The sequence below is a fragment of the Pinus tabuliformis genome, chromosome 3_2, assembly GCF_031772625.1.
Source record: "Pinus tabuliformis cultivar Carrire ecotype Pingquan chromosome 3_2, CPIR1, whole genome shotgun sequence".
Lineage (NCBI taxonomy): Eukaryota > Viridiplantae > Streptophyta > Pinopsida > Pinales > Pinaceae > Pinus > Pinus tabuliformis.
In genome coordinates, this window is record NC_142302.1 from 402,152,910 (window position 1) to 402,297,088 (window position 144,179).

A 144,179-nucleotide genomic window follows, 5' to 3' on the forward strand; every position below is an offset into this window, starting at 1 on the left:
TCTTGACATATTTAAACGTCATTAAGGAAAAAATATCCAGAACTAAGCTCAGACATTGTAATAATTGAAATTGTTCAGCCATTTATATTTCCAACTCTGCTAAATAAGAGGCATACAAACCTAACCTTAGACATGGTACTCATGGGACCGATCGACCATTTATATAAAAAGAAAGGGCATATGTTAACGAGGAAGAAATATATATGTTGAAGCATAAAATGATACTTTTTGGGGCCAAAAATATATGAGCATAGCTCCCAATCCCTCGACATTGTTCAACACACCAAGAGATTTCCAATGGTGTGAAAATAACAACAAGTGGAGCTCATGTGGAAGTTGTGCTTCTCCCAAATTGACCACCATGGTATTTAGTGCATGCCATGTTAACACCCATTACTCAAACATGTGGGGCTAGTCACTGTGGACATTCAAAAAGATTCTAGGAAGTCCAAAACATAACACTAATTGAGGGTAGAGTATGCAAAAACCTTAATGTTAAATATTTATTAGGCTATGTTAAATACCAAGCCACCAGGAGAAGAGAGGGTCACATTCTTTTAGCATTGTACTTGTTCCATAATTGAGCAAAGCATCTAAGAGTGGAATTTGAGAGCACAACAATGGTGGAAGAAGACTTTATAGAAACCGTTCAAGACATGGTGTCAAATTCAAATCCATAGTGAGTGCCCATTCTTTGTATTTTCATTTTCTTAAGTGAAGAGAAAATAGCAAAATATAGGCCTCACCTTCTTGCTAGGTTTTCTCCTCTAGTGGGTTTCCATGGGTACATCTTATGTTCATATGTGTGGATGTTGTATTTATTTGCTCGTTCTTTCTTTTTCATATCTCAATTAATTTTGTAAATTTAGACAATATGCTAGCTATGATAAATATGAAATCTAAAGAAATAAATCCACATAATAAAATATTACACAATAATACAAGATTTATTGTAATGTTTTGTTGCAATAAAATATCCACAACATTTTACAAATTGATAGAAAAAATTCTTTGTATTTACACTATTGAATTATATGATATGAGCTTATAACAAACCTGACTCAAAAGGTGTCCTCAAATAGGTGAGATCTCAAAATTTCTCATCAATTCAATCTCTAAAATTAATGCTCATACATAACTTCCTCAGTTGACATCTTGATATTAAATTGTTAAATTATGAGATGCACCCAATAGGTCCTCTTTTGTTTGATAACCTTGAAGCATAAGCTTCATCGACCTACCTTCTCTTGCAAAGAAATTACTGACCTACAATTCCTCATGGGTTTAACGAGACACATTTACCATTTTCTAGTTCCCAATGGTGTGATTTTACCCTAGTTGCTTTCATGACACACATATAATGGTATGTATCACTCCGATAAGTCAATTTTTCTGCAATAAGGGTTTGTCTGTAGGTTTGAAAATCATTTCCTCCATGATACGACGTCATGTATTGTCTCCTTTTTAGTGAAACAACAATTATGTATCACGGATGCATCTTTCCCAGTGATACAGATGAATCAAAATACTTGATGGTCACCCAAAAATGTGATTCTTCTAGTGATACAGGTTCATACTTGGTGCTTGAGAAAGTGAGTCACTCGGGACATGAGCCCACTTGTGAAATTGGATGGAGGTTCACTCAGCGTCAAAGACAAAGTATTTCACTTAAATTTTCCCATGAGATGCGTCAAAGACAAATTATTTCACTTAAATTTTCCCATGAGATCAAGCTTATAACCTGATGTAAGGGGCCCTTGAATTGGCCGATCTCAACACTCGAATACCTTCATCAGGTGTGCCCTAGCCCATGTCGTGGTTGGTACACATTTCTTTTCAGCAAGGAAGATGGTTAGTACACCTTCATGTACGATGCATTAGTTTCCTGAATGGGAAGTGGCATCTATTCATAGAGCTAATGCTAGCATTTCATATTGCAATCTCATTACTAAATCTGTTAGATTAGCATATCATTATGATACCTATGTGCAAAGCTTATTTTCATGGCTCATTAAAATTCATCTAAGAAGGATGTCTCCTATTGATATAAAAATATAAAAGACTCACATACGCATAAATAAATATAATGATGTAATGTACCTAAAATTTGTAGTTGGTAGACATTCCTTCTCAATAAGGAAGATCGTTAGTACACCTTCATTCTCAACTAGGAAGATCACAATTTTTATACCTCCAAAATTAGATAATGTTGTCTGTAGGGGTATCACTCCACACCTATACACTATTCTTATAGACATTAGATTTTACCCTTTCTATACTCTATTCTGGTAACCTATGGTCAACCTCTACATTGTAAATTTACAAGGATTTTTTCAATGACCATGTAGTCTTAATCCCCATAGGAAGCTCGTTTACATCCTCTCTTAATGCACACAATTATGAAGCATATGTATATTTAAACTTGACTTGTAACAAGACTAATAACTCATTCTTCCCTGGTAGTTTCTTATAAGCACATTTAGGGGAGTCTTTACATACTCTATGAGTTAGATATCAGAACTTTTAATGACTTGGCTCAAATAATTTTATAACCAATATCCATTACAACTATGTCCCCTATGAGGAAAAAAAGGTCATAACTAGGGCTTTAAAGAGTTATCCTTGATTTACTACTCAAGTAATATGGTTTTAAATATCATTGGAGGTCTCAACAATATGCTCCCACAATGAAAGGTCAATATCTTTTCAAGGTTTGGTGAGGGTTAATTTCTAACGAAAGAAATCTTCCATACTTTTCCCATCTGATCTCCAATGGTTGTTCTCATTATAGAGGGAAGAGGTGAAGTTATAACAATGAGTCTAGCAACATTATCAATGGCATTAAGAAAAGGAGACTGTGACAAAGAAATGAAATATATGTAATTGGGATCGTGCTCTCTATAAAGAAAAGCAAGTCAAACTAAGAAGATTAGTGGGAGATTTTAGTCTAATTACTTGTCACACCTGTTGGTTTGAGTGTCATTTCATGAAGTTGTTACCACCCAAATTTCTTTCAAATTTCAAGATCAATAGAAGGTATCCAAAATCCTTCTAGTCTACCTTCCTTGGATTGTTTTGGGTCAAGAGAGGAAATTTATGCTTCATAGGTGAGAAGGTCCCTTTTAATCCTACTTGTTTCAAATATGAATATTCATGTTATATAATGGCAGCCTGTAGCAAGGGAAAAAAGGGGGTACTTCATGATCATTGTGCTCATATGGAAATAGTCAAATTGAATATATAGTTTTTTTTCTAGTAATTAAAGGAATCAATGACTAGGTCGGTCTCATACTTATTACTCACATTATACAGGGTTTATTTCAACTACTACCACTATAACCTCTAGGTGAACCATGCTGCTGCCATAGCTAAATCAGGGGGATTTGAACCTGGAATCTCATGGTACATAACACTTCATTATCACTATGATCGCCAATTGAGCTTCCCCTGAGGGCTTATTGCATGGATATAGTTATTCTAATACAAAGGCTCCAATAATTTAACCTATTGGGAAACCAATAAGTTATGACCATCACAAATGTTCTTGGACTCTAGAGTCTTCACCAATATTACAACTACAATAGGATGCTACAAGGTCACTCTACCTTCATCCACCAACTACACAAGCTTTCACTCAATATTTTCATATATAAATAACATCCATGCTACGATACCACAGTGTAGAGAGTCTTAGCTCACTTTTAGGATAAGAGATTCCACATTGAGGAAGGTTCATCAGTGGATATGATATTGATGGGTAAAGAGATCAACTCTACAGGTGGTTCATCAGTGAGGCAAGCACTAGAGCTTCAACTCCAAGGTCACTCCTAGTGGTTCATCAACCCTCACAAGAACCTAAATGTCTCTTCCCAATCTAGTAGGTTTATTATTCCATAAGCTTCCAGTGGGTTCTTCAGCCCTACAGGCAAGCTACTTCTCTCTCCATAATGATTTTACCCAACAAGCCTTGGCAAAGGTTCGTCATCTGGTTTCTATCTCTCTATAGATTTCTTGCTACCAAATCTGATCGTTTCTCTTTCTATTTTCTCACCACATTCCTTAGATGCATTCTTCTTATAACATTCTCACTATGTCCTCCCTTCTGTTTCCTGTGCATATGCATGAGAGAGTAATCATAATGCATTCTCTCTCCCACTGTCTTTATGTGCTTGATGAAGAATGAGAATGAGAGTGTTTGTTCTCTGTTGCATATGCACATTGTGTGTGGAGTTTATTTCTAAATAGACTAGTTATTTGTTTTGTTCCCAGCTCCATGCTAGTGAACCACTCATGACAATGAAACCCATGTTGCCTTCAATATTTTGTCTTCTTCTTGCTTGTTGTTGTTGCTCAAAGGAAATATGGACCTTTCCTCTTCTTTTCAATTAAATTTATTACTCAAGCATCCCAATTAAAACACTCGGCCAATTGAGATTTACATTTAAAACAACCAGTTCCTCAAGCAATATGGAATATGTGTCCCTTCTTTTGGCCTTTAATTTAATTAAAATTTATGTACAATGAAAAAATATTAACCATGGGATGTCACACTTCCAAACATAATAATTGAAAAAGGGAAAGGATTCCCTCAAGTGATGCATTATAACCATACTTATTAATATGGCTCAAGAGGGGTTTTCAAACAATGTGGTAGCAAGCATCAATTTACCCATATTTAAAAGAGGAAACAAAAACATTACAAACAACTAAAATACTATCATGATCACCCCAATGTTTTCCAAACTCATAGGAGGAAGGAACTACAATACTATCGTGATCACCCCAATGTTTTCCAAACTCATAAGAGGGACTACAAATTTTTAAAAAGGAGCTAATAAAAAGAGAAAAGGGACTAAAGAGCCAAAGGAAAAGTGTCCTTACTAAATTTCTCCATTGCCTCACACTTGGGCACACACACACACACACATATAGAAAGAATACTTAGGACACAAAAGACAAATAACTATGGGGATTTTTTGTCAAGCTCAAAACAACCTTCAATGCCATCCTAAGGGATAAACTACAATACACATTGATTAAAATTGTGTTCCCAAATGGTTGGAATGTAGTTACAATACATTGGCTATATGAGCAAGAAAATCCTAAAATCAGAACCACTTAGGTCTTTTAGAGAGCTTCAAAAATGACAACAAGGTGAAACAAGGTTGCCCCTTCTCCCCCACATGAGTGGGTCTTTCATAGATACACTAGAGAAATGGATAAACATGTAAGGTAGGGGAGGGGTGAATACATAGAGGATTATCGTAAAGTTATTGTTGTATGCAAATGTTGTGACAATAACAACTAAGACAATACAAACCTACACAATAATTTAGAGGCCTTGGCATCCTATTACAAATATGTTGGAGTGAATGTGATCATGATAACAACAAAGATAATAGTCTCTTGACTAAAACAAAAAACAAACCAATCGCAAAAAAACTTCGATATGAGCCAATACATTAACCTAAAATTATAAATATTGGGAACTATATTTCAATGGAAAACTAAGTTTGGATGAACCCATAAAACAAGCACTACAAGGAGAATTGAAAACATTCCTTTTGTTACAAATTTGATGCAAGACAAAAGAGGTTTTTCACTGGCCAATGTTTTTCTCCCTCTTCCAAATTCTCATAGCCCCAATACTCCCTTATGGATATGAAGAATGGGATCCATGCATATATAGAAATATAAGAGATCGAGTTGAATACTTACAAAAAACCCTACTAAAACAAGAGTGCACTCGATAAAAGTAAAGGCAGTTATAAAATTGATTTAGCATAGACAAAAAATGGTAGCCAAAGAAAATGATATGATTCTAATTAAAATCAATCAATATGTGCTAAAAAATGAGAAATAAACTGAGAATCGATGGTGCATAAAATAATTTGAAGAGTGGGCTACATAAGAGAAAAGTGTTAAACAAATAAAAGGTGATGAAAAGTCATCTATAAGTGTTATACGAAATTTATATCTATAGATAAGTACATCTTCCCTAAGTGGGTAGTTACACTTAGAACAACAGAAGTAAAGATGTTTAACCTTTTCCTACAATAGATAGATAAGATAAAGGAACCTACTTGTGATCCTTCACTTCCTTTTATCTCCTTTGAGTTGCTCCCATCGTTCCCGCTCAAACTGAATTCTCTCAATTAGTACCTGCCAACATAAACAAAAGACGACAACAATCAAAGCATATGATCTATCTATTGTAAACAAATGGAATCGACAACATTTGAACATACATTCATCATAGATACAGACAAAAGTATTGGAAAAGGAACAAACAACTTTATTGATTGATAGAAGGAGAAGCTACACCAATGTGGTTCGATCCCGTGTCACTCATCCAACTTAGTCCAAACCCTCATCACACTAATAGAAACACCAATCCAACAACATAACATTACTTGACAATGATTTCAAATCTCAAACCAATAATATAACTTTATAATAACCAAGTTCCAGCCCCCTTATCACTATGATTAGTGGTAGATTTATAGGGAAATGCAAGTGGTTTCATCATAAATTGGGTATTCAATGGTTTTCCATAATTGGATAGTTAGTTTCCATGAAGACAGGGATGAGAGGATAGAGGGTTGAATGATCCATAGCCTATCCAAAATCGAGCTCATAGGATGAGATAAGAGTTGGGCATCCTTCTAGAATGCTCTAAAGTCAAGGAATAGTCCTAGAATCCTATGCAAATTTCGCTCATCCTTGCCCGGCACAGGCTTAAGTGGGCCTAAGTTCTATGCAACGCAGTCTTGAATGGGCCTACCTGATACGCAGAGCAATTTCCCCTGACCAAGGTTGCGTTGGTGTCACAAGGAGGCATTTCAACAAGGATTCAAACTAGGAAACTTCCATGGATGAAAACACTCAATATGATGACTTGTCTAGGGCATGTAGCAACTGAATTAGGGTTTAATAGACCCTGTTTACACTGATCTGATCGTCGAGAGTGATGTGCCAAAATAGACCTGCAACAGCTGCCCCCTAAAGCATGAATTCATAAATGATAATGTTTAGTGATATGCTTTATGATGTGATGAGGAGGATCTGAAGCAGACTGTGACTTGCATCAACTACAATACATAATATCATGATATATTTGAATTTTTCATGAATTGTTGAGGGAAGGCATACCCATGCTTAGCATATAAAATTTTCATTACATGTACATAAATTATATAGTTGTCTACAAATATAGATCCATGACTATTTGTGTAAAGCCATCATACAGATGATTTAGTACTCTCCTGAAATCGTAGCCCGAATGGATGAAACTAGATCCAGGGTCTTTTATCTCGTCCAATCGTTTTCTCAAGTACGAGTCTAACCATGTGAAAATGTGATCTGAAGTTGAACATGGGAAGACACCATCTGATTACCAACCAATGATGTAAGTTGTTAACAAGCGCGAGAGAAATCACCAATAATGATAATGATTCTCAAGGTACTACAGTACAATCTACATGGTGTGAATAGATGTTTAGATGTCGAACACCATACAAAGTCTTTCGATTGAAGGCCTGTGATGCCAACCTGTCGCTGGAAGCGAGAAGCTTGCCATTGATGTATGAAAGCCTCAAGGTACTGGAAGGGTGTTTCTAAGTCAACTTCTTGGATAATGTACTGATCTCAACAAGAAGCGACTCGTCGCGGGAGGGCCTTGATGTATCCCCCATCAATGACACGAAACAAGTGTAATGATTTTGAAGACAAAATGTGACTGACGACACAATGTTGAGGAATGGCGGTCATGAAAATGAAGGTTTATGAGTATTGCAAAGGATGAAGTTTACTGAGTGACTTCTCTTGAACATGTCAGCGACACTGAATGAATTGGCAGCATTGACCCAAAACCAAAGTGATGGATGGTGTGATAGACCATAGGTATGATAACCATCAAGTAGATAACCCAACCCAAATAGTCACATAGATGAAGTGAAAGTGTCATGTTCAAGAGTGACTTGCTACTATAAAGTGATTTATCCCTTTTACCATTTTCCCCAGTCATTACTGACCAGTACCTCTTTATTTTTTAACAGGCTTTAGGAGGATAACATATTCTTGTTGTGTAATTCCACCCTTCGGGTGAATCCATCGCTATGTCATGTTTTAATGAGTCTAGCGAAGGTGAAACTCGGTCTTGTCATGATGGACAAGTTTGTCGCTATTTGATGCTTTAACGAGTTTAATGACAATGAGAACTTGGTCCTTTTCATGTTTAGAGAGTTTGAAAAGGGACAAAAAGAAAACTCCACAAGTTCTTTTTCGTAAATTTTTCTCTCAAGTCCGAAAAAGCGTAAAATAATACAAGAGAGAACCTATTGACCATGTTCGATCAACATATTCCTTTTTCATAAGTAATCTATCTCAATCCATAAAAGGGTTAAATGTATACTGAGTAGATGTCATTTCCAATCCGTTTACGAGCTGAAAAGGACAAGCGCCCAATAATCTTTTCGTGTTTAAAGAGTCGGAAAAGAGCTTGAAAGCAGACCTCCTGTTTTTATTTTCTTTTAATGAGTCAAAAAGGAAAATACTCGGTGATCTTTTCATTTTTTACGAGTCAAAAAAGAGCTTAAAGATGACTCGTTCTGTAGGAACGAGTGGTATAAAGGGTAGCAACTGGTTCTAACAATGGTGGAACTACTCAAAACATGTTGATTTATGTGAAGAGGTTGGTTAATAAGACCACTCATTGCAACTGTTCCTCAAAAAGGGTAAAACAACCAAGTGAAAGCGTATGATCGACCAAGCAGATAGTGACGATGAAAGGAGAAAAACCAAGTCTCATATGATGGAAGAGGATGATAGAATGGCAATCACGAGGGTTAAAATGGAGATGGGTTCATTTTTACACAAGATTGAACCATAAGGAACTATTCTTGGATTCAGTTTCATGTTTACACAAGCTTGAAATGAAAAAATATGCTTGGATTCAATTTCATTTTTACACAAGGGTTCATTTTTACACAAGCTTGAACCATGAAAAAACTGTGATTGAGATTGGTTTACATGCCCCTAGCATGATGACTCGATTCTAGGTGCATGACCCCCAAGCTTCATTACATTCACCTAAGTAGACTACTCATGGCTATCAGGTGGATGGAATGAAGGTTCATTTATGAGATCAAGTGAAAGACTTGACTGGGATTTTACGAGATCTAATCAAAGACTTCGAACTGGAACTTTGCTCCAGGGGACCTTGTTTCATTTTTTAATGAGATTGACACAAGACAGAAAACTCTACTTAGATTCCTTGCTTCATTTTTTAACGAGCTTGACACAATACAAGCAACTATGCTCTGGGACCTGTTTCATTTTTTAATGAGGTTGACACAGTAAAAGAACAATCCTCATATTCCTTGTTTCTTTTTTTAACAAGATTGACACAAGACAAGGAACTATGCTCATGATTCCTTAATCGCGACCCATAAGAGTTCATGAATTCCAAGAGGTTCTCATCAGATGGGAGAACAATGCTCTAGAAGGGATACATAGCAAGGAATCCATTAGAGAAATCTGGTTCCAATGCCCACAGTACATAATGCACAACATAACAGAATTGATCATCAGTTGATGTAGGCATGGAATGGGTTGCCACATAATTGACCCGTGGCGAGGAAGATACCATAGGGACAAAATGACCATTTAGGAAATATTGTTGACTAGAAGCCATATTTGGGTCAGGGAATGAAAGCCGGTCAACAATGACAATTCTGCCTTCATGCGGGAAACACATCACTTGAAAGAGTGTTGAAACAATAGCTGCCATGTCATAAACATAGTCACACCCAAGAAGTAAATTGTAATTTAAAGGGCCTGGGACTACCATCACATTGATATAAACAATTTTTCCTCCCAAAGTAATAGCCAACTAAGGAAGGATCCCTAATGGTTGATTGGTTCCTCTGTTAAAATCCAACAGATTTTGGGTAATAGGCACAAGTTTCGGCGAACCTAGCGCCTGCCAAGCAGTGGAGGAAAGGATATTCACAAACGCACCTTCATCTATAATAGTTCCAAATACAATCATATTATAAACATGTACTATGATCTGGAAAGGCACATAAGAAGGAAGACGACATCCTGCCAGTTGATTCCAATCAAAGGAAGTGACCAGACTACTTGGAGGGGGTACCGTAAGAATGGGATAATTACCCCCTTGAGTTACGAGAATGGGAGGATTTTCCTCCTGTCTTGATGGAATAGGAGGGTTGCCTCCAAGCTCATTGGAATATGAAGAAACGAAAAGAACCTGAGTGGTATCATACTCACTCTCTACAGGAAAGGTACGATTAACTGAAGGTGAAATTGGGTCAACTGTTTCCTCAACCTGTGATTGGTCAGGTATAGACTCATGGGATTCACATTCAGAGAGAGTGGGTTTGACCAACAGTTGATTTGGGTCAGTCACTTCATCAACTAGTGAAGGATTAAGGGAGAGTCTCTTGTAACCAGATGGAAGTTGCTGCGAAGAAGTAGGACAGTTATCCAACACTTTTTGGGCTTCACCAGATAGGGACAAAGGTGAATGGGGTGATTTCCTTCGCATAACCTACAGGGAACTTAACTTTACCCTTCTTTCCATGAACTTTACTACCACTAGTTGATGGTGTGTCACCAGCATGATCTCTAGAAGTTGATGACACAAGATGATGTGAACGAGAAGACCATTATTCTAAGATCTGAGGAACACCAGAGCAATTTCGAAGAAGATGGTCTCTCGTACAATGTTTGTAAGGATATTGAAGTTTGTGAGGCTTATCAGATAGTTTCTCATCAGAAGTTTCATTCGAATCAATGGTTGCTTGGTTGCCCCCCTGCTGAATTTTCTTCTTCTTATTCTTCTTCCCTTTCTTCTTCTTCTTATCCACCTGGTTACTAGTGTCAATACTTTCACCAGGCAAAGAGGAAGAAGGGGAGGAAGAAACAACCGACGAAGAAGGTAAAGTGTCAACTTTAGGATCAACTAGAGGTTGATTTTGTCCAGTTGTAGGAATATTCAGTTGCAGGGCCAAGGAGGTTGAGAACAACCATACTGGAAAGCCAATGGTAAGTCCTGGAAGGGACAATGTAGCCATATAAGGAGCACTAATATTTCTAAAAGGAGGAAAAGGACTAGGATTCCCATCAAAAGGAATTCCTTGATCGGTGGACTCCGAAGTTGTTTCCATATGTCTCAACCTAAGATCAACTAAGGAGTGACGTGGAGGATTTTATCCACAGTTAATTAATTTTATTTTAATCAAAATAACATAACAAAACAAAATAGGGATAATCTAGGCAAAAGGATTACCAAGTAACTGTGAACTACAATATACTGCCTCAGTAAACCAAGGACTTAACATACGTGCAGGTAATCTCCCCGAATGTTGTTTTCAGTGTATCACAGTATACAAGGTGGCCGACTCGGTTACCTATGGATGGATAGAAACCTAATGTAGTCCTCCCAAATATACCCGAAAGTACGTGGAGGCCCAATCCGTGTTAGCGCTGTTTAATGCGAAACCACACAGTGAGAGCATTCCTTTATACTTTTGGTACTATAACACTGCCGGCTATACCTGAAAGTACGTGGATGAGCTACGATATACTTATGTACGTGGAAGGAGGTATCATACTCGGAATGTATCACAGACCATAAGCGAAATATGCTATGTTTAACGACGCCAGAACACGTCTCTAGCCTAGACCTCTAAATGTTATGTGTTAAGTTACAATGCTCCATTAGGTTAATTGAGATAAATTTTAGTTGATATTGTTTAAAAGTTTTCCTTTCAGGTTCACCGCGTGATGTTTCTGAAACTCCTAGAATGCAACTAAGATGAGAAACATTCTTTTCATTTGATTTAAACAATGAAAACCGTAACTAAAAGGGATAGAGCAATCAGAATCTTTAAACAAAGAGCATAGAGCACATCTAATGCAACTTTCCCTATACCATTCCTACAAGCACACACAAACTTCTAAATGCATTATGCATGTTTTCTTTTCATTCCTTTAATGTTTAGATGAACACAAAGAAACTAAATGCACAAATGATCAATCAATGCTTTTCACAAGAAACAAAGACTTTACAACAGTTTCTTTTTCAAAGAAATGAAGACTTTACGACAATTATTTTTCAGAAAAGTAAAGACTAATCAATGTAAGCTAACTTTGACAATGAATTGATAATGATAAAGAAATCTCTTAAGAAACACTAAACAATCAAGGTCAAAGTAGGGCTAGGAAAGGAAATGCAAATTGATTTCAGAGCCATAGAAAACATTGATCTTTCAGCAAACAACTTTGGAAAAATCAAGAAGATGGGCTTTTTGGCTTGACAAGGATCAGCGCAACCCTAAGTGGGAGACAATGCATTGCAGAGCATTGTCTCTAAGATAAGGCTGCTTTACAGTGCACTGTGTCAAGAACAACACTACGTTGATGCCAGAGAGCACAATCAATAGACATTTAAGCACACTTTTTTTACCAAAAAAACTTCAAAATGACTAAAAAGAGATCAATGAAGTCAAGTAAAGTCTACTAGGATGTAATATGATAAGGGTAAACTACCAGGAACGATGGTCATTCCCCAGTGGAGTCGCCAATTTTTTATACACAATTTATACCTACGAATAAGTACATCTTCCCTAAGTGGGTAGTTACACTTAGAACAACAGAGGTAAAGATGTTTAACCTTTTCCTACAATAGATAGATAAGATAGAGGAACCTACTTGTGACCCTTCACTTCCTTTGATCTCCTTTGAGTTGCTCCCGCTCAAACTGAATTTGATCAATTGGTACCTACCAACATAAACAGAAGACGACAACAATCAAAGGATATGATCTATCTACTGTAAACAAATGGAATCGACAACATTTGAACATACATTCATCATAGATATAGACAAAAGTATTGGAAAAGGAACAAACAACTTTATTGATTGATAGAAGGAGAAGTTACACCCAATGTGGTTCGATCCCATGTCACTCATCTAGCTTAGTCCAAACCCTCATCACACAATAGCAACATCAATCTAGCAACATAACATTACTTGACAATGATTTCAAGTCTCAAACCAATAATATTTCTCTATAATATCCAAGTTCCAGCCCCCTGATCACTATAATGAGTGGTCAGTTTATAGGGAAATGCAAGTGGTTTTGTCATAAGTTGGGTATTGAATGGTTTTCCATAATTGGATAGTTAGTTTCCATGGAGAAAGGGGTGAGAGGATAGAGGGTTGAATGATCCATAGCCTATCCAAAGTCAAGCTCATAGGATGAGATAAGAGTTGGGCATCCTTCTAGAATGCTCTAGAATCAAGGAATATTCCCAGAATCCTATGCCAATTTCGCTCATCCTCGCTTAGCGCAGGCTTAAGTGGGCCTAAGTGCTCTACAACGCAGTCTTGAATGGGCCTACCTGCTATGCAGAGCATTTTCCCCTGACCAAGGCTGTGTTGGTGTCCGAAGGAGGCATTTCAGCAAGGTTTCAAACTAGGAAACTTTCATGCATGAAAACACTCAATATGATGACTTGTCTAGGGCATGTAGCAACTGAATTAGGGTTTGATAGACCCTGTTTACACTAATCTGATCGTCGGGAGTGATGTGCCCAAATAGACTTGTAACAATAAGTTTATGTTATAGGAAGGGAAAATAGAGAAAACATGGTGAAATAGAAGAACAAATATTATATTGACAACTTCAATAGAGAGGAAGAGATTAAAGTGTGACACTACTTGAAGCTTCACATCCCATTACATGCAAAGTATGTAATAGCACAACTAACAACCAATGAACATCGGATAAAATGTAAAAAGAGAATATGGGAATAACCCTTTGAGTCATACATTGAAAGGTTATGCTAAGCATATGAAAATCAGAATGTAGACACTAAGCAACACTTTTACATTATGAAACATACTCACAGGGTTAAGAGATGTTAAATTTTTATATCACAGATTGAGAATAAAAAATTTAAGAATATCTAATGGACAAATGATAACTTCATTAAATTTGAACTAATTAAAAAGGATCTAACTATGAATTTCATTTTTGAAAGTAAGAATATCAATGCTTTTAATTTATAGAGTTGGATTCTTAAAGTGTTGTAACATCCTCAGCTTTTTTTTTTGTAAGTCAGTAAAAGTATATTATTTCACAAAGTTACATAAAATACAAAGGTCTGTATAACCAAACAGAACATTCTGCATTTCACTTGGTCAATCAAAAGTCTGTACTGAAAACTATAGGAGCACCAGCCTGGAAACTGAGAAGACAGGCCTAACCAAGACACAGACAAAACAACACTAACTAAACTTTCCATATAGTACGAAAATCTTGAAGGGGCTAACCACGCAAGGCTGCCTGAACCAAAAGACAAAACTAAATAGTGACTAGGAAGACATGAGACTCAGGACATGATCAAAATTCAAACATTAAGTCCTGATAGGCTGGCAGGCACAGAGCAGAGTGCGCAGACATCTCTACAGCTCGAGTTCCACATAATCTTTGAAGGTGGCACTAGGGCCAGCTGTTGCATTAACATGTTCCGGTTTTGGAGCTTTCTGGGTATTCTGGCGTTTCACCACAGGAACATTGGTATCTTCCGCTGGAACATCAACAACAATGTTCATACCTTATTGGATAGAGAGTTTAAAGAGCCTGGTGAAGGCCCCCAGATCTTCCAACAGCATTTTGATTTCCTCTGTAAGCAACTTCAGGCAAATTTCCAGAGCGTCTAGTCTTGCAGAGTTTTTAGCCGATGCAAGCATTGTGGCATAGTATGCCTCTTTCATGGCTTCCCCTTGCTTGACGAGAGCTTTGGCCAGCATGGTTTTCATTCGCCAAGCCTCACTCTGTGTCCGAAAAAACTGTGTGGCTCTAGTGGTCGGGGTCCCTGGATCTGAAATCCACTCTATTTCTTCCTCAATTGATTGCATGTCTAGCCTCTCCTATTCCTCATTTACTTCGGCTTCAATCTCATCAATTTTCTTCTTCCCTTTTGTAGAGACTAAAGTTTCATATGCCTCCCTAGCTTTCTTCAACTCTCTGTTTGCTGACTCATTGCGACTACCCCCAGCTGACATAGTGCTGTTGTAGGTGACAGCGGGTGATGGAAACACTTCGGAGAACCAGAAAAAGAACAACACAGAGCGCTCAGGACAAAGAGTTGGGCGAGGAGCATAAGATGAGAGAGATCTTTGGTAATTCATTATAGTTATAGTGGAGGGATGAGCGTATAGGTTGAGCAAGGTTTGCGTGGATCTCCGGATTCTGACATCATTACTCCTCTTTCTTTTCGGAGTGCCTTCCCCTGCCTGCGATCCGAAGCAACGGATTCGTCATGCTTGAAGTTTCTTGTCATGGGCCACGTGTCATCCGCTGGGCCTAGAGTTCTCTGACAATCATTCTTTTGCAGGATTTCCTTCATCTTCCGTTGCGGGTGATGGTACCTGTCCTCCCAAATCCAATTCGGGGTATAATGATCCAGGAGGTGAGCCTTAATGGCTATCTTCATTCGTTATTAAGGCGTGTTCCCATTGTACTATTGCACCCCTCCTCCCTGTAACGAATGTCTTTTCTCGATAGATGTAAACACTTGTCCTGAAGTTCTGTGCATGTGACATCATGCCAACAAGTGTCCGGGTAAGTAATATGGTGATTAATCCCGTAGTTGGCTAAACAATTAGCCATCGCATTTGTCGTTCTTCTTACTGCTTGCAGAATGATTCTGTCGAGGCTTGAGAGGTGCTCTGCTACGAACTCTGTAACCTTGGCCAACCTCTAGTGCTTTGTTACCTTACCCAGTTTCGAACCCATCTGTAGTTTCCTTGCGGCATTGATTGCCAAAAGATAATCCCCTTCTACCACTGTAGCTCTTGTTCCTAGGTGAATTAGTATTCGGAGCCCTTGCTCTAAAGCTGCAGATTCCATCTCATTGTTGGTGGCCTCTCCCATAGATTGACTGAAAATATGTTGAATGTCACCTTTGTAATTACGTAGGACACCTCCTATACTTGCCGATCCAGGATGGCCTTGAGAGGCCCCGTCAAAGTTCAGTTTGTGAAAGCCTATTGGTGGTGGTAGCCAAGCATTCGTGGAGGGGTCTTGTTGTTGTCGCGGTTCAAACAAAATGGAGTCGATACCTGCCTCAATTCCAAACGTCTGCAGAATTTGTAAGTCAATCACCGATAGATCCTTGTTTTGTTCTTCTTTCCATCTGGTAAGTGTCATTTCCCTCATGTTTTGCAGTATGGTGGCTCTGATAAACTCTATGGTTTTAGCTTCATTTTGAAACACTCTTCTGTTTTGTTCTTTCCATACTAACCAAACTATGAAACCAAGGGTTAATTTCCATAAAGTATTAACTGTTTGAGATTTGGAAAAATTACTTTGCCAATTTGCTATGCTTTCTTGTATTGAGTTTCTATTCATGTCCATGCTCTTGAAGATGGTTTCCATCCAGTTCCATAGGCTTTCTGTCTAGTTACATTTATTGAGGAGGTGATTCATTGATTCCTCCTCATTTTCACACAGGGGGCAGCGTGAGGGGCCTATGAACCCTCTTTTCCGTAGGTTTTCCTAGGTAAGGGTTCTACGATGCATCAAGAGCCATAGAAAGGTTTTAATCTTCGACCATAGTTCAGCATCCCATACCCTGTTATACCAATTGACTTTTTCCCCTTGGTCTCTTTCTTCTATACAGGCTCTTGCTTCTTTGAGGGTAAAGGTACCCCCCTCGAGCTTGCCCCAACGCAGTTGATCTGCATCTTGAGCGTTTCTAATTTTCCTTTTAGCAAGCTCTGTTTGCAAAGCCATCATATTGTTGTCCCTCTCTTCTGGTTGCAATGTGTCGTTGAAGATCCATTGTTTCCACGGTTGATTAGTTGTGTCAGGCTTCCAGTAATGATTCATAGTTATCTTTCCTTGTTCCTAGTATCTTCTCTGAATGGTGAGGAAATCTGGGCTTTCAAGTTTAGGTAATTGCTGCCAAGCATCCTCCTAGAACAAAGCAGTCTGTCCATTACAGACTTCCCAAAAACTTTGTTCCTGAATTATGCCTCGATTAGCTTTTGCTAGGTTCCAGATTGGAGACCCTTCTAGAGGTTCTTGCATCCTGATCAGATTCTGAGGGCTATAATGATCCACATACTTGGCTTTCCAATGTTTGGCCCAGGGAATGTTGGGTTCTTTAACCCATCTCCACCATAACTTGGCTCCACAAGCTCGATTGATGGTGTAAGGGTCCTGAAGGCTTAACCCACCCAGGTGCTTGGGTTTGCATATTTTCTCCCATGCCATTAAGGGCCACTTCTGTTTAACTGAGTTTCCCAACCACAGGAAAGCTTTCTGGATGAGTCGGATTCTCTGAAGCACACCTTTTGGTGCCAGGAGAATAGAAAGCATGAATTGAGGAATGGCTTGGAGGACGGATTTGGTGAGGACTAGGCAGCCTGCAAAGTTAAGGGTTCTATGGGTCCAATGTTGACAACGCTTCTCTAGATTGGCGAGCATTTTCTCCCAATGAATTTTTTGCCAAGGTTTGTCTATCAGCAGAATACCTAGGTATCTGGAAGGGAGGTTACACCTCTTGAACCCGAGGATATTAGATATATTTTTCTGGACTGCTAGGTGTGTGTTAAAAAATAATATGGAAGATTTAGAGAGATTGAGTTCCATACCTGAAGCAAGGCTGAAACGATTGAGAATGCTTTTGAAACCAAGAGCTTCTTTGATTGAAGGCGTGCCATGCAGCATAGTATCATCGACAAACTGTTGATGAGTGGTTATAGGGCATGAGGGCAAGGGTTGGAGTCCCTGAATTAAGCTATCCTCTTTAGCCTTTCTGATAAGCCGGCTTAGACCTTCCATTAGTATTACAAACAGAAAAGGGGAAAGGGAATCCCCTTGCCGTATACCTCTAATAGGTGTAAACTGGGCTGTAGGAGCTCCGTCGATCAGGATGGAGAATCTGGTAGACTTAATCAAGGCTAGGATCCATTTTATCCATCTCTTCGCAAAGCCAAAGGCATCTAGAATAGCCTCCAAGTAGTTCCAGCTGACTTTATCATAAGCCTTCGAAAGGTCCAGCTGCATTAGCATGCCAGCTTTTTTCTGAGTTTGGAGAGTATGAATCATCTCTTGAGCTAGCAATATGTTATCCATAATCTGTCTACTTCTACATAGCCTGATTGTTCTTCCGAAATGATCCCCATAAGAATTGGCTTTAATCTGTTAGTTATGACTTTAGATATGATCTTGTACAAAACATTGGATAATGCAATTGGGCGAAACTTCGACGGTGTGTTTTCTTCCTCCTTATTTGGTATAAGGGTTATGAAGGTAGAGTTGAGGGATTTAGGATGGATGAGGAGCGCCGGGAGTCTTCCACAACCTCCCAAACCTCTATTTTGATTATTTCCCAACGGGCTTTGTAAAAGTTGAAGGTGAAACCATCCGGTCTTGGCACCTTACCATTGGGCATATCCCTCACTACTTCTTCCACTTCTTCCATCGTGATCGCTCGATTCAGAGACTTGTTTTGATCCTCTGTGATAAGTTTGGGAATAGAAGTCATTAAATCCCTGATAGCATCCTCTCTATTAATGCTAGGTTCTAAAGCAATTTGGCTAAAATGGTTTATGAGGAGGGCTAATATTTCATGATGGGTTTGAAAAGAGGTCCCCTGTTCATTCTTTGTTCTTAATATTTTATTTGCACTCCTATGATCAATGGCCGAACGATGAAAGAATTTTGTATTCTTTTCACCTTCTTTAAGCCACTAAATTCTAGATTTTTGCTTCCACATAGTTTCCTCCTGTTGGCATCTGGCCTGCCAATTCTGCATAAGTATCTGTTATGTGTTCATTGTTTCTTGATTGATATTCCCCTAGATCCATTCCTTGTGAATCTGTTCTAGTTTCTCCTCCAGCACCTTCTTTTCTTTAAATATGTTGCCGAAGACCTCTTGATTCCAGGATTTTAACCTGGTTTTGATATGTTTAAGTTTAGCTTGGAGATTGTACATTTTGGTTCCCCTTATACCAATCAGTTCGCTCCACCACTATTTTATTTTTGATGTGAACTCTAGATGACTAAGCCAAAACTTTTCAAATCTGAAGGGTTTGTTCCTTGGGGTGCCAAGGATGGTCACATTCATTATTATGGGCCAGTGGTCCGATCCTCCACTTGGTAGAATGTCTGAATCCACAGTAATCCCTTCCAAAAGGATGGTTTCTGTAACTAAAAACCTGTCCAATCTAGAGGCAATTTTCCTATCACCTCCCCTTTTATTGTTCCATGTGAATGCACCGCTCTTGGGGAAGATGTCTACAAGCTTTGCTGATTTGATAAAGTCTTTGAAAGCTTCAACATCCTGATTGAGCGTTCTAATGCCTCCTTTTTTTTCCGTGAGCGAAGTGATCATATTAAAATCTCCTCCGAAAATTGTTTTTGCTAGGGGATATCTATGCTGCAAGTTGGATAGACTTCTAAGCATTAGCAATTTTGCCTCTAGTTTCTGAGGGCCATAGAAATTTGTGCAGAGATAGGTGTCTGGATTCCCTACCATTTGGAATTCTATTGAGATGTGAGATCTAGCAGCTTCAGAAGATATAAGCTAGAGTACCTGAGGATTCCAAAGAGTGGCTAAGCCCCCTTCCATTCCACTGCTTTCTATCTCTAGGCAATCCATTCTTTTTCCCATTTTTTGACTGATGATTTTCATTATCTTACTGGAACATTTAGTTTCTTGCCAAAAAACCATATCTGGTTGTTCCTTTTTGACTTTTTTCTTTAATAACCGCTGTTTTTAAGGCTATTTATCCCTCTAGCATTCCGTGAAAGTACTTTCATAATTAACAAATTTTTAGGAAGTAAGTGTGAAGGTCTCAAGGGCTTTCATCTTACCTGAGTTAAGGAGCATTTGACTAAGCTCTTGTAATGCTTCATTGTTTGTTCTTCTTCCTCATTTTTTCCGGTGCTTTGGGTTGGTTGTGGTTTGATGCAGTCCTTGAGCTCTCACCCCTAGACCCTTTGTTGTTCCCAAGCTTCTTTTCTGCATGTCCATTTCTACTTGTTGTCTTGCTATGAATAACGTGTTGATTCTGTTCACCTCCTCTTCAGATATGTGTTCTATGCCTTTCTTTTTCCATTGTTCTACCATGTTTGGTAGATCCATACCTTCCTGTTCTAGAATGTTGCTTAGCTCCATATCCTCTAGCCCCATTTCGCTAGTTATCATTTCTGAATCTTCTTCCAGTCCCTCTGTTGGTCCAAGAGCAAGTGGGATGTTGCTTGATGGATTGGAATTGAGGTCTCGTGTCCTTGGTATCATTGTGGTCTGGCTGTCTCGTAGTGGATCTTGCTCTTGGTTGGTTTCCTCTAGTTTCGTCTCTGATTCCAACAACTCAAATGCATTGTCTGTGCTTCTGATGGATGTGCTTGCTTTATTTTGTTGTCTTTTGTTTGCTCACTATCTAGCATGAGGTTAAATAAAAGCCTCCTTAGTTTTACCCCCTATATTTTCCTTGGGTTTCTCCGTCGTTCTGTTCATTAGGCATTCTCTGATCAGATGTCCATGTTCATGACATTTCTTGCAGTGAAATGGGATCTACTGATAGTCTATAGCTTGAAAATATACTTCATCTCTGTATTCCAACCACAGACCCTCATGCAGAGCCCCTGAAACATCCATCTCGACACAAATTCTAGCATAGGAGGTGTATCTCTTCTGTAATGTTGCCTCTGAAGCTTTGATGAAGGTGCCTAGTTTATTGCCTATCTATTCTAGCATTGCATGTCTCTAGTAGTAAATCGGTAGAGAAAACAAGCGAATCCAGACAAGTACCTGTTTGAAGGTTTCTTGTTCTAGTGCGAAGTTGGGCTTCCAAGGTCTCATGTATAGACCTGCTAAGGCGAAGAAATATGGGCCTCCATCGAAGATGCGATCCTTGTCATCCAGATTGGTGAAAACCACCATGAAGAATCCTTTGGCCCCTAGGTGGAGTCTTACATCCCCTCTGGGTTTCCATTGTTACTTGATCCACAAGCACAGGGCTCGTTCTGTTGGCCAGAAACCCATAAACTTGCAGATCACTGCATGTTCTACCATGTGTTCTCGATAAGCCTATAGTTCTGGGTTAGAGATTATTACCCGTAGGTTTTCAGTGGCTTTAGGCTTGCAGTGTCCTTGGTTCTCTTTCTTTTTGGCACCTGTAGCTGTTCCTTCCTGTTCTGCTTTACCTTGGTTCAGATCTTCCTCTTTCCCTATTCGCTCATCCTCAAGCTCCTTCTCTTGTGATATCTGCTCTGGAAAAGGGTTTTTCCTGTCTCTACTTGCTGTATTGTTGTTGCCATTAATTTCTTCTCGTTTCTAGGTGTCTTTGGCCTCGACGTTTAGCTTTCTTTTATTGGTCTGATCCTCCTTTCCTGTCTTCTCAGATCCTGAGATTTGCACCCCGTCGAGTGTCGTTTTATCCTTGTGCATCATTGCCTGTTTATAAGATGGGGTCTTGTTGGACCCTGCATTTTTCATTTATTGGGCTAGAAACTGCCCTCTTCTGCGAAGCTCTGCAGCTCTGGCACTATCCTCCTCAAGATTTGGTACTGCGATTACAACTTGATCAGGTATTCTTCAAACCCTAGCATGAAAACCTTGGCCGCTTAATCCATATGGTTATTATCGCCCCAACGGTTCCTAACATCCTCATCTTAACCCACAGTTAATTTCTAATTAATTGTGTGTATATGTCATTAAATGCTTATGATGGAACAAATGTGTCACTGTTGAGATGAGATGAATTGGTTAGATGAGGAACAATAAGAAAATATTTCTTTGTTACCTAAAAATATCACCAAACAAGAAACTAAAGCGTGAGCACCTTTACTAGCCACGATATCACAAGTCGAAACTGATGATGGGGTTGGTGGGTTATCTTTCTTGCTATGAAAATAATCTTCACCAAAGAGCTATATTCCCAAATTCCCAAATTTAAATTTGAAAATTCTCTCTCTTTTCATTCCATAAAAAAAATCAATTATTGAGAGAGTTAGATAGCCAACCACCCATAATTATCAGGGGATGGGGAATGGTTGGGTTAGAGAAAAATTCCAGCAAGCGCTATAGAAAGTTACCAACCCAATTTCCCCGATTGACCAACAAATTCTTCTACCACAAGAGAGAAATTAACCAACCTTATTGTTTAATGGCCAAAATTCACATATTTAAGCTAACTTATTTCAAATGTTAATAACTAAACAAAACCTTTTCCATAATATTCAAGTACAATAATATACACTAACATTTCCTTCCATCCTTTTATATATATATATATATATATATATATATATATATAACACTTAAAGAGTGTGAATGAGACAAAACCGAAAATGCCAAATCATGGAAAATTACAATTCTTTAAGTGGTTGGGATTGGATAATCTCTTAAAGAGTTAATATACTTATGGTTTAAATAAACACTTTAACTTTTGTCCATAGCTCAAGGTATGTGACCTCATTTCCCCTTCATTTGTCATGCACAACATTAGGATAGAAGCTAAGCAATTAATATTAGTAGGGATGCACAACAATAGGGAAAAAGCAAGTAATTAGTATTATATGGTAGTAGGGAAGAACAATGGTTGTGTATGATTTCAACAATCACCAAGTTTGTTAAACAAAGTTAAAAAGCTAGTTAGATAATTGTAATAACTATTTCATGGTATTAATTAACTTAAAAGTCAAAGTAAAATCATTTATGTTTAATATAGAGTCGTTAGATGAGAATGATATCTTATATGAAATAACATAATTATAACTACAAATTCATCGTTAGAACTATTAATTTAACTAATTTAATTATAGGAAACATATTAAATAGAAATGAAAGCATTGAATAACTTGGACATAATTTAACACAACATATAGAGAAATGCATCTCATGAAACATAGTATTTAATTTGAAACTCTAAGTGGGAAAACAAATATTTAGATTATTGCTTATATTTCATTTAAACAACTTTTGGTTACAATGTTGTTGAAAAATGCAGCAAGAAATTCTCAATTTCACTTTTCCTTGATTAAATTGAGAAATTCGAAATTCCTCATCAACAGACATCTTGGAGGAGTTAACTGAGGTGACATGACTCTTGTCACTCAGTTAGCTTAGTTAATTCGAGGTAGGGACATGAAGTTCATTTGTATGTAGTGATTCCTAAATTTTAGGAGCCTAGGTTGATTTAATTTTAGTTGTAATCAGTTAAACTAGTTTTAATTGTTAATAGAACTAATTGGTGGTCAGTCAAGTAGTGGGAAATCAGTCTAAATCAAAGATTATCTAGTTAACTAATTAATCAACTAATAATTATCTCATGCATGCAAAGAATACAAGTTTCCTAGTTGTGGTGGAGTTTCCAAGGTAGTTAACCAACAATTGTAAACTAGTTGAGTGTACAGGTGTTGCATGAGGTCAGGTGATCAACCTTGAGGAATTGCACAAGAATTTTGGAGGAAATTCTTAATTAATAGGGGCCTATTTTCTTAGGAATTGTGCAAGGAAATAGGGGCTTAAGCAGAGGAAAAAATTGACTAAGTCTAGGTCAAAGATTCTTAGTGACCAGAGAGATAGGTTATGCACTTACAGGTTGTGCTCAATTGAGCAAAGAAATTGTAATACATCTTATTCATTAGATTAATGCAAGTAGGTATTGCGGTTTTTCGCAGTTTTCTAAGCTTTTTTTCTAAATTTTGAATTAATGTCCGCAGAGTAGTGGAGTAGGTTTGCGTCTTGTTATTTGATTAAAACATCATGATCAGTTTCAAATATACACCATAATTTCCACATGGTATCAAAGTAGGATTCACCTTAGAGCAAGAATTTCGAAGTTGTTTCTTAGGAGGTTTGAATTTGGAGTTCATTGCAGTAGGATTTCTTCAAAGATGAGAAGATGACCATCAATGGAGTAATGCTATAGTATGCCTTGGAAGGAACCTCTAATTTTGTTGCATGGAAGGATCACATGGAGGTAGTATTGAATGAAAATGGATTTCTAGAATACATCAAGACAGATGTTACAAAACCATCAAAATTTGATGCCCATAACCTTGCTTAGTGGAAGAAAGATGTAGCTAAGGAAAGGAGATTAATATTGGAGGGAGCACAAGGTCACATTGTTTCAAATCTCCACTAAAAAGAAACTTCATTCGCAATGTGGAAATCAATGAAAATATTGTTCGAGAATAATAGTGACTATGGGTAGTTGGCACTCAAAGATAAACTTTGAAGTATCAAGATGTAGAAGAATGACACTATTCCACAGTATCTAAGCAAGTTCACACAATGTCATGATGAATTGGTCGGGGTCAGTGTTAATGTTCCTGAAGAAGACTTGGTAAGCCTAACCCTTATAGGCCTTCCCAAGAGCTGGCATAGCTACCATGATTCAGTGAACGAGAGGGAGAAACTATCAAATTTGGAATGCTTATGGTCTGATTTGGTACAGGAGGAAATAAGGGGGAATACTAGAGATGGAACCTCATTCAAAGAAGTGGAAGAGAAATTTTCCCTATTTAGCAAAGGAATGAAGGCTAAGGGAAAGAAGTCCCAATGTGAGGTTGAATCCAACCAAGAGTGAAAGAATAAAGACTTATCCAAAATTAAATTCTTCAATTTCCATGAATTTGAGCACTATGTTACTAAGTGTCCACACAAAAATTCTTGCAAGAAAGAGTATGCAGTAGCAGCAACAAGTGAAGCTTTGGCTTCATAGTTTGAGCTAGATTTCACCCCTATAGCTTGCATGGCCAAAACTATGATGAGGAGTGTGTGGTACTTGGATTCAGGTGCCTCGTTCCTCATGACCGGGTGTAGAGATTTTTTCAGTGCCCAGGAGGAGAAAGATCTCCATATTAATATTTATTTTGGAGACATCGAAAGGTACAATTTGGCCGATGTTGACACAGTCACCTTTCAGAGGGAGTCTAGATCCCCTCTCAAACTCAAGGATTTCATTTTTGTTCCAGGCCTAAAGAAAAATCTCATCCTTGGTGTAGTTTTGGAAGACCTTGGTTATGATGTGATCTTCAACAAAGGAAAGGCATTCCTAAGACACATATCGACGGGACAGGTGAAGAAATCGAGGTTTGAGTTAAGAACCTGTATGCACTTAAGGTAGAAGATGCATGCACAACCTTGAGGAGAAAGGCATAGATTAGAGATATGGTGTCTAAGAGGGAGTAGGATAGACATCTCAAAATGGAGTCTCGGAAGGAGCCTCAGGAAGTTGTGGAGAAGCCACAAATGGAGAGGTAGAGTGGAGACATCCACCCAAGCAGAGACCTCCAGTTGGGGGAGAGTTCGAGCCAAGTGGGCAGAGGGAGCACATGCAGCGATACCTCCAGGAGTGAGGCGGAGTGATATAGATCGTTAGTCCAAGAGTTGCAGAAATTTGAGCAAGTTCCATTGAGGCATTCTCCTCATGGATCATTACCTTGCTACTGGAGCCCACAATATTCAATACCAGGAGGATCAATGTCACTTAGATACCAAGGAGTGCAGAGGATTTTTAATAGTAGAGTAGGAGGCTTAGCAGCAGAGTCAACATCAACATAGTTTTCTCAATAGACAATTGTAGACACATTTGATTTAGTTTTTTTTTTTTATGCTTCTCAGTTACAGATGTTGCAGTAGCAGCAACAACATTGAGAGGTGTTGCATGCAACACATTTCACAGATGCAAGATAAGGTTAGTTGATATTCCCTTTCTTGTTGAGAGGGAGTGTTGAAAAATGCAGCAAGAAATTCTCAATTTTTCCTTTATTAAATTGAGATAATTCAAAAATTCCTCATCAACAGACAACTTGGAGGAGTTAACTGAGGTGACATGGCTCTTTTCACTTAGTTAACTCAGTTAATTTGAGTTAGGGGCATGAATTTCAATTGTATGTAGTGATTTCTAAATTTTAGGAGCCTAGGTTGAGTTAATTTCAGTTGTAATCAATTAAACTAGTTCTAACTGTTAATAGAACTAGTTGGTGGTTAGTTAAGTAGTGGTACATCAGTCTAACTCAAAGATCATCTACTTAACTAATCAATCAGCTAATAATTAGGTCATGTGTGCAAGGAATATGAGTTTCCCAGTTGTGTTCGAGTTTCCAAGGCAGTTAATCCATAGTTGTAAACTAGTTGAGTGTACATGTGTTGCATGAGGTCAGGTGATCAACCCTGAGGAATTGCACAAGCATTTTGGAGGAAATTCCTAATTAATAGGGGCCTATTTCCTCAGGAATTGTGCAAGGAAATAGGGGCTCAAGAAGAGGCAAAAATTGACTAAGTCTGGGTCAGAGCTTCTTAGTGAGCAGAGAGATAGGTTATGCACTTGCAGGTTGTGCTCAGTTGAGCAAATCAATTGTAATACATCTTTATTCATCAGATTAATGCAAGTAGGCATTGGGGTTTTTAGCAATTTTATTTCCCCGGGAAAAATACTATTTGCATGTGTGTGATTTCTTATTGCATGTATGATATTTTTGTTCTAAATTGTGAATTAATGTCTGCAGAGAAGTATAGTAGGTTTGTGTCTTGTGATTTTGATTAAAACTTCATGAGCAGTTGCAAAAGTAAAATCAATTGTGTTTAATATAGAGTCATTAGATGAGAACGAAATTGTACATGAAATAACATAATTATTTAATATAAATGAAAGCACAAAATAACTCAGACATAATCTAACACAACATATAGAGAAATGCATGTCATGAAACATAGTATTTACTTTGAAACTCTAAATGGGAAAACCAACATTTGGATTGTTGCTTATATTTCATTTAAACAACCTTTTGCTACAATGCAATGTATGGTTCTAAGGTCATTCACAATTTACAATATTCCTCTTGTGCCTCCTTGCCTCTTGGTCAATAAATGTCCCTTTGTGGGTATAATGACAATAAGATATAGATAAAGATGTAGATAATGGAAAAGCCAAAAGACTCAACCTTTCATTTTCATTCTCTTTTATCTCCTAATTTATTTTCTCATTTATTTAATATTTATTTCTTTTATTAATATTAATATCTTCTTATTTTTTAATTATCAAATTTACTTAGGTATATTAAAACTTATCACCATTGCACATTTCACTCAAACATCTATCCAAATTAAGATCAAAAGACTAGCAAAGGGCTCTTCATTATTTGAAAAAGAAGTATTCCACTTAACTTGATTTCAATAAGTCAAACTTAACAAAGGAAGATAGAATGGTAAATATTACACCCAATAATTTTCTCCCTTCGATGACTCGCACCATACAGTTTGTGAGTATTCTTCGGAAAATCATTACTATTCCCCTGAGGGTTGATTTTACTTATAGAAAATGTGAAATCGAATTTGTTTGTTACCATCTTTACCGTTAACATGAATTTTATTTCAAATGAATATGTTGCATATTCTTGTTGTCAAAATGTGTGGAGTAGTTGTCGCATTATTCATAATTTTATGAAATAAATGTTAAGGTAAAAAAAAGTAGTTGTTGTTTTTTTCTTCTTATTTTCTAATCTGATTTATTGGTATAGATGAATGGTGGTAATAGAATTTTATTAAAATAGTTTTAAATGCCGTTTACAATTTCTTTTAATCACGTAGAAACAATATTTTTTTATGACTCGAATTTATGTCTTTTTCGTTATTAGGAAAGAAAAATCAACAATTTTCTATTAAATAAAAATAACTTTAAATATAGTATATGTGTCAGAAAAATTTCTATATGACTAATATCAAGATACACGGTGTACAAGCTCCTCAAAGAAACCCCAAAGGGATCACAAGATATAGCCCAATAATGGGTAGTCACTCATCATTTGAGCAACGCCGAAAGATACTAGAATGACAGTTAAAAAGCTAGAAGATACCTTGACCAACAAGAAAAATAACGCTAGAAGATACTCTGCCGAGCAAGAAAATCCTTGAGATGCATCAACGGGCTTGTAAAAATAACAGGCAGGGAGGCCTGCAGTAAAAAACCATTACAATGCAATTTAAAAACACTAATTGAGAAACATAAAATAAACAGGCACGAAGGCCCATCATCGAAACCTTAAAGGGAAAAAAAACAGGGCAAAACCCTAGATAGAGCAGGGGAGAGTCATCAATGATTGCACAACCCACAAAGATGGTAGCATCCACCGTGACCACATAGTAGGATAAAAACAACAACAACCCTGTCATAACAAAACACCACATGAAACCCTCGCACCAGCACATACAGAGACAGACACCCATGAAACCCTCACACCAGCACATCCAGAGACAGACACCCAACACATTTGAAGGCCTCAGAAATAGACAGCATGAAAATAGAGGGGTGGCAGAAAAGTATCCAACCAATCGCCAACCAAATTGTCACACAAAAGGTTGCTTCGAAACAGACAAGCGCTAAAAGAATAGCTACAGTAACAAAGGACCCAAGCTGGAATTTTTTTTTTAACAAGAACCACTCTAGCAAAGTGTATATACTACAACAACAAAATCCCTTAACTCGCTAGATTCGACACCTTACAACATCGACCAGAAGTAAGGTTCATCCTCTGCTAGGGTTCCCCACTGCCTCCCCACAATCAATAATTGCCTACTGAACTTAGATTATAGATTTGAACATTCAATGAAAATAGAGCAAAATTAACTATTGACTTTACTTTATCCATTAAAAACATGGAAACTAAAATCAACATAAAAATGCTCCTGTGTTTTTTTTTAAATATATTTATACAAATCAAAAATTCAAAAAACATACTAAAAAACAAGAATAAAATCCACGAATCTCATAAATTAAATGATATATGGGTTTTGTATTTGAATGTCATTATATAGTGCTGGCCTTTCCTAATGCAAACTCCATGTGATATCCTTAAATGAACATTTGTCTTTTGTCCCCAAGTGATATTAAAAAAACAAATTAATTGCAATTTTGAAAAGTTTTACATTTACAAAAGCTCAAATTGATAATGTGTTCTATTTAATGTTTGGAAATTCAAATATAATATCTTATAATGGTTTAAATGGATAATGTGTTATATTTGTTTAAATTGATATTGTACTATATCTAATGTTTGGAAATGTTAGATACTTAATCAGCTAAGGGCTAAGGGATGGTTATAGTGTGGAAGTTGAAAAGTTTAGAGAACACTCGAAATGTGAAAATCAAAGATTATAAGAAATTGTATTTATATGTAAATTTTGTTAATATAATAAATTTCATGTTTTATTTTTCATATCCCTAATTTATCATATATGTGTTCAACATAGCATCAGATCTTCAAGTTTACAGATCCCCAGGTTAGCTTACAGATCCCCAGTTTAGCTTGAACTTCTCCTTAAATCATGTTGGTCTGAGCTCCCTACGCTATAGCTTTCTCAGGGGGTGCTGACAATCCTTGCCACAATGTCCTTGCACCTACTCCTTGTAAATGACCATTCCGTTCAGGTCTGACCGTACTCGCATAGCTTGGACGTGAAGTATAGAATTGTTTGTCTTTGGCATCAACAGAAAACCATCGCACTATACTCCTCACAGAATTGTTGCTCCTAACTATTCTTAGTCACCTTATGTTGCTATTGAATTACTGGCTCATCATAATTCTTTGTTCCCTTGGTAGGAATCATCTGTGTGGATGTCTATCCACTATATCTCATTTGTCTATTCCTTGCCTTTCCAGAAAACACCTCTCGTCATTAATGACTTTTGGCGATATTCTGTTATCTGCGTTGTGCGAGGAGTCACTCATGTTGATGGTTTTGTGCTCTCATTTTGATTACTTTGAGTTGAACTAAAATCCTATTCTAATATCTGCTAAAAATAATGTGAAGGTATCGATGAAACTGTAGGCACACACTATGATTCTATCTCTCAAATTGCAATGAAATGCGATAATAAGAAGATTATTTTTATTTAATGTTGCGTGCATTAGTTGTGAAAGTATTGAACGCCATGAGTAATGTGCTTTGAACTTCTTTCTGCATTGAAATCTCCTACCACTATTCCTACGTACCGTTTGAAGGGAATACAAAACATTTTCCTTGTGAGTGCCTTCAATCCCTGCTATATGTACTTTGAGTGACATTTGCGGTGAAGTCGTTACGTTGGTTCGATCACTGTGAATGAAGCATCTATGTTATGTGTTGATTGGAGTCCCGAGTTGGATCTCTACATTGAATGAAGTAAGCAGTGAGATGGGTATGTTGAATTGGTGTTGTGGTAAGGTGAGCGCGGAATGATGTATGCTTTGAGCAAAACTATGTCATATGCCTGTGAACCTGAAGTTGTCGTTCCATAGGAGAGCAGTGCCATTTTTTTCACGTGGACAAGGCATTTTCATTTGCCATAAGAGATTCATTGGTTAATGTAGGTCTATTGAAAGACTTCACATGTGGATCACATTCGAATTCATACCTTAACGCAACAAGTGTTGCAAAATAAAGCAACTACGAACTGGTAGGTTGTTCTGGACATGAAAAGAATAGTTCGTTATGTGTGCTTCAACAATCTATCTGTTCATAACTAATTACAGAGATTGAATTGGAGGGTTCCAAAGGAATATGGATGATATATCACAAGGTTTCACGTAGCCATGCCTCTGAATCTGCAAAACTAGTGCCTGATGAGGATGAATATCATGCTTTAATTCAAAACTGCAGGTCATTTGTGTAGGTGTTGCGTGCTTACCTAGACACATTTATCTGTGTAGATTAGTCCCAAAGAGCGTTGTTTTTCATGGGAGCTATTTGCAATCTTGACATTTGAATTCCCAATTCCAATCCTTTAAATTGCAACAAAACAAATTCTTTCTATATAAATATATTTTTCTATCTCAGGCAGTCATCTCTAGTGAAGTATGACTCTTCTTTTTCATTGTGTGAGGGGATTTGAATATTTTGAAGTTGTGATAGGTAAAAAAAAATTAAAGGTTCTTGTGCTTCCCTATTGTTGCCTCGATCTCTATAGTGAACAATTTTGGACTATTTCACATTCAAGTTAAAAAGGTTGGCAAATTAACTTTCTAAGACCATCAATTTTTCTACATCTTACATTTTTGGTCATTTGTTGTTTGAATCAAGGAGAAAATTCATAGATTATTAGAGTCATTAAGCATTCTAATCATATCTATTGTTGAAGACATAGTTAAAGTTAGCAAGAACACTCTATCTTAATATTAAGGCGTCTACAAAATGTACAAAAAAACATTGAATTTTTGTAGTTGGTGTCTCAACTTCAAGAAGATGAGGTACAATAGAAAAGACATAATTTTGAACTTGTTCTTGCTCAGCAAAATTCCCTTTTTGACTCTGAAGTTGGATCCCATCGGCTGTTAGCAAGTGATAAAATCATTGACATTAAGTTTGACTCCCATCATGTGCCCATTTCATGAGTAGATTTGCATGCAAATGCAGAAATTCAACCTGCACTTCATAAGCCGATCATCATACCTTACGAAGAGCTTGTCAGCAACAAGCAAAAAATAGGTATTGGATATGATAAGCAAGTGTCCTTTCATACTCTAGATTATTCAAAACCAATCCGGTTTTATAGTGTTGGATTTCTTCAAGACAACTCATCTTCACCTGTTCTAGATATTGCTCCTCATCCACATTCGCAATAGACTGTCAAATGCCAACATTGTGACAGAGTTGGCCATGTGAAAGATCATTGTTTTGATCTTCACCCTTGTAAGCATTATGGTCATACCACTCATCATTCAAACAGATGCTTTACAAACAAGCCTTCTGCAATAACAAAGATTCGCCTTGGATGGACTACTTATTGGCAATGGGCCACGCCAGATTCAGAGTTGTAGCCAGAGACAGAGAAGCCCCTAAGCATGTCTTTGGTTGGTGGCTTTCCTTAAACCACCACAGGTTGAGACTTCCCTTTTTAGGTTAAGTTTCTTCCTTTTTTCAATAGGTTGAAGACCTCCCTGTTCCAGGTTAATGGTCTCCCTCTTCAAAGTATTAGAGACACTTCCTCTCATAGAGTATTTCAATTTCTTGGCAGATTTGGAAGAGTTCTAGGAACTTCACTAAGTGTTCCGTGTTGATACCCCAATGGCCCCCCTTTAAAAAAAAATAAAAAAATTGGAAGCACTTCCTCTAGCATAAGACTTCAACTTCTTGCTTTGGAAGAGTTTCGAGAAATGCACTAAGTGTTCCAGTGTTGGTGGTCATCCTTAAACCATCATTGGTTAAGACCTCGAGTTCTCCCACCTTATACCATTATTTCAAAGAGCACATTCAACCTATTTCTATTATGTGTTATTGTATATTTGTATTATAGTTATCGTCTTGGACTCGTATATACCTATTCGGATTAAGGGGGGGATGTTGGACAAGTAATCCACTAATGGTTATGGTGTGGAAGTTGAACAATCACTAGAGTTCAAGAGACTACTTGGAATGTGAAAACCAAGGGTCATAAGAAATTGTATTTATATGTAAATCTTGTTAAGAGCTTGAATCTCATGCTTTATCTTTCATATCTTTGGTTTACCATATGTGTGTTTAAAAGGAAATTCAAAGATAATATATTATACTTCCATGATATATTTGATTTATAAATATTGTTAAAATAATATCAATTTTTTCAATATATGAGTGTGTATGTTATTTGAAATTTTTGGAAATAAAATGCTTGGAGTTTTTTACATGTGGAATATTTCAAATTGACATTTCACTTATTAAAAAAACAAACTAAACAAATATCGGTGATAAATTTAAAAAATAATAATATAAATTAATTAATTAATACAAAGTCATTATAAATTAAAATTAAAGTGTTTAAAAAAACAATTATTAATAGGAAAAAAGTGGCAAGCATAGGACTTATGATATAACCCAATCAAAACCTCACAATAAAAATAAAAATAAAAATAAAAAAAAATAAAAAAATAAATAAAAAAAAAAAAAGAAAGAAAAATATAAAATATAAAATGAGGAAAAAATAAAAGAAGAGAAAATAGTTCCAAAAAATGAGAGATTAGTTTTAAAGGGAAAAAAATAGTTAAAGAGTTTACTCTAAGTTAAAAGAAAAAGAAAAAAAATATTAAGATGAAATTAAAAAATTAAAAGTAATCGTTATCATGTATTTAATTAATTAATATTATTATTTTATATTAAATATACAAGTATTAGAATATTGCATATAAAATAGTTAAACTATATTTATTTTTATAATAATATATATTTTCATATAATATAATATAAAATTTGTATTGAAAATTTTGATAATAAATAATAAATTAAATAAAAATTATAAACTTAATTTAATATTTTTTTAAATAATAAATAATAATTAATAATAATATTTCATTCAATTAATTAAACATAATTTTTTTTTTTCAATTTTACACTCAATAACTAAAAATACACTAAGTTATTTTTTAATTACTCAAACCTAACCCAATAAAACTTTCTTACCAATACCTAATACATAAAATGAATAATTTAACACTAAAAACAGTAATGTATTTGTCCTCTTCATCAGCGTACTATTAAATAAACCCTTTTTTGTGATGCATCCTTGTATTGCATAAGAAACAAAAACACACATCTTCCAATGTTAGAAACAAATTATATGGAAGCAACCAGAACAATGTGAATGTGTTGGCCTCTTCATGGAGGGTTTCATTTTTTAATCGAACATGATTATTTGATCATTTAGTCCATTTTTAATCCAATAAAGTTTACGCATGTTTTGAGTGTATGAAAGAAAAAAAGAGTAGTCTATGGAGGTAGAGTAACTGTGCCTAAGATCAAAAGTAATTGAAACCTGGGTAAAAGATTTTTAAAAAATTTTGTAGATGTATTATTTGAATTATTAATAATGTAAATAGATTCAACACCATTAAAAATTTCTAGAACTAAGTTTAACGGTTTTAGTATTGATTTACAAAAATCTCTGCTAAATTTTTTCAAAATATGATCAGAATTTCCATAATTTTCAAGACAAAAAAACATAATTGTTAAACTACAACAAAAAAATACTCTGTTATATAGAATTTAATGCTTTGCCTACAATAATGGTAACTCCACATTGTACACCCTTACATGCAGAGCGCCATTCAAATACTCTGTAACAAAATTTAATAGCAGAGATGAACAATGTGATTCCACATTGTACACCCTTGCATGCAGAGCAGCATTAAAATGCTGTGTAACTGATGCAGAAGAGAAAAAGGAGAACTGGTTTGCTGACATGTCTAAATAGAACATGTGAGTGAAATGCATCGTCCAATAATCAATGAAGAGACTGCTTATGGTGATACAGCTTTTGGTGGGCGTTGCATTATCGGTTGGTAGTGGGTCGAATTCCTGAATCTTGAAAAGGCAAAAGAATCTGTGTGCCATGACATCAAAAGCAGTCTTCTTGACGTGATTGAGCCTTAGGGTTTAACAGGGCGGCTTGTCTTTTCTTTGACTTTAATTAATTAAGCAATGTGATTTTGCACACATGAAAGAGGACGGCCCCATTACTTTATCCAGCCTACATATCATTGGAGAGCATAATATCAATTTTTAAAATGTGAGGAGTAACGTAGCTTCCTTCTTTTTTAAGTGCTATTCCATTTCCTTTGAAATGCGCGTCCCTAAAGCCATACAATGGTATTCCATTTCTTTTAATTGACAGAAGACACGTTTCCCTAAAGCCACACATTGGTATTGTTTCTCTTAGTGGAGAAAGGTTAACATCACCATTGCATCATATTAGCATACTTCAAAGTATGGAACGGGATCATTGAATTGGATATATGTAATTATGTTGTTTAAAGATAAAGTAGGTGTTGTTTTCTCTTCTTTTCTTTTTTAATGATATATGAATTATTTATATAGGATTTATTAAATAAGGTTTATGATTAATTATATTGAAAGTGTTTTCTCTATTGAGTTGGTTAGGCAAACACTATTCATCCTACTGAGAGTGCTATTTTAATCCTCTTCTTTCTCGTTAAAATTTAACATGTGGAAAAGTCATTATAGGGTTCACCTATTATGAAGAGTTTTTTGTGTTTGTACAGGTAAGCAAGGCCAAATTTCCTGTTCTTGTTGTTGCTTCTTCGATTGGGTGTTCATCTACCTCTAGCTATGGAACTGTTGGAAGGGACCCCGTTGGGTTGCCACTGCCTCTTGGACAAATCTGCCAAGGTCAAGGGTTCAAACCCTCTACTCAAATTGTCCACCATGGAATTCCAATGGTGATGGCTGATAAAAGCGCTCGTCCTCTGCTCACACTCTCCACCATGGAATTCCAACGGTAGTGGCTGATGAAAGTGCTTGCGAAAGGATGACAGAGGATGAACAACCTCTTGTTGTTGGTCTTTAGACAAGTACGTAAGACCCAAATGAAGGATTTCTTGCTACCTTGCAACTCAAATGTGAGTTCTCGAATTTGGGCAGCGAACAAAAAGTTCCTTCTCCCGAAGGAAATACAAGGTACTCTAGAACAAAAACTCAATAAGATATTTTCAACCTACAGGAATTTCTTTCAGAGACAACAAAATACCTTTACTAAACACAACTTTCAACACAAAAAATTTTAAAGGAGCCTACCTCCGTGAGCTTTATGCGATCATCCACTACAATTCCATTATGAGATTCAAGGAATTCTTGGGCTGACTTGTGAACAATATATTCGTATCCTCGCTTGTTGGCCACAAAATATTCATCATCCCATAGTATTTGAATGTTGTAATAGGTTCCACATTCTTTAAGCTCATCAATCTTGGAGGTTCTGCACACCCAAATGCAATCTATTGTTTTTAAGATTGGTCATTTATTTGATTTGAGCACGTATCATTTTTAGATCAATATTTCAAATGTCAAAGCCAAATAATTGGTGAGACCAAATAAGAACCTGCAATTTCGAAAATGTAAAAGTAGCAATTGGTGGCCATCTCCAAAGGCGTTACTACCACGTTGCAAAATTTTATTAATTGACATTATCGATCCCATATTGTGCAAGTTAATATTAGGTTATAACTCATCATTTTGTGATTATGTGAAAAAGTAAAATATACATAGGGACTTGCTAATCATCTTATTGTCCAAAGGCCTGTTGAGATGTCAACATCAAAATATCTTCTTCGCCACTCTTGTGAAACAATTTAGAGAGACTTGAACTAAAGCCAGATGGCGTTGCTGCCAAACCATATGGTAGTGTTACCTCTAACTATGGCAAAATACCTCCTCTATAAAACAAAAATACTTTACAAAAACGAAGTAAATGACAAATCTTGGCATAAGAAGATGTTGATTATTGTTAGAGGTTGGTTAATCTTGATGATAGATATTGTAACTAAGTATGCTCCAATCATAACAAAAAGTCAGAAGTTTGTATTTCTGAGCTAAAGACCATATGGGGTTCATGTGTTTCCTTTCAATGCCCTCTAAGAAGTTGGCTCCTACCTCTACTGCATACTCTCCTAGGGTTTCCTTGTGCAATAATTAAAAACAGTAAGCTTCAAAGAAATGTCAATTTGTAAGTTATTAGGGTGTCGGGGTATCGTTCACAGTTGAGAAATTATATGTAGCTTTTTCCCATGTGAATTAAAAATAGTCGGGATTCCATGCCACCTGTAATAGTTGGAGGAGGACAAGGTTGCCTTGTTACATAAGTGTCAAGAGTAACAAACTCGTCATTGGTTTTGGAAATGAATAATGCTCAAATATGGAAACCTTTGGTGGTTCGAGAATGTCGAGTCATGTGGAACTGTTCACTTTTTTTTTTTTACAGATCTTATTTCATAAAACTATTTGTATTATAAAATATCACTTTACAATCTGAGAGACTTTTCCTTAAAATGTAGACAATGTCTAGAATCATTCAACTATAAGCATAACAAAAGAACAAGGAAATTACATCAATCACTAGATACATAAAATATCATGATTTTGAGCCTTATTAGAAACACATATCTCATACCTAGATAAAAAAAAAATCAAATTGATGGTTTGAACTTTTAAGCCTAGAAATCGACCATTTCAGTAGAACTCTAACCAAGCAGACATTAAACATTGGCAATCTGAAAACAAGCCAAGATACGTTGTAAATTTAGAAATATAATATGTATTTACATAGGTGTCTAGAGTGCCTAACAACTACAAATGAATTGTATGGCTTCACCGAACACAAAAACCTACATGGCACTACTGAAGTTGAAGACCTGCGTTGCACCTCAAAAATGAACAATCCTAAAATTTCTTTCCAAATGTCCAACTTTCCCAATGACTAAAATCCTTTGTAAACATATCAAATAAAAACCAGTTCATCTAGGGTGATGCCATGTAATCCATCACCTTCGCCTCTCCATCTACTTCATATTTTCAATAGAATATCTTGGGGAATGAACACCATTCACCATTCCCCTTGGTGGTTTTTTGAACTTGTGGTGATGACCTATGAGTATGTGGAGACCCAGTATGTTGATTCCAATTATAAGCTAGAAAATAGTTTGTTCTCCTTACAGGACCAAACTCTTGGACATGTGGACTTTAATCTTGAGAATTAACAACACATAGATTGGCTTTGGCTAACACAATGGAAACCATGTAATTCAAAAGAGATGGGCTTCCTTGTGAGTCATTTTTTGAATGATCAACTTTCCTAGAGCTAGATGAAATTTGTCTTATAGAAATGATTGAATTTTCAAGAATTCTTTTCATAGGTGACTCAAGCCTCTTATGCTTGGTACGAATGGAGTCACCACAAGAAATGATGCCTTGTTATGTTGACACATTTTTCGGCTTATTTCTTTCAGGTGAACTTCTTGTTGACTGATGAATTAGAGATGTTAAAAAAGGACTGGAATCAAATGTTGTATTTGATAGCTTATCCAAAATACAATCGCCATTCTCAGTTTCAGCTCGAGGCTAAATTTGAACTGAATGGGATCCCAAGTTTGAGCTCGATACAACTACTAGTTGAACTTGAACAAAATCCATAACTGAGCTCAATGTACCTTTATTACTGTCAACTTCAACTTTAGGTTGATTTTAGACATAATCCATATCCAAAGTCAAAGTCCTTCTAAAGCTATCAGTGGATTTCTTAGCTTCAACCTAAAGTGATGTAGAATCAAATGCCACATTTGAACCTTTCTTTGGCTTACAATTATCCTCCTCCAACCTATAATTACCATTCTCAACTACAATTTGAGGTTGAAGTTGATCTAAAAAAGAATCCAATTTTGTATTTGATGAATATCCATGCTAGACTTAAACAAAATCTACAACTAAGTTCAATTTACACTTAGAATTCTTAGCTTCAACTTTAGGGTGATTCAAGACCCAATCCATATCTGAAGTTAACTTATTTCAGAAGCTATGTGTGAATTCCTCAGCTTCAATAGAAACTAAAATAGAACCAGATACCACATTCAAAGACTTCTCTAACTACCAATTGGGACTTTCAACATTGACCTTAGCTGACAATTTGATCCAGGTGGATATTGGCGGCTACATGCCTATTCCACTTGGAACCCCACCGTTGTTTCTTTCAGTTTCCTTAATTGTAGCACAACTTACTTCTTTGGCATTTGTTCGGGTCCTATACTTCCGAAGTCGTTTTGAGGGCCTAAAAGATGTTTTTTTGGAAAAAAAAAAAAAAAAAACAAACAAACAAAGAGATCGAAAAAGTGCAAGACTAGTTTAGTAATCATTTTTTGGCCTCCTCTTCGAAATCTTCGAAATGAGGTATTATGATAGTCAAACAAAGATTGTATACCAAAGTTATGACCCCGGGAAGTTGATGTTCCAACTAACCCTAATGGGGCCCACAAGCTTTTGGTGCTTCATCTACTAGGGTTAGGTTTTTCGATGTTTAGGGCTTCCCACTGTTTCTTAATGATAAAAAGGCCTCCAAGCCTCATTGTAACATAGTTCAAAAGCATGTAGCTGCCACATATCTTCTCAGAGATAAGCTACCATCGTCTAAGCTAGTCTATTTCCATTCTGCATGTAACAATTTTCAGTACTTTGTTATTAATGAATTAAAGTTTTTTTTTCGTTGTATCTCTATGATTCTATTTTTGTTTGTATTTCATTTGTATCAGTGGTATTAGAATAGTCTACTCTTTCTCTATTTTTCTGTGCATGTACCCAACGAGGTCAGTGTTAGAAAATTATATATTACGGAGCAATGGAACACATAAAATATTGCAGAAATATAAACACAGAAAATGCACAAAACAAGAGAGACATAGATATACGTGGTTCACCCAGTTTGGGCTACGTCCACCCCGAATAGCTAGTCCTTCCTTTCTATTATCCAGCAAAATGAAGAGACACAACCTACAGCAAATCCGCTGTAATATCCTCTGTTTTCTCTCACAGTCTCACCTCTCTGTTTCTCGCTCACAGAATACACATCTATATATCTCAGCCTCCAATACAATGCCCTCATAAAAAGAGAGGGGTTGCCTTCTAGGGAAAAAAACCCTAAACTAAACATAATTTCTACCGTCAGATCATTTGCCTAATGAACGGCCCAGATTGACTAGAAATTACTATACTTTTACAAGGAAATTTCACATTTATTTTTGGCTTCGGGGGCGCTGCCCCCGAGCCCCCGCCGGGGGACCACTGGCCCCCGGACCCCCGCACCCCCCCCCCCCCGCGTGGAGGGGTGTACAAAACTTCCTGGGGTATACATCCGGCTGAAACAAAGACCTCTGAACAATCATGCTCCACACACAACAATCTCCCACTTGGAGAATGATTGTAGCAACTCCACCGCTGCTCCATTTGCTGGACAATGACTCCTCTTTGGACCTGGCTGTTTCTCATCTTCATCGTCATCCTTGAAGACCAACTGAAACTGAGCATATTCTCAGTTTCTCCCTGGTTACAACTTTTGTTAACATATCTGCAGGATTCTGGCTAGTGTGTATCTTTTCCAGCTTCAACTCTCCATCTTCCAACACTGATCGTATGAAATGGTACTTGAGTTGTATGTGTTTAGTCCTGGAATGAAATGCTGAGTTCTTTGCAAGACGAATGGCACTTTGGCTATCACTGTATAACGTGCCCATATCATGCTCCTTACCCAATTCACCCATAAACCTTTGTAACCAAATCATTTATTTACTAGCCTCTGTAGCAGCAACATACTCTACTTCTGTTGTTGAAAGTGCAACAACACTTTGGATTTTTGAAACCCAACTGACAGCTGTTCCTCCAACAGTAAATACATATCCTGTAGTGCTCCTCCTGTTATCTCTGTCACCTGCCATATCTGCATCAACATATCCTTGTAGGGAGATGTTTGAACCACCAAAGCATAATGCTTGATTTGTGGTACCTTTCAAATATCTGAGAATCCATTTCACTGCCATCCAATGTTCCTTTCCTGGATTGTTCATGTACCTGCTTACAACTCCCACTGCATGTGCAATATCAGGCCTTGTGCAGACCATTGCATACATTAAGCTTCTAACTGCTGATGCATATGGAACTTTAGACATATAATCCATGTCTTCTTGGGTCTTTGGGCACATTTCCTTACTAAGTTTGAAATGGCTAGCAAAAGGTGTACTAACTGGTTTTGCATTGTGCATGTTAAATCTTTTCAACACCTTTTGTATGTACTCATTCTGAGACAATGTTAATTTGCGATTTTTCTTGTCTCTAGTTATTCTCATACCAAGGATTTGTTTTGCAGCTCCCAAATCCTTCATTACAAATGAATTTGCCAATTTTCTTTTGAGCACATTTATTTCCTGCATGTTAGATCCTGCAACAAGCATGTCATCTACATACAATAACAATATAATATAGCTGCCATCATTTTTCTTTTTCAAATAAACACAATGATCAGAGTGACATCTAGTATAACCTTGTTCAGACATAAACTTGTCAAATTTTAGATACCACTGCCTTGGAGCCTGTTTTAAGCCATACAAGCTCTTCTTCAACCTGCACACTAGTTTCTCCTTCCCTTTCACCTCATATCCTTGTGGCTGCTACATATATATCTCTTCCTCCAAATCCCCATGGAGAAAGGTTGTCTTTACATCTAACTGCTCAAGATGCAAATCTTCAGCTGCTACAAGACTTAAAATGGTTCTGATTGAAGTCATTTTAACAACAGGAGAAAATATTTCATCAAAATCAATACCTTTCTTCTGTGCAAACCCCTTCACCACAAGTCTAGCTTTGTACCTTTGTTTTCCTCCATCTTCTTCCTTCAGCCTGTAAACCCATTTATTCTTCAATGTAGTTTTTCCTGCAGGTAACCTGACTAAATCCCAAGTCTGGTTATGCATTAAGGAGTCCATCTCTTCTTTCATGGCTACCTCCCACTTCTTCCTACTTTCAACCTGCATTGCTTCTTCATAACATTCAGGTTCACCGGAATCAGTCAACAATAAATAATATAATGAAGGAGAATATCGTTCAGGGGGTCTACTTATCCTGGTAGATCTACTAACACCACTTTCAGGTGTTTGGGGTGCCTCTTGTTGCTGTGGTGGTTTCTATTGTTGTGGTCGTTGATTATTATTATTTTCAGGCACCTTTACTTTTTCAATGATTTCGTCAAAAACTGCGTATTCCTTGTTTTCTTTTTCTTGCTTCTTTTCCTGCAACTGATTCTTATACAAGACCTTTTCATTGAATATTACATCTCTGCTCCTAATGATTTTGTGATTTTCATAATCATATAAGCGATAACCAAAATCATTAACACCATATCCAATAAAGGTACATTTCTTTGACTTTGCCTCAAGCTTTGTTCTATTTTCTTTATCAATATGGACAAAGGCCTCACAACCAAAAGGCTTTAAAAAGGAGTAGTTTACCTTTTTACCTATCCATGCTTCCTCTGGAACACCACCATCCAAGGAACTTGAAGGCCCTCTGTTTATTAGATAAACAACAGTATCTACAGCATCTGCCCAAAACTGTAAAGGCAATCCTGCATGCAATCTCATGCACCTTGCACGCTCCATGATTGTTCTGTTCATCCTTTCTGACACACCATTTTCTTGTGGTGTTCTTGGAACTGTCTTCTCTCTGCGAATTCCATGCTCTGAATAGTACCTATCAAACTCTTTGCTGCAATATTCACCTCCATTGTCTTATCTAAGACACTTCAATTTCTTTCCTGTCTCAATCTCAACCAAAGCTTTCCATTTCTTGAAAGTATCAAATACATCAGATTTATTCTTAATACAATAAATCCAAGCTTTTCTAGTTGCATCATCGATAAAAGTAACATAATAACGAAAGCCACCGAGAGATGATACCTGAGCAGGTCCCCATACATCTGTATGCACAAGCTCTAATTTTTCATTCTTCTTTTCTTTCCCAACTCTGAGAAATCTGACTCTCTTCTGTTTTCCATAAATGCAATTCTCACAGAAGTCCAAATCAACATTCTTCAAACCCAGCAACAAATTCCTTGAGTGAAGAATCTTCATCCCCTTTTCACTCATGTGTCTGAGCCTATGATGCCATAATGCTGCATCTGCTCCTTTGGAAGTTAAAGCATTAACAGAGTTAGAAATACCATTGCATAAATACAATGTACCAACCTTTTCGCCTTTTGCTATTACCAGGGCTCCTTTGGTGACCTTCCAAGCTTTATCTGTGAAAGTTGCCACACAACCTTCACCGCCTAACTGCCCTGTTGAAATCAGATTTTTCTTTAGATCTGGAACATGGCTTACCTCCTTTAATAGCCATTGGTTTACATTCTGCTGTTTTACAAGAACCTTACCCATTCCAACAATTTTACAGGGTTTATCATCACCCAGACGAACTTGTCCAAAATCTCCTTGAACATAGTCATGAAAGTATTTCTTATCAGGTGTGGCATGGAATGAAGCCCCTGAATCTACCACCCAGGAATCAGTAATATTTTCGAAAGAAAGAATCAAATCATCTTGTAACACTTCACCTGTCACATTTGCTTCATGATTGTTTTCTTGTTGTGCATCTCCTTCTTTTCCCTTCCGAGATCTACAGTCTTTCTTTAGGTGTCCTTTCTTTCCACATTTCCAGCACACTATCCCTGATCTGGACTTGGATCTGCCTTTCCTTGATTTACTGCGATATCCTAAGCTCTTTCCTCTTTCCATTTTTCTTCCTCTAGACTCTGCACTCAAAGCATTTCCCGATGTCTCACCGGAGCTTTTCCGTCGCATTTCCTCGCTAAGGATAGCACCGACAACATCATCAAACTTTAAAGTACTAGATCCAGAAATGGAGTTACTAATGGCCATTACCAAACCATTCCAACTTTCTGGTAATGAGCACAAGAATAACAGAGCTCTAACTTCATCATCAAAGTTTACCCCTACAGAACTTAACTGACTTGTAACTGTATTAAAATCATTTAAATGGTTTGCAACAGATCCACCTTCCGACATATTCATATTAAATAACCGTTTCATAAGAAATACCTTGTTTGAGGCCGAGGTTTTTTCATATAGTTTCGACAACGTCTGCATCAAACCCTCTATCGTGGTTTCCTTCGAAATGTTGAAGGCGACTGACGCAGCAAGGCACAACCGTATTGTTCCGAGTGCCTTTCTATCGAGAAGGTTCCATTCTTCGTCTTCCATACCCGTCGGCATCTTTGTCTTTCCGCCCAATGGTAGGTATAGATCTTTCTGATACAGATAATCTTCCATCTGCATCTTCCACAGCGAGAAGTTTTGGCCGTTAAATTTCTCGACCCTAAACTTACCGTCTTCCGCCATTGCTCCCACTCGAACCAGGAACCCTTCTTTCCTGCGAGTTTATCAGCCAAATAGACCTTCGACTCTGATACCAGTTGTTAGAAAATTATATATTACGGAGCAATGGAACACATAAAATATTGCAGAAATATAAACACAGAAAACGCACAAAACAAGAGAGACACAGATATACGTGGTTCACCCAGTTTGGGCTACGTCCACCCCGAACAGCTAGTCCTTCCTTTCTATTATCCAGCAAAATGAAGAGACACAACCTAAAGCAAATCCGCTGTAATATCCTCTGTTTTCTCTCACAGTCTCACCTCTCTGTTTCTCGCTCACAGAATACACATCTATATATCTCAGCCTCCAATACAATGCCCTCATACAAAGAGAGGGGTTGCCTTCTAGGGAAAAAAACCCTAAACTAAACATAAGTTCTACCGTCAGATCATTCGCCTAATGAACGGCCCAGATTGACTAGAAATTACTATACTTTTACAAGGCAATTTTACATTTATTTTTGGCTTCGGGGGCGCTGCCCCTGAGCCCCCACCAGGGGACCTCTGGCCCCCGGACCCCCCAGCCGGGGGGGATCGGCCCCCCTGGACCCCCGTGGGGGGGACAAGTCCCCCCCGCAACCCCCCGCGTGGAGGGGTGTACAAAACTTCCTGGGGTATACATCCGGCTGAAACAAAGACCTCTGAACAATCATGCTCCACACACAACAGTCAGGGTATAAGGAGTTAGGACTTGAATTAATTGAACCCTTGCAAGACTATCCCCGCCAACACCCACGACTTTATTGAAGAAAGTGTAACTAGGTTCAGTGTTCATAAATGTACTTTTGATATTTGTATTTATTCAAGAAAATAAATATTAGTTTTGTTATATTTATCAATGAGTTTCTTGATCATTGAAATAGGTCTAGCATGTAGAATTTTCTCTACAAATCAGCTAGCTCACTGATATCATGTAGAAATTTCACCTACATATCCAACTGATATATGCAATGTACTAAAGCATATTACTAGATCTACATCTACCATAAACTTAGCAGAAGCTTAATTGAACATGAGCAACATCAAGCATGAACAGATAGAACTGAGAATGAGAAGTAATCAACCATAACACAAAAGATATAACCTAGGGAAAGCACCAACCTAAAACCCCATCTCTGTATTATCAATCAAGTGGAAATCCTCAACAACATACAAAAAGAATTAGCTCAAAAGCTATCCTGCTCTCTCTGTACTCTGATGATGTAGATCATAGACTACCTAGGCCTCAATATATAGGCCACAAGTCCTCCAATCCCCTATTTCCTTGTGCAATTTTGATTGGGGTCCAATTACATAACATGTGTGAATTGGCCCCAGTCATACCTGCTGTCAACCTCAGGTCCAACTACGCAATCCTTGAGGACTCAAGTTCCTCCTGCATGCAAGGAATATTCACAAGGAAGATCCTAGCATCTGATAGTACACTGTCCCTCATTTGATCTCAACTAGGTCTCTGTCTGAACTGCCATGCATCAGTTATCCATGAGAGAATACTCAATTATCTGAAAATAATAGTTGTCACATGCATGCAAGCATCAACAAACTATATCTCATTAATTTAACCACTTGTTAAATTAATCTAATTGAACTTGACTAAGTTAAACTAAGTCAATTGATCCTCTCAATATAGAACTCATCCTTAATTCCTCAATCAGTGGAGCAAATCAAGGACACATTCCCCAATCAGTGGAGAAATTTTTGCATGTTCTCACAAAGACTTCAAGTTTGATTTTCCTTAGCTAATTAACTCATGGAGAATTAATTAATTAATATTCAAACTGATGGTAGGACCAAATTTGAATTTTACTTCTTATTTTATACCAAGGACTGTCTAAATATGGGAATCCAACTTGAACTGCTAAAAATAGAACTTTTATTTTTAGCACTTCCATTTTTCATTCCCTGTTGCCCAATCCAGCACTGATGCCCAAACTTCTATTTTTAGCACTTCTATTTTTAGCAATTTCTTGTTTCCAATTTTCAACACTCCCTCTCAACAAGAAAGGCTTCCTCTCGAACCCGATCCTGTACCTCTGGAATGTTCTGCATGCAACACATCTATCAAGTGTGGTTACTACAACAACTCTCGGAACAAAAAAACTCCCAACTGACCTCTCTATTGGGCTAGAAACATACTCTGATGCTGAAGCTCTACCTGCTGCTGAAAAGTGCTCCCTCTCTGATCTCTGCGCTACTGCAACATCTCCATGCATCTCGCACCGTTGCACACCTCTCTATGCCATCCTACACTGGTGCAACACACTTGTGCCTCTCGCATTGTTGCAGCCTACTAGCTCTGCGCTGTCTTGGGATTCTTGCATTGTAGCTCTCTCTACCACTCCATCCGCATCTGTCTCTACCCAATCAGTTAGTCCTGCTACTCCTCATTGGGGCTCCTATAGCAAAGTTGAATCAAAGAGGTTGGGTACCTCAAGGATCTTGCCCCTCCTCCTTGGGACAATCACTCCACATCGCCCCACCTCCTACCTAGAGGTATGGCTGCATGTGATCCCTCTGCCCACCTGGCTCGAAGTTTCCCCCTAGTGGAGGTCTCTACATGAGTAGATGTCTCTACTTAATCTCCACTCAGCTTCCCCTGTTGTGGCTACTCCACAACCTCTTGAAGCTGCTTCACCAATTGTGGCTCCTCCACAATTGTCTGAGACTTCTTCTGGTGCTGCATGTTGAGAGGTAATTTACTCTCCCTCTCAACCAACAAGTATCTAACCTTTGCCTTGCTCCTCAAGGCTTTGCATGCATCTTGTACCTCAAGTGCATACAGGTTCTTGGCTAGCATACCAATCCATTTCCACTTTCCCGTCATCACGAAATTTTCTAGAAAAAGAGCTGATTTTAAATCAGCCATATCTCCCTCATTCGAACTCCGATTCAGCCGATTATTTTTTTGAATTTGGGTCTTTTTCCACAAGGAATCCAAATCTGCTATTTGTTTCTGAAAATTTTGTACAGAAATTTTCAGATCTGCTCTGCAAACTCTCAACCCAAAACTCAAAACTTTGAAATCTCCTCTAGTATATTGTTCTCCACTTTGATCACCTGTGCTCTGATACCGTGTAGAATTTTCTCTACAAATCAGCTAGCTCACTGATATCATGTGGAAATTTCACCTGTAGATCCAATTGGTATATGCAATGTACTAAAGCATAATACTAGATCTACATCTACCATAAACTTAGCAGAAGCTTAATTGAACATGAGCAACATCAAGCATGAATAAATATAACTGAGAATGAGAAGTAATCAACCATAACACAGAAGATATAACCTGGGGAAAGCACCAGCCTAAAACCCCATCTCTGTATTATCAATCAAGTGGAAATCCTCAACAACATACAAAAAGAATCAGCTCAAAAGCTATCCTACTCTCTCTGTACTCTGATGATGTAGATCATAGACTACCTAGGCCTCAATATATAGGCCACAAGTCCTCCAATCCCCTATTTCTTTGTGCAATTTTGATTGGGGTCCAATTACATAACATGTGTGAATTGGCCCCAGTCATACCTGCTATCAACCTCAGGTCCAACTACGTAATCCTTGAGGACTCAAGTTCCTCCTGCATGCAAGGAATATTCACAAGGAAGATCCTAGCATTTGATAGTACACTGTCCCTCATTTGATCTCAATAGGTTCTCTGTCTGAACTGCCATGTATCAGTTATCCATTTGAGAATACTCAGTTATCTGAAAATAATAGTTGTCACATGCATGCAAGCATCAACAAACTATATCTCATTAATTTAACCACTTGTTAAATTAATCTAACTGAACTTGACTAAGTTAAGCTAAGTCAACGGAGCCTCTCAATATAGAACTCATCCTTAATTCCTCAATCAGTGGAGCAAATCAAGGACACACTCCCAACTACAAAGGAGCTTGGGAAAGTTCCTTGTTAGAGGAAAATTGGGCATGTCTTCCTCAATTAAGAGGAAGAGATATACACAAAATTCTTGTCTTCACTTGGGAAGAAAGAATGGGAGGATTGGGTAATCATCTGACATCTAATACTCTTTGAGTATGTGTAGGGAATCCAAGACAAGAGTAGGCAAGAGGACCGATATTATTTGAGGGCTGGGAACCCAAGACAAGAATAGTCCTAGAAGGTCATACTCAATGAACACTTAGGTGGGTATGTACCTTGAGAGATAATGACTAAGGTGTCTATAAGTCATTGGTCTCGCCAGCATTGTGCTCTGATCTTATGAGAGATAGAGTTGTTAGTCAAGTCCTTGCTATGAAAAATGTTGGTTACTATGATGCTATAACAGATGGATTGTTAATCCAGTTTCTCTTATGTGAATTCTTCAAGATTGAAAAATAGTCAAACACCTTGTAATGATTTAGGAATACCTCCCTAGTTAAGAGGGAGTGTTGAAGAAAGCGTAACTAGGTTCGGTCTTCATAAATGTACTTTTTATATTTGTATTTATTCAAGAAAATAAATATTATTTTTATTATATTTATAAATGAGTTTCTTGCTTATTGAAATAGGTATATCACATGTCAAAGTGCTATAGGCGAGTCAAAGAGTCAAAAGAAAATGTTGAAGACCCTTAAGGGCATGTTACATCATGTATGTATTTGTATACAAGTCAAAGAATATCCCTCCAAGCAAAGACAAGTCCCCTCCATGTAACGACATCTTCAAAGGAGCAAAAAAAAAGAAGAAAAATGAAGTCAGCCTATTGTCCTCAAGTCGTCTTAAAGGAGGGACAATCCTCTATATGTAGAGGTTGTCCACTCCTCCAATGACAAGCTAACACACCTCTGAAATTAGCGAAGAAAGATAGCTAAGATAAGATGAATAAAAGTTGAGTTTAAAAAGCCTCTAGTGCAACGAAGAAAAAGAAGTCTAAACTGAAGTTGAAGGGATTGTTTTTAGGGTGAAAAATAGTCACACATGCGAGAAATAGAGGACAATCTACAGTTACATCAGCAACAAGATCATAATCATATATATCTTATCATTTGGGAGAGAAATTTAGGCCTATAAGGCCTCCTACTCAAGCAAAGGAGAGGCTTTCCCAAGCAAAGGTCAAAGGAACCTAATATTCAAGGAAAACACCCACACATGCAAGAAACTACGGTTGTTGTGCTGTCACATCAAGCCTACAACTCCACATCAAGAAGAAACATGGTTGGTCAAGAGAAGGAAGGTGTATTGTTAGGTTGCTATAATACTAGTGATTCCCCCATTACTATTGTCATTGTAGCGCTTATTGTTAATATTGTAGCCCTTATTGTTATTATTGTGCCCCTATTGTCCTCAGATTGTTATTAGTCTGCCCATAGAAGCCCACTATTGTTATTTTTGTGCCCTTATGTTATTATTGTGACCCCTTAGAATCCTACATATATAAAGGAGGTTTAGTCATTTGTATCATCCAAGAATCATTCATTTGTGTAATGTAAAGGAGGTTTCCCCCTCGAAGAGGCTAATTTTAAAGTCGTTGATCTTTCTTTTCTATATTTTTGTGAGTTGGTTCATAACATTTCGTATCAAAGGTTTGGATTCTACGGTTTCGTTGCTCCAAACAGGTCATCGTGGCATTTTCACTATAAAAAAAAAAATCTGCGACATTTCAGAAGCTAAAAAACCATGCATTTGAGCAAAAATCTCGATGATGCTTGAGTCTGAATTTCAGATCTTGTCGCGCTATATTTTCGAAGATATGATCTAAGGAAGTTAGGGTTTTTGCGGGTTCTCAAATTACATCCCAAACATGTGACCTTGGGAAAATTGCCATAACTTTCTCTCTAAGTATCAGATTGAAATTTCCTAAGAACTTACAGAAAGAGTATGGATTTTATTTTTCTATGCATCGTTTTTAGGTCCGAAGGTTGAAACAGTGATACATGGCACTTCGTACAAGTTCTCTCTACTGAAAAAGTGTATAACCAGATCATGTTGGGAGATTGGGCATAACACTTTCTTGGAGAATCCAATTTAGATCAGACTGGTGGCGTTAGAAAGAGGACTTAGAGGACTACCATAGTTCGCAATTTCAAACCTTGGAGATCCAAAATTTCAGAGATACATCAGATTCATTATTGAGCTCCTACAAAGTGAAAAAAATTGTGTAGTTTTTTTTTTAACTTTGCATAAGTTTGGTTTGAAAAAATAGTTTGAGGGAATTCAAAGGGAATATTAAAGCATAATTATCATTAATTGATGCCCCAAAGAAAGAAAATGGAAACACCTAGTAAGCAACCTGAAATCTCTAGCATGACTCATGAAGAAGAGGAAGAAATGCAACATGATATATCAAAATTATGAGACCAAGTGCAACAAAATTCACTCTCACAAAAAGTAACAAAAGCTAAGATGGATGGCGTGGAAGATAATATGGGTGGTTTAAAGAAAGGCATGGAAGCTAAGATGAATGATGTGGAAGCTAAGATGAAAGACGTGGAAGCTAAGATGGATGGTTTAAAGAAAGGCGTGGAAGCTAAGATGAATGACGTGGAAGCTAAGATGGAAGGCAAAATGGAAGATTTGAGGACAGATTTGATAAAGTTTCTACAATAAATGTTTACTAATGGTGAAAGGGTAGTAAAGGAAACCCATGATGAGAACAAAATAAATGTTAATCATGATTTCATAGACACTAACATTGGATTGAAGACCTATCATGTTCCAAATATAGATATGAGGAAGTTTGATCGCAAGGACCCCTTAACACGGATACTACATATGGAGCAATATTTTGATCTCCAAAATGTGCAAAACACATAAAAGGTATGCATTACAACTTTATATTTGGAACCAAATCAGTTTGTATGGTATTGATGACTTTTCTCTTGTAAACAAATTGTCACTTGGGTAGTTTTTACGAAAGAAATGATAGCACATTATGAGCATACAAAAGGCAATACCTTTTTTAGCAAATTGATAAATCTCAAACAAAAGGGTTCAATGATGGAGCACATTCAGGACTTCCAAAAATTGAATATAAGGGTAAAAGATATTTTAGAGGACCAGAGGATTGATGTGTTCATAGGGACTTTAAAGGATAACATCCAACATGAGGTTCGCCTTTGGGAACCTGATTCACTGGAGAAGGCATTCAGGTTGGCAAGAAAAATGGAAAGAAAAATTATGGCAACCAGGAATCCTACCACTCACAACTATAAATATGAAAGCATTGTTTCCCCTAGCCTTCCACAACCTACAAGGTTGACACCACAACAATTGGAAGAAAAAATAGCAAAAGGGATTTGCTACAGTTGTGATAACAAATACACTAAAGGTCATGAGTGTGCTGAGAAGAAATTATTTTACATAGATTGTGAAGAGGACGAAGAAAAGGAACAAGAAACGTCAAAAGAAGAAGGTATACACCAGAAAAAAAAACCCTAGAGAAAGAAGAAATGAATCCGACCATATCTCGTAATGCATTGGCTGGGATTACCACTCCTCAAACTATTAAGATAGAAGGACATAGCAAGAAGAAAAAGGTAATAGTGTTGATTGATTCGGGCAGTATCCATAATTTTATTCATTGTAAGATAGCTAAGGAATTTAATTGCTTCCTATATCCATCACTAGAGTGTCATGTGATGGTTGCAAGTGGAGGAACCATAAATTTCTCTGGAAAGTGCCATAATATCAAGCTATCCATGGGAGAATATGTATTGAATAGCCCAATTCTTTCCATTCCAATGGGTGGTGCTGATGTTGTACTAGGAGTCTAATGGCTACAATCCTTGGGTACAATAGCTTTTAATTTTCAAGAACTTTTCATGAAATTTTGTTCGGAAGGAAAGGAAGTTGAATTAAGGGGTATTGCAAGGAAACCGGGAAAGATAATCATCTCTAATGGAATGACAAAGCTTCTAAAGAAAGAACAATGAGGCATAATTGCACAATTATGTTCGCTAGAGGTTCCCACATCGAAATCATCTATTTCTACAGATCTCCAAAAATTCTTGGACAATCATTCCAAGGTATTTGATACTCCCAAAAGCCTCCCACCTATTCGTGATCATGATCATGCTATTCATTTGATTCTAGGCCTTACAGATATCCCTATGCCCAAAAGAGACTGACATTCATCTAATGCAATTATACTTTGATACCAATACAAAAAAAATCATCACATGTTATTAGATGAGAACGATAGACTATTTAGTGCACTACCATTCTTGAAGTGAAAAATCCCTTGATGATGATTATTTTGTGACATATTTTTCCAAGTAATGAACATGCAGAGACTATTGTTTATATTTTTTAACTCACTAACAATAGTCTTTTAATGAGTTTGTGTTATTATCTTCTTTCTTTTTTCATTGTGTCGGAAATTAATTTTCAATGCATATTTATCTTCCATTCATTTTCATTTTTCACTTTGTGCAATTTCAAATAATTGTTTACCAATTCAACATTATTACATTTGTCAATTGTAGAATAAAGTGCAACAACTACTACATTAGTTATGATATAAAAATTAGGTGAAAATCCTACATATGATGAGGAAGCGCCATATTTTAATGTTGTTGATTTATTTGAACTCGTGAATTGGAGAAGTATCTACCTTTTAGAAAAGCGATGTATGAGTAAACAAAATAATTTGATGTAAATATTCGTGATTTTGTTATAGCTATTCATACACCTTATTTTCATGTGAAACCTACAAAATATGAATTGCATTAAATATGATTGAGTTATCTAGATGCATCAAGACCAAGTTTGAGAAAAAAAAGTATTAAGTTCAACATCACATGCCTTTGGGGGTGCCTTTCTAAATAGCTTCCCCTTGGAATGTGATAAGACCTTTGTGGTAAAACATGATAAAAACATGCAAAAAAAATTGCAATAGTGTATAATTAGAACCTAGAGTAACATTACTCGTGATTTCTCTTTTCCAAAACATGGAAAATTAGTATATTATAATTTAACTAAATAATTTTCTTATTATTATATATATTTTTATACGTTATCAAGGAATCAGCAGTGGTTTACAAGTTTTCTATTTTTTTATAAGATTAGCCAACAATCTGCGATACCATATAACCTAGTGAAAAATTCATGAAGATTTAACAAAAAATTATAATTCAGTGAAAGATTTGCCAAAAAGTTATATATGTATATTATATCAATGAAAAAATAGCCTATACATTTTTCTATATACAGTGGGGATTCGCCCATTTATTATACATATAAATTTAGGGGGTTTCTTAAAATTTTCCGGACTATCCTAATGTTATATTAAATTGTTACAAATCGTATTTTTAAATATAGAAATAGATTTCGTTTATTGAAGCATTTAAAGCAGTTAAGATTATATATATGTAAAACATAAAATATTTCTAGTTTATGCATGCATTTTCACCCAACATACATAGTTAAGAGTTGATAGATTTTTAATAATTCTAAATCTATAATTTAAACAACAAAGCATTACCATTGAAATTTCAATTATATATATATATATATATATATATATATATATATATATATTCGAAACAAAAATTCAGAAATTCAACTTATAAAACTACACTTAAAAAATGGTTGTTGAATGTTGGAATTTTAGAATGATGTGTCTATTTGGAAATGTGTTGCTCTTCTTAATCGAAATTTCCATCAGCAAGTAAGCAACCACTAAAGTAGAAGGTTTCTCTTTGTAATCCAACAATTTTTGTGCTTTCCTTGTAATAAGAACATTAGTCTCGACAAATATTGATCTCAATCTTGATATAATCGTTATTCTATTAGAAATAAGAATTTTTATTTTCCTTCAATGTACCTTTTCACCTTTAGGGGAAATTTCTGGTAAATATATGGTGGTAGGATGTGATGGATGAGGTCACAATATTCCTAATCATTGTTAAATTAATTATAGGTTATAACAATAATGTTTTTTAAACAGAGCTCTAGTAATCATCCATTTAAAAGTTTGATGGCTGAATAACCCAAATCAAATAGTTGGTAAGAACATTGCATCAATGATATATGAAGATAATTTCCCAAGGATTATTGGAATAGGAGGAAATTAAGAATCATCGTTATGCCTTGGGATACAGTCGTGTGTCATTGATATAACTAAATTAGAGGCTAGAGTCATTGGTTCAATTGAGATTAATAGTTAATTATGGATGAGATGATCACCACCTCAAAATTTTTCCAACATTGATAACTCATTGGGTTTGATGAGCATTTGGCTATGTTTAATGGACACCATAAAGTTGTGTATTTGGTCCATTCTCTCGTCTAAATTCATCCAACTCAAATGAGCCAAAAAGGATCAATATATAATATTTGTCTATCTTAGTACTTATGGGTGGAAAATTTGGAGGAATTGGCTTTCGGGACCTATTTTATTGGCAATCCCATTTTGGAAGTTTGATGACCAAAACCTTCTAGACTCATTTGAAGGCATAAAATGATACTTTTTGGGGTCAAAAATTTGTGAGCATAGCTCCCAATCTCTCGACATTGTTTTACACACTAAGAAATTTCCAATGGTGTGAAAATAAACTCAAGTGGAGCTCATGTGGAAGTTGTGCTTCTCGCAAGTTGACCACCATGGTATTGAGTGGATGCCATGTTAACTCCCATTACTCAAATATGTGGGGCTAGTCACTTGTGGACTTTTAAGAAGATTCTATAAAATCCAAAACATAATGTTAATTGAGGGTAGAGTATGCAAAAAACTTAACCCTAGATATCTATTAGGCTATGTTAAGCCACTAGGAGAAGAGAGGGTTGCATTCTTTTAGCATTGTACTTATTCCACAATTGAGTAAAGCATCTAAGAGTGGGATTTGAGAGCATAACAATGGAGGAAGAAGACTTTATAGCGACCGTTCAAGACATGGCATCAAAGTCAAATCCATACTAAGTGCCCATTTATCTGTATTTGCCTTTTCCTAACAGAAGAGAAAAGAGAAAAGTATAGGCCTCACCTTCTTGCTAGGTTTTCTCCTCTATTGAGTTTCCTTTATTACATCTTGTGTTCATATGTGTGGATGTTGTATTCATTTGCTTGTTCTTTTCTTTTCACATTTCATTTAATTTTGTAAATTTGGGCAATATGCTAGTGATGATAAATATGAAATCTAAGGAAATAAATTCACGTAATAAAAAGTTATAGAATAATACAAGATTTATTGTAACGATTTGTTCCAATGAAATATCCACAACACTTTACAAATTGATAGAGAAACTTCTTTATATTTACACTATTGAATTATATGATATTAGCTTCTAACCAACCTGACTCAAAAGGGGTCCTCAAATAGGTGAGGTCTCAAAATTTCTCAACAATTCAATCTCTCAAATTAATGTTCGTATATAACTTCCTGGGTTGACATCTTGATATTAAATTATGAGATGTACTCGGTAGGTCCTCTTTTCTTTGATAACCTTGAAGCATAATCTTCATCGACCTACCTCCTCTTGCAAAGAACATATTGACCTATAATTCCTCATGGGTTTAACGAGACACATTTTCCCTTGTCTAGTTCCCAATGGTGCGATTTTACCCTAGTTTCTTTCGTAACAAACATATAATGTTCTACTCAAAATATTGCAATCTCAAAAGCAAGGTTTAGTCTAGGGCTTAAAAGTATACTCACTGAAAAACATAGCAATCACACATGCAATCCACCCAATGTTAGGGAATGTTGCCCATCGCACTAAAAAGATCATTTTATAGTGATACAGGGTACGTATCACTCCAAGAAGGCAATTTTTCTACAATAAGGGTTTGTGTGTCGGTCAAAAAATCACTTCCTCAGTGATACAGGGTCATGTATCCCACAATATGGATATTTCAAGTAATAGAGGGATATGTATTGCTTAAAAGGTTTCCTTTCTAGTGAGACAACAATTATGTATCACACAATATGCATCTTTCCTAGTGGTACAAATGAATCATTGGTCACATAAAAATGTGATTCTTATAGTGAGTCACTCGGGACCTTAGCCCACTAGTGCAATTGGATGGAGGTTCAATGAGCATAAAAAACAAAGTATTCTAGTTATATTTTCCCATGAGATCAAGCTTATAACATGTTTATAATACTGTGTGAGTATACCAGGGTGGGGTATGGTTCATACCAATGTAAGGGGCCCTTGAATTTCACATGACCTCTCGGTTGGTTTCTTTGATGGTGTTTCATAAGGAAACAAATGTGAAGGCAGGATTGAACTAATAGGGAACAAATCTGTGCAATTAAGAATAGACCTAGGAGATGGAACATACAAAAAAATTGAACTAATTGTTGTTTTTCTCTTATGTTACTAGCTAAGCTAAAAAATATTAAATGCATACAAATCCTTGGTGACTCCAAATGTTTATTGATTGGTTGGAAGGTAATGCTTAACTGGAGGTGCTAAATCTTGCAGCTTGGAAATGTAGAATTGAAGAGACAAAGAAACATTTTAGGGTGATTAGTTTCCACCATATTTTTAGGGATCTCAACAAATTGACTTTCAAAAGAGCTCTTTCATTGGACCTTGGACACATAGACTATGAAGAACTTAATAGTGCCACCATCCAAAGTGTTCATTCAATTTCAATACGCTGAATGGTTACCTTTGAACTCTCTAACATCTCTAAAGGTAGCCCTTTTTCTGTTACATATTTTTAGTTCATCAGAATAAGGCAGTACTATTATTCTATTTATAGTAGACTTCGTATTTTAGTTTTCAGAATATTTTAAACACTGTACGCGTGTTATATTATTTTTTATATCAGTATTGTACTAATTATGGAATCATTATATTAGTAAAATATCGGTCAAATATAAGATTTTTGATCTGTGCTTTCCTCTCTAGCAGCTACTTGTAAGGATTGAAAACTCATATTTACCTGCTTTGTCATGTACCTTTTTATTTATTTATTTATTCTAATGAATAACAAAAAAGTTACTTTTTTCTATGAAAAAAAACTTGGAAAGTACCTCAATTCTTTAAGTGTCATTCCATTTAGTTTAGAATGATAGAAAACATGTGTGTCCCTTATCCTCATATAGTACTCATTGGTGTTGTATCTCTAACTTATTTGGATAAAAACTAACATTATCATTGCATACATCATAATATTGTGAAGTGTGAGAAAGGGAATAGAATGTCGAACTGGATATGATATTTAAGTTGCTCAAAAATAAGAGAAATGTTTTTTTTCATAAATAATTTATAAAGGATTCCATAAGGTTTATGAATAATTTATTACAACAAAATTTATGGGTTAATGAGTATATAATGGGAGAATATGATAGAGGACATTGCGAGATCCCTCATCATTATTAAATTCAATTGTAGATCAACAACAATAATGATCCATTTAAAAGTTTGATGGTTAGATAAACCAAATCAAAAAGGTGGCAAGAACATTATAATGATGATGTATGAAAAGAATCTTCTAAATATTTTTTCAATATGAAGAAACTGAGGGTCGTTAAGTATTTCTTGGGTCCTTTTCAAGAATCATTGGTACTACTAAATTAGAGGCTAGAAACCACTAGTTCAAAGATGATTAATAGTTTATTACACACGAGAGGATCGTCATGCTAATAATTTTCCAACAATGATAACTCATTGGGTTTGATGAGTATTTGGCTATGTTTAATGGACACGTTTAGGTTGTGTGTGAGATCACTAATCATGTCTATATTTTCTCAACATGGAAAATCTTGCTTGCATTTACACAAATGAATTATAAGATATGAGTCTATTTTCATATCATATAATCTTTAGAAATGACCAAGAAATCATATGAACTATAACATGTCATGAGGGTTGGGTTTGTTTAGTGTTGTTACATGTGCAAGTAGGAGTTTATATATTTAAGTATATAGGAGGAAAGATGGGTATATCAAAGTTCCAAGGTGCAATGGGAGTAGGATTCATAATAGTGTTATTCATTTACACATTGTTTCCTATAGCCATCGTGAAGAACATTTTCATCTCCTTTCTCTAAAAAATGGTCAAAAAGTGATAACAAAGCAACCAAATTTGGCCCAACGCACCTAGTCATCTATATATGTAGAGAAAAAATATTCTAAATTGAAATATCACCTTATGCAACTTGTCATAGTCATTACATAAATTCAGGATAGATTTGTAGGTACTCTGTCTTGGGTATGTGTTATATTCTTTGCATGACTATCCCCATGCATTGTACAATGCACAATGAGCAGTGAGGGCGAGGCATCCCCCCTTGTTCAGGGGGTTCATAAGGGGGTATGTGCAGGGATTTGGTGGAAGTACCCACCAAAAAAATGGACATTCTTTGCATCTATTTTTGGCAGTCTTCATCACATGGTTTTGCTAAAAGAAGTTTTGCGGCACATGGTGGCTTTGTAATTTTGGTTAAGGAACTACGATAATATTCTAATCTAAGGTGAATGGATTGGAGGTTCATGGATGTCATAGGATATATATGTTGTATTGTAACACTATACAAAAGAATGTATATTGAAAAACGTTTGTTGGTTTTCCCAATTTTGGATCTCTAGAACAAAATCTTAGTGTTAATAGGTGTGTTTATCATTTTTTTTTTTTATAAAGGATATGTTTGTAGCAATTAATTTTATAGGGTTAAAAATTATATTTGGTATTAGAGAAATTTTGGCTTCAGTGGGATGTCTTTGTGGCTAAGGGGTTTGGCTCAGGCCTATGGTAAACCCTATTACAATGGGAGATCTACATTATCGATTCTTGTGGTGAAAATGAAATGACAAGAAATTCAAAGATAGATATTGAGAAATTCAATGGGCAAAGTTTGAGTTGTGAAAGCTCGGAATGGAAGATATGTTGGTGGACAGAGTTCAATGGATCATTATGGATCTAGGCACTACATGAACAGGGATGTCAAAAAAATACTGGACCAAGTTGGATCAAATGGAAAAGAGCATAACACATTTGTGCCTCTCAAATTTAGTATTACTAAATGTTTAAGGGGAAACTATAGAAAAGGTTTTGTGGTGTTATAATATGAAACTATAGTTAAATTCCACTTTGGATAGCTAATTTTATGGACATGATTATTTCATTGAATTTCTCTTTTCGAGAGGACCAAAATCGACCTAAAGATCACTCAAATTAGACAAGGGAAAGTGTACTTATGAAGAAAATCCCACATATGCACATTTGGACAAGGTCGGCCCTAAAGAAAGTTGGACACCCTCAGAAGCCTATAAATACAAGTGACCTCAAGCTCATTTGGAAATCACCAATCATCTTCTTCTAATATTCTTTATTGTTTGTCTTGCACATGTCTGAGGTAGGAACAACAAAAAAAGTTCACAAAAGGTTCGAAATTACAGGGTCTGAGGCTCGCATATGTTTTAGGGTTTTTGGATTACATTCGCAAGCATGTCATAGGGAAAATTCGACCACAATCATTGGATTGAAGGCATCAAGGGTGCGATTGGAATCCTCCATTCGCTCACACAATTCCTCATGTATGCAACTGTGTTACCGGGAAAAGTGTCTATTTAGAACGACTCTATCCCACTAAGGTGTGACAGTTACCTTAGAAACAAACAGAGAAAACTACTTTTGTATTTCCTTTATGAATTAAAGATAGAGGGGGATAGAAAGAACCGACCTGTGTCTTGTGCTAATCCTTTGATCCAATCCCTCTCTTCTTTGACAGCTTCCAGCTACCTGCTCCCTTACTTGCCCAGCTTCACCAAGTTCCTGTAAGATCACGGGAGAAGAAAAATACACAAAGACATGGATCTATATTCATAAAAAGCTTAGGATCAGATTTAAGCTAAACATACAAATGTAACAAGCATCATGATACACAAGCATGTAGGAGAAACTCAAATAGTTTTATTGATATAACAAGAAGATCCAGGAGGAGTTACAACCGATGATTCCTGATCCAGCATCAACCTCCCAGCAAAGAAGCCCCTCTTCACCTCCAACAAAGGATAAATCACCCAATACTCTGATATCTATCTCAAAACCAACAACAATTCTTTGCAATGTACAAAATTCCAGCCTCTGGATCTCTGGGATGAGGGATCCATATATAGATGTATGCAAGGAGGATGAGTCATCTTATGATTTGATTAGTGTCTTCTCTCTGTCAGTTCTTGCTTCCACTTGGAGACTGAAAGCCTCTTACTCATCCTTGGTCGAACTCAGTGAGGCAAGTGTCATTGGAGAAGATTCTGGAAGCTTCCATTGTCTTTCCACCTCGCAGAATGGCACTGCCATTTGTCATTTCCCGCTCAACGCACCCTGATAGTGCATTTAGGTGCATTGCAACGCACCTAGCTAGTGTATTTAGGTGCTATGCAATGCACCTAGCCAGTGGAGCAGCTGAAATGATCCTGATTTGACTGATTCTGAGCAGTTTCTGGTGGAGAACTTCTGGGAGAAGCTGTAATTTGTTGACCTTGTTCCTTTAGGGGTTGGAACAACACTTTTAGGGACTTAGGAGCCCTTGGTTTATGGACATTTCATGCTTGGTGTTGCAAGGCACAAAAATGTCTATAACAGTTGCCCCCTAAAGTATGAGGTCGTTAATCGGGTGAAATGCTTTATTATGAGGATCCGAAGTTCTTTCAGTGCTGGGAGGAGACCTGTAATAAGATACAATACAATACATTATCTTCATATTGTTTTTCATGATCTAGCTGAGGCGGGCATTCCCATGCTCAGCTTTATAAATTCATTTTCATGTACATAGGACAGACAATCGTCTGAGTGTAGACTGATGATTCTGATAGAGTCATCATCCTTTTGGTAGGATGATTATCTGTGCTGCAATGTTGTACATTTAATGTCTTCATTTTCCTGAATATATCGCAGTGCGGATGGATGAAACTAGATCCGGGGTCTTCAATCTCGTCCAATCTTCACTCGAAGTACAAGTCGATCCATGTGAGAAATGTTCTGAAGTCGAACATGGAAAGACATCGCTTGATTACCAGTCAATGATGTAAACTGTTAACAAGCGCGAGAGGAATCACCAATAATGATAATGACCCTCAAGGTACTACAGTACAATTCACGTGGTGTGAATAAAGGACTTGGCGTCGAACACCATGCAAAATCTTTCGGTCGAAGGCCATTGATGTAAACCTGTCGCCGGAAGTGAGAAACTTGCCATTAAGGCATGCAAGCTTCAAAGTACTGAATGGGGTGTTCCTAGATCAACTTCTTGGAAAATGAGCTGATGTCGACAAGAAGCGATCTGTCAAAGGAGGGCCTTAATGAATCCCACATCAATGACATGGAACGGAGCAAATGATTTTGATGGAGGTGAAAACAATCTGATGATATATGGTTCAGGGTGGCGGTCATGAAAGTATGGAGTATAATGTATGGTAGTGGATGGGACACAGGTGACTTCTCTGGATGACTTCTCTTGAACATGTCGGCGACACTTATGTGATGGATTGGTAGCATTAACCCCAAATGTGGATGGTATGGCGTGACTATGGTGATGTGATCGGTGAATGAAACAACCCAACCCGACTCGGACACGGAGTGGAAGTGTCATGTTCAAGATCGACTTGCTACCAATAAAGATTCTTTGAGTTTTCTTCCCAATTTTTCCCCAGTCATTGCTGACCAGTACCTCTTTATTTTTGCCAAGCTTGAGGAGGATAACATATGCTTGTTCTATAATTTCCTCTTCAGGCAAACCCATCGCTATGTTTTAACGAGCCTAGCAATAGTGAAACTCGTTCTCGTCTAAAGACAAGTTTGTCGCTATTAATCTTTTTAACGAGTTTAACGACAAAGATAACTCGGTCCTTTTCATTTTTAGAGAGTCTGAAAAGGTACGTAAAGGTAACTCCAAAATTCATTTTTCGTCATCTAATCCCTTAAGTCCGAAAAAGTATAAAACAATACAGAAGGGATGAATTTTCGATTAGCTTTAACGAGCCGAACAAAACAAGCGCTCGATCTTTTTGTGCAATAATCCCTCAGGTCCAAAAAGATTAAAATCTAGAGGAGGGATAACACTTCCTGTCGCTTTAACGAGCTGGAAGGCCAGAACTCGGCAATCTTTCCATATTTTACGAGTCAGAAAAGAGCTTAAAGAAGACTCGTCTTTTGAGGAACGAGTGATAAAATGGGTAGCAGCTGATTCCAGGCAAGGTTTGGAATTTTCCAATCACGGCAGTGTCACAAGGATGGCTAGTTAAATCACTCTTCGCAGCTGTTCCTCAAAATGGGTGAACAATCAAATGGAGGTGAATGATCGGCCAATGGAAAAGTGGAGGTGACAGTGCAAACACGACCAAGGCTTTAATGGCTGAAGTACTACATTCACGGTGGTTATTTACCGGGGGAATAGTTCATTTTTTAACGAGCTTAAACGCGGGTGGAAACATTTGCTCGGTCTGGGTTTATTTTTTAACGAGCTTGAACCTCGCGGTAAACACTGCTCGAGGCGGGTTTATTTTTTAACGAGCTTGAACCCCGCAGTAACACTGCTCGTGGCGGGTTTATTTTTTAACGAGCTTGAACCCCGCAGTAACACTGCTCGTGATAAGTTTGCATGCCCCCAGCATAATAATGCAAATCGAGGTGCATGCCCCCCAAGCTTCATTGCATTCAACTCAGTGGTTGGAATGAAGGTTTACCTTTGAGATTTGGAAAGGGGATTTGTTTCATTTTTTAATGAGGTTGACACAGTAAAAGAACTATCCTCATGACTCCTTGTTTCATTTTTTAACGAGGTTGACACGAGATAAGAACCGTCCTCGGAATCCAAATCCATTAGATATAGAAGATTTCATATTCCACTGTGGCCACTTCCGCCAGATTACTCGGAGGCGGTAGGGAAAAAGTACCCATTAAGGCAGGGTCTTTTAGGAGACCTACTCCGATATTTTGGAGCGAATGATTGCTTCCATGGATCATTGGAATGCTTCCCGTAACTTGTGAACTGTTGGGGAGAAATGTTTGTTGGTCGACGATTGTAATTCCTCCTTGGAAGGGAAATGCAATCTTCCTGAAGTAGGTCGACACAACTGCGGCCATGGCATATATCCAGGGCCTTCCCAGTAGGATGTTGTAATCAAGGTTTCTGTCGATTACTTCAACATCAATTTCTACTGTTTTCCCTCCTAGTTCAACTTTCAAGTTACTTAGGATACCATATGGGGTATATGTCCTTCCGTCGAATGCTTTTAATGTCGTCGAAGATCGCGACAAGGTTGGAGATCCTAAAGTTTTCCAGCAACTCATCGACATAATGCATGTAGATGCTCCCTCATCAATAATTGTTCGGTGAACGGTTTTGTTGAGGGCTTTCACTTGAATAAGGAAAGCTAGTTGAGCTGGTAACTGAGGGTCATATCCTTTATGATCAAAGGCCACAAGATTGGAATCCATTGGGTCAATCCCACCTATTGCTGATAATAAAGCTTGCTCTTGGGAGAGGCAATTTTGCGGTACCTCGAGTGTCGACATAGCGGACGGCGATTGGGCCAGGTCCTCTATTATATTATAATTCTGTGCTATTTTTGCACGAGGATTAAATGTCGATTTGTGTACTACTCCCTTTGGCGATTTTATCATTTGTTCAGGAATGATGGGTGGCACAACTTCGGTCAAAGTTGTCGTCGAACTACTAGTTTGTTCATTAGCCTTGTTATTCGACAGTTGTGGATTCCCGTAATCTTTATTCCTTGTCAAAGCATCATTTTGCTGCTTTGAGATAGACAACATAAGCACTTGGGATCGGGAAGCATTTTGACTAGCAACCAGTTTGGTTCCCGGGTTTGGAAACGGATCAGTCAATACTGCTGAGGTTTTTGAACTCTTAAAGAGTTTCTTAACTTCAGCTTTATGTGGACAATCCCTCGTCCAATGATCCTCATCGCATATGTGACACCCTGTAGGGGGTTTCCTTTGCCCAGAAGGGTTTGTAGAAGGTTTTTCAGGAGATGACTCATCCTGCTTTTTTCTCCCTTTCTTTCTCTTCTTGCCCCCTGGTTGTTTCAGTTGTTTGCCCTTGTCGGTCGACACGGCATTTACTTCCAAGGCAAGAAGTTCCTCATTTTCATTTTGACTAGAAATCTTACGGGCCTTTTTAGATGTAGCCTTTGTCGATTTCGTGTCTGTTGTGCCAATCACGCCATCGTCGGCATGAGAGTCATTGTTTGATTTAGGAGGAGGGGGAATTGAGAATTCCGGTCTAGGGGTGTCAGGTATTTTGTCGTAGAGCGTGCTGGACTAAGTGTAAATCAAGTCCAGATATTGTGCACGAGCGATAACTTGCTCTTCTATTACGACTCCCCCCTTTGCCACATCTTCCGTGATGGAAGGTACTAATGACTTGATAAACCATTCAGCTAAGAGCTGATCGGGGACGTACGTTTTTACCATCCTACGACGACGTCACCACTCATGTATATGATTAGATATGTGAGTGGCCATTGTCTGTTTGAAGTTGGTAAGAATTTCTGTTCCCGTTTCGTACCTTATCGGTAATTGAAAATGGGTTAAAAAGGTTGTGGCTAAGGTACTGAAGTTGTCGAACGAAGCTCTAGGCAATTCAATGTACCATTTTGCCGCCGGACCCGTTAACGTCCTATGAAAGAGGCGAAGTCTTATCGAATCATCATTTAGGGTGTTTGATGAAAACCACAGATGAAAGGTCATCACATGATTCGACGGATCTTCACCCGGATTTCCATTAAATTTAGGAATATCTGACGGAAGTTTATGCGGAATCGCTGGCCACCAAGGGGCATAAGCAATTGGATCATTCGTCAGCTGATTTAGATCTGGTAATTCTAGAGTTGCTACAAAAGGAAACTGTTGATTCAGGTTAGGCGAAGCATACCCAGGATAAGATGGAATCGCCTGAGCAGTGGGTCTTTGCATACCAGCATAATGTATTTGATGTTGGCAATTTTGACAAGGTTGATGGGCATAACCATTATGATATGGTTGTTGATAACCACTTTGGGAATGCGGTTGCCCATTACTTACAAAGACTTGTTGCTCAGGTCCTTGATATGATTGTTGGAATGGCGGTTGTTGAGATTGAATTAGCCATGGTTGTTGGACCATTTTTTGTTGCCCAATACTGGATGATTGACCAAGATGAGAAGTCATAGTACTTGTTTGAGCCTGAGTCACTCCAGATAAGGAGGCACTACCCTGAGGTTGTGATTGAGTCGTTGAGACAAGAGGCTGTTGTATTGCAACCTGAGAAACTTGGGGTCGACATACAACAGGTAGCGCTTGTACTTGCGACGCAGTCACCATAGCAGGTATAGTGGGAATATTCGACACAGGGTGGACTGGTTGCGTTGAATATATAACCCTTGGTTGTTGAGGCAGTATTGGTACCCAACCGCTGGATGTAATTCTAGTTTGACCTGAACTTTGTTGTAAACTCTCATATGGTTGTTCTCTGGGAGGGAACAATGAAAAGGCATACTGCCCTCCATATGGTGGAAATCCAGTACTTAAAGGGTAGATTGGCCTTTGAAGACACATTGGATCAATTTGTTGAGTTTCAACATAAGAAATACCAGATGATAATCCGGATGAAGAAATAGGAACTAACCATGTCGTCGTCCCTGATTGGACTCCGACTTGTTGTTGATAACTTGCCGGGACAGATGGTATACCGGCGAACATTGTTGGAGTAGCAGCAGGAGGTTCTGCTGCTGCTGTGTCGGATGACACAGTCCTAGATGTCGACGGTTGTTCAGACATATCTAGTCTATCCAAAAGATTTCTTAGCGATTCTACAAGAATTTGTGATGAAGGGAGACTAACTTCGAAGATCAATGAGGGAAAGGTGATGATTATTCCGTTTAAAAATAAATTTTAGACGCTTTGACACAACTTGTTTTTTCAGTTTTTAAGAGTCGAGAAAAAACAAAAGATGACTCTAGTCTCCTTCGATTTTTAATGAGCCTGAAGTGACAAGTGCTCAGATGGACCTTTTCCGTTAAAGAGTCTGAAAAGGAACGAAAGGGACTGCTCTGGAGATCTAGGTAGAGGGAGTACCAAACCAATCGCAAAACTGCAGAATACTTTTTATGATACGGCAGTCAATCTTCCCGAATGTTGTGTTCAGTGCATTGCGATCGATAGGGCGGCAGACACGACTTCCTATGGATAAAGGATTTAAGCCTATAGGGGTCTCCCAATATATACTCGACGGTACGTGGGAGCACAAGTCCGTACTGGCACTTATCGTCTCAAAGTGGAGGAATCACCCAACCATCAGTGAGGACAACAGTTACCAGGCTTTACGACGCCGGAATACGTCTCTAGCCTAGACCTCTAAATGTTGTGCGTTAAGTTCCAAAGCGTTGTTAGATTCATTGAATTTATTTTAAGTTGATCTTTCTTATGAAGTTTGCCTTTTGGGTTCACCACGAGATGTAGATGTAATTCCTAAAATGCAATCTAAAGATGATAAGCAAACTTTTATCTCTTTTCAGCAATGAAAATCCTAGCTACTAGGGGAAAAGAAAGACACAATCTTTTCACAAAGAGCAAAGAGCACACTGTAAATGCACTTTTCCTAAATCAAGCCAAACTGACTGTCAATATGCAAATGCACATGCATGTATTTGTTTTTCACTTTCTTAATATTGATGCTAAAAAGAAAGTTGATGTACAAATCTGAATTTGCTTTCAAGCGACAAACACAAACAAGCTTCTTTTTCGAAATCAAAAGGTAGAGATGATTACGACACTTTATGATTTTGAAATAAATACTCGTTCTGACACTAGAAAGTCACAAATTCAAACCAAAGGCAAAAGTAAAAGCATAATCGTCTATCAACAGCAAATAAACTTTCTCCTATGATCAAAAATCGACACTTGCGACAAATCTAAATCAAAGGACGACAGTACGATTATTATACTTTTGCAATGGAAAACTGTAAACGACTTCAACAAACACATAAAAACATCTACAGTTCTTTTGTACAAATGAGGGGGAATATCAGTAAGGAAAAGGGGTTTGAAACAGCCATATACTGATCACAGGCTGCAAAATACAAAGACAAAACTGGAAGGAATGAAGCAAAGAACCTCAGCTGCACAGGGCTAGGCTAATCAGCGCACCTGTTACATAGAGAAACTGCATTGCAGTGCAGGTAGCCCTCTCGAGAAGTGCGTTGAAATGCAGAACCTCTTCACAGTGCCTGCGCTGGGGCAGAAACGAGAGATCTATCCGGGTTCTGGGTCACAGTTTGCAGTTCTATCTTTGGTTTTTGGCCGAGTAAAAGCAATCAGTAATGCACAATTAGAGGTAGATCTAAGGGGGGTATAAGAGCTATCACAAGGGCAATCAGTTAGTCTATGAATCAGTTGTTCAAATCATAAACAAATCCAGTGAATGGACTAAAGCAGCAGATGTCTACTTTGCATTTGTGATGGCAAATGCAGTTCGATCGCTACTTATAAGTTTATGAAATAAACAACAAGAGAAACACAAACAAACTAATTAGACACGATCCCCAGCGGAGTCGCCATTTTGTTACCAGGAAATGTGTCTATTTAGAACGACTCTATCCCACTAAGGTGTGACAGTTACCTTAGAAACAAACAGAGAAAACTACTTTTGTATTTCCTTTATGAATTAAAGATAGAGGGGGATAGAAAGAACCGACCTGTGTCTTGCGCTAATCCTTTGATCCAATCCCTCTCTTCTTTGATAGCTTCCAGCTACCTACTCCCTTACTTGCCCAGCTTCACCAAGTTCCTGTAAGATCACAGAAGAAGAAAACTACACAAAGACATGGATCTATATTCATAAAAAGCTTAGGATCAGATTTAAGCTAAACATACAAATGTAACAAGCATCATGATACACAAGCATGTAGGAGAAACTCAAATAGTTTTATTGATATAACAAGAAGATCCAGGAGGAGTTACAACCGATGATTCCTGATCCAGCATCAACCTCCCAGCAAAGAAGCCCCTCTTCACCTCCAACAAAGCATAAATCACCCAATACTCGGATATCTATCTCAAAACCAACAGCAATTCTTTGCAATGTACAAAATTCCAGCCTCTGGATCTCTGGGATGAGGGATCCATATATAGATGTATGCAAGGAGGATGAGTCAGCTTATGATTTGATTAGTGTCTTCTCTCTGTCAGTTCTTGCTTCCACTTGGAGACTGAAAGCCTCTTACTCATCCTTGGTCGAACTCAGTGAGGCAAGTGTCATTGGAGAAGATTCTGGAAGCTTCCATTGTCTTTCCACCTCGCGGAACGGCACTGCCATTTGTCATTTCCTGCTCAACGCACCCTGATAGTGCATTTAGGTGCGTTGCAACGCACCCAGCTAGTGTATTTAGGTGCTATGCAAAGCAGCTAGCCAGTGGAGCAACTGAAATGATCCTGATTTGACTGATTCTGAGCTGTAATTTGTTGACCTTGTTCCTTTAGGGGTTGGAATAACACTTTTAGGGACTTAGGAGCCCTTGGTTTATGGGCATTTCATGATTGGTGCTGCAAGGCACAAAAATGTCTATAACAGACCGGGAAGTTTGACTGAAATTAACTGTTGATCGAAGTTGACCATAGTTGACTGCAGACGAGAAAAGTTATCTATGATATATTCTGATGTTGGAAACTTATTTCTGAATTTTATTGGGTTGTTTTGTTGATGATATTGTATTGGGCTCATTATACTCTCTGCTGAACATTTTATGACAATCTAATAGAAAAAAAAATTTCAAAGGGGTTTCCCCCTTGTGGGGTTTTCCCTAGTCTTTGACCAATCCTGGTGTCTCTTGTTGTTGTGTTGATTGTCTCCTTCATCATTTCATTTATTTTTCTATCTTCAATTATAGTTGTTGTATGGAAAGACTAATTGTAATTAAAAAGATTCCTAATTAAACTATTGATTTGGGCTAAAGTAATTGATACGACATAGAACAATCTGAAAAATTAACATGGAATCAGAGCTAGGGTGAAGTACAAATAAAAAAGGAGACAAGCATCGAAGAAATCATCTTTGGGAAAGTTCAAGGAGCCAATCTAGTCAAGTCAAGATGTCATCCTTCTTCAAGGAAAATCAGAAGTTGGGTGACTCATCCAATTTTGTTGCATGGAAAGTCAGGTTGGAGATCATAGTTGATAACAATGATGTTTTGGACTACATTCAAGGAAAAGTACCTCTAGAGAATGCTTTTGTTTTTATAAAGAACAAGCACAAGAAAGGTGACTTAAAAGAAAATAAAATAATAGTTGATGGTTTACAAGATAGTTTACTTGCATATGTTGGAAACTTGAAAAGGTCTAAGGACATGCATGATAAGATGGTTGGCATGTATGAAGTCAAAAATTTGAATGAAATCATCTCCTTGAAAGATCAACTCAAAGACACAAAGATGAACAAAGGAGAGTTCATGCAATCTTACATAATGAGGATATCTCGTCTTAGAGATAAATTGCAAAGCGTTGGGGAATCTATGCCTGATGGGAATTTGGTAATTCTGACTCTAAGAGGTCTCCCTCCTATTTGGGAAACCTTTATTACTACTATAAGCAAAAACAATGTCCTCCCATCATTCGATGAAATCGTTGGAAACCTCACTCAAGAAGAATCAAGGATGATATTAAGAGGAAGGATTCAAAAGCATGAAGAAGGAGAGACCACCGCATTCATCACTCATGATAAGAAGAAGAAGAAAGGGAAAGGAGGTCCATCAAATTCAAGAATTCCTCCTCCTCGAAATCCAAATAGAAGGAAGGAATTTTTGCACATCAAATGTTGCAATTGTCATAAGAAAGGGCAAGATGCTCGAGATTGGCCCAAAAATAACAATGGACCATGCTACAATACTAGAAGAAACAACAACATGTTCAATGATCAAAGAAGGAGAGATGATCGAATGAATGATCGTAGTGGAAGATATGAAATAAGAAGAAGAGATGATCCATGTGATCATGAAGAAGATCGTCGTCCTCAAAAGAAGTCAAAATTCTCCAGGGTTGAAGAAAAAATTGGTATCAATATCCGGTTTATAAGACAAAGGGATGAGGGTTTCCTTCATCAAGGGAAAGGTTCTTACTCGGCCTATTGGATCACCTATGAAATATGTATTCACATTAGGATCAAGATATGAAGGACTTTACAAGGCTACTGTAAGACCACTTCTAGCATTGGTCCATGATACTAATAATCTAAGCGATCTATGGCACCAAAGATTGACCCATCTACATTATGATGATCTTCTGAAATCGGCCTAAAAAATTCCCAAAATTCAATCCCATCATGATGGAGTATGTCTAAGTTGTGCCAGTGGAAAGAAGAAAAGGGGACCATTCCTCTCTAGCAAGAACAAGACAAATGACATCCTCCATCTCATCCATTCTGACATATGTGATGTGATTCCCGTGCATTCTATTTGTTTCGATCTCTACTATATCACCTTCATTTATGACTTATCAAGAAAGACATGGATATATTATTTGAAGCATAAGGATGAAGGCTTCAAAACTTTGATTGAAAATAAATTAGGGAAGACAATCAAAATATTCAAGTTTGACAATGGTGGAGAGTACACATCAAAGGATTTCATTTATTTTTGCAACAAGGAAGGAATAAAGAAAGAAACAATTGTGCCCTATACTCTCGAACAAAATGGAATCGCTGAAAGAAAGAACATGTCCATTATAGAAGTTTCCCTTCCCATGCTCCATGAGCAAAAGTTTCTGAAGTTCCTTTGGGGAGAAGCAACAAATGTCGTCGTATATGTTCAAAATAGGGTACCTCATCAAGCATTGGACAACAAGACCCCCAAACAAGTATACATAGGTGTCAAGCCCGATGTTGGTCATCTCCTTATCTTTCGCTGCCTCGTATAATTTCAAGTGTCGAAGGACAAAAGGAACAAGTTGGAAGCCTCGGGAAGAAAATGTAGGTTTTTTGGATATTGTGAAAATTATAAATAATTTAGAATATATATTCTTGGTCAAAGGAAGGTTGAAATCAACATGGATGTTACATTCAATGAAGATGTCACCATTGAAAAAGTAAGGGACCTTCCTCCGCCTCCTCCTCCTAAGGAGAATGATGATATGGATATTTTAGATGGTCCTTTCATGCTAGAATATGAGACATATATTGTTGATGATCCCATGGAGCCCATGGATCCCTTAGATCCTCCTCCGTGTGATCCTCTTGACAGGAAGTGGCAACTTTGGCTTTGAGACACATTATAAGATGATGAGAGACGAGCTCCTGTTTGAAGATCATTTAGAGAAAGGAAGAAGCCATGCAGGTACCAGGGATATGTTTTAGCCATGTGGACTATGATTCAAGCCGAACCTCCCACATTTGAAGAAGCCGTGAAGGAGAAAGTTTGGAAAGATGTTATGGTTGAAGAATAAAAAGTAATCATGAAGAATGACATACGGGATGTTGTGCTGAAACCAAAGGGGAAATCCATGGTGACTTCAAAGTGGCTATTTAAGATCAAGCATGGATTTTATGGTAGCATTGAGAAACACAAGGAAAGATTCATAGTTCGAGGATTCTCCTAGAAATAGGAAGAATATTATGATGATATATTTTCACCTATGGTTTGATATACAACCATTCGTTTGATAGTTTCCCATGCCACAAGTCAAGGATGAACCCTTCATCAGATGGACGTGAATACTGCATTCCTCCATGGCATGTTATAAGAAGAAGTGTACATTGAGAAACCATAGAGATTTTAAGTAGAGGATTGAAAGAAACATGTTTGCAAGTTGAAGAAGGCATTGTATGGTTTGAAGTAAGCCCCCAAAGCATGGTATGCTCACAAAGAAAAATACTTGATGAATCTGGATTCACAAGAAGCAATGTCGATCCCAACCTCTACTTCAAGGAAGTCCAAGATATGTCGTTGATTTTGGTTTTGTATGTTGTTGATCTATTCTTGACAGGTAGTGAGCCTCTGATGATCGAGTGTAAGAGGGATTTAGCCTTTGAATTTGAGATGAAAGACCTTGGACTCATGCACTATTTTCTAGGCCTTGAGGTGTGGAAAAGGCTTGGTGACATTTTTCTTTCACAAGGAAAATATTTTGTAAAGTTGTTGGAAATATTTGGAATGATAGAATACAAGTTCCTACCCACACCGATGGAGATGAACTTCAAGAAGTTCTATGGAGAAGTTGCAGGACCCGATTTGGCGAATCCATCCAAGTATAGACAATTGATTAGGGCTCTAATATTCCTAGTGAACACCCATCTGGACATATACTATGCAATGAATATGTTGATTCAATTCATGACTGAAGCTCTCCATGCACATTGGATCACTGCCAAACACATTTTGAGATATTTTCATGGGATGATCAAACTTGGTTTGAGATATTCTATCGAAGATGTTCGACTTCATGGATACACCAATGTTGACTAGGCAGGAAATGTTTTCAACGGGAAGAGTACGTATGGATGTTGTTTTAGCCTAGGATCTACCATGATATATTGAATGAGGAGGAAGCAGAAGTCAGTAGCATTGAGTACCGCCGAGGCAGAATATATTATCATTGGCATGGCTCGCTGTGAAGAAGTTTGGTTGAGGAAGCTATTTGGAGAGCTATTTGAGTAGGTCCTAAACATTACAATGATATATTACAGCAACAAGAGTGGGATCTGTTTGGTAGAGAATCTCACATTTCATGACAAGTCTAAGCACATAGCGATACAATATGACTTCATTCGATACATGGTCCAAAGAGGAGTTGTTCGACTTCATCACATATCAACAAATTAGTAGATTGAAAATATTCTCACCAAGGCTTTGCTGAAAGGGAAGTTCTTGGTATTTAGAGAGAAGATTGGACCGATGGATGTGACTCCTCCTGATAACGGGCATCGGTAATCAAGGACACTGAGCCAACTCTACCCCCCTGTTTGAGCTCCCAGGGTGAGGAATTGAGATGGAGGGCTCCTAGGGTTGAGGTAGCTCTCGACAATAGGGCCTATTTGTTACCCATAGGGTTGGATATCTTTCTGCCCTTTCTTGGTATTTGCAGAGTATACCCCAGTTTGAATCATACCCGCAAGTCAGGCTCGTTGAGATTGTCCCTCCCTATCTAGCCAACAAGTTGAGGAGGCTTGGGGGAATGTGATCCTTAGCTTTTGGTAAGTCAAGTATCTCGCCCAAGCTTAGATTATGATGCAATTGTTCTACCACATGAATCTTGAGGGTCATTGCTAGGAATATCAGTAGGAAATAGGACGGGTTGAGATGTGCTCCCCTATATCACCTATTTCCCAATATGGAGTCAGAGATATTTATCTCCCCCACGAGATTCTGGGTTGAGATGTACTCCCCGATGTGGTTTCAGATTGAGATATGCTCTTTGATGATGTAAAGGGTGGTAGCGTTAGCTCCCCAATGATTTTTCTTCTTTAGATTCGATAATTTTTCAACAGATAGAGTTGAGCATAGATGGGACATTATATGATGACAAGATATTCATGACATGTTGATCAATGGTCAAATATTGATAGGTGGAATTCTCCCTAATTGAGATGGAGTGTTAAAATATTCAACTATGGTCAAATTCCAATTTGGACATATCATTTGATGGATATTATGATTTCATTGAATTACTCTTTTCTAGAGGACAAAAATCAACCTAAATATCACTCCAATCGGACAAGGGAAAGTGTACTTATGAAGAAAAGCCCACATATGCACATTTGGACATGGTCGGCCCTAAAGCAAATTGGACGCCCTTGGAAGCCTATAAATACAAGTAACCTTAAGCTCATTTGGACATAAATAAGAATATTCTTCTTCTCTTCTTCATTGATTGGCTCACACAGGTCTGAGGCAGGAATGACAACAAAAGTTCGCAAAAGGTACAAAATTACAGGGTTCGAAGCTCACATCTATTTTAGGGTTTTTGGATTATAGTCGTAGACACGTCACAAGGAAAATTTGACCATAGTTGTTGGCTTGCAAACATCAAGGGTGCTATTGGAAGCCTCGATTCGCTCACACAACTCCTCATGCATGCGATCGGGAAGTTTGATTGAAATTAATCGTTGACCGAAGTTGACCACAGATGGGAAAGTTGTCTCTGATATATTATGATGCTGGAAACTTATTTTTGAATGTTATTGTGTTTTTTTCTGATGATATTATATTGGGCCCATTGTACTCTGCTGAAAATTTTAAGACAATCTAATAGAGGAAGAATTTCAAAGAGCTTTCCCCCTTATGAGGTTTTTCCCTGGTCTTTGACCAATCCTGGTGTCTCTTGTTGTTGTGTTGATTGTCTCCTTTGTCATTTCATTTATTGCTCTATCTTCAATTACTGTTGATGAATGGAAAGAATAATTGTAATTGGAAATATTTGTAATTGAAGTATTGATTTCAGCTAAAGTAATTGATACAACATAGAACAATATGAAAATTTAACATGTAGGACAAGTTAGGGGGTTTGTATCAGTCTAAGTCCTTGGTGAACAAATTATTCATGTCAAAGAAGCTATATAACCTAAGGATGAAGGATGGAGACTCAGTGATAGAGCATCCTATTGCCTTAAATACTATGGTAAGTCAATTGTTATTTATTGATATTAAGATTTCATATGAATATAAGTTCATCAGTTTATTGTGTTCTCTAACATAATCATGGTATAGTCTTATTCTTTCCATAGCTAGTAATGCAACTACTTTAAGGCTTGAGGAAATAATCTCATCCTTATTATTGGAGGAGATGAGAAAGAAAAACATGGAAATCTAGAATGAAGATGCCTTTTCTGTAACAGGGAAATTTCATAATAGAAATAAAAATAAGTCATCATGTGGAAGATCTAAATCCCCAAAAGAGTTCAAAAAAGTATGTTGGAGATGTGGGAAAGAAGGGAATTATAAGAAAGACAATATATCCAAAATTGTTGATAAAGGGAATGGATCTGCAGATGCCCCTTTTGCAGAAGCAAAAACCCCCTCAGATGGAGGGGATGTGTACTTGAATTCTTGAATTACACGTTTAGATCATGAGGCATGACTAGTCGACTCAGGTGCATCCTTTCATATGAATCCTCACAAGGAGTGGTTTTGCGAGAATGAAAGATTCATTGGTCATGATGTTTTCTTAGAAGAAGACTTGAAAACCATAATCATATGAAGATGAAAATTCAAGATGAAGTTCATGGGTGGAAGGATTATAACATTCCTAGATGTTTTTTACATCCCAGGATTGGCTATAAATTTTATTTCTGTAAGCAAGATGAGTGATGCAGGTGTAAAGATAATGTTTGAAAACGATACATGCATGATGGTTCAAGGAGCAATTGTATTTTTTAGAGGAGTTCATATTGAAACTATGTATAAGATTCTAGGAAGCATTATTAGTGATGGATGTAACAATCCTGTAGTTCCCAAGAATGGAGCAAAAGGAAGGAAAAAGCCTACAATCTATGAAGAAAATGTTATGCAATGGCATCAAAGACTAGGACATATAATAGTATCAGTAGAAAGTATGTCTAATTACTTTCTGGATTTTGATTTCTATGAACATTGTTTATAAGAGAAACAAAATGAGGTCAGAGGGAATAGTAAAACTTGTGCACAATGATGTTTTTTGATCTATGTCAATTCCAGCTCTAGGTAAATTTGTGTACTATGTCTCATTTATAAATGACTTCTCTAGGAATACATGGGTTTATTTCTGCAGGAAGAAATATGAATTCTTTTAGAAATTTAATGAGTTTAACATTATTATGGAAAATCAATCAAAGAATAAAATTAAGGTGCTTCGTGATCAGCCTCAGAATTGACATCATTTTACCTCTTATTTTTCCTATTCTTAATTCCTTTCACTTGGTTATAACCCCGTATTTATCCATTCTAATTCCTATATGTGTAATTTAGACATAAAGTATTTTCCATTACATTTCCACAATATTTTACATGAATTGACGATTAAACATTGAAAAAATATCATATTTGTATTTATCTTTGAATTAATGTGCAAGGATGAAGTGCCAAAAAAGTTGTTGTGTAGGTTGTAATTTTTCCACACGACATATCTTGGTCACTATTACTATTACTTAGTTGCAACATCTTTTTTTGTTGTAATTCACTGCTATAACTCTGGTGTTACAACTCCTTGCTGCAACATTGGTGCCACAACTCTAGCGTTGCAACTCGTTTTTGTAATTTTGATGCTACATCTCGTTGTTACAACTCTAGCGCTGCAACTCGTTGTTGCAACATTGTTTCTGCAACTCTGTATTGCAACTCTTGGAACCACGAGTTGACACCAAAACCATGATCCATCAAAACTCCCTGTTGCAACTCATTGCTACAAATTTTTGTGTTGCAACTCTCAGAAGTGCAAGCCAACAATGGAATCATGATCCATTGGAACCTTGAGCTTATCAAAACCTTGATTTAATGTTGTTACACAAGTGTTATTCCATTATTTCAATTTGGATCAATATTAGATATCATTAATTGAGTTGTTAATAAGTGTTTTGCATTATGCGTGAGTCATTTTTTGTGTTGTAATTGTTAAGAAACGACATGAGGAATTTGTGTAGACACATTTATTGTTTGTTAATTGTTAGCAAAGCATGTGATAAAATTGTGGTGACATATTTATTGTTTTATAATTGTTAGTAAATCACATGAAAACCTTGTGAATCTCATTTATTGGTTGTTATTTTATTTGTAAACAAATTATGTATAAAAAAAGCTCATAATTCATTCCACTAATAGGTCTCTTAAAGCAATGTCCAAATAATTATTCATCCTTGTTAATTTTAATTATTCATCATAAAAATATTAATTTATAAGAAATTTATTAAATATAAATGAAAGTAATAGCAACTCATACATAACATTTAACATAATATATAGAAAAATTTATGATACAAGATAGAGTCTTTATCGTCAAAACTCAAAGGCAAAAAACATCATTCAAATGGCGGATTAATTTTCATTTTGACAATATCTAGTTACAATGTAGCACATGAATTTAAGGAAATTCATAATTTACATGAAGCTTCATGCACCTCCTCATCTCTTAATCAACAAAAGTTCCTTTGTAAGTGGAATCACAATATACGCAAAGCAGAGGCAATGGGAATGTTAAAAGACTTACTATTCATTTTCCAGTTCATTTTTTTCCAAGGAAAAAATTGAACTTTCTATTAAGGCAATAAAAAGTTATATTTGTAAATGCATTTAAGCATTTAATGTACTGTATGTCCAACTGGTAAACATAGAGTACTTCTTTTGGGCTGAAAGCAACAACTGAATACTGTTCAAACCCAATAAAGCAGAAAAAGAGCTAAAGATTGTTCCCAGGCCTCCTAATTTTTAGGAAAACAACCCAAACAGGAACAAGCAGTTTATCCAAAATTACAAAAAACAAAGATTTTCATAGTATTAAGTTTTTAACCCATGTGTATACATATCATAATAAAAAAACAAAAATAAATTATATCTCGATCTGAGCAGTCACACATTTTTCATGGGACAAATGGAGGCTGATCCGACACACGGATCATGTCCTTGTCAGTTTTTGTTATGTGCCAGATACCCATAACTTGTTGTATACCCTCCTTAGATAAGAGGTCTGCAACTAGATTCCGTTCCCTATAAATATGACAGACAATGATAAAGTCAAACTGGTGTTTTAAAAGTAAAACTGCTTCTAACAATGGAATCAACATGTAGTTTTGACATCTATGCTCTCCATTAAACCATTTTAGAACATTCTGAGAGTCTCCAAAAATTTGGATCGATCCCATCCCCAGATGTATAAGCCAGCAAAGTAACAATTTTAAGGATTGAAGTTCAGCAAAATTATTTGTTCCTGAGCCAAGGCCCACCAATGCTTTTAAGTTTTTTTGGATGTTGGCGTGAATGACAAATCCTACCCCGTAAATATTCCTTGAATTAGACACTCCGTCAAAATAATCCCATGGAATTTCTCGCATGATTTTTTCTTCTCTAACTTCCCTAATACTCTTAACAGTATTTGGTAGGGGCATAAGGCCATAAATTGAGGCACATTCTATAGCAATGGGTACATGAGTGGGTGCCAAGTCCTTGAAGATACTCCTATTCCATGCCAACCAGATGCCCCATGAGATAATTAAAGGAATATTTTTCATGTTTTCCTCCCGGGCCTCATCCCACCATCTTTTCCATGCTTCCCCATTGTTATCTCCACCCCATCCCTGATTCTTTCCCACTAACCTCAAGGTTTCATCCCATGATCTTTTACTGAATGGACACTTTAAGAAAAGGTGATGAACTGATTCCTCCATTCTTTTGCATAGGGTGCACCACCCGGGACCCATCTTATTCCTTTTTTGGAGGTTATCCCATGTTTCGACTTTATTTCTTAAGATACAACAGAAGAAAAGTCTTGATTTTGCAGGGCTTTTTAGTTTCCATAGAGGTTTAAACCACCACTCCTGTGCACCCCACTCCCTTCTTGTCATTAGGTGACTGTAACCATACTTTGGGGAGTACTTTTTGGTCGAGCCATGTACCCATCTCAGCTCATCTAGTCAGTCCCTTAGTCGAACATTGGTTCTCTGAAGTTCTCTTATGAGATTATGCCATTCCTCTATCCATTGGGGCTCCATTTGTATATCTTCCGTTGTTTTCCATGCTTTCTTCCATATCATCGATTGGTGTTCCTTCTCAATCTGTTTTAGGAAAACACAACCTTACGAGTGCAAGTGAGTTATAACCTTTCTTAATAAAGCATATCCCTCATTGCATCCTACCCAAGGGTCCATACCAAGTCTGATCTTCTCTCCATTCCCAACATGTCAAGATAAACCTTATTCAATGATCCTAATCGATTCTAGAGTTGCCTTACAAACGACTGAGGCTTATGGATTCCTCTTGTCTAGATTCCTCATCCATTCATCCATGGGCATCGGATCAATATATTTGCTTTTGATGATTGTCGTCTACAAATTCTCCATTGATATAAGTCTCCATCCCAGTTTTGCTTCTAACGAGGATGCAAAAGTTGTAAGATCTCTTAGGCCCCACCCCCCCCCCCACCAAATTCCTTTGGTCTAGCTACTTTCTCCCAAGTCACCCATGGCATAACTGAATCCTCCTTAGATTCGACCCACATAAACCTGTTGCATAATTTCCTTATCAGTGAAAGAATTCCTTTGGCCACCCATGTTAATGTAGTTCGATAAACATGTATGGGCATAAGAACTAACTTAATCAGAACCAACCTTCCCTCTCTCGAAAACCATTTATAACTCCATTGTTTACCCGATTTTCATTTGTTGCCACTAGCCAGTACCAGTCTTTTTTCCTGTAGGTATCTGGCTTAAGGTGGAATCCCAGGTATTTGAAACTATCCTTCATCGTCTTTGTTTCAAAAGGAAGAGCCTCTGTAATCCTCTTAATTCTGGTCCTTGGTAACCCCTCTAGAATTAAAGAAGAGTTTTGTGCATTGATACACATGCCTATAACTACTAGAAATAGATTGAGGATGGATTTAATATGTTGAATATCACTCCTACTTCCATCACTGAAAACGAGAATATCATTAACAAACAATAAATGAGAGATATTGAGGTTTACTGCCACTTCAATACCTTTTATATCTCCTCTTCTCCTTGCTCCTAGGATCATTTGACTAAGACCCTCTGTTGCTAATAGAAAGAGGAGGGGAGATAATGGGCATCCCTTTCTGAGTCCTCTTTGGCTATGGAAGAAAGATGATGCTGCCCTGTTGATCAGGACTACAAAGCTAACATTTAAAATACATCCCATTACCTAGTTTATAAAACCGGTGCCAAATCCAAAGTAAGTCATTAGCATCCTAATGTAAAGCCAACTGATTCTATCATATGCTTTGGAAAGATCGATTTTTACTATGACTCCTTTTTTCTAACTCCTCTTAATACTGTGCAATGTCTCCTGAGCCACCCCTATAGATTCATGGATTTGTCTGCCATCCAAAAATCCAAATTTCTCCTTGGATATGTTCCTTGAGTGAATAGGCTTCAATCATACTACAATGACTTTTGCTATAATTTTATATATGAAATTGCACAAAGAGATATTCCTAACTTCCTCAAAAGATGAGGGGTCCTCTGACTTAGGGATTAAAGCCAAGAAAGTAGAATTGAAAGGTTCATATACCGATCCTTTCTTCCTGAGATTCCTCAACCACCCCAGTGAGTTCATATCCTATGATATCAAAGAAATGATGGAAGAATTCCACTATCCAACCATCTGGTTCTGGGCTCTTGTCCCTTTGCATTGACTTTAAAATTCCTTCCCCTCTTGACACCAGAGCCATCAACAGTTCATTTTCCTCCTCCTTAGCATACCTTGGGAAGTTTTGGGCTACCAAGATCACCTCAACTATTGATACCTCTTATGGAGCTTTGAAAATGTTTTTGAAGTGGTTTCTTCCCATTGAGGTTAGTTCATCAAAGGATCTTGTTGTACCTCCTTTCTCTGATTTTATTCCCCATATTGTATTTGATTTTTTCCTCCCTTTTGCATAGTTTTGAAATAATTTTGAATTATTGTCCCCCACTGCCAACCAAATTTCTTTGATTTTTAGTCTCCACTGTTCTTCTCTATCATTAAGGATTTTCCTTCATTATGTCTCCATTTGTTTCATCCTTTCCCTCTTCTCTATTGCCTCATAACCATCCTCTTATGGAATCTCCAATTGATCTAGTTCCTCCCCTATTCTACTTAAGTCGGCTTCCTCTTTGATCTTCTTTTATTTTTCCCATTCTATGGTTTCCTTTTTCATGCACTTTAAGTTCTCCATAAAGGGTTGATCTAGATACCTCCCCTATTCACCATCCATAGGCCTCCAAGTGGTTTTAACCAAGCTATTATATGAGGTTTCCTTAAGCCAAGCCAAGTTAGATTTGAATGGAGACCCCAATTTTTTATTAGGCCCTTTCATTTCCAATAGAATAGGGAGATGGTCTGAGTCCCCTCCTTCCACCACCCAGTGTCTGAAACAATGGAGTCTAGATGCCAATTCCTCTTTTAGCAGGAAATGATCCAGCCTCTTGGCTACCCTTGCCTCCCCCACTCTCCTGTTCCTCCAAGTCAGTTTGGATTTTATCAAGTTTATATCTAAAAGCTTTCCAAAGCAAATCTTGTTCCAAAAGAAGTCTGCTAGAGCATCAACTTGTGCTATAAGGCTCCATGTTTCTGATAGGCCCAAGGAGAAGTTCACTCATTTTCCAGTTCTATGTTTTATAGTTTCATTTTTTTTATTTAATGTTGAGAAATAACATTTTAAAAAAATATTAATATTAATATAAAAATTCTCTCCCAAACAACAAAGTTTGAAACCATTACAAAAATATACTCAATATGAGGTCATCAAATCATGGGGAAAAGAATAATCATCAATAATACATCCAATTTTTCACACACATATGAAAATTGTAAATTTCACATTCTTCAAGAGAAATTAAATTGTATTAAGTAATTATGCCGTAAGTAGTTTCCCTTTGAAAACAATTCCCTTGACTGTCACTGTGTCCCTGTCTGAACCATCAGATCAAATGTTAGATGATTGAAATGTTTTAGGCTATTAGATCCACAATCTCCTTCATTTAGGCAACCAAATACCTAATAACTAACTTACTAAACGAATCTCTCTTCCACCAAGCTATGATATACAAGGTCGAGTTGTAGGTATCTGTTGCGAGCCTGAGCCAAATGCTTGATATAAAAGGTTGCATTGCAGGTCTCTGTTGCGAGCTTGAGCCAAACACTCAGTGTGATCCTCCTTGGGATCGGTTTGATTCCAAGAAAATGGTTACCCTCGGGACATGGTCTGTCATTGGCAACCTTACAGCGTGAGATTGAGCCTGAAAAAGGAGCCTAAAACTCTGTGTAATGGAGGAGGGAAGGGAGATTTTTTGAGTATGCTTCTGAGTATTTTTTTTAACAATAGCATAATTTCAGTCTACTTACATTGCCAATATTGGATTCTTTTGGGTTATACTTTATATATTACAGATTGCAGAATTGGTATTCTGTATTTGATTTTCTCCTTGCATATGAGAGAGAATATTTTTTGAAATTTTTTTTCTTATTTGGTATACTATCTTTGTAAAAGGATAATTATTATTTTTTTCTAATAGAGGACATTCTGCTAATGTTTTATTCTAGTGGGAAATGAATGAATTATATTCTATATCTTATAGTTTGTAGAATTGGCATTTTTTATTTGTTTTTCTCCTGGTATATGAGAGACGGGTTTTTTTCTAAATTTCTTTTTTTTACTTGGTATAGGTATTATGGATAATGGAACCCAATAACCCTAACATGATTTGATACTATAATTTTAGTGTAATATGAGATATAGTTATTCAAATTTCCAATTATTATTCTCCTCATATCTATTAGCAATATTATTTTTATAGTTTTCTTTACTGGTTCCAATTTCTTGAGTCCTTCTAGGAATTTCTCACCTTAACAGGTAAACCCTTGCCACAACCACAGTTTTTCCTTGCGTGTTCTTCTATATTGTGTTCCAGGATCCATAATATGTCTTATCAGAGTTCATTTTAAGATATTTAAATATGAAAATTACGCATATAAACTTCTTGTCTACCCAAATGGAATTATGTATACGCTATGTGGGATGTCCGCTTAAGTTTTGGGGTTTGTGAATTGTAATATGTTAATCGCAATAGAGAAATGATTTATGTTCCCTTCCATATAAATGTATTAATGCTCTATGCTTGCATTCTTAATGGATTATTGATACATATCCATCCACAATGGTTGAACGATATATTTATATCTCAATTTTATTGACCTCATGGTTGAACAATTGTAGGAATAACCATCCATAATGGTTGAACGATATAGTTATATCTCAATTTTATTAACCTCGTGGTTGAACAATTGTAGGAAGCAACAATAATAGATGTTGTACAATATATTTTGGTTTCCCAACTCAATTTCATTTCCTAAATATGTTTTTAAACGTGTGTGGTGTAGAAACATTGGTAACAATACACACACTTAATGTTGTGATTTGCTATTTAATTTGATCAAACCTTGAGATTCTTGTTCTTATTTCTTATCAGATAACACTTTTCTTATGAAAAACTTTGAGAAAATCGCTAAATTAAAACCTCTTGGTTGATTAGATAAGACATATGACATACTTCTTAAACTAGTTATCCCTTGCTCAGTACGAGATGCTCAAGTATCCACCATCTAAATTGGTTGCTACTGCAATATACTGCTCTCAATGTGTCATCTATAAGTGTGCACCATGGACCAAATATCTTCAATTTTATACAGATTACCATGAAGAGCAAGTCAAGTAAGTAATTTCATATGGTGATGCATTTCTTTGGAAATAGGGCTTTTGCAACCTCTTTTTATTATTATTTTTTTCAGGAGAAAAAAAGCGCAATATTTTATATTGAGTCAATATAATTACTTGATAGTACATATAATTGATCCGTCGATCAGCTGCCCGTGGGCACAGAAGTATCATAAGCCCTTGTAGATATCAGCAACATTGACAAAACATGCAAATATATGGGGACATCAAAATAGTGTATAGAGAAACAAAAATAGCATATGTGTAGAGATACTGAAACAACATTAGCTATGTGATCAGGAAGATTCATATATAAGGAGATCTGTATGAGACAGACATAATCAGGTGTCGATGTGCCCATAGAACGAGGTCCATATGGCGGCAATGTTATCCAGGATGGAGTCGTTGAAAATCTTGGAATTCCGCCATTTCCAGGAGCACCAAAGAAAGATTAAGATGAGATATCGCCGAGGGATGCTTTGTCTACTCCACCAAGTGAAAGCTGCATAGGAAGAGTCAAAAACAATGTGAGGGAAATCAAAAGTAATAGCCAGTTCATACCAGATTTGTCGGATGGATGGGCAATGAAAAAACATGTGGAAGTTTGTTTCCTCATCAACTTCGCACATCGAACACCTGCGAGGACCGTGCCAACATCTTTTTATTATTTACCTATGTTTGTTTTCAATGTTCACGGAATGTTTGGTGGCCAATTTCCACAAAAGTTCGGGTCTTTATACTAAGTTTTCAAGAAGAAGATTTAGTTGTGTAGCAATTAAGCCACCTACCACCATAGCTTAGTGATTATAGATTAGATTATATTTTTTTTGGGTTTTGCTTGTCATTTCGTTGATTATGATTTTTGATGCTTTGTTGTATATCTGAGTTTTGATCCTACCTCATTTGAGTACAATTCAAATTTAAACAATGGAGGTAGCTAATTTTTGTAGATTGAGTCCTAACATGGTGTTTCCTTGAGTGTAATTGAAGTCTAATTATATTTTAATTATTGGGTTTGAAATTTTGTAATTGAAGTCCAATTATATTTCAATTATTCAGTGATAAAAAAATTACTTTTTTCTTCTTTGCTACTCTTTATGCTACTACTTTAGGGCATTTCCTTTGCAACATATGGTGCAATTACTAGTTATTTTTAAAATTGGAAAAATAAAATAAAAACAAATAATCTTACAAATATAATTCCTGGAGTATGCCGTAAAACTGCTTCTGCTTGGCTAAGAGCTCGTCTTCCTCGGACGTAAGGAAACAGGTTATCGGCCCAAGACCCAGAGGCATCTGGCAGGAGTGAGAGCCTGCTCCCGATTACGGACCACCAGCAGGGTTATGCCAGGTGGCGTGGTTTTCCTATTTAACAGTGATGAGTCAAACCCAGCATTCGCGGATAGCAGCCAGAGATGGCTGTCCTCACTGTTGGTTTGACACCTGAGTTGATAGGTTTTACCACCTTCGGAAAAAAAAAAAAAAAATTTGTTCAAAATAAAAATGTATTTAAATGGATTATAATTCATAAAAATACTATAAAAATATATATTTTTAAGTACCATATTTTAAATAAAAAAAATAAATTAATTGATTATAATTCATGAATTTATATATGTGTGTGTGTGTGTGTGTGTGTGGAGGTCATCAATCCCACCCTAGAAGATGTGTGTGTGTGTGTGGAGGTCATCAATCACACCCTAGAAGATCAAAAGTATCTCTATGTTTTAACTAGTTCAAAGAAGAAAATTAATATAGCCAAGATTAGAACGAACTCTCATGAGCTCCATGGTGAAACAGGTCCTAAAACACCATGGATGGAAAGGTTCTGCCATCTCTGTGAGAATACGAACATTGAGGATGAAAATCACTTCCTCTTAGAGTGCCCCGCTTACAACCACATTAGTTTTCAGTTTCAAAATCTTTGTTGCAACACTGACCTTCCTAGCCTTTTACGTTGTCAAAATTACAATGAGCTCGGGAGGTTTCTCTCCAAGCTTTTTGAGCATGGGAATAAAATCTTAAATCAAACTAAATAATTCGTTTCTCTAGCTCAGATAAACCAAAGTTTAGTCTCAATAAACCTTAACTACCACCATCATCATATACATATATAAGAAATTTTGTTCTGGTTTTAATTTTCCACGTATTAATTATATACTTTATATATTAGTTATACTTTATGTAGAGTGTTCCTAAGGAGGGAAAAAAAGGGGGTGCAAATGACAAGTCTATGTGTCTATATTAACCCAGTAAGTAATATATAAATTAGTTTATAAAATATGTGTAAAGACCACAATGAAATAGTATACGCTAACACCCGATACATAAATTCAATCAGCTTTTTGTCTTTTCTTTTATTTTTCTTTTGTTCGTTGAGTGGAGTCCACGGTGGACGACTTAAAATAGAGTTATGATGGAATGGGTTCCAAAGAAAAAACAAGGAAAGCTCGTGGGCGGAGTACATACTACAGAAATTTTATTGATGTGAATCAAATAATTGTGAAGGTACACTGACTGTCGTAATGGAAATGGAAATTGTAGATATGCTTCGCTCGGCTAGCTGTAGAGCAGAGGTAATGTAGTTGAATCAACTTTTTTGTGTTATTTTGTCTGTTTGTTGAGTAGAGTCCAAGATGCCCAAATTAGATTATAATTATAAATATAATGGAAATGTACCTCAATTCTTTAAATACCATTCCATTTACTTTAAAATGATAGAAGACGCGTGTGTCCCTCGTCCTCATATGGTACTCATTGGTGTTGTGTCTCTAACTTATTTGGAGAAAAGCTAACATTATCATTGCACACATTATAATATTGTGAAGTGTGAGAAAGGGAATAGAATGTCAAAGTGGATAAAATATTTAAGTTGCTAAAAAGATAAGGGACATGTTTTTTTGGCTCATAAATAATTGATAAAGGATTCAATAAGGCTTATGAATAATTTATTAGAACAAACTTTATGGGTTAATGGGTATATAGTGGGAGAATGATAAAGGATTCAATAAGGCTTATGAATAATTTATTAGAACAAACTTCATGGGTTAATGGGTATATAGTGGGAGAATGTGATAGAGGAGATTATGAGATCTCTTGTTATTATTAAATTCAATTATAGATCAATAACAATAATGATTCATTGAAAAGTTTGATGGGTAGATAAACCAAACTAAAAAGGTGGTAATAACATTGTAATGATGAGGTATGAATAGATTCTACCAAATATGAAGAAATGGAGGGTCATTAAGTATTTTTTGGAATATTTTCAAGAGTTATTAGTACTACTAAATTAGAGGCTAGAAACCACTAGTTCAAATGAGATTAATAGTTTATTTCATTTGAGAGGATCATCATGCTAATAATATTTTAACAATGATAATTTATTGGGTTTGATGAGTATTTGGCTATGGTTAATGGGCACTTTTAGGTTGTGCATGTGATCACTACTCTTGTCTATATTTTCTCAACACAGAAAATCTTGCTTGTATTTACACAAATGAATTACAAGATATGAGTTTTTTTTCATAGCATCTAATCTTTAGAAATGGCCAAGAAATCATATGATCTATAGCATGTCATGAGGGTTGGGTTTGTTCAGTGTTGTAACATGTGCATGTAGGAGTCACTATATTTAAGTAGATAAGAGGCAAGATGGGTATATCAAAGTTCCTAGATGCAATGGGAGTAGGCTTCATACTAGTGTTATTCATTTACACATTATTTCCTATAGCCATAATGAAGAACATTTTCATCTCATTTCTTTGAAAAATGGGTCAAAAAGTGATAACAAAGCAACCAAATTTGGCCCAACGCACCCAGTCATCTGTATATGTAGCGGAAAAATATTCTAAATTGAAATATCACCTTATGCAACTTGTCATAGTCATAAGAGAAATTCGAGATAGACTTGTTGGTACTTTGTGTTTGGTATGCATTATATTTTTTGCATGATTATCCCCACACATTGTACATTGCACAATGAGCAGTGAGGGGAAGGCATTACCCCTTGTTCAACGGGTTCATAAGTAGACATGTGCGGGGGTTTGGTGGAAGCACCCACAAAAACAAATGGGCATTTTTTGCATCTGTTTTTGGCGGTCTTCATCACATGGTTTTGCTAAAAGAAGTTTTGTGGCACATGATGGCTTTGTAATTTTGGTTAAGGAACTACAATTATATTACAATCTAAGGTAAATGGCTTGGTGGTTCATGGATGTCATAGGATATACATGTTTTATTGTAACACTGTACAAAAGAATATATATTGAAAAACTCTTGTTGGTTTTCCTGATTTTGGATTTCTAGGACAAAATCTCAGTGTTAATATGTCTGTTTGTCATAGCATTTTTTTTTATTTTTATAAAGAATATATTTCTAGCAATTAAATGTATAGGGTTAAAACTTATATTTTGTCTTAGAGCAATTTTGGATTCAATGGGATGTCTTTGTGGCTAATGGGTTTGGCTAAAGCCTGTGGTAGACCCTGTTACAATGTGAGATTTGCATAACTGATTCTTGTGGTGAAAATGAAATGGCGAGCAATTCAAAGATAGATATTGAGAAATTCAATGGATAGAGTTTTGAGTTGTGAAATATCAGAATGGAAAATATGTTGGTGGACAAAGATCAGTGGATCACTATAGATCTAGGAACTGCACCAACAGGGATGTCAACAAAAGACTGGACCAAGTTGGATCGAAAGGCAAAGAGAATAACACAATTGGGTCTTCCAAATTTAGTATTACTAAATGTTTAAGGGAAAACTATAGAAAAGGTTTTGTGGGACAATTTAGGGGCTTTGTATAAGTCTAAGTCCTTGGTAAACAAATTGTTCATGTGAAAGAAGCTACATAACCTAAGGATGAAGGACAAAGACTCAGTGATAGAGCATCCTAATGCCTTCAATACTATGGTAAGTCAGTTGTTATCTATTGATATTAAGATTCCATATGAAGATAAGTTCATCAATCTATTATGTTCTCCAACAGACTCATGGGATAGTCCAGTTGTTACCATAGGTAGTAATGCAACTACTTTAAGGCTTGAGGAAATAGTCTCATCCTTATTATTGGAGGAGACGAGAAAGAAAAACATGGAAAGCTAGAATGAAGATGTCTTGTCTGTAACAAGGCACTTCCATAATAGAAATAAAAACAAGTCATCAGGTGGAAGATCTAAATCCCCAAAAGAGTTCAAAAAAGTATGTTGGAAATGTGGAAAATGAGGGCATTATAAGAAAGACCATAGATCCAAAATTGTTAAGAAAGAGAATGGATCTGAAGATGCTCCCTTTGCAGAAGCAAAAAACCCCTCAGATGGAGGGGATTTGTACTTGAATTATTGAAGTACACGTGTAGATCATGAGGTATTATTAGTCGACTCATGTGCATCTTTTATGAAACCAGCTCACAAAAAGATAGAAAATATAGATCAATGCCTTAAAAATAAGCCTCTTCGAGGGGGCAACCTCCTTTACATTACACAAATGAACAATTCTTAAATGATTCAAATGACAAAACCTCCTTTCTATATATAGGAGTCTAAGGGGTCACAATATAACCAAAGCCAACCTAACAATAATAATATAAAGGCACAAAAATAACAATAGTGGGATTCTATGGGGCACAATAATAACAATATGGGGACAATAGGGGCACATCAATAACAATAAGGGATACAACAACAATAGTAATGGGGGAATCACTAGTATTATAAGGACCTAACATGCCTCTCTCCTTCAAAAAAGTGTTGTCCTCAATGCTTGAGTAGTTATGGATGCTTCTGTATAAAATTCTCATCCTCCCATATGGAATCTTCAACGGGTAAGTTCTTCCACTTGATGAGATACTCTGGAATTGATCGATTTCGTAGCTATCGAGTTCTTGCCTCTTTGACTGCTTCAGGTTCCAATATGATTTTTCCTTCCTCATCAAGTTCTGGCAATATTGTTTGAACTGGAAGCTTGTCACCTATAACCTTCTTTAAGCATGAAACATGGAAAACTGGGTGCACTCAGGAAGCTGCAGGAAGCTCAAATTTGAATTTCATAGTACCTATCTTTTGCAATACCTTGTATGGACCATAATACTTTGGTGATAATTTATTATCCTTCTTAGCTTGCTTGAGGGACATTTGTTTATATGGTTGTATCCGTAGGAATACCCAATCACCTACATCAAAACTTCTTTCACTGCGATGTTGATCTGCCTGCTGTTTCATTCTATTCTGCGCCAAGGTGATGTTATCCTTTAAGAGTTGGAGAACTTGTTGCTGATGCTCGATGTTGTCTTCCACTGTTTGAACCTTAGAATTTTCTCTTAAATATGATGTGATGGATGGTGGATGATATACATAAAGTGCCATAAATGGGGTCATTTTTGTTGTAGTATGGAAGGAAGTGTTATACCACCATTTAGCCAGAGGCAACCATTTGACCCATTGTGTCTGTTTATCAGATACAAAGCAACGAAGATATCCTTCCAAACATTTGTTTACTATCTCAATTTTCCCATCAGATTGATGATGATAAGATGAGCTATGAGCTAACTGAGTACCAAGAAAAGAAAATAATTATGTCCAAAAAATTCCAGTGAAAATGGGATCTCTGTCGCTTACAATAATCTTTGGGTTTCCATGTAGCTTTTGAATTGTTTCCATAAATGCAGTAGAAAATGTACTCGCTTTAAATGGATGAGATAATGCACAAAAGTGTGCATACTTGGTAAGTCTGTCAACTACCACCATGATAACACTCTTTCCTTCAGACTTGGGTAAACTTGTGATAAAATCCATTGAAATCTCCTCCCAACGTTGGCTTGGAATGGATAAAGGTTGTAATAGTCTTGGGGTCTTAATTGTTTCAACTTTATTTTGTTAGCAAACCAAACATTCCGCCACAAACTTTTGAATATCTGATTTAAGGCCATCCCAAAAAAAATCCTTCTTAACCCTGTGGTAGGTTTTTAGAAATCCTGAGTGCCCTCCTAAGGGAGAGGTGTGCAATTCCCTAAGAATATTTTGTTTGAGTTGGGAATTCTTACATAGGTATAACTAATCCTTGTACCATAATGAACCATTTTTCTAGCTAAATGTATCAGATGTACTGGGATCTTGTTGTATCTTTTGAATGAGTGCCCACACTTCCTCGTCATTCTTCCATTCATCCCTTGCTTCGTTTATCCAATCTGGTTGGATAATAGAAATGGCGCAAAGAAATGCTTCCACATCCTCATCCTTTCTTGAGAGTGCATCTGCCACAACATTTTGCTTCCCTTTTTTGTAGATGATTTCAAAGTCATAACCCAACATCTTTGTGACCCATTTTTGCTGCTCTTCTGAAGATAATATTTGTTATAAAAAGTATTTAAGACTATCATGATCTGTTTTTACCTTGAAGTATCTTCCCATTAGGTAGGGTCACCATTTCTTAAGTGCATGTAGTATTGCCAACATTTACTTCTCATAAATAGCTTTGTGTAAATACTTTCCTTTGATTGTACGACTTTTGAAAGCAATGGATCTTTATTCTTGCATTAAAACAACACCAATTCCATTTCGTGAGGCATCACATTCCACAATAAAGGTTTTTGTGAAGTTCGGTGTAGCTAAGACTGGTGCTTGGCACATTGCCTCTTTAAGATGTTCAAAGGCCTTCATTGCTTTTGGAGTCCATGAAAATGCATCTTTATTCAATAATGTCGTTAAAGGTGTTGCTATTCTCCCATAATTCTTAACAAACTTGTGATAATACCCTGTCAACCCGAGAAATCCTCGTAGATGCTTTATGGATGTGGGGATTTTCCATTCCTTAATGGTTTTAATTTTGCTATGACCCAAATATTCCACCTCTTGTACTCCAAAGAAGCATTTGGAGATTTTTGCATATAATTGTTTCTCCTCCAATACTTTGAGCACCATGTCAACATGTTGGACATGATCCTTCCAAGACTTGCTATAGATTAGTATATCATAAAAAAATACTAGCACAAATTTTCTAAGGAAGGGTTTGAAAATGGAATTCATCAAACCTTGAAATGTAGAAGGTGCATTAGTAAGGCCAAAAGGCATGACCAAAAATTCATAATGACCCTCATGAGTTCTAAATGTTGTTTTTGGAATGTCTTCAGTCTTCATTCTGATTTGATGATATCCTCAATGAAGATCTAACTTGGTGAAGTAAATTGATCCATGCAATTCGTCCAATAATTCATCAATGACAGGAATGGGAAATTTATCTTTAATAGTGAGCTTGTTGAGCTCCTATAATCTGGACACATGCACCATGATCCATCCTTCTTGTGAACCAATACTATTGGAGCAGAGAAATAACTTTGACTAGGTTGAATTATACCAACCTCTAGCATTTCTACAACCATACATTCAATTTCACTCTTTTGGACATAGGAATATCTGTAAGGCCTGATGTTTGGAGGAACACTTCCTAGAATCAAATTAATAGCATGATCATGATCACGAATAGGTGGGAGGCCTTTGGGAGTCTCAAATACCTTGGAATGATTGTCCAAGACTTTTTGGAGATCTGGAGAAATGGATGATTTCGATGTGGGAACCTCTAGTGAACATAATTGTCCAATTATGCCTCGTTGTTCTTTCTTTAGAATCGTTGTCATTTCGTTAGAGCTGATTATCTTTCCCGGTTTCCCTGTGATACTCCTTAATTCAACTTCCTTTCCTTCTGAAGAGAATTTCATGAAAAGTTCTTAAAATTTAAAAGCTATTGTACCCAAGGATTGTAGCCATTGGACTCCTAGTACAACATCAACACCACCCATTGGAATGGAAAGCATTGGGCTATTCAATACATATTCTCCCATGGATAGCTTGATATTATGGCACTTTCCTGAGCAATTTATGGTTCCTCCACTTGCAAACATCACTTGACACTGTGGTGCTAGATATAGGAAGCAATTTAATTCCTTGGCTATCTTACAATGAATAAAATTATGAGTAATTCTCGAATCAATCAACACTATTACCTTTTTCTTCTTGATATGCCCTTCTATCTTGATAGTTTGAGGAGTGGTAATTCCAGCCAATGCATTACAAGATATGGTCGGATTCATTTCTTCTTTTTCTAGGGTTTTTTCCTGGTGTATATCATCTTCTTTTGACATTTCTTGTTCCTTTTCTTCCTCCTCTTCACAATCTATGTAAAATAATTTCTTCTCAGCACACTTATGACCTTTAGTGTATTTGCTATCACAATTGTAACAAATCCCTTTTGTTCTTTTTTCTTCCAATTTTTGTGGTGTCAACCTTGTAGGTTGTGGATGGCTAGGGGTAGCAACCCTTCCATCTTTATGATTGTGAGTGGTAGGCTTCCTTGTTGCCATACTTTTTCTTTCCATTTGTCTTGCCAACCTGAATGCCTTCTCTAATGAATCTGGTTCCCAAAGGCAAACCTCATGTTGGATGTTATCTTTTAAAGTCCCTATGAACACATCAATCCTATGCTCCTCTGGAATATCTTTTACCCTTATATTCAATTTTTGGAAGTCCTCAATGTGCTCCATCATTGAACCCTTTTGTTTTAGATTTATCAATTGGCTAAAAAAAGTGTTGCTTTTTGTATCCTCATAATGTGCTCTCATTTCATCCATAAAAATAGCCCAAGTGACAATTTGTTTATGAGAGAAAAGTTATCGATACCATACAAATTGATTGGGTTCCAAATATAAAGTTGCAATGCGTACCTTTTATGTGTTTTTCACATTACGGAGATCGAAAAATTGCTCCATATGTAGTATCCATGTTCCGAGATCCTTGCCATCAAACTTCCTCGTATTGATCTTTGGAACATGGTGGTTCTTCGATCGAATGTTAGTGTCTATGAAATCACAATTAACATTTATTTTGTTCTCATCATGAGTTTCCTTTACTACCCTTTCGTTATTAGTAAGCATTTCATGTAGAAACTTTGTCAAATTTGTCTTCAAATCTTCCATGCCTTTCTTTAAATCACCCATCTTAGCTTCCACACCATCGATCTTAGCTTCCATGTCATCCATCTTAGCTTCCACGTCATTCATCTTAATTCTATGCCTTTCTTTGAACTATCCATCTTAGCTTCCACGCCATACATGTTAGCTTCTACGTCTTTCTTTAAACCATCCATCTTAGCTTCTGTTACTTATTGTGCAAGTGAAATTTGTTGCACTTGGACTCGTAATTTTGATATATCATGTTGCATTTCTTCCTCTTCTTCATGAGTCATGCTAGAGCTTTCAGTTTGCTTACTAGGTATTTCCATTTTCTTTCTTCAGGGCATCACTTACCGATAATAATTCTTCACTATGCCCTTTGAATTCCTTCAAACTAATTTTTTAAACCAAGCTTATGCAAAAATAAAAAATAAAAACTACACACCTTTTTTCACTTTGTAGGAGCTCGATATTGAATTTGATGTATCTCTATAATTTTGGATCTCCAAGGTTTGAAATTTCTCCCTGTGGTAACCCTTTGAGTAATCTTTCTAATCTCGCAAGTTTGATCAAGATTGGATTCTCCAATGAAGAGTAATGCCAAATCTTCCACAATGACCTGAGTATAGACTGGTTCAGCAGAGAAAACTTGTACGACGTGCCACGGGTCACTGTTTCAACCTTAGGTTCTGAAAATGATACCCAAAAAACTACAGTCTGTCCTCTTTCTGTAACTTCTTACTAAAATTCAATCTGATGCTCAGAGCGAAAGTTATGATGATTTTCTCAAGGTCACTTGTTTGGAATGTAATTTGGGGGTCTACAAACACCCTAACTTCCCCAAATTATATCTCTGACAATATAGAGAGACAAGATTTGAAATTCGGGCCCGAGGTGCAGACCGATTCCCTCTCAAATTGGTTTTTTTTTAGCTTCTGAAACTTTGTAGTGAAAAAGTTATAGCGAAAATGCCACAGTGACTTGTTTAGAGTAGTGAAACCCTAGAATCCAAAGCTCTGATACCAAATGTTATGAAACCAGCTCACAAAAAGATAGAAAAGATAGATCAACACCTTAGAAATAAGCCTGTTCGAGGGGGAAACCTCCTTTACATTACACAAATGAACAATTCTTAGATGATTCAAATGACAAAACCTCCTTTCTATATATAGGATTCTAAGGGGTCACAATATAACCAAAGCTAACCTAACAATAATAATATAAAGGCACAAAAATAACAATAGTGGGATTCTATGGGGCACAATAATAACAATATGGGGACAATAGGGGCACAACAATAACAATAAGGGATACAACGACAATAGTAATGGGGGAATCACTAGTATTATAGAGACTTAACAACATCCGTTCATATGACTCCTCACAAGGAGTGGTTTTGTGTGTATGAAAGATTCAATGGTCTTGACGTTTTCTTAGAAGATGAATTGAACACCATAATCATATGAAGATGAAACGTCAAGTTGAAGCTCGTAAGTGGAAGGATTATAACATTCCTAAATGTTTTGCACATCCAAGGATTAGCTAGAATTTTTATTTCTATAAGCAAGATGAGCGATGCAGGTGTAAAGACAACGTTTGAAAAGGATACTTGCATGATGTTTCAAGGAGCAATGGTATTGTTGAGAGGAGTTCAGATTGAGACTATGTATAAGATTCTAGGAAGCATTATTAGTGATGGATGTAACAATCTTGTAGTTCCTAAGAACGGAGCAAAACAAGGAAAAGATCCTACAATCTATGAAGAAAATTTTATGCAATGACACTAAAGACTAGGACATATAATAGTATCAGTAGAAGGTATGTCTAATTAATTTTTGGATTTTGATTTCTATGAACATTGTTTATAAGGGAAACAAAATCGAGTTAGATTCTCCTGTGGTTCTATGAGGTAAGAGGGAATAGTAAAACTTGTGCATCATGATGTGTTTTGATCTATGTTAGTTCCATCTCTAGGTAAATTTGTGTACTATGTCTCATTTATAAATGACTTCTTTAGGAATACATGGGTTTATTTCCACTGGAAAAATTATGAAGTCCTTCAGAAATTTAAAGAGTGTAACACTATTATGGAAAATCAAACAAAAAAGAAAATTAAGGTGCTCTGTGATGGACCTCAAAATTGACATCTTTTTAACGCTTATTTTTACTCTTCTTAATTCCTTTCACTTGCTTATGACCCCGTATTTATCCATTCTAATGCTTATATGTGTAATTTATACATAAAGTATTTTCCATTATGTTTCCATTGTATTTTACATGAATTGATGATTAAACATTGCAAAAAGATCATATTTGTATTTATCTTTGAATTAATGTGCAAGGATGAAGTGCCAGAAAGGTTGTTGTGTAGGTTGTAATGTTGCCACAAGATATATGTTGGTCACTATTACTTTTACTTAATTGCTACAACTCTGGTGATGTAACTCACTGCTACAACTCTGGTGATGTAACTCACTGCTACAAATCTCGTGCTACAACTCTTTGCTGCAACATTAGTACCACAACTCTAATGTTGCAACTCTGTTTCTGTAATTTTGGTGCTATATCTCATTGTTGCAACTCGTTGTTGCAACAATGGTTCCACAACTCTTTGTTACAACTCTTGGAACCATGAGTTGACACCAAAACCATGATCAATTAGAACTCGTTGTTGCAACTCATTGCTACAATTCTTGTGTTTCAACTCTCAGAAGTGCAAGCCAACAATGGAATCACGAGCCATTAGAACCTTGAGCTTATCAAAATCTTGAGTTAATGTTGTTACACAATTGTTATTCCATTATTTCAATTTGGATCAATATTAGATATCATTAATTGAGTTGTTAATAAGTGTTTTTCATTATGCATGAGTCATTTTTTGTTTTGTAATTGTTAAGAAACAACATGAGGAATTTGTGGAAACATATTTATTGTTTGTTAATTGTTAGCAAAACACATGATAAACTTGTGGTGACATATTTATTGTTTGCTAATTGTTAGTAAATCACACAAAAATCTTGTGAATCTCATTTATTGGCTGTTATTTTATTTGTAAACAAAAATTATGTATAAAAAAAATCATCTTTCATTCCACTAGAAAGTCTCTTAAAACAATGTCCAAATAATTATTCATCATTAAAATTAATCATCATTATTAATTTTAATTATTCATCATTAAAATTATTAATTTATAAATAATATATTAAATATAAATAATAGTACTAATAACTCACATACAATTAAAAAAAATTATGATACAAGATAAAATCTTTATCCTCAAAACTCAAAGGCCAAAAACATCATTCAAATGACTGATTAGTTTTCATTTTGACAATATCTAGTTACACTGTAGCAAGTCGCTTTAAGGCAATTCAGAATTTACATTAAGGCAATTCAGAATTTACACAAAGCCTATTGCACCTCCTCATCTCTTAATCAACAAACAAAAGTTCCTTTCTAATTGGAATCACAATATAGGCCAAGTGGAGGCAATGGGAAAGTTAAAATTTTTACTCTTCATTTTTGAGTTCTATGTTTCATAGTTTCATTTTTTTATTTAATGTTAAGAAATAACATTTAGAAAAAGAAATAATAAAATAAAATGTCTTTCCCAAACAACAAAACTTGAAACTATTATAACACTATATTTAATATGAAATCATCAAATCACTTGCAAGAAAAGATAATTATCCATAATACATCTAATTTTCTTACACATATAAAAACTGTAAATTTATCATTCTTCCCACACAAAAAAAAAAAAAAAAAAAAAACTATAACTTTATCATTTTTTAAAAAAAATTATATAAAATAATTATTTTTAAAATTGGAAAAATAAAATATAACAAAAAAATCTTAAAAGATATAATTCCTTTCCACATATAATTATTCAAAATAGAAATATTTAAATTGATTATAATTTATAAAATACTATAAAATATAGTTTTTAAGTACCATTCTGTTATTTGAAATAAAAATAAATTTAAATGGATTATAATTCATAAAATTATATATATCTATATATATAATCAATAAATGTGAAGGTACACTGACTGTCGTAATGGAAATGGAAATTGTAGATATGCTTCGCTCGGCTAGCTGTACAGCAGAAGTAATGTAGTTGAATCAACTTTTTTTTGTTATTTTGTCTGTTTGTTGAGTAGAGTCCAAGATGCCCAAATTATATTATAATTATAATGGAAAAAAGGTTCAACCCAAAAAGGGAAGGAAAGCTCCGCCGAGGAGCCGTTGCACATGTATTTAGTAAGGGAACATGTGAGTGAAACGCATCGTCTAAGCTATTCAAAAGATGATCCTTAGGGTGATTAGTTTTTGCTCATAATTAGTTAGTATTATTGTAAATTAATTTAAAAACTAAAAGTAAGAAGCGGTGATGAGACTTTCTTTTACCTTGCTTGTACCTTTTTACACTACTACACTACAGAAATAGCTAATATCAAATTTAATATGTGAATTTAATAAAAAGTATGCAAATCTAAAAATGTGCCTCAATTCTTTAAATGCCATTCCATTTACTTTAAAATGATAGAAGACACGTGTGTCCCTTATCCTCCTACGGTAACTCATTGGTGTTATGTCCAACTTACATGTGATTGTATCACATTAGATTATTATGAAGTGTGAGAAAGGGAATAGAATGTCCAAGTGGATAATATATTTAAGTTGCTCAAAAATAAGGAAAGTGTGTTTTTTGGGTTCATAATAGTTAGAAAGGATTCAATCAATATTTTATTAGAACAAACTTTATGGATTAATGGGTATATAGTGGGAAATCTGAGAGAGGACATTGTGAGATTTCCTATTATTATTAAATTCAATTTTATAGCAACAACAATAATGATTTATTGAAAAGTTTGATGCCTAGATAATCCAAATCAAAGAGGTGTCATGAACATTGTAATGATGAGGCAGGAAAAGAATCTCTCAAAGATTATTTGAATAGGAAGAAATTGAGGGTAATTAATTATTTTTTGGGGATATTTTTAGGTATCACGGGTACTATTTAAGTAGAGACAAAAAAAATTATTAGTTCAAATAAGATTAATAATTAATTCGTATGAAAAGATAATTATATTAACAATTTTCTAACAATGTTAGCTCAATGGGTTTGATCAGTTTTTGGCTATGTTTAATGGATATTTTTAGGTTGTGTGTGATCACTACATTTCTCTAGATTTTCTCAACATGGAAAAGTTTGCTTACATTTACACACATGAATAATAAGATATGAGTCTATTTTAGCAATATCTAATCTTTGAAAAGGCCAAGAAATTATATGATCTATAATATATCAAGAGGTTTGGGTTTGTTTTGTGTTGTTACATATGCAATTAGGAATTAGTAGGAATTACTATATTTAAATAAAAAGAAAAAAATATGAGTATTAACAAATTTCCTAAATATACTGGAAATAATATTTATATTAAAGTTATTCATTTAAGCTTTATTACCTATAACCATGGTGAAGAACATTTTCATCTCTTTTCTCAAAAAAAAAAAGAGTTAAAAAGTGACCAACACACCTAGTCATCTATATATGCACATGAAAAATATTCTAAATTGAAATATCACTTTATGCAACTTGCCATGTAGTTCAATTAGCTTTTTGTGGCTTCTTTCCCTTTTGTCAACAAAAGTCCAAGATGCCCAACTTTGCTAGTCTATTTCAATCAACTCTTTGACTTTTACTTTTTGTTGAGTAGAGTCCACAATGGGCCACTTAATATAGAAGCATGATGGAAAATGTAAATGTTCCATAGAAAAAACAAGGAAGGAAAGCTCCGCGCAGGAGCCATAAGGGAACATGTGAATTGTGGGACACCATTGGGAACATGTGAATTGTGGGACACCATCAATGATGCTAAAGGTGTATATGTTTTGGTTTATGGGGGAAATATTAAGATTGTATTTTTTATTATTTTTTGAATTTATAATATTAAATTTTAGTTTTTATTAATTTTTGAATTTACAAATAGATAGATTTAAAGTTTTGGAAAAAACAACATTATCAATTTTAAATATACTAAATTATACCATTCAAATCTGGCATTCCAGTATATTCAAATAAAATTGATATCAAAAAAAAATCCCACAAACATCGAAAAGTAAAACAATATCCAAAAAAATACCACAAACATCTGAAAGGAAAGGAAATATATTATAATAAAAATAATAACAAATATATTATAATGACAACTCTTTTATCACAGGCGGCGTTCTGGACATGAATGAAGTTATTAATGGGGTTTAAGATGGGTTACGCTACGTTAGAGTTTGGTAAGGCCACGTGTTATCTTTATGGCTTTAATTGGGCCACGTGATTTTGCACAGAGGAAAGAGAGCCGCCAAACTACATATCATTGGAGAGCAGCATAATATCAAATTTTAATGTGAGACTATGCAAGTCGCGATTAATAAATGGTTGGTTAATGGGTGTTAAATAAGTGGAGTTGTATCTGTTTATTATTAGATAACTCGTCTGTTAAAATTTAATGGTGGATATATGTTGATTTAATTTCTATTGACAAGTTACTTATTTTCAATTATACAAATCAAGTAATGTATCTTAATTTTTAAGTATTATTTTATTTAATTTTAAATAATGTATTTTAATTTTTTAAGTGATGTTCTATTTAAATGAACATATACAAACCTGCTCATTTAATATTTATTAACAAACTACTTATTTTCAGGAATACAATATTAAGTATTGCTCGATTTAATTTTATGTATTTTAATTCTGTTCCATTTAATTTTAAAAAATTAAATTGTTCCAAACCCTTATATCTCACATTACGTAAATTATTACATATCTCACATTACGTAAATTATTACATAGGCTGATACATTATTACATATATGATTATATTGATTACCTTATTTATCTGAAAATTTTGAATCTGAAACTTAAAAAACCAACAGCTTCACTCACACAGCCATCCCTACTCATCTTTGTTGCGTCAGTAACTTAGTGGAGAAAAGTTAACGTTATCAATTGGGAATGGAATGTTCAATAACTTAGTGGAGAAAAGTTAACGTTATCAATCGGGAATGGAATGTTAAAGTGGAATATATGTTTTTTAATAATTTATAAAAGATTCCTTGAATAAGGTTTATGAATAATTTATTAGAATAAAAAAAAAAATTGTGAGTTATGTGTCACTGGGTATATAATGGGAAGATGGGATAGAAATGATAGTGAAATGTTAAATTATTGTTAATTAAATTTGTTGTTAATAATAATAATAATGGTGTATTATTTAGATTAATAAAAGAAACACAATTTGTTTTTTAATTACTATTTGTTTTTCTTAAAAGAAAAATCGTAACTTTATTCATATTAAGCAAAATTACATGTTGTAGATGCTACATTAGTATATGCTGTATAAACTTGCTCTGATGCACAAGATCTAAATAAAACAATAAATTATGAATTATCTATGTTTTCCTACTTTTTTTTTCCACTTTCCATCAACCTCCAGTGTTGGGAGTGGATGTTACAATGGACATTTCTGCCTCTTTGGTAGTAGTTGGGGTTTCTTTGTCGGAATCTGAGCTTTCTGTTGAGTGTATTCGCTTGCTGCCACCAATTTCCTTCCCTGGGATGAGTTGCTCATTTTTCTGTTGTGGGCTGGTTATCATTGGAACTAAAGCGGAGCAGTTTTGGTTCTCATCATTTTGTGAGTTGAGTTGGGTACTTTGTTCATTGAGAGCTGAGATATTTCCTGGGTATTCTGCTTCTGGGTGTTCTGCTTCTTGGAATGTGGTGTTTGTGGTAGTTTCTGCATTTCCTTCCTCTTCTATATCATCTACCGGAGAGGCTGAAAACTGCCATCCTTTAGGCTTTGGTGGTTGTCTTCTTTTCCTGTCTTTTTTATTTTGTGGACAATCACTTTGTTTTGTTAAAAAGAAAGTAGGTTGGAGAAAAAGAGTTGTTGTTGTTGTTGTTTTTTTTTTTTTTTTTTTAAGTTTTTTCTATTATTTTTCTTATTTTCACTTTTTTTTTTCAAAAGTTTGATTTTATTATATATATATATATATATATATATATAGATGGGTTAAATATTTTGTATTGCTTAAGAACATGAAGTACATATTAAGTTATGGAGCTTTGGGTTGGTTTGTTACTAAGAAAATTAAACTAACCTAAAATTTTAACTTTTTCAAAAAAGCAGGGGATATATTTATGCTTGTTGAAATAAAAACTAAAAGTTGGGCCACATAGGCCAATTATAGGTTGAGAGATACAAAAAAAAAGCATAAACGAATAAGATAAAAAGAAACCAGGCAAAGAGATTTGTCTTTCTTAGCTATGGTCCACCATTCTTGCTTGTGTGGAGAGTCTTCAAAGGATTTCCATGAGGAGGAGATATGCAAATTTGACAAGACACTTCCTTCATTGGCTAACTTATATGTGATTTTATTTCTAGTTCTTTTGATGTGAGTAGGGATGATCACTAGAATGGAAGGAATGAGCGATATTACTTGTATGAGTAAGATTTCAAGTCTCCAATGGCGAGATATTTTGTTAATATGGGTGCCATGTAAGATCTTATGAATCATGTTTATAATCGGTTGAGAATGTCCCTCCACCATAAGTTTGATGTAGCCTTGAGTCTCAACAATCAATAGTCCCTCTTCCAAGGCTTTCAACGTGTTGTGTTGTTATTGTTACATCCCACAAAGCTAGAACAAATGTAGATAGAGGATCCCAAATGATCCCTAAAGATACATAGATAGTTTGTCGTGCTTAGGTTACCTTTTGACATGCCATCAAAAAATGAGCTTTAGAAAATTACAAGAAGGAGAGCTCTAGGAGGAGGGAACAAGCATTGTATTAGACAAATAGAGGGGGTAATCGTGACTCCTAGAGGAGGGAATTAGCTTTGAAGTAGCAGGGCCTGCTTTCCTGAGCCTTGCCAGTCTTGATCTAACTAGGACTGCGCGGAAATTGATTCATTTACACTCTTTTGAACTATGAGCCAAGAGAGTCATGAGGGAAGGGGAAATTATTGAATGTGACAATTCCTCTCTTTGTAAATAGCCCAAACGAACAGGGCTAGAAGGAGAATTGAGATGTCGTTCAAGATAGGATTATAAAAAGCTTGAGCCCTCCAATTGTTAATTGTGTGAGGGATATTGGATATATCATGGTCTATCTCTTCTTGCTAGCTTCTAGATCACTCCATAAATTATTGGAATAAGGGGCACTATTGAAGAAGTGCTTCAAATTTGTAGCTTTTTGAAGGAACAAAGTATAGTCAGAGGGTCCCATATGCTTGGGTTTATGAATGTTGTCACAGGTTAAGATTTTCGCTTCAAATGGGAGCCATAGGAAGATGGAAACTTTTGACCATAGTTTCTCTGCCAAATGCGGCTCCAAATGGAATCTTTTAGTTATTCTTTGCAACTCACTTCTAGGCCATAGGCCTCACGGATCTAAAAGAAGTCACTTGGTATGTAACCCCGTCATAATTTATCAGTGAAGTTGGATATCGGGATGAGTATTTGTTGAAGCTTCCACCAAAAGTATGACCAAGTTGTAGGTTTTAACCATGTACAGAAATTACCTGCAAATAGATTCTTAGAATAGAAAAATATACAATGGCGAGAACATAAAATATACACAAAGATCTTCTCCTAGAACCCAAACCAAGAAAACTAGATTGACTTTTCATTATATTCCTTTCAATGTTACTATACATTACATACATGATAAAGCATTCATAAACCCTAATCCATTAACCCTGGATTAGAACATAACCATCATTCCTCAACCAGATCTACAAAATACCATGGGAAAAAACTAACATGCCCAAAACCACGCGTGAAAACCATGGGTAGGTCTAGCCCCCATCCTTGGGTCCGCCCAACTATTAATGGGTCCGAATAAAAACCATTTACCGGGGCACTGTCCTAGACCCCATGCAGTTGGGCTATTGCCTCCCTACAAACCCCCCTGATAAGGGGGGTTGATTCCCCCCTTGTGATCCCCTGCTGTGTGTAGTGCAACGTAACAACACCTGGGGCTAATCGTGGAAATAATATAACACATACCCAACACAAACCTACTCCCTAGGCTTGGGGTTCCTATTAAAATGTAGTAATAAAAATGCTTCATTTGACTTTTGCCTTAGTCAAATGGAGAAATTAGATTTTCCACATCAGTACGATGACTTGGATTTTAGTTAGATGGAGTGACATGACTTTGTTTCCTAGTGAAATCAGTAAATTCAAGTTTGTGGGATAGAAGTAAAGTTGTGCATGAGTTGATTTCTAAGATCTAACAATATAGTGGATTTATTGTTAGTTAAACTCAATTATCTGAGCTTTAGTCTTTAGTTGAGTCAGTAGGAGTTCAATTGAGTAGTTATAACAATTGTTAACTCACTGATCAATTTAATAAAAATAGACTAATTGATGCATGGAATTCAAATTGCCTAGCTGGAGTGGAGGAGCAGGCACATTGTAATAATCAGTTGTATACTAGTTGAGTGTACATATTTTTTTATTGAGAAGGTGATGAATTCCTTCAGGATTTGCGCAAGCAAATAGGGAATTCTACTTTTTTTTAGGGACTAATTTCCTCACGGCTTGAGCAAAGAAATTGAGGATAGTAGAGGCCTATTTTGGCTGTGTTGGTCAGAGTAGGTTAGTGAGAAGGAGATCATTATTATAGTGTAGGTGATGCTTCATGTGTGTAGTTGTCATTGTAATAGATCCATATTTCTAATCTAAATTAATGAAAAGCAGTGGAGGGTTTTTCCCAGTTTGGTTTCCCTGTAAAATCATTGTGTTCCTTGTGTTTTGATGGTTGCATGTCATTGTATGTGTTTTTATTGTATTTTTTCCTTCCTGCAGAATAGTAGAAGAAATTTGTATCTATTGTTTTCATTTCAAATTCATTAGCAGTAAAAAAATTCTTGCCATTTCTACTTGGTATCAGAGATATGGAAGACTACATAGAAACCTTGTTCCACATCCTATCTCAGAGAAATTTTGATTTGAAGAGTTTTTGATGCGGATTCTCTTCAGTGCAGGAAAAATGTTTTTCAGTGGATTGAGGCTTGAGTATGCATTAGAAGGAACCTCGAATTGTTTTGCTTGGAAAGATAGGATGAGATTTGTCCTAGATGAAAATGGAGTATGGGAATACACACAAACTAATATTCCAAAACCGACAACATCAGATGCACAAGCACTTGCTCAGTGTAAGAAAGACACATCAAAATCCAAGAGGATTATTTTGGAGGGTGTCAGAGATCATGTGGTTTCAAACTTGAATGGAAAGGAGACTCCTTTTTCAATGTGGAAAGATCTCACAGATCTGTTCCAGAGAAAAAATGATGCCATTCCACAATACCTATCTAGATTCACTCAAGTTCGAGATGAACTTGGAGGAGTAGGATAAAATGTGCCATCATCAGAACTTGTGAGCTTAACACTCCTTGGCCTTCCAAAATCCTAGCACAACTATTAGGATTCAGTTAATGGAAGAGAAAAGCTACCAAATTGGGAGAGACTTTGGTGTGATTTGGTGTAGGAGGAGATCAAAAGAAACACTAGAGATGGTGTCACATCTAGAGTTGAGGAGGAAGAAATATTTTCCATGGCAGGAAAGGGAAAGAAGGTCCAAGGTAAGGCAGAGTCTAGCTAGAACTAGGCAAGAAGAAGGACCTCAACAAAAGTAAATGTTTTCACTTCCATGATATGGACACTATGCAACCAAGTTTCCACACAAGAAATCTAGGAAGAAGCCTATTGGAGGAGTAGGAGGTGACGCTCTTACATCACAATTCAAATTGGATTTCACCCTCATTTCATGCATGGAAAGTAATTTATGAGGCGGTGTATGGTACTTAGATTTCAGTGCCTCATTTCATGTGACAAGAAGAAAGGAGTTCTTCAACAACCTAGAGGAGAAGGACCTACAATTACACATAGAACTTGGAGATGATGGGAGGTATAGTACCAAAGGGATTGGTACTATCACCTTTAAGATGGAGTGAGGTTCTCATCTTCACCTAGAAAATGTATTGCATGTTCCTAGGCTGAAGAAAATTTTGATTTTTGTAGGTGTATTGGAGGACAAAGGATACAATGTGTTGTTTAGTAAAGGGAAAGATTTTCTTAAGTATGTTGCCATTGGACAAGTAAACAAATTGGTGTTAGAGTGAAAAATAAAAGCTAGAGGTGGATGCATGTGATGCATTGAGAAGCAATGCATAACATGTTCAGAGTCGAGATGTTGGATAACTCTGGCATAGGTGCATGGGTCACCTACACCATGGAGCTTTGAAAATCATTCAGAAGATCACCACAGGACTTCCAAAATGCACCCTTGACCAACATGATGTTTGCAAGGGATGCACTCTTGGAAATATGTCAAAGCTTCCATTTAGGGCTGAGATAGAAAAGTTGGAGCCATCTTGGAGTGAGTCCACTCAGATGTCTGTGGACTATTTTATACAGCCTTAGTTGCAAAGCACATGTATTATATAATTTTCATACATGGATTTTCCCACAAATGTTGGATCTATTTTATGGAGAAGAAAGATGAAGTGTTTGCAAAATTTGTTAAATTCAAAGCTTTAGTTGAAAATGATAATAGACATAAAATTAATCCCTAAGAAGTGATAATGGAGGAGAATTTGTGTCTAATGCTTTCAAATAATTTTGTGCAAGGAAGGTATTAGAAGAGAACTAATTACACCCCACAACTCACAACAAAATGGGGTGGCAAAGAGGAAAAACAAAAGCATTGTAGGGGTTGCAAGAGAAATGTTGCATGATCGGGGACTTCCACTATATATGTGGCTAGAAGAATGCAATACAATAATTTATTTGTAGAACTAGATCCCTCACAAAATACTTGGCATGATCAAACCCGAAGAGACTTTCTTTAGGAGGAAGCCAAATGTATCCCATTTTCAAATTTTTGGAGCTACAGTCTATTTTCATGTCTCTAAGGATAGGAGGAAAAATTTGGAGCCTACAGATGAGATGGGGATGTTTGTAGGATACACAAAGACACCTCATAACTATCGGGTGTATTTTCCCTCACTCAAGATGACAGTGATGAGGAGAGATGCCAAATTTGATGAGGAGAAGCTATGAGAATCTCTCTAGAGTGAGATCTGAGCATTCCACTAGAGGAGGAGATTTTATTTCTGAAGAGCCTCGGGATTTTGTGGATCATCCACATGTGGAGGAGTAGAGAGCAGGCAAATTGGAGGCACCCACTCAACTATAATCTTCCAGAGAGGGTAGGAAGAGAACCAGAGAGGCAGACAGGTTGGTGTAGGATGCATAGGAGAATATGGGAGATCCTACATCCTTGCGTAGGCATAGGCGATCACTAGACATATATATTGGTTATATGCCACTCATGACATAACGCATTGATTCTGAGGCTTCTTCATTTGAGGAGGAAGTTTCCCAACTAGTGTGGGTAGATTCCATGGTGGAGGAGTATGACTGCTTCATGAAGAATAATGTATGGGAGGCGGTGCGAAGATGGGAGAATAGGTTAATGGTTGGATACAAATGGATGTACAAAGTGAAACATGCAGTTGATGGCAGTATTTAAAAGTACAAGGCCAAATCTGTGGCTAAAGGCCTCTCACAGGTAGAGGGAATTGATTATGAGGAGACATTTTCCCCTGTGGCAAGATACCCCTCCATCAAAACCATTCTAGCATTAGTTGCGTAGACGGGATGGAAGATCCACCAAATTGATGTCAAGATTTCCTTCCTCAATGGAGTGGTTGAGGAAGAGATTTACACAGAGAAGCCTGAGGGGTTTGAGACATTTGAAAAGGAGACACAATTGTGTAGACTCAGGAGATCCCTTTATGGTATCAAGCAGGCACCTCGTGCTTGGTACACTCATATAGATACATATCTCAGTGGATTCACCTTCACCAAAAGTGAAGCATATGTTAATCTTGACTACATTATGTTAGATGGAAAATTTCTTATTCTAGTCTTGTATGTAGATGACTTGATATTGGCAAGGGATGAAAAGTTGATCCAGTCTTGTAAGAAGGACCTTGCAATAGAGTTCAAGATGAAGGACATGCGGTTGATGCACTACTTCCTTTGTTTGAAGGTGTGGCAAGGAGATGGAGATCTATTTGTGGGTCGGGGGAAGTATACCTATGAAATAATTCAGATATTCCATATGTGGGACTACAAGCCTATGGACACTCCTCTATCTACCAATTGGAGGAAGTTGGATGCTTCTACATGAGAGGCAATAAATGACACCATCTACATACAATTGGTGGGGTCCTTGATGTATTCGGTGAACACAAGGCCCAACATTTGTTGTGCAGTTAATCAACTAAGTCAATTTATGGTGAATCCTACCAAGCTTCACTAGAAAGCAACAAAACATGTGCTTAGCCACCTTAGAGGCACAACATATTTTGGTTTATGGTACAACAGGATTGATGGTGTGAATATCCAAGGCTTCACTGATGTATATTCAGCAAGGATTCCATCAAACAGATAGAGCACTTTAGGAGGTATCTTTAGTTTTGGGTCAAGAACTATTTCCTGGTATAGCAGGAAAAAGATATCTATAGCTCTCAACTCAACAGTGGCCGAGTATATGGCTGCTAGTCAAGCATCATGCGATTTCATTTGGATGAGGAAAATTTTTGTTGGTCTCTTCAGTCAGGAGATGGATCCTACTGCGATTTACTGTGACAATAAGTAAACTCTGAAAATCTAGTATTTCATGGCAGGTCCAAGCACATTGATATCAAGTACCATCACTTGAGAGATTGTGTGCAGAGGAGAATCATGATGTTGCATTACATTCCCATAGAAGATAAGGATGCATATATTTTGACAAAGGCATTGTCAAGAGGAAAGTTCGAGTTCCATAGGAGCAAGATAGGGGTGGTGCAGAACCCTTTTCTTGCGAAGAGGGAGTGTTAAAATGTGGAAAGAAAAATGCTTCATTTGACTTGTACCTTAGTCAAATGGAGAAATTCAACTTTTGACATCAACATGATGATTTGGATTTCAGTTAGCTAGAGTGACATGGCTTCGTCTCCTAGTTAAATCAATAATTTCGATTTTGTGGGCTAGAAATAGAGTTTAGCATGAGTTGATTGTTAAGATCTAGAAATCTAGTGGAGTTATTATTAATTAAACTTAGTTATCTAAGCTCTAGTCTTTAGTTGAGTTAGTAGGAGTTCAGTTGAGTAGTTATAAGCATTGTTAATTCACTAATCTCTCAGTTAACTGATCAATTACTAAAAATAGACCCAGTCATGCATGGAATTCAAATTGCCTAGTTGGAGTGGAGGCACATTGTAATCATCAATTATATACTAGTTGAGTGTACATAGTTTTTTATTGAGAAGGTGATCAATTCCTTCAATATTTGCACAAGGAAATAGGGAATTATCCTATTTGGTTAGGGTATAATTTCTTCTAGGATTGTGCAAGGAAATAGGAATATAGCAAAGGCCTATTTTCGCTAAGTGTTGGTCATAGCAGATCAAGGAGGAAGAGATCAGTATCGCAGTGCAGGTGGTGCTTCATGTGTGAAGTTTTCATTGTAATAGATCCATATTTCTCATCTAAATTAGTGCAAAGCAACAAAGGGGTTTTTCCCAGTTCCGTTCCCCTGTAAAATCATTGTGTTCCTTGTGTTTTGATGGTTTCATGTGTTTCTATTATATGTTTTCCTTTCTGCATAATAGTAGAAGAAATTTGTGTCTCTTGTTTTCAGTTTGAATTCATTAGCAGTAGCAAATTTCTTGCCATTTCTACAGTTCCATTCCCCCAGAATTAACCCTTGTCTTCATGTTTGATCTAAGTTAGAGGCAACCCAATAGTCTTTGAATTTGTGAAGGCCTTGGGAATTCAAGTAGAGGCACATATCCCTTAATTTGTTTTAGTCTTGGAGTTTTGGGAGTTGTTTCCATGAGTCCTCCCAAAACATGGCTATCTTTCCATCACAAATTTCCCTAAAGTAGTGTCGTTGTATCAAATTCATTCCTTTTTTTGCTATATTCTAAATAGAGGAGCCTTCATAGGGGAAGGGTATTATTATGAAATTCTTAGTAGGAATGTGTGTACATATTTTATCCTTTAGATAAATTTCCAAAGGTCTTGACCTCCTTGGAGTTAATTCCACTAGATACTGGCTCCCAGAACTGTAGCTAAAGTTAAAGGATCTCTTAGCCATACACCTCCCTTAAGTTTGGGCATGCAAATCTTATCCCAATCTAAAAGCACCCTTTCTTTTTCCATTTTTTTCTCCTCCCCATAGGAAATAAAATTATAGGCTATTGATTGAGATAAGGATGGAGAAGGAATCCATTTGGAGCAGAGCATAAATATATGGGAAAATCATATAAAATTTATTTGAGGAGGACTATTCTTCTTGCTAAGTTTAGTGATTGGAAAGTCTAACTGGTTAACTTCTTGTTGAATTTGCTAAGGATATCCTCCCATAAAATGAGTTTGAGGGAACTATCCACAAGCGATGTTCCTAAGTATTTTGTTGGCAATTTCTTAATTTGGAAACCAAGCATTTTTCAATACATTTCTGAACAACCAAAGGTGCATTAAAGAGAAAATATAATATTTAGCTCTGTTTATTTCCATACTTGAGGCAAGAGAGAAATCCTTCAAAATTTGAGAAAAACTATGGCTTCTTGAATAGTTGGAATTCCCATACCCAAGGTATCATCCACAAATTTTTGGTGTGATAGAGGGAGATCATTACTAAATAGACATAGTCCTTTGAATTTTTTTCTCCTCGATTGCTACTTTGAATGCTCGACAGAGACCTGTCGTTGTTATAATAAAGAGAAAATGTGACATCGAATCTCCTTGTCAGATATCATGAGAGGATAAAAAGGGTACAGTAGGAAATCCATTTAGAAATATATAAAAGAAGGTTGAAGAGATAAGGATCTTGATCCAACAATTCCAATTAAGGCTAAAGCTAATGGTGTGGAGAATTCCAAAGAGATAACTCCAATTAAGTTTATCAAATGCCTTAGAGAGATCAAGTTTTAGAAGCATGCTAGGTTTCTTGGAGGATTTTAAAGAGTGAATGGTTTCATGTGCAATCATTATACCATCTATAATTTGATGCCCCTCCACATAACCAATTCATCCCACTGAAATGAGATGAGGCAAGATGAGTTTGAGGCAATTGGCTATTTCTTTGGTGATCATTTTGTAGATTACATTACACAAAGTAATGGGACATAAACTGTTAGGGTCCTCAACTTTGTCCTTTTTTGGAACTAAAGTAAATAAGGTAGCATCAAGATCTTTCAAGATGGTTTTTGATCTCCTCAAGTCCTCCACTGCTAGCCAAATATCATGTATATTTTTTGACTAGCAAGCCTGTAAAAAGTTATTAGTGAAGCTATATGGACTAGGGGTGTTGTTTCGGGGCATATATTTTACTACCTCTTGCACTTCTTTAATAGACATATCTCTTAAGAGAGCCTTGTTTCGCTCTTTGGTAACCAATGGCAGAGTGCGTTGGACTATTTTGTGTATATCCTCTAAGTAGTTCAACTTGGGGTTAGATAATAACCCTTTATAGTGTTAAACCTACACTTAGCCATATCCTCATGATCCTAAACCTTGACACCTGCCTAGTTTTTAAAGGAAGAAATACAATTGTGGTGTCGATGCTAAAGCATCAAATTATGGAAGAGAGAAATATTTTCCTCTCCTTCCTTCGACCATCTATTTCTAGATTTTTGTTGCCAATGTAATTTCTTCCTATTTCCTTCTTTCTTCAAGTAGAGTTAGAGTATCAAAAAATTGCAATAGTGTATAATAAGAACCTAGAGTAACATTACTCGTGATTTCTCTTTTCCAAAACATGGAAAATTAGTATATTATAATTTAACTAAATAATTTTCTTATTATTATATATATTTTTATACGTTATCAAGGAATCAACAGTGGTTTACAAGTTTTCTATTTTTTTATAAGATTAGCCAACAATCTGCGATACCATATAACCTAGTGAAAAATTCATGAAGATTTAACAAAAAATTATAATTCAGTGAAAGATTCGCCAAAAAGTTATATATGTATATTATATCAATGAAAAAATAGCCTATACATTTTTCTATATACCGTGGGGATTCGCCCATTTATTATACATATAAATTTAGGGGGTTTCTTAAAATTTTCCGGACTATCCTAATGTTATATTAAATTGTTACAAATCATATTTTTAAATATAGAAATAGATTTAGTTTATTGAAGCATCTAAAGCAGTTAAGATTATATATATGTAAAACATAAAATATTTCTAGTTTATGCATGAATTTTCACCCAACATACATAGTTAAGAGTTGATAGATTTTTAAGAATTCTAAATCTATAATTTAAACAACAAAGCATTACCATTGAAATTTCAATTATATATATATATATATATATATATATATATATATATATATATATATATATATATATATATATATATATATATATCTATTCGAAACAAAAATTCAGAAATTCAACTTATAAAACTACACTTAAAAAATGGTTGTTGAATGTTCGAATTTTAGAATGATGTGTTTATTTGGAAATTTGTTGCTCTTCTTAATCGAAATTTCCATCAGCAAGTAAGCAGCCACTAAAGTAGAAGGTTTCTCTTTGTAATCCAACAATTTTTGTGCTTTCCTTGTATAAGAACATTGGCTCGACAAATATTGATCTCGACCTTGATATAATCGTTATTCTATTAGAAATATGAATTTTTATTTTCGTTCAGTGTGCCTTTTCACCTTTGGGGGAAATTTCTAGTAAATATATGGTGGCAGGATCTGATGGATGAGCTCACAATATTCCTAATCATTGTTAAATTAATTATAGGTTATAACAATAATATTTTTTAAACAGAACTCTAGTAATCATCCATTTAAAAGTTTGATGGCTGAATAACCCAAATCAAATAGTTGGTAAGAACATTGCATTAATGATATATGAAGATAATTTCCCAAGGATTATTGGAATAGGAGGAAATTGAGAATCATCATTATGCCTTGGGATACTTTCGTGTGTCATTGATATAACTAAATTAGAGGCTAGAGTCATTGGTTCAATTGAGATTAATAGTTAATTATGGATGAGATGATCACCACCTCAAAATTTTTCCAACATTGATAACTCATTGGGTTTGATGAGCATTTGGCTATGTTTAATGGACACCTTAAAGCTGTGTATTTGGTCCATTCTCTCGTCTAAATTCATCCAACTCAAATGAGCCAAAAAGGATCAATATATAATATTTGTCTATCTTAGTACTTATGGGTGGAAAATTTGGAGGAATTGGCTTTCAAGACCTATTTTATTGGCAATCCCATTTTGGAAGTTTGATGACCAAAACCTTCTAGACTCATTTTAAGGCATAAAATGATACTTTTTGGGGTCAAAAATTTGTGAGCATAGCTCCCAATCTCTCAACATTGTTTTACACACTAAGAAATTTCCAATGGTGTGAAAATAAACTCAAGTGGAGCTCATGTGGAAGTTGTGCTTCTCGCAAGTTGACCAGCATGGTATTGAGTGGATGCCATGTTAACTCCCATTACTCAACTATGTGGGGCTAGTCACTTGTGGACTTTTAAGAAGATTCTAGAAAATCCAAAACATAATGTTAATTGAGTGTAGAGTATGCAAAAAACTTAACCCTAGATATCTATTAGGCTATGTTAAGCCACTAGGAGAAGAGAGGGTCGCATTCTTTTAGCATTGTACTTATTCCACAATTGAGTAAAGCATCTAAGAGTGGGATTTGAGAGCATAAAAATGGAGGAAGAAGACTTTATAGCGACCGTTCAAGACATGACATCAAAGTCAAATCCATACTAAGTGCCCATTTATCTGTATTTGCCTTTTCCTAACAGAAGAGAAAAGAGAAAAGTATAGGCCTCACCTTCTTGCTAGGTTTTCTCCTCTATTGAGTTTCCTTGATTACATCTTGTGTTCGTATGTGTGGATGTTTTATTCATTTGCTTGTTCTTTTATTTTCACATTTCATTTAATTTTGTAAATTTGGGCAATATGCTAGTGATGATAAATATGAAATCTAAGGAAATAAATTCACATAATAAAAAGTTATAGAATAATACAAGATTTATTGTAACGATTTGTTCCAATGAAATATCCACAACACTTTACCAATTGATAGAGAAACTTCTTTATATTTACACTATTGAATTATATGATATTAGCTTCTAACCAACCTAACTCAAAAGGGGTCCTCAAATAGGTGAGGTCTCAAAATTTCTGAACAATTCAATCTCTCAAATTAATGTTCATATATAACTTCCTGGGTTGACATCTTGATATTAAATTATGAGATGTACCTGGTAGGTCCTCTTTTCTTTGATAACCTTGAAGCATAAGCTTCATTGACCTACCTCATCTTGCAAAGAACATATTGACCTACAATTCCTCATGGGTTTAACGAGACACATTTTCCCTTGTCTAGTTCCCAATGGTGCGATTTTACCCTAGTTGTTTTCGTAACAGACATATAATGTTCTACTCAAAATATTGCAATCTCAAAAACAAGGTTTAGTCTTGGGCTTAAAAGTATACTCACTGAAAAACATAGCAATCACACATGCAATCCACCCAATGTTAGGGAATGTTGCCCATCGCACTAAAAAGATCATTTTATAGTGATACAGGGTACGTATCACTCCGAGAAGGAAATTTTTCTACAATAAGGGTTTGTGTGTCAGTCAAAAAATCACTTCCTCAGTGATACAGGGTCATGTATCCCACAATATGGATATTTCTAGTGATAGAGGGATATGTATTGCTTAAAATGTTTCCTTTTTAGTGAGACAACAATTATGTATCACACAATATGCATCTTTCCCAGTGGTACAAATGAATCACTGGTCACATAAAACTGTGATTCTTATAGTGAGTCACTTGGGACCTGAGCCCACTAGTGCAATTGGATGGAGGTTCAATCAGCATAAAAAACAAAGTATTCTACTTATATTTTCCCATGAGATCAAGCTTATAACATGTTTATAATACTGTGTGAGTATACCAGGGTGGGGTATGGTTCATACCAATGTAAGGGGCCCTTGAATTTCACATGACCTCTCAGTTGGTTTCTTTGATGGTGTTTCATAAGGAAAAAAATGTGAAGGCGGGATTGAACTAATAGGGAACAAATATGTGCAATTAAGAATAGACCTAGGAGATGGAACATACAAAAAAATTGAACTAATGGTTGTTTTTCTCTTATGTTATTAGCTAAGCTAAAAAATATTAAATGCATACAAATCCTTGGTGACTCCAAATGTTTATTGATTGGTTGGAAGGTAATGCTTAACTGGAGGTGCTAAATCTTGCAGCTTGGAAATGTAGAATTGAAGAGACAAAGAAACATTTTAGGGTGATTAGTTTCCACCATATTTTTAGGGATCTCAACAAATTGACTTTCAAAAAGAGCTCTCTCATTGGACCTTGGACACATATACTATGAAGAACGTAATAGTGCCACCATCCAAAGTGTTCATTCAATTTCAATAGGCTGAATGGTTACCTTTGAACTCTCTAACATCTCTAAAGGTAGCCCTTTTTCTGTTACATATTTTTAGTTCATCAGAATAAGGCAGTACTATTATTCTATTTATAGTAGACTTCGTATTTTAGTTTTCAGAATATTTTAAACACTATACGCGCGTTATATTATTTTTTATATCAGTATTGTACTAATTATGGAATCATTATATTAGTAAAATATCGGTCAAATATAAGATTTTTTATCTGTGCTTCCCTCTCTAACAGCTACTTGTAAGGATTGAAGACTCATATTTACCTGCTTTGTCATGTACCTTTTTATTTATTTATTTATTCTAATGAATAACAAAAAAGTTACTTTTTTTCTATGAAAAAAACTCGGAAAGTACCTCAATTCTTTAAGTGTCATTCCATTTAGTTTAGAATGATAGAAAACATGTGTGTCCCTCATCCTCATATAGTACTCATTGGTGTTGTGTCTCTAACTTATTTGGATAAAAACTAACATTATCATTGCATACATCATAATATTGTGAAGTGTGAGAAAGGGAATAGAATGCCGAACTGGATATGATGTTTAAGTTGCTCAAAAATAAGAGAAATGTTTTTTTTTTTCATAAATAATTTATAAAGGATTCCATAAGGTTTATGAATAATTTATTAGAACAAAATTTATGGGTTAATGAGTATATAGTGGGAGAATATGATAGAGGACATTACGAGATCCCTCATCATTATTAAATTCAATTGTAGATCAACAACAATAATGATCCATTTAAAAGTTTGATGGTTAGATAAACCAAATCAAAAAGGTGGCAAGAACATTATAATGATGATGTATGAAAAGAATCTTCTAAATATTATTTGAATATGAAGAAATTGAGGGTCGTTAAGTATTTCTTGGGTCCTTTTCAAGCATCATTGGTACTACTAAATTAGAGGCTAGAAACTACTGGTTCAAATGAGATTAATAGTTTATTGCACACGAGAGGATCGTCATGCTAATAATTTTCCAACAATGATAACTCATTGGGTTTGATGAGTATTTGGCTATGTTTAATGGGGACGTTTAGGTTGTGTGTGAGATCACTAATCATGTCTATATTTTCTCAACATGGAAAATCTTGCTTGCATTTACACAAATGAATTATAAGATATAAGTCTATTTTCATAGCATCTAATCTTTAGAAATGACCAAGAAATCATATGAACTATAACATGTCATGAGGGTTGGGTTTGTTTAGTGTTGTTACATGTGCAAGTAGGAGTTTATATATTTAAGTATATAAGAGGAAAGATGGGTATATCAAAGTTCCAAGGTGCAATGGGAGTAGGATTCATAATAGTGTTATTCATTTACACATTGTTTCCTATAGCCATCGTGAAGGACATTTTCATCTCCTTTCTCTAAAAAATGGGTCAAAAAGTGATAACAAAGCAACCAAATTTGGCCCAACGCACCTAGTCATCTATATATGTAGAGAAAAAATATTCTAAATTGAAATATCACCTTATGCAACTTGTCATAGTCATTAGATAAATTCAGGATAGACTTGTTGGTACTTTGTCTTGGGTATGTGTTATATTCTTTGCATGACTATCCCCATGCATTGTACAATGCACAATGAGCAGTGAGGGGGAGGCATCCCCCCTTGTTCAGGGGGTTCATAAGGGGGCATGCGCGGGGATTTGGTGGAAGTACCCACCAAAAAAATGGACATTCTTTGCATCTATTTTTGGCAGTCTTCATCACATGGTTTTGCTAAAAGAAGTTTTGCGGCACATGGTGGCTTTGTAATTTTGGTTAAGGAACTACGATAATATTCTAATCTAAGGTGAATGGATTGGAGGTTCATGGATGTCATAGGATATATATGCTGTATTGTAACACTATACAAAAGAATGTATATTGAAAAAAGTTTGTTGGTTTTCCCAATTTTGGATCTCTAGAACAAAATCTTAGTGTTAATAGGTGTGTTTATCATTTTTTTTTTTTTATAAAGGATATGTTTGTAGCAATTAATTTTATAGGGTTAAAAATTATATTTGGTATTAAAGAAATTTTGGCTTCAGTGGGATGTCTTTGTGGCTAAGGGGTTTGGCTCAGGCCTATGGTAAACCCTATTACAATGGGAGATCTACATTATCGATTCTTGTGGTGAAAATGAAATGACAAGAAATTCAAAGATAGATATTGAGAAATTCAATGGGCAAAGTTTGAGTTGTGAAAGCTCGGAATGGAAGATATGTTGGTGGACAGAGTTCAATGGATCATTATGGATCTAGGCACTACATGAACAGGGATGTCAAAAAAATACTGGACCAAGTTGGATCAAATGGAAAAGAGCATAACACATTTGTGCCTCTCAAATTTAGTATTACTAAATGTTTAAGGGGAAACTATAGAAAAGGTTTTGTGGTGTTATAATATGAAACTACAGTGAAATTCCACTTTGGATAGCTAATTTTATGGACATGATTATTTCATTGAATTTCTCTTTTCGAGAGGACCAAAATCGACCTAAAGATCACTCAAATTAGACAAGGGAAAGTGTACTTATGAAGAAAATCCCACATATGCACATTTGGACAAGGTCGGCCCTAAAGAAAGTTGGACACCCTCAGAAGCCTATAAATATAAGTGACCTCAAGCTCATTTGGAAATCACCAATCATCTTCTTCTAATATTCTTTATTGTTTGTCTTGCACATGTCTGAGGTAGGAACAACAAAAAAAGTTCACAAAAGGTTCGAAATTACAGGGTCTGAGGCTCGCATACGTTTTAGGGTTTTTGGATTACATTCGCAAGCATGTCATAGGGAAAATTCGACCACAATCATTGGATTGAAGGCATCAAGGGTGCGATTGGAATCCTCCATTCGCTCACACAATTCCTCATGTATGCGACCGGGAAGTTTGACTGAAATTAACCGTTGACCGAAGTTGACCATAGTTGACTGCAGACGAGAAAAGTTATCTATGATATATTCTGATGTTGGAAACTTATTTCTGAATTTTATTGGGTTGTTTTGTTGATGATATTGTATTGGGCTCATTATACTCTCTGCTGAACATTTTATGACAATCTAATAGAAAAAAAAAATTCAAAGGGGTTTCCCCCTTGTGGGGTTTTCCCTAGTCTTTGACCAATCCTGGTGTCTCTTGTTGTTGTGTTGATTGTCTCCTTCATCATTTCATTTATTTTTCTATCTTCAATTAGAGTTGATGTATGGAAAGACTAATTGTAATTGAAAAGATTCCTAATTAAACTATTGATTTGGGCTAAAGTAATTGATACGACATAGAACAATCTGAAAATTTAACATGGAATCAGAGCTAAGGTGAAGTACAACCCAAAAAGGAGACAAGCATCGAAGAAATCATCTTTGGGAAAGTTCAAGGAGCCAATCTAGTCAAGTCAAGATGTCATCCTTCTTCAAGGAAAATCAGAAGTTGGGTGGCTCATCCAATTTTGTTGCATGGAAAGTCAGGTTGGAGATCATAGTTGATAACAATGATGTTTTGGACTACATTCAAGGAAAAGTGCCTCTAGAGAATGCTTTTGTTTTTATAAAGAACAAGCACAAGAAAGGTGAGTTAAAAGAAAATAAAATAATAGTTGATGGTTTACAAGATAGTTTACTTGCATATGTTGGAAACTTGAAAAGGTCTAAGGACATGCATGATAAGATGGTTGGCATGTATGAAGTCAAAACTTTGAATGAAATCATCTCCTTGAAAGATCAACTCAAAGACACAATGATGAACAAAGGAGAGTTCGTGAAATCCTACATAATGAGGATATCTCGTCTTAGAGATAAATTTCAAAGCGTTGGGGAATCTATGCCTGACGGGAATTTGGTAATTCTGACTCTAAGAGGTCTCCCTCCTATTTGGAAAACCTTTATTACTACTATAAGAAAAAACAATGTCCTCCCATCATTCGATGAAATCGTTGGAAACCTCACTCAAGAAGAATCAAGGATGATATTAAGAGGAAGGATTCAAAAGCATGAAGAAGGAGAGACCACCGCATTCATCACTCATGACAAGAAGAAGAAGAAAGGGAAAGGAGGTCCATCAAATTCAAGAATTCCTCCTCCTCGAAATCCAAATAGAAGGAAGGAATTTTTGCACATCCAATGTTGCAATTGTCATAAGAAAGGGCAAGATGCTCGAGATTGGCCCGAAAATAACAATGGACCATGCTACAATACTAGAAGAAACAACAACATGTTCAATGATCAAAGAAGGAGAGATGATCGAATGAATGATCGTAATGGAAGTTATGAAATAAGAAGAAGAGATTATCCATGTGATCATGAAGAAGATCGCTATCCTCAAAAGAAGTCAAAATTCTCCAGGGTTGAAGAAAAAATTGGGATCAATATTCGGTTTATAAGACAAAGGGATGAGGGTTTCCTTCATCAAGGGAAAGGTTCTTACTCGGCCTATTGGATCACCTATGAAATATGTATTCACATTAGGATCAAGATAAGAATGACTTTACAAGGCTACTATAAGACCACTTCTAGCATTGGTCCATGATACTAATAATCTAAGCGATCTATGGCACCAAAGATTGACCCATCTACATTACGATGATCTTTTGAAATCGGCCTAAAAAATTCCCAAGAGTCAATCCCATCATGATGGAGTATGTCTAGGTTGTGCCAGTGGAAACAAGAAAAGGGAACCATTCCTCTCTAGCAAGAACAAGACAAATGACATCCTCCATCTCATCCATTCTGACATATGTGATGTGATTCCGTGCATTCTATTTGTTTTGATCTCTACTATATCACCTTCATTTATGACTTATCAAGAAAGACATGGATATATTATTTGAAGCATAAGGATGAAGGCTTCAAAACTTTGATTGAAAATAAATTAGGGAAGACAATCAAAATATTCAGGTTTGACAATGGTGGAGAGTACACATCAAAGGATTTCATTTATTTTTGCAAGAAGGAAGGAATAAAGAAAGAAACAATTGTGCCCTATACTCTCGAACAAAATGAAGTGGCTGAAAGAAAGAACATGTCCATTATAGAAGTTTCCCTTCCCATGCTCCATGAGCAAAAGTTTATGAAGTTCCTTTGGGGAGAAGCAACAAATGTCATCGTATATGTTCAAAATAGGGTACCTCATCAAGCATTGGACAATGAGACCCCCAAAGAAGTATACACAGGTGTCAAGCCCGATGTTGGTCATCTCCTTATCTTTGGCTGCCTCATATAATTTCAAGTGTCGAAGGACAAAAGGAACAATTTGGAAGCCTTGGGAAGAAAATGTAGGTTTTTTGGATATTGTGAAAATTATAAATAATTTAGAATATATATTCTTGGTCAAAGGAAGGTTGAAGTCAACAGGGATGTTACATTCGATGAAGATGTCACCAATGAAAAAGTAAGGGACCTTCCTCCGCCTCCTCCTCCTAAGGAGAATGATGATATGGATATTTTAGATGGTCCTTTTGTGCTAGAATATGAGACATATATTGTTGATGATCCCATGGAGCCCATGGATCCCTTAGATACTCCTCCGTGTGATCCTCTTGACAGGAAGTGGCCACTTTGTCTTTGAGACACATTATAAGATGATGAGAGACGAGCTCCCGTTTGAAGATCATTTAGAGAAAGGAAGAAGCCATGCAGGTACCAGGGATATGTTGTAGCCATGTGGACTATGATTCAAGCCGAACCTCCAACATTTGAAGAAGCCGTGAAGGAGCAAGTTTGGAAAGATGTTATGGTTGAAGAATAAAAATCAATCATGAAGAATGACATACGGGATGTTGTGCCGAAACCAAAGGGGAAAACCATGGTGACTTCAAAGTGGCTATTTAAGATCAAGCATGGAGTTTATGGTAGCATTGAGAAACACAAGGAAAGATTCTTAGTTCGAGGATTCTCCTAGAAATAGGGAGAATATTATGATGATATATTTTCACCTATGGTTTGATATACAACCATTCGTTTGATAGTTTCCCATGCCACAAGTCAAGGATGAACCCTTCATCAGATGGACGTGAATATTGCATTCCTCCATGGCATGTTATAAGAAGAAGTGTACGTTGAGAAACCATACAGATTTTAAGTAGAGGATTGAAAGAAACATGTTTTCAAGTTCAAGAAGGCATTGTATGGTTTGAAGTAAGCCCCCAGAGCATGGTACGCTCAGAAAAAAAAAAATACTTGATGAATCTAGATTCACAAGAAACAAAGTCGATCCCAACCTCTACTTCAAGGAAGTCCAAGATATGTCGTTGATTTTGGTTTTGTATGTTGTTGATCTATTCTTGACAGGTAGTGAGCCTCTGATGATCGAGTGTAAGAGGGATCTAGCCTCTGAATTTGAGATGAAAGACCTTGGACTCATGCACTATTTTCTAGGCCTTGAGGTGTGGAAAAGGCTTGGTGACATTTTTCTTTCACAAGGAAAATATTTTGTAAAGTTGTTGGAAATATTTGGAATGATAGAATACAAGTCCCTACCCACACCGATGGAGATGAACTTCAAGAAGTTCTATGGAGAAGTTGCAGGACCCGATTTGGCGAATCCATCCGAGTATAGACAAGTGATTAGGGCTCTAATATTCCTAGTGAATACCCATTTGGACATATACTATGCAATGAATATGTTGATTCAATTCATGATTGAACCTCTCCATGCACATTGGATCACTGCCAAACACATTTTGAGATATTTGCATGGGATGATCAAACTTGGTTTGAGATATTCTATCGAAGATGTTCGACTTCATGGATACACCAATGTTGACTAGGCAGGAAATGTTTTCGACAACAAGAGTACGTATGGATGTTGTTTTAGCCTAGGATCTACCATGATATATTGAATGAGGAGGAAGCAGAAGTCGGTAGCATTGAGTGCCACCGAGGCATAATATATTATCATTGGCATGACTAGCTGTGAAGAAGTTTGGTTGAGGAAGCTATTTGGAGAGCTATTTGAGTAGGTCCTAGACATTACAATGATATATTACAGCAACAAGAGTGGGATCTGTTTGGTAGAGAATCTGACATTTCATGACAAGTCTAAGCACATAGCGATACAATATGACTTCATTCAAGACATGGTCCAGAGAGGAGTTGTTCGACTCCATCACATATCAAGAAATTAGTAGATTGAAAATATTCTCACCAAGGCTTTGCTGAAAGGGAAGTTCTTGGTATTTAGAGAGAAGATTGGACCGATGGATGTGACTCCTCCTAATAAGGGGCATCGCTAATCGAGGACACTGAGCCAACTCTACCCCCCTGTTTGAGCTCCCAAGGTGAGGAATTGAGATGGAGGGCTCCTGGGGTTGAGGTAGCTCTCGACAATAGGGCCTATTTGTTACCCATAGGGTTGGATATATTTCTCACCTTTCTTGGTATTTGCAGAGTATACCCCAGTTGGAATCATAACCGCAAGTCAGGCTTGTTGAGATTGTCCCTCCCTGTCTAGCCAACGAGTTGAGGAGGCTTGGGGGAATGTGATCCTTAGCTTTTGGTAAGTCAAGTATCTCGCCCAAGCTTAGATTATGATGCAATTGTTCTACCACATGAATCTTGAGGGTCATTGTTGGGAATATCAGTAGGAAATAGGACGAGTTGAGATGTGCTCCCCTATATCACCTATTTCTCAATATGGGGTCAGATATATTTAGCTCCCCCACAAGATTCCGGGTTGAGATGTACTCCCAGATGTGGTTTCAGATTGAGATATGCTCTCTGATGATGTAAAGGGTGGTAGCGTTAGCTCCCCAATGATTTTTCTTCTTTATATTCGAGAATTTTTCAATAGATAGAGTTGAGCATAGATGGGACATTATATGATGATAGGATATTCATGACATGTTGATCAATGGTCAAATATTGATGGGTGGAATTCTCCCTAATTGAGATGGAGTGTTAAAATATTCAACTATGGTAAAATTCCAATTTGGACATATCATTTGATGGATATTATGATTTCATTGAATTACTCTTTTCTAGAGGACAAAAATCAACCTAAATATCACTCAAATCGGACAAGGGAAAGTGTACTTATGAAGAAAAGCCCACATATGCACATTTGGACAAGGTCAGCCCTAAAGAAAATTGGACACCCTTGGAAGCCTATAAATACAAGTGACCTCAAGCTCATTTGGACATAAATAAGAATATTCTTCTTCTCTTCTTCATTGATTGGCTCACACAAGTTTGAGGCAGGAATGACAACAAAAGTTCGCAAAAGGTACGAAATTATAGGGTTTGAGGCTCACATCTATTTTAGGGTTTTTGGATTATAGTCGTAGACACGTCACAAGGAAAATTTGACCATAGTTGTTGGCTTGCAAACATCAAGGGTGCTATTGGAAGCCTCGATTCGCTCACACAACTCCTCATGCATGCGATCGGGTAGTTTGATTGAAATTAATCGTTGATCGAAGTTGACCACAGACGGGAAAAGCTGTCTCTGATATATTATGATGCTGGAAACTTATTTTTGAATGTTATTGTGTTTTTTTCTGATGATATTATATTGGGCCCATTGTACTCTATTGAAATTTTTAAGACAATCTAATAGAAGAATAATTTCAAAGGGCTTTCCCCTTTATGAGGTTTTTCCCTAGTCTTTGACCAATTCTAGTGTCTCTTGTTGTTGTATTGATTGTCTCCTTTGTCATTTCATTTATTGTTCTATCTTCAATTACTGTTGATGAATGGAAAGAATAATTGTAATTGGAAATATTTGTAATTGAAGTATTGATTTTAGCTAAAGTAATTGATACAACATAGAACAATATGAAAATTTAACATGTAGGACAAGTTAGGGGATTTGTATCAGTCTAAGTCCTTGGTGAACAAATTGTTCATGTCAAAGAAGCTATATAACCTAAGGATGAAGGATGGAGACTCAGTGATAGAGCATCCTAATGCCTTAAATACTATGGTAAGTCAATTGTTATTTATTGATATTAAGATTTCATATGAATATAAGTTCATCAGTTTATTGTGTTCTCCAACAAAATCATGGTATAGTCTCATTCTTTCCATAGGTAGTAATGCAACTACTTTAAGGCTTGAGGAAATAATCTCATCCTTATTATTGGAGGAGATAAGAAAGAAAAACATGGAACTCTAGAATGAAGATGCCTTGTTTGTAATAGGGAAATTTCATAATAGAAATAAAAATAAGTCATCATGTGGAAGATCTAAATCCCCAAAAGATTTCAAAAAAGTATGTTGGAGATGTGGGAGAGAAGGGAATTATAAGAAAGACTATATATCCAAAATTGTTGATAAAGGGAATGGATCTGTAGATGCCCCTTTTGCAGAAGCAAAAACCCCCTCAGATGGAGGGGATGTGTACTTGAATTCTTGAATTACACGTTTAGATCATGAGGCATGACTGGTCGACTCAGGTGCATCCTTTCATATGAATCCTCACAAGGAGTGGTTTTGCGAGAATGAAAGATTCATTGGTCATGATGTTTTCTTAGAAGAAGACTTGAAAACCATAATCATATGAAGATGAAAATTAAAGTTGAAGTTCATGGGTGGAAGGATTATAACATTCCTGGATGTTTTTCACATCCCAGGATTGGCTATAAATTTTATTTCTGTAAGCAAGATGAGTGATGCAGGTGTAAAGATAATGTTTGAAAACGATACATGCGTGATGGTTCAAGGAGCAATGGTATTTTTGAGAGGAGTTCATATTGAAACTATGTATAAGATTCTAGGAAGCATTATTAGTGATGGATGTAACAATCCTGTAGTTCCCAAGAATGGAGAAAAAGGAAGGAAAAAGCCTACAATCTATGAAGAAAATGTTATGTAATGGCATCAAAGACTAGGACATATAATAGTATCAGTAGAAAGTATGTCTAATTACTTTCTGGATTTTGATTTCTATGAACATTGTTTATAAGGGAAACAAAATGAGGTCAGAGGGAATAGTAAAACTTGTGCAAAATGATGTTTTTTTATTTATGTCAATTCCATCTCTAGGTAAATTTGTGTACTATGTCTCATTTATAAATGACTTCTCTAGGAACACATGGGTTTATTTCTGTAGGAAGAAATATGAATTCTTTCAGAAATTTAATGAGTTTAACGTTATTATGGAAAATCAATCAAAGAATAAAATTAAGGTGCTTCGTGATCAACCTTAGAATTGACATCATTTTACCTCTTATTTTTCCTATTCTTAATTCCTTTCACTTGCTTATAACCCCGTATTTATCCATTCTAATGCCTATATGTGTAATTTAGACATAAAGTATTTTCCATTACATTTCCACAGTATTTTACATGAATTGACGATTAAACATTGCAAAAATATCATATTTGTATTTATCTTTGAATTAATCTGCAAGGATGAAGTGCCAAAAAAGTTGTTGTGCAGGCTGTAATTTTTCCACACGACATATCTTGGTCACTATTACTGTTACTTAGTTGCAACATCTTTGTTTGTTGTAATTCACTGCTACAACTCTGGTGTTACAACTCCTTGCTGCAACACTAGTGCCACAACTCTAGCGTTGCAACTCGTTTTTGTAATTTCGATGCTACATCTCGTTGTTACAACTCCAGCACTGCATCTCATTGTTGCAACATTGTTTTCGCAACTTTGTGTTGCAACTCTTGGAACTGCGAGTTGACACCAAAACCATGATCCATCAAAACTCCCTGCTGCAACTCATTGCTACAAATTTTTGTGTTGCAACTCTTAGAAGTGCAAGCCAACAATGGAATCATGATCCATTGGAACCTTGAGCTTATCAAAACCTTGAGTTAATGTTGTTATACAAGTGTTATTCCATTATTTCAATTTGGATCAATATTAGATATCATTAATTGAGTTGTTAATAAGTGTTTTGCATTATGCGTGAGTCATTTTTTGTGTTGTAATTGTTAAGAAACGACATGAGGAATTTGTGTAGACACATTTATTGTTTGTTAATTGTTAGCAAAGCATGTGATAAAATTGTGGTGACATATTTATTGTTTTATAATTGTTAGTAAATCACATGGAAACCTTGTGAATCTCATTTATTGGTTGTTACTTTATTTGTAAACAAATTATGTATAAAAAAAGCTCATCATTCATTCCACTAGTAGGTCTCTTAAAGCAATGTCCAAATAATTATTCATCATTAAAATTATTCATCCTTGTTAATTTTAATTATTCATCATAAAAATTATTAATTTATAAGCAATTTATTAAATATAAATGAAAGTAATAGCAACTCACACATAACATTTAACATAATATATAGAAAAATTTATGATACAAGATAGAGTCTTTATTGTCAAAACTCAAAGGCAAAAAACATCATTCAAATGGCTGATTAATTTTCCTTTTGACAATATCTAGTTACAATGTAGCACATGGCTTTAAGGAAATTCATAATTTACATGAAGCTTCATGCACCTCCTCATCTCTTAATCAACAAAAGTTCCTTTGTAAGTGGAATCACAATATACGCAAAGCAGAGGCAATGGGAATGTTAAAAGACTTACTATTCATTTTCCAGTTTTTTTTTCCAAGGAAAAAATTGAACTTTCTATTAAGGCAATAAAAAGTTATATTTGTAAATGCATTTAAGCATTTAATGTACTATATGTCCAACTGGTAAACATAGAGTAGTTCTTCTGGGCTGAAAGCAACAACTGAATACTGTTCAAACCCAATAAAGCAGAAAAAGAGCTAAAGATTGTTCCCAGACCTCCTCATTTTTAGGAAAACAACCCAAACAGGAACAAGCAGTTTATACAAAATTACAAAAAACAAAGATTTTCATAGTATCAAGTTTTTAACCCCTGTGTATACATAGCATAATAAAAAAACAAAAATAAATTGTATCTCGATCAGAGCAGTCACACATTTTTCATGGGACGAATGGAGGCTGATCTGACACACGGATCATGTCCTTGTCAGTTTTTGTTATGTGCCAGATACCCATAACTTGTTGTATACCCTCCTTAGATAGGAGGTCTGCAACTAGATTTCGTTCCCTATAAATATGACAGACAATGATAAAGTCAAACTGGTGTTTTAAAAGTAAAACTGCTTCTAACAATGGAATCAACATGTAGTTTTGACATATGTGCTCTCCATTAAACCATTTTACAACATTCTGAGAGTCTCCAAAAATATGGACCGATCCCATCCCCAGATGTATAAGCCAGCAAAGTAACAATTTTAAGGATTGAAGTTCAGCGAAATTATTTGTTCCTGAGCCAAGGCCCACCAATGATTTTAAGTTTTTTTGGATGTTGGCGTGAATGACAAATCCTGCCTCGTAAATATTCCTTGGATTAGACACTCTGTCAAAATAATCCCATGGAATTTCTCGCATGATTTGTTCTTCTCTAACTTCTCTAATACTCTTAACAGTATTTGGTAGGGGCATAAGGCCATAAATTGAGGCACATTCTATAGCAATGGGTACATGAGTGGGTGCCAAGTCCTTGAAGATACTCCTATTCCATGCCAACCAAATGCCCCATGAGATAATTAAAGGAATATTTTTCATGTTTTCCTCCTGGGCCTCATCCCACCATCTTTTCCATGCTTCCCCATTGCTATCTCCACCCCATCCCTGATTCTTTCCCACTAACCTCAAGGTTTCATCCCATGTACTTTTACTGAATGAACACTTTAAGAAAAGGTGATGAACTGATTCCAACTTTCTTTTGCATAGGGTGCACCACCCGGGACCCATCTTATTCCTTTTCTGGAGGTTATCCCATGTTGCGACTTTATTTCTTTAGATACAACAGAAGAAAAGTCTTGATTTTGCAAGGCTTTTTAGTTTCCATAGAGGTTTAAACCACCACTCCTGTGCACCCCACTCCCTTCTTGTCATTAGGTGACTGTAACCATACTTTGGGGAGTATTTTTTGGTCGGGGCATGCACCCATCTCAACTCATCTGGCCGGTCCCTTAGTTGAACATTGGTTCTTTGAAGTTCTCTAATGAGATTATGCCATTCCTCTATCCATTGGGGCTCCATTTGTATATCTTCTGTTGTTTTCAATGCTTTCTTCCATATCACTCGATTGGTGTTCCTTCTCAATCTGTTTTAGGCAAATGCAACCTTATGAGTGCAAGTGAGTTATAACCTCTCTTGATAAAGCATATCCCTCATTGCATCCTACCCAAGGGTCCATACCAAGTCTGATCTTCTCTCCATTCCCAACATGCCAAGCTAAACCTTGTTCAATGATCCTAATCGATTCCAGAGTTGCCTTCCAAACGACTGAGGCTTGTGGATTCCTCTTGTCTGGATTCCTCATCCATTCATCCATGGGCATCAGATCAATATATTTTCTTTTGATGACCGTCGTCCACAAATTCTCCATTGATATAAGTCTCCATCCCAGTTTTGCTGCTAACGAGGATGCAAAAGTTGTAAGATCTTTTATGCCCCACCCCCCCCCCCCCCCCAATTCCTTTGGTCTAGCTACTTTCTCCCAAGCCACCCATGGCAGAACTGAGTCCTCCTTTGATTCGGCCCACAGAAACCTGTTGCATAATTTCCTTATCCGTGAGAGAATTCCTTTGGGCACCCATGTTAATGTAGTTCGATAAACATGTATGGGCATAAGAACTAACTTAATCAAAACCAACCTTCCCTCTCTCGACAACCATTTATAACTCCATTGTTTTACCCGATTTTCATTTGTTGCCACTATCCAGTACCAGTCCTTTTTCCTGTAGGTATCTGGCTTAAGGTGGAATCCCAGGTATTTGAAACTATCCTTCATCATCTTTGTTTCAAAAGGAAGAGCCATTGTAATCCTCCTAATTCTGGTCCTTGGTAACCCCTCTAGAATTAAAGAAGATTTTTGTGTATTGATACACATGCCTATAACTACCAGAAATAGATTGAGGATGGATTTAATATGTTGAATATCACTCCTACTTCCATCACTGAAAACGAGAATATCATTAACAAACAATAAATGAGAGATATTGAGGTTTACCGCCACTTCAATACCTTTTATATCTCCTCTTCTCCTTGCTCCTAGGATCATTTGACTAAGACCCTCTGTTGCTAATAGAAAGAGGAGGGGAGATAATGGGCATCCCTTTCTAAGTCCTCTTTGGCTATGGAAGAAAGATGATGCTGCCCGGTTGATCAGGACTGCAAAGCTAACATTTAAAATACATCCCATTACCTAGTTTATAAAACCGGTGCCAAATCCCATGTAAGTCATTAGCATCCTAATGTAAAGCCAACTAATTCTATCATATGCTTTGGAAATATCAATTTTTACTATGATTCCTTTTTTCTAACTCCTCTTAATACTGTGCAATGTCTCCTGAGCCACCCCTATAGATTCATGGATCTGTCTGCCATCCAAAAATCCAAATTTCTCCTTGGATATGTTCCTTGAGAGAATAGGCTTCAATCATACTACAACGACTTTTGCTATAATTTTATATATGCAATTGCACAAAGAGATATTCCTAAATTTCTCAAAAGATGAGGGGTCCTCTGACTTAGGGATTAAAGCCAAGAAAGCAGAATTGAAAGGTTCATATACCGATCCTTTTTTCCTGAGATTCCTCAACCACCCCAGTGAGTTCATCTCCTATGATATCAAAGAAATGATGGAATAAATCCACTATCCAACCATCTGGTTCTAGGCTCTTGTCCCTTTGCGTTGAATTTAAAATTCCTTCTACCTCCCCTCTTGACACCAGAGCCATCAGCAGTTCATTTTCCTCCTCCTTAGCATACCTTGGGAAGTTTTGGGCTACCCATATCACCTCAACTATTAATACCTCTTATGGAGCTTTGAAAATGTTTTTGAAGTGGTTTCTTCCCATTGAGGTTAGTTCATCAAAGGATCTTGTTGTACCTCCTTTATCTGATTTTATTCCCCATATTGTATTTGAATTTTTCCTCCCTTTTGCATAGTTTTGAAATAATTTTGAATTCTCGTCCCCCACTGCCAACCAAATTTCTCTGATTTTTAGTCTCCACTATTCTTCTCTATCATTAAGGATTTTCCTTCATTATGTCTCCAACTGTTTGATCCTTTCCCTCTTCTCTATTGCCTCATAACCATCCTCTTATGGAATCTCCAATTGATCTAGTTCCTCCCCTATTCTACTTAAGTCGGCTTCCTCTTTGATCTTCTTTTCTTTTTCCCATTCTATGGTTGCCTTTTTCATGCACTTTAAGTTCTCCATAAAGGGTTGATCTAGATACCTCCCCTGTTCACCATCCATAGGCCTCCAAGTGGTTTTAACCAAGCTATTATATGAGGTTTCCTTAAGCCAAGCCAGGTTAGATTTGAATGGAGACCCCAATTTTTTATTAGGCCCTTTCACTTCCAATAGAATAGGGAGATGGTCTGAGTCCCCTCCTTCCACCACCCAGTGTCTGAAACAATGGAGTCTAGATGCCAATTCCTCTTTTAGCAGGAAACGATCCAACCTCTTGGCTACCCTTGCCTCCCCCACTCCCCTGTTCCTCCAAGTCGGTTTGGATTTTATCAAGTTTATATCTAAAAGCTTTCCAAAGCAAATCTTGTTCCGAAAGAAGTCTGCTAGAGCATCAACTTGTGCTACAAGGCCCCATGTTTCTGATAGGCCCAAGGAGAAGTTCAGTCATTTTCCAGTTCTATGTTTTATAGTTTCATTTTTTTTATTTAATGTTGAGAAATAAAATTTTTAAAAAATATTAATATTAATATAAAAATTCTCTCCCAAACAACAAAGTTTGAAACCATTACAAAAATATACTCAATATGAGGTCATCAAATCATGGGGAAAAGAATAATCATCAATAATACATCCAATTTTTCACACACATATGAAAATTGTAAATTTTGCATTCTTCAAGAGAAATTAAATTGTATTAAGTAATTACGCCGTAAGGAGTTTCCCTTTGAAAACAATTCCCTTGACTGTCACTGTGTCCCTGTCTGAACCATCAGATCAAATGTTAGATGATTGAAATGTTTTAGGCCATTAGATCCACAATCTCCTTCATTTAGGCAACCAAATACCTAATAACTAACTTACTAAACCCTACGAATCTCTCTTCCACCAAGCTATGATATACAAGGTCGATTTGCAGGTCTCTGTTGCGACCCTGAGCCAAATGCTTGATATACAAGGTCGCGTTGCAGCTCTCTGTTGTGAGCTTGAGCCAAACACTCAGTGTGATCCTACTTGGGATCGGTTTGATTCCATGAAAATGGTTACCCTCAAGACATGGTCTGTCATTGGCAGCCTTACAGTGTAAGATTGACCCTGAAAAAGGAGCCTAAAACTCCGTGTTAATGGAGGAGGGAAGGGAGATTTTTTGAGTATGCTTCTGAGTATTTTTTTAACACTAGCATAATTTCAGTCTACTTACACTGCCAATATTTGATTCTTGTGGGTTATACTTTATATATTACAGTTTGCAGAATTGGTATTCTCTATTTGATTTCTCCTTGCATATGAGAGAGAATATTTTTTGAAATTTCTTTTCTTATTTGGTATACTGTCTTTGTAAAAGGATAATTATTATTTTTTTCTAACAGAGGACATTCTGCCAATGTTTTATTCTAGGGGGAAATGAATGAATTATATTCTATATCTTATAGTTTGTAGAATTGGCATTTTTCATTTGTTTTTCTCCTGGTATATGAGAGACAGATTTTTTTCTAAATTTCTTTTTTTTACTTGGTATAGGTAATATGGATAATGGAACCCAATAACCCTAACATGATTTGATACTATAATTTTAGTGTAATATGAGATACAGTTATTCAAATTTCCAGTTATTATTCTCCTCATATCTATTAGCAATATTATTTTTATAGTTTTCTTTACTGGTTCCAGTTTCTTGAGTCCTTCTAGGAATTTCTCACCTTAACAAGTAAACCCTTGCCACAACCACAGTTTTTCCTTGCGTGTTCTTCTATATTTTGTTCCAGGATCCATAATATGTCTTATCGAGTTCATTTTAAGATATTTAAATATGAAAATTACGCATATAAACTTCTTGTCTACCCAAAGGGAATTATGTATACGCTGTGTGGGATGTCCGCTTAAGTTTTGGAGTTTGTGAATTGTAATATGTTAATCGCAATAGAGAAGTGATTTATGTTCCCTTCCATATAAATGTTTGCATTCTTAATGGATTATTGATACATAGCCATCCACAATGGTTGAACGATATATTTATATCTCAATTTATTGACCTCATGGTTGAACAATTGTAGGAATAACCATCCATAATGGTTGAACGATATAGTTATATCTCAATTTTATTAACCTCGTGGTTGAACAATTGTAGGAAGCAACAATAATAGATGTTGTACAATATATTTTGGTTTCCCAACTCAATTTCATTTCCTAAATATGTTTTTAAACGTGTGTGGTGTAGAAACATTGGTAACATTACACACACTTAATGTTGTGATTTTCTATTTAATTTGATCAAACCTTGAGATTCTTGTTCTTATTTCTTATCAAATAACTTTTCTTATGAAAAACTTTGAGAAAATCGCCAAATTAAAACCTCTTGGTTGATTAGATAAGACAAATGACATACTTCTTAAACCAGTTATCCCTTGCTCAGTACGATATGCTCAAGTATCCACCATCTGAATTGGTTGCTACTACAATATACTGCTCTCAATGTGTCATCTATAAGTGTGAACCATGGAACAAATATCTTCAATTTTATACAGATTACCATGAAGAGCAAGTCAAGTAAGTAATTTCATATGGTGATGCATTTCTTTGGAAATAGGGCTTTTGCAACCTCTTTTTATTTTTTACCTATGTTTGTTTTCAATGTTCGCGGAATGTTTGGTGGCCAATTTCCACAAAAGTTCGGGTCTTTATACTAAGTTTTCAAGAAGAAGATTTAGTTGTGTAGCAATTAAGCCACCTACCACCATAGCTTAATGATTATAGATTAGATTATATTTTTTTTGGTTTTTGCTTGTCATTTCGTTGATTATGATTTTCGATGCTTTGTTGCATATCTGAGTTTCGATCCTACCTCATTTGAGTACAATTCAAATTTAAACAATGGAGGTAGCTAATTTTTGTAGATTGAGTCCTAACATGGTGTTTCCTTGAGTGTAATTGAAGTCTAATTATATTTTAATTATTGGGTTTGAAATTTTGTAATTGAAGTCCAATTATATTTCAACTATTCAGTGATAAAAATTTTACTTTTTTCTTCTCTGCTACTCTTTATGCTACTGCTTTAGGGCATTTCCTTTGCAACATATGGTGCAATTACTAGTTATTTTTAAAATTGGAAAAATAAAATAAAAACAAATAATCTTACAAATATAATTCCTTTCCACATATAATTGTTCAAAATAAAAATATATTTAAATGGATTATAATTCATAAAAATACTATAAAAATATATATTTTTAAGTACCATATTTTAAATAAAAATAAATTTAAATTGATTATAATTCATGAAATTATATATATGTGTGTGTGTGTGTGGAGGTCATCAATCCCACCCTAGAAGATCAAAAGTATCTCTCTGTTTTAACTAGTTCAAAGAAGAAAATTAATATAGCCAAGATTAGAACGAACTCTCATGAGCTCCATACTGAAACAAGTCCTAAAACACCATGGATGGAAAGGTTTTGCCATCTCTATGAGAATACGAACATTGAGGATGAAAATCACTTCCTCTTAGAGTGCCCCGCTTACAACCACATTAGTTTTCAGTTTCAAAATCTTTGTTGCAAAACTGACCTTCCTAGCCTTTTACGTTGTCAAAATTACAATGAGCTCGGGAGGCTTCTCTCCAAGCTTTTTGAGCATAGGAATAAAATCTTAAATCAAACTAAATAATTCGTTTCTCTAGCTCAGATAGACCAAAGTTTGATCTCAATAGACATTAACTACCACCACCATCATATACATATATAAGAAATTTTGTCCTAGTTTTAATTTTCCACGTATTAGTTATATACTTTATATATTAGTTATACTTTATGTAGAGTGTTCGTAAGGAGGGAAAAAAAGGGTTGCAAATGACAAGTCTATGTGTCTATATTAACCCAGTAAGTAATATATAAATTAGTTTATAAAATATGTGTAAAGACCACAATGAAATAGTATACGCTAACACCCGATACATAAATTCAATCAGCTTTTTGTCTTTTCTTTTATTTTTCTTTTGTTCGTTGAGTGGAGTCCACGGTGGACGACTTAAAATAGAGTTATGATGGAATGGGTTCCATAGAAAAAACGAGGAAGGAAAGCTCGTGGGCGGAGTACATGGTACAGAAATTTTATTGATTTGAATCAAATAATTGTGAAGGTACACTGATGGAAATGGAAATTGTAGATTTGCTTCGCTGGGCTAGCTGTAGAGCAGAAATAATGTAGTTGAATCAACTTTTTGTGTTATTTTGTCTTTTGTTGAGTAGAGTCCAAGATGCCCAAATTAGATTATAATTATAATTATAATGATAATGTAAATGTACCTCAATTCTTTAAATACCATTCCATTTACTTTAAAATGATAGAAGACGCGTGTGTCCCTCATCCTCATATGGTACTCATTGGTGTTGTGTCTCTAACTTATTTGGAGAAAAGCTAACATTTTCATTGCACACGTTATAATATTGTGAAGTGTGAGAAAGGGAATAGAATGTCAAAGTGGATAAGATATTTAAGTTGCTAAAAAGATAAGGGACATGTTTTTTTGGCTCATAAATAATTGATAAAGGATTCAATAAGGCTTATGAATAATTTATGAGAACAAACTTTATGGGTTAATGGGTATATAGTAGGAGAATGATAAAGGATTCAATAAAGCTTATGAATAATTTATTAGAACAAACTTCGTGGGTTAATGGGTATATAGTGGGAGAATGTGATAGAGGAGATTATGAGATCTCTTGTTATTATTAAATTCAATTATAGATCAATAACAATAATGATTTATTGAAAAGTTTGATGGGTAGATAAACCAAACTAAAAAGGTGGTAATAACATTGTAATGATGAGGTATGAAAATATTCTACCAAATATGAAGAAATGGAGGGTCATTAAATATTTTTTGGAATATTTTCAAGAGTTATTAGTACTACTAAATTAGAGGCTAGAAACCACTAGTTCAAATGAGATTAATAGTTTATTTCATATGAGAGGATTATCATGCTAATAATTTTCTAACAATGATAATTTATTGGGTTTGATGAGTATTTGGCTATGGTTAATGGGCACTTTTAGGTTGTGTGTGTGATCACTACTCTTGTCTATATTTTCTCAACACAGAAAATCTTGCTTGTATTTACACAAATGAATTACAAGATATGAGTTTGTTTTCATAGCATCTAATCTTTAGAAATGGCCAAGAAATCATATGATCTATAGCATGTCATGAGGGTTGGGTTTGTTCAGTGTTGTAACATGTGCAAGTAGGAGTCGCTATATTTAAGTAGATAAGAGGCAAGATGGGTATATCAAAGTTCCTAGATGCAATGGGAGTAGGATTCATACTAGTGTTATTCATTTACACATTATTTCCTATAGCCATAATGAAGAACATTTTCATCTCCTTTCTTTGAAAAATGGGTCAAAAAGTGATAACAAAGCAACCAAATTTGGCCCAACGCACCTAGTCATCTGTATATGTAGCATAAAAATATTCTAAATTGAAATATCACCTTATGCAACTTGTCATAGTCATAAGAGAAATTTGAGATAGACTTGTTGGTACTTTGTGTTTGGTATGCGTTATATTTTTTGCATGATTATCCCCACACATTGTACAATGCACAATGAGCAGTGAGGGGAAGGCATTACCCCTTGTTCAACGGGTTCATAAGTAGACATGTGCGGGGGTTTGGTGGAAGCACCCACAAAAACAAACGGGCATTCTTTGCATCTGTTTTTGGCGGTCTTCATCACATGGTTTTGCTAAAAGAAGTTTTGCGGCACATGATGGCTTTGTAATTTTGGTTAAGGAACTAAAAGTATATTATAATCTAAGGTAAATGGCTTGGTGGTTCATGGATGTCATAGGATATACATGTTTTATTGTAACACTGTACAAAAGAATATATATTGAAAAACTCTTGTTGGTTTTCCTGATTTTGGATTTCTAGGACAAAATCTCAGTGTTAATATGTCTGTTTGTCATTGCATTTTTTTTATTTTTATAAAGACTATATTTCTAGCAATTAATTGTATAGGGTTAAAACTTATATTTTGTCTTAGAGCAATTTTGGATTCAATGGGATGTCTTTGTGGCTAAGGGGTTTGGCTAAAGCCCGTGGTAGACCCTGTTACAATGTGAGATTTGCATAACTGATTCTTGTGGTGAAAATGAAACGGCAAGCAATTCAAATATAGATATTGAGAAATTCAATGGATAGAGTTTTGAGTTGTGAAAGCTCAGAATGGAAAATATGTTGGTGCACAGAGATCAGTGGATCACTATAGATCTAGGAACTACACCAACAGGGATGTCAACAAAAGACTGGACCAAGTTGGATCGAAAGGCAAAGAGAATAACACAATTGGGTCTTCCAAATTTAGTATTACTAAATGTTTAAGGGAAAACTATAGAAAAGGTTTTGTGGGACAATTTAGGGGCTTTGTATAAGTTTAAGTCCTTGGTAAACAAATTGTTCATGTGAAAGAAGCTACATAACCTAAGGATGAAGGACAAAGACTCAGTGATAGAGCATCCTAATGCCTTCAATACTATGGTAAGTCAAGTCAGTTGTCATCTATTGATATTAAGATTCCATATGAAGATAAGTTCATCAATCTATTATGTTCTCCAACAGACTCATGGGATAGTCCAGTTGTTACCATAGGTAGTAGTGCAACTACTTTAAGGCTTGAGGAAATAGTCTCATCCTTATTATTGGAGGAGATGAGAAAGAAAGACATGGAAAGCTAGAATGAAGATGTCTTGTCTGTAACGAGGCACTTCCATAATAGAGATAAAAATAAGTCATCACGTGGAAGATCTAAATCCCCAAAAGAGTTCAAAAGAGTATGTTGGGAATATGGAAAATGAGGGCATTATAAGAAAGACCGTAGATCCAAAATTGTTAAGAAAGAGAATGGATCTAAAGATGCTCCCTTTGCAGAAGCAAAAAACCCCTCAGATGGAGGGGATTTGTACTTGAATTGTTGAAGTACACATGTAGATCATGAGGCATTATTGGTCGACTCATGTGCATTTGTTATGAAACCAGTTCACAAAAAGATAGAAAATATAGATCAATGCCTTAAAAATAAGCCTCTTCGAGGGGGCAACCTCCTTTACATTACACAAATGAACAATTCTTAAATGATTCAAATGACAAAACCTCCTTTCTATATATAGTAGTCTAAGGGGTCACAATATAACCAAAGCCGACCTAATAATAATAATATAAAGGCACAAAAATAACAATAGTGGGATTCTATGGGGCACAATAATAACAATATGGGGACAATAGGGGCACAACAATAACAATAAGGGATACAACGACAATAGTAATGGGGGAATCACTAGTATTATAAGGACCTAACATGCCTCTCTCCTTCAAAAAAGTGTTGTCCTCAACGCTTGAGTAGTTATGGCTGCTTCTGTATAAAATTCTCATCCTCCCATATGGAATCTTCAACAGGTTAGTTCTTCCATTTGATGAGATACTCTGGAATTGATCGATTTCGTAGTTGTCGAGTTCTTGCTTCTTTGACTGCTTCAGGTTCCAATATGATTTTTCCTTCCTCATCAAGTTCTGGAAATATTGTTTGAACTGGAAGCTTGTCACCTATAACCTTCTTTAAGCATGAAACATGGAAAACTGGGTGCACTCAGGAAGCTGCAGGAAGCTCAAATTTGAATTTCATAGTACCTATCTTTTGCAATACCTTGTACGAACCATAATACTTTGGTGATAATTTATTATCCTTCTTAGCTTGCTTGAGGGACATTCGTTTATATAGGAATACCCAATCACCTACATCAAAAATTCTTTCACTGTGATGTTGATCTGCCTGCTGTTTCATTCTATTCTGCGCCAAGGTGAGGTTATCCTTTAAGAGTTGGAGAACTTGTTGCTGATGCTCGATGTTGTCTTCCACTGTTTGAACCTTAGAATTTTCTCTTAAATATGATGTGATGGATGGTGGATGATATCCATAAAGAGCCATAAATGGGGTCATTTTTGTTGTAGTATGGAAGGAAGTGTTATACCACCATTTAGCCCGAGGCAACCATTTGACCCATTGTGTCTGTTTATCAGATACAAAGTAACGAAGATATCCTTCCAAACATTTGTTTACTATCTCAGTTTTCCCATCAGATTGATGATGATAAGATGAGCTATGAGCTAACTGAGTACCAAGAAAAGAAAATAATTTTGTCCAAAAAATTCCAGTGAAAATGGGATCTCTGTCGTTTACAATAATCTTTGGGTTTCCATGTAGCTTTTGAATTGTTTCCATAAATGCAGTAGAAAATGTACTCACTTTAAATGGATGAGATAATGCACAAAAGTGTGCATACTTGGTAAGTCCGTCAACTACCACCATGATAACACTCTTTCCTTCAAACTTGGGTAAACCTGTGATAAAATCCATTGAAACCTCCTCCAAACATTGGCTTGGAATGGATAAAGGTTGTAATAGTCTTTGGGTCTTAATTGTTTCAACTTTATTTTGTTGGCAAACCAAACATTCCGCCACAAACTTTTGAATATCCGATTTAAGGCCATCCCAAAAAAAATCCTTCTTAACCTTGTGGTAGGTTTTTAGAAATCCTGAGTGCCCTCCTAAGGGAGAGGTGTGCAATTCCCTAAGAATATTTTGTTTGAGTTGGGAATTCTTACATAAGTATAACGGATCCTTGTACCATGATGAACCATTTTTCTAGCTAAATGTATCAGATGTACTGGGATCTTGTTGTATCTTTTGAATGAGTTCCCACACTTCCTCGACATTCTTCCATTCATCCCTTGCTTCGTTCATCCAATCTGGTTGGATAATAGAAATGGCGCAAAGAAATGCTTCCACATCCTCATCCTTTCTTGAGAGTGCATCTGCCACAACATTTTGCTTCCCTTTTTTGTAGATGATTTCAAAGTCATAACCCAACATCTTTGTGACCCATTTTTGCTGCTCTTCCGAAGATAATATTTGTTATAAAAAGTATTTAAGACTATCATGATCTGTTTTTACCTTGAAGTATCTTCCCATTAGGTAGGGTCACCATTTCTTAAGTGCATGTAGTATTGCCAACATTTACTTCTCATAAATAGCTTTGTGTAAATACTTTCCTTTGATTGTACGACTTTTGAAAGCAATGGATCTTTATTCTTGCATTAAAACAACACCAATTCGATTTCGTGAGGCATCACATTCCACAATAAAGGTTTTTGTGAAGTCCGGTGTAGCTAAGACTGGTGCTCGGCACTTTGCCTCTTTAAGATGTTCAAAGGCCTTCGTTGCTTCTGGAGTCCATGAAAATGCATCTTTATTCAATAATGTCGTTAAAGGTGCTGCTATTCTCCCATAATTCTTAACAAACTTGTGATAATACCCTGTCAACCCGAGAAATCCTTGTAGGTGCTTTATGGATGTGGGGATTTTCTATTCCTCAATGGTTTTAATTTTGCTAGGATCTACCTTAACAACTTCATGAGATACAATATGACCCAGATATTCCACCTCTTGTACTCCAAAGAAGCATTTGGAGATTTTTGCATATAATTGTTTCTCCTCCAATAGTTTGAGCACCATGTCAACATGTTGGACATGATCCTTCCAAGACTTGTTGTAGATTAGTATATCATAAAAAAATACTAGCACAAATTTTCTAAGGAAGGGTTTGAAAATGGAATTCATCAAACCTTGAAATGTAGAAGGTGCATTAGTAAGGCCAAAAGACATGACCAGAAATTCATAATGGCCCTCATGGGTTCTAAATGTTGTTTTTGGAATGTCTTCAATCTTCATTCTGATTTGATGATATCCTCAATGAAGATCCGACTTGGTGAAGTAAATTGATCCATGCAATTCGTCCAATAATTCATCAATGACAGGAATGGGAAATTTATCTTTAATAGTGAGCTTGTTGAGCTCCCTATAATCTGGACACATGCACCATGATCCATCCTTCTTGTGAACCAATACTATTGGAGCAGAGAAATAACTTGGACTAGGTTGAATTATACCAACCTCTAGCATTTCTACAACCATACATTCAATTTCACTCTTTTGGACATAGGGATATCTGTAAGGCCTGATGTTTGGAGGAACACTTCCTAGAATCAAATTAATAGCATGATCATGATCACAAATAGGTGGGAGGCCTTTGGGAGTCTCAAATACCTTGGAATGATTGTCCAAGACTTTTTGGAGATCTAGAGAAATGGATGATTTCGATGTGGGAACCTCTAGTGAACATAATTGTGCAATTATGCCTCGTTGTTCTTTCTTTAGAAGCTTTGTCATTCCGTTAGAGCTGATTATCTTTCTTGGTTTCCCTGTGATACCCCTTAATTCAACTTCCTTTCCTTCTGAAGAGAATTTCATGAAAAGTTCTTGAAAATTAAAAGCTATTGTACCCAAGGATTGTAGCCATTGGACTCCTAGTACAACATCAACACCACCCATTGGAATGGAAAGCATTGGGCTATTCAATACATATTCTCCCATGGATAGCTTGATATTATGGCACTTTCCTGAGCAATTTATGGTTCCTCCACTTGCAAACATCACTTGACACTCTGGTGCTAGATATAGGAAGCAATTCAATTCCTTGGCTATCTTACAATGAATAAAATTATGAGTAATTCTCGAATCAATCAACACTATTACCTTTTTCTTCTTGATATGCCCTTCTATCTTGATAGTTTGAGTGGTAATTCCAGCCAATGCATTACAAGATATGGTCGGATTCATTTCTTCTTTTTCTAGGGTTTGTTCCTAGTGTATATCATCTTCTTTTGACGTTTCTTGTTCCTTTTCTTCCTCCTCTTCACAATCTATGTAAAATAATTTCTTCTCAGCACACTTATGACCTTTAGTGTATTTGCTATCACAATTGTAACAAAGCCCTTTTGTTCTTTTTTCTTCCAATTGTTGTGGTGTTAACCTTGTAGGTTGTGGATGGCTAGGGGCAGCAACCCTTCCATCTTTATGATTGTGAGTGGTAGGCTTCCTTGTTGCCATACTTTTTCTTTCCATTTTTCTTGCCAACTTGAATGCCTTCTCCAATGAATCTGGTTCCCAAAGGCAAACCTCATGTTGGATGTTATCTTTTAAAGTCCCTATGAACACATCAATCATATGCTCCTTTGGAATATCTTTTACCCTTATATTCAATTTTTGGAAGTCCTCAATGTGCTCCATCATTGAACCCTTTTGTTTTAGATTTATCAATTGGCTAAAAAAAGTGTTTCTTTTTGTATCCTCATAATGTGCTGTCATTTCATCCATAAAAATAGCCCAAGTGACAATTTGTTTATGAGAGAAAAGCCATCGATACCATACAAATTGATTTGGTTCCAAATATAAAGTTGCAATGCGTACCTTTTATGTGTTTTGCACATTACGGAGATCGAAAAATTGCTCCATATGTAGTATCCATGTTCCGAGATCCTTGCCATCAAACTTCCTCATATTGATCTTTGGAACATGGCAGTTCTTCGATTCAATGTTAGTGTCTATGAAATCACGATTAACATTTATTTTGTTCTCATCATGAGTTTCCTTTACTACCCTTTCGTTATTAGTAAGCATTTCATGTAGAAACTTTGTCAAATTTGTCTTCAAATCTTCCATGCCTTTCTTTAAATCACCCATCTTAGCTTCCATGCCATCGATCTTAGTTTCCATGTCGTCCATCTTAGCTTCCATGTCATTCATCTTAGCTTCTATGCCTTTCTTTAAACCATCCATCTTAGCTTCCACGCCATACATCTTAGCTTCTACGTCTTTCTTTAAACCATCCATCTTAGCTTCTGTTACTTTTTGTGCGAGTGAAATTTGTTGCACTTGGACTCATAATTTTGATATATCATGTTGCATTTCTTTCTCTTATTCATGAGTCATGCTAGAGCTTTCAGGTTGCTTAATAGGTGTTTCCATTTTCTTTCTTCGGGGCATCAATTACCGATAATAATTCTTCACTATGCCCTTTGAATTCCTTCAAACTAATTTTTTAAACCAAGCTTATGCAAAAATTAAAAAAAAAAACTACACACCTTTTTTCACTTTGTAGGAGCTCGATATTGAATATGATGTATCTCTATAATTTTGGATCTCCAAGGTCTGAAATTTCTCCTTGCGGTAACCCTTTGAGTAATCTTTCTAATCTCACAAGTCTGATCAAGATTGGATTCTCCAATGAAGAGTAATGCCAAATCTCCCACAATGACCTGAGTATAGACTGGTTCAATAGAGCGAACTTGTACGACGTGCCACAGGTCACTATTTCAACCTTAGGTTCTGAAAATGATACCCAAAAAACTACAGTCTGTCCTCTTTCTGTATCTTCTTACTAAAATTCAATTTGATGCTTAGAGCGAAAGTTATGATGATTTTCCCATGGTCACTTGTTTGGAATGTAATTCAGGGGTCTACAAAAGCCCTAACTTCCCCAAATTATATCTATGACAATATAGCGAGACAAGATTTGAAATTCGGGCCTGAGGTGCAGACCGATTCCCTCTCAAGTGGGTTTTTTTTAGCTTCTGAAACTTTGTAGTGAAAAAGTTATAGCGAAAATGCCATGGTGACTTGTTTGGAGCAGTGAAACCCTAGAATCCAAAGCTCTGATACCAAATGTTATGAAACCAGCTCACAAAAAGATAGATCAACACCTTAGAAATAAGTCTCTTCGAGGGGGAAACCTCCTTTACATTACACAAATGAACAATTCTTAGATGATTCAAATGACAAAACCTCCTTTCTATATATAGGAGTCTAAGGGGTCACAATATAACCAAAGCTGACCTAACAATAATAATATAAAGGCACAAAAATAACAATAGTGGGATTCTATGAGGCACAATAATAACAATATGGGGACAATAGGGGCACAACAATAACAATAAGGGATACAATGACAATAGTAATGGGGGAATCACTAGTATTATAGAAACTTAACAACATCCGTTCATATGACTCCTCACAAGGAGTGGTTTTGTGTGTATGAAAGATTCAATGGTCATGATGTTTTCTTAGAAGATGAATTGAACACCATAATCATATGAAGATGAAACGTCAAGTTGAAGCTCGCAAGTGGAAGGATTATAACATTCCTAAATGTTTTGCACATCCAAGGATTAGCTAGAATTTTTATTTCTATAAGCAAGATGAGCGATGCAGGTGTAAAGACAACGTTTGAAAAGGATACTTGCATGATGTTTCAAGGAGCAATGGTATTGTTGAGAGGAGTTCAGATTGAGACTATGTATAAGATTCTAGGAAGCATTATTAGTGATGGATGTAACAATCTTGTAGTTCCTAAGAATGGAGCAAAATGAGGAAAAGATCCTACAATCTATGAAGAAAATGTTATGCAATGACACTAAAGACTAGGACATATAATAGTATCAGTAGAAGGTATGTCTAATTAATTTTTGGATTTTGATTTCTATGAACATTGTTTATAAAGGAAACAAAATCGAGTTAGATTCTCTTGTGGTTCTATGAGGTAAGAGGGAATAGTAAAACTTGTGCATCATGATGTGTTTTGATCTATGTTAGTTCCATCTCTAGGTAAATTTGTATAGTATGTCTCATTTATAAATGACTTCTTTAGGAATACATAGGTTTATTTCCACAGGAAAAATTATGAAGTCCTTCAGAAATTTAAAGGGTGTAACACTATTATGGAAAATCAAACAAAAAAGAAAATTAAGGTGCTCTGTGATGGACCTCAAAATTGACATCTTTTTAACACTTATTTTTACTATTCTTAATTCCTTTCACTTGCTTATGACCCCGTATTTATCCATTCTAATGCTTATATGTGTAATTTATACATAAAGTATTTTCCATTACGTTTCCATTGTATTTTACATGAATTGATGATTAAACATTGCAAAAAGATCATATTTGTATTTATCTTTGAATTAATGTGCAAGGTTGAAGTGCCAGAAAGGTTGTTGTGCAGGTTGTAATGTTGCCACAAGATATATGTTGGTCACTATTACTTTTACTTAATTTCTACAACTCTGGTGATGTAACTCACTGCTACAACTCTGGTGATGTAACTCACTGCGACAACTCTCGTGCTACAACTCTTTGCTGCAACATTAGTACCACAACTCTAATGTTGCAACTCTGTTTCTGTAATTTTGGTGCTATATTTCATTGTTGCAACTCGTTGTTACAACAATGGTTCCACAACTCTTTGTTACAACTCTTGGAACCATGAGTTGACACCAAAACCATGATCAATTAGAACTCGTTGTTGCAACTCATTGCTACAATTCTTGTGTTTCAACTCTCAAAAGTGCAAGCCAACAATGGAATCACGAGCCATTAGAACCTTGAGCTTATCAAAATCTTGAGTTAATGTTGTTACACAATTGTTATTCCATTATTTCAATTTGGATCAATATTAGATATCATTAATTGAGT